General features: G+C 30.8%; 4 protein-coding genes across 6 annotated transcripts; 2 read left to right on the plus strand and 2 right to left on the minus strand.

The window, feature by feature from the left end:
* Positions 1-6,995: 6,995 nt before the first annotated feature.
* On the plus strand, positions 6,996-56,899 carry LOC107449220 (EF-hand calcium-binding domain-containing protein 4B). Its single transcript, XM_087166233.1, has 20 exons — positions 6,996-7,127; positions 14,979-15,208; positions 21,171-21,300; positions 23,635-23,781; positions 27,745-27,835; positions 31,132-31,227; positions 32,510-32,581; positions 34,421-34,536; positions 36,382-36,453; positions 39,313-39,415; positions 40,364-40,448; positions 41,646-41,760; positions 44,276-44,431; positions 45,018-45,114; positions 46,837-46,957; positions 47,949-48,030; positions 48,165-48,279; positions 51,246-51,356; positions 54,343-54,419; positions 56,700-56,899. Exons 2-20 carry the CDS (start codon positions 14,986-14,988, stop codon positions 56,788-56,790), a joined length of 2,100 nt encoding a protein of 699 aa, XP_087022359.1. The 5' UTR covers positions 6,996-7,127; positions 14,979-14,985; the 3' UTR covers positions 56,791-56,899.
* Positions 56,900-59,768: 2,869 nt separating this feature from the next.
* Positions 59,769-75,245, minus strand: LOC107445789 (cytochrome P450 3A2). 2 transcript variants are annotated; one of them, XM_016060270.5, is made up of 7 exons: positions 74,962-75,245; positions 72,555-72,852; positions 67,211-67,390; positions 65,978-66,139; positions 65,663-65,885; positions 63,242-63,439; positions 59,769-60,313 (listed from the first exon to the last, which is right to left on the minus strand). In XM_016060270.5, the coding sequence occupies exons 2-7, from the start codon at positions 72,834-72,836 to the stop codon at positions 59,865-59,867; spliced, it is 1,494 nt and encodes a 497-aa protein (XP_015915756.3). In that variant the 5' UTR covers positions 72,837-72,852; positions 74,962-75,245; the 3' UTR covers positions 59,769-59,864. The 2 variants fall into 2 exon arrangements, with proteins under 2 accessions (XP_015915756.3, XP_087022368.1); XM_087166242.1 differs by having other exon boundaries at positions 74,854-74,969.
* A 6,183-nt stretch (positions 75,246-81,428) lies between these two features.
* LOC122273396 (cytochrome P450 3A2) lies at positions 81,429-99,764 on the plus strand. Of its 2 annotated transcripts, none has more exons than XM_087166278.1 (7): positions 81,429-81,566; positions 89,208-89,498; positions 91,851-92,030; positions 93,340-93,501; positions 95,551-95,773; positions 98,057-98,254; positions 98,996-99,764. In XM_087166278.1, exons 2-7 carry the CDS (start codon positions 89,220-89,222, stop codon positions 99,439-99,441), a joined length of 1,488 nt encoding a protein of 495 aa, XP_087022404.1. In that variant the 5' UTR covers positions 81,429-81,566; positions 89,208-89,219; the 3' UTR covers positions 99,442-99,764. The 2 variants fall into 2 exon arrangements, with proteins under 2 accessions (XP_087022404.1, XP_087022410.1); XM_087166284.1 differs by lacking the exon at positions 81,429-81,566 and adding an exon at positions 82,073-82,619.
* On the minus strand, positions 83,900-84,988 carry LOC107445785 (uncharacterized). The gene has a single exon (XM_016060268.3). The coding sequence runs from the start codon at positions 84,986-84,988 to the stop codon at positions 83,900-83,902; it is 1,089 nt and encodes a 362-aa protein (XP_015915754.2).
* Positions 99,765-104,680: the final 4,916 nt, after the last annotated feature.

Genomic DNA, 104,680 nt, shown 5'->3' on the forward strand with positions numbered 1-104,680 from the left:
AAAACAATAATGAAGATAAACAAATTTGTGAAGGGTCTGTTAACGGACCCAAATTTCTTCTAAAAACAGACCCCTGATAATATAATAATTCTGCATAATAAACTCCGCCTTTTGTTTAGTTTTTTGGAGCTCTTATAATGCAGAAATGTTAATTATTTTCAATTCATCTTAAGTATACATTGTTAATATTTCATAATTAGTAAATAACAAAACATATTGTCATTACTTTTTATTGTTTTTCTCTTCTTTTTTTTCCATTGAGATTATGTGAATTCTTTGATACAGAACAGTAATATATTATCTTTCCTGTATCAAATAATTCGTATCAAAATTTGATGAGTCTAAACCTCAATAAATTTTAATTATTCTCTATTCATCCAAAATATGCATGATGAATATTTCAGAATTCATATACAACAAAATATGTTCGCATAACTACTTATAATTATAAATTTTTTTTTATTGAGATTACGTGAATCCCTTGATACAGAAAAGAGATAAAAGCATAAGTAATATGTTATCCTTTTCGTATCACATGATTCATTTACTATATCAAATTTTGTAAGTCTGATGTATTATTTTACCACCAATTTATTCTTTTGTTTACCTTTTTTACTATCAACATGTCAACTATTGCTATAAATTTATGTCAAGAAACATTAAAAAGAAGTCAATTATTCTAAACTATTCTTACTGAACAAGTCTTTCTTCATTCTTTATGTACAGTACGCAAGAAAAGGACCACTTGGAAAACCTTTTGTTATAATGATTAGATCTTCATGTTCTAGGACTCAATCTTAGCAGTTTCTCAATTAACTGTTGGTGTTACACGGCTAATTTTGAATCCCAAATCTAATGATGCATGTTACCAATTTTTTCAATATTATATTTGAAATTATATCAATTGTTTTTACAATAAGCATGTATACATTTGTCTTAAGTGTCTATCTTCCTGTTACTATTAGTATTAAATAGGAATAGAAATTTTTGTGTTATAAAGTATTTTTACAGTGTTAAAAGCAAAGAGTTGATTAGTCCTGTGGCAGAATCGTGGCGACATTGTCGCAGAACATTACAGAATTCTTGCAAAACGATTTTTCTTTTGGAAGATGGGAATAATTTGTGCATCCCCCCAACAAAATGCGAGAATATCCCCCATAATATTAGAATAAAAAATTATTAAATCTTCATTAAAAAAATATATATATAGTTTTTTTTTGTAAACACAGCTCTTTGGTTATTTTAAATTATTAACATATATGTTTGTTATTATTAAAAGTATCTTGCGGAAAGATGTTTGTGCTAGAGAGTTTTGTCGCACATAGCTCGAAAAAATTCTGCCACGGGGTTGATTAGCAATAAGTTCATTTATGTTATTATTTTTTTGTATAAATATTGATTCAGTTGGTTTATCTGTCGCACTACCCAGTTTTTCTTTTGCTCATGATTTTTACAGTAATTATAAATCCGGTTTTGTTTTGTGTGTGTTTATTTTTGATGAAGTTTAACGTAGTGCTTGTTTTACACTACTCTTTTACATTTACACGAGTTTAAAATCCAATATCACGATTTATGTCTCCAAGATTTTTTTTCATTGTTCACCTGTTTGACACTTGTCATTCAAGTATCAGTAGGGCAGATTTGTTGGTCACTCTTTCAGGGACACCCTATCAGGTGGGCCAATGTTGCTTCCACAGTAAGGACAAATAGTACAGAAAATGAAAAAAAAAACATCCATTCCTTGTCATGAGCTTACACCCCGGTCAGCTTCCCTCGATTTTAAAATCCACTATTGGGATTCTTGTAAAAACTTCTTAAATTTGTTACTATAAAGATGTGCTATTCTTCATTGGTAGGTAATTTAGTTACACAGGGTGCGTAGCGTTTTTAAAAAGTGCTTAAATGTGCTTATTTTTGTTTTTTAAAAGCCCTTTAAGGTGCTTTTTTCCATGGATGTTTTTAAAAAGTTCTTAATTTTCTTTTTTTCCGAAATGTGATATTTTTCTTTACCATGTTGATTTTTGCCACAAATTATGCAAAAAGACACTGTCCTATTCAACGTTTTCAGCATTAATTCAACCCCAATCTATTGTACCGTCGGTCTGTCGTGTATGAAAACACCATTTGTTTTACATGTTTGATGAAATACTTGCGGGTCTGCACTTGTGTATACTGAGCTGGATACAGTGGTGAGGATTTTTGTCTCTTATGTGCAACCCTGCTCCATTTTGCAAAAGATTTCAGACTTCATTTTCTGCCCTCTGTAATAGAATCGAAAAATCTCTCTTAATTTTTGCTGATTACGGAGACCAACTAAACATTGTCAATTTTTTTTTCTCTATTAGCGATAGAAAATTTCATTTCTCTTGTTAATTTCATCGTTTGTGACACGCCATTAGCTTCGTCACTGTAAATAAATTCGGATAAAACCATCAATTGTCAAAAACTTGCCAACCCTGTCTAATTAAGATATTTTTCAAAGTTCTTAAAAAATATTTCTTGAGTGCTTAAAAGGTGCTTATTTTTTTGTGAAAAATTTGGCTACTCACCCTGTTATAAATCTTAGTTCAAAAAAATATGTTAAACGTGAAATATGTGTGGTATATAAATTTATATCTTGATATTGAGTTAGTGCGCATAAAATTTTCAGGGTTTTTCTCTTAGTGTAACTTGGTTACGTAGTGTTGTTTTAGAATTCCTCATTTCATTAGTCTCATGATAAAGTTATTGAAAACAGTATTTTGAAGATTTAATTTGTATCATTTTAATACTTATTTCTATTGATATTTTTATTTTATATCATAATAATTATTTAGGCTTTTGGTTTAAACAACAGCTTAATGCAATTTTCTTTGCAACCCTATTTTAATTCTAACTTATTAAACTATTATTATTATATTACTTTTGCTACCCCTACGAAAACTATTTTCTGGAATTATAGTAGTTGGAGGCATATATTGTTGTAATTATTATTAATCTTATAGTACCAAATATTTCTAAGCACTGCTTAAAATTTCTGCATCTTTGATGATTAAGAATCCTATCAATATATAATGGCATGTCATATCCAATATCTTGTCATATATCTATCAAATAAGAATGAACTAATAGCAATATTAAATGGTTTTAGATCATTATTGTTATTTACTTATGTTCCAGTGGTTCCCAAAAGTTGTAAAACTTTTTATTTTAATCGCTAATTATTTTTGAAACCTTTACAGGGTGCGTAGCGTTTGTAAAAAGTACTTAAAGGTGCTTTTTTGGGGATTTCGTTTTTAAAAGCTTTTAAAGGTGCTTTTTTCAGCTGGCGTTTTAAAAAAGTGCTTTTTATCCAATTAATTTTTTCTCTCCCATCAGTGATATCTGGTGGATTCCATGCATTTCACGAAAAATGGGGAGTTTGCTACGTAATCATTCACGCGGACTTCATGTCGTACCCACGTTATGACTTGCGCATGCGCGCACACTTGAAACCGAAACCCGAGTGCTCCAATTTGGATAGAGAATATCAGAGCCTTATGATATGTTTTTCTTTTTAATTTATTTTAATTTTGTTCTTGTTTATTTTATTTTACTTCTAACACTTTTTTTGACGTAGGGGGTAAGGGTACTTTTGTTCTGAGTTCAGGGTCAAGTTGAATTCACTCGGTGATGTGGGAAAGTTCTGATTGTTTCGATTTACGCCCGTTTCTGTTTGGGTTTTTTTAAGGCTAAAACTGTTAATAAAAAGTTTTTGTTTTTCAATAACATCATTGATTGAATATGAATTTTTTGAGTGCTTGAAAATTTTTGTAAAGTGCTTGAAAAGTTTTTAAAAAGTGCTTATTTTTGATTCAAAGATTTGGCTACGCACCCTGCTTTAATAGGCCACTCTAATTTATTTAATGTTTTTGTTGTTTTTATGAAATTTTTCAATGAAAAAAGAAATGATATAGTTTAGTTAAAAAAAATAATTTCCATAATTGTTTTTCGTCTTATTCGTTCTTAAGTATCTCTAATAAAACTTCAAAATATAATTACCAAATTCAAAAATAAATAATTATTTTTCTCCGATAGCCGTTCTAACAGTTTAAAAGAAATCTTTTAAACATAATTCGTCTTATTTTATTCAATATAATTTACGTATACGCCGAAAACTACTAGGCAAAAAGCCGCTGCAGACCTATAAATTATTGGTGACACAATTAATAAATTTCAGTCTTTATAAATGTTTCCAAATTAATATTTGTATTATTTTTTTTCTTAGCATGCTCACAGCTGCTAATGAGTATTTTTTTTAAAAATCGGGGTTATGCCATAAAAAGCTCCACCGTTTAAGTTTCCGTAACCAAAAGAAGTTGGAAACCACATTTCTTTTGCTATCAAACTAAAATACTATTAAAAGTATTGAATCCAGCATTATGTTTTTCAATATATTCCATTTTTTCTATACCTCTAAGAAAACATGCGTTAAAGAATTAAATTTATGTGTTACAGAATAGGATATGTGTTATAGCATAATTTTTTATGTAAGTTTCTTTAACATTATATTTATTTGTGATCAGATTCAAATCTTTTTAACTGTATGCTATTTTAATTTACCATGTATAAATATTTTATTTATTTTTTATTCTTTTCTAACATGAGATTTTTATTGGTTAATTGGCAATTTATATTAAAATATCACATTTCTTCCCATTTTTGTCCAAGCTGCTTATTTCTGCGCAATCTGTTGAATGAATCTGCTAATTTGTGAATGATGTAATTTCTGTTAATTTGTGAATGTTGAAGGTGAAAAGTTTATTAGTGTATGTACTTTCATGGTGTAAAAAAGATCTTTGTGATATTGAATTTTGCTATTTAAAGTATTTTAATAAATGTTAAAACTATTATTGGTTTTAAAATAATTTGGTGATATTGGATTCAATAAAAACTTAGTTTTTATTTTATTTTAGGTGGGCTTTTTTTTTATTTTCTCTGGTAAAAAAATAATTCGATTTTTATTTTTTAATTACATTATCTTGCAGTAATAATCACTCTCTAACTGGATCTCCATTTTGATCAGCTTACCTTTATGCTAGTGCTTTGAAGCATGAATTCTTTACATAATTTTGTTTGCAACGTTTTTTACAAATATTTTATTATTATTATTTGCAGCAAAAAAGTTAACTTTAGTTACTTAATGATTAATTAATTAATTAAACAAAAATTATCTTTGTGCTAGAAAGTTTTTAAACAAATTAAAATCGATGGCAAGTATAAAGGCTAAGAAAAATTCTACATGAGTAGCTGTCATAGTTTAATAAAATACGTCACGAATCGTTGAAATATATAATAAAGATGCGACGCTTACTGGCATAAAAATATAAAAGAACATTTTTCGACCAAATAAATACTTTTTTTTTTTACTACAGTTTAAGTGATTTCTAAATTGACGAAATTCAACTATTGTTGAAATGAGATTTCCTATCGGAATCGTTGCAAAGAGATTCATATGCTCAGAGCTCTGAATTTCGAGAACTGCGGGTCCGTGTTGGCGATATTTCGAAAAATAATTTCATTAATTATTAAAATAATTGCTCTTAAAATTAGTACGGTTATTGAGATATTCAGTATTGCAGATTAGGAAACCCTGTTTTTAATTTCATGGAAATTGAAGTTGGCAATAGGCTCCACACTTTAAGAGGCACCGTACAAAAATTTTTATAAATTGAAATTTCAGAGTTGGAGGAACAAGATTTATTTAATCATCTTTAGATTGCTTAGAAGTGGGGCTCTAATGGTGTGTGGATAAAAAACTTAAGCAAGTATTGGAAATTTGAAGAAAAAAATATTCAGTTGTACGGATTTAGGACTAAAATTCGAAGAAGGAAAAAAATTATTTATTTTAATATTAGTAGCTGAAATCTGGATCTATAGGGGAACTGTATAAATTGAATATTGAAAGTCTAGCTACGGCCCCAAGCCCAAAATTTATTTCGAAACAATTGTGGTTTAAAGGAAAAAGTTGAGTTTTTGGTACTAACTCCCAACAATCACAATTCCGCCTAACAGAGAAGAGGATAGAACGTTTGCCTTCCAATACAGTGACCCGGGTTCGAATTCCAGCGATTGCTAGTCGATGTGAATTCTGTTTCCAGAGCTCAAAGGTCACACCGCTGACTTAATATATCATCAGTGATAGACGGATCATTTCCCCTTGCCACTCCAATGGCACAATCGGTAAGGCGTCATTCACGCAGCTAGTTGAAGAGCTAGGGTCGTGAGTTCGATCCTTACAACCGACAAAATCGGCGTGTTTATGCAGTAATGTGCACTTTAAATTTGTCTTGGCTGAAAGTTCTCATTGGTTGTGTGAAAGTTTAGAGAGAAGGGTACCAGCTCAGGCGCTATCCACGTCATCTGACCAGGGTCAAATTTAAGTAACATTCCTATCATGGTCATTAAAAGGTAGAGCCCTAATAATCGGGCTCGGTCATGTGATCGGTGTTTCATCGGGTTAACCGTAATATGATTTTATGTTTTTCTTCTCTATGTAACGTAAATGCAGGTTAGTGCCATCAAAAACTTTTCCAGCTAGATAGCTTAGTCCAATGCTTGATCCAGTAGTTACATTGTCTTTTGGGTTGAATTCAAAATTACAAGGCTACGGAATTAAACATTGATCGGCGTAAATGTGAGAATGGGTGCTGGGCCCATGGCGCACCTTTCATTTCGTTTCGTTCTCTTTTTGTACCTTCTCATTTACTCAGCTTTTAAGATTGTATCTGTTTTATCTGCATGACAATTCTGAAATCGTCATTTATCTTTTAAGAAAATCATTATCACCGCCTGGGTACTAAACTATAATTGCAAATGGATAACGTTTCTATGAATGCAATTAAAATAACCATAATGCTATTTAAAAAGGTGATTTAATCCGAAGTTTTTCACAATCAGTGTTCAAGAAAAGCATTTTCATCCTATTCTCCTAGAGTGAAAAGGAATTGTAATGACGTTTTCATATCCGTCAAAGACACATGTTGAAATGGGCGTGATCCTTACATTCGTAAGCATTTGTTTTGGAACAGGTGAGATTTCCCTCCGCCATTCAGAACGGAAAAAGGAACAGAGTTTTCCATTTTATCGACATTCTTCTCAAGGAAAAGGTAAAACATTTGTTCACACGTATTTTATGCTTCATTTTGTGTTTGTTTACTATTAAATACTTTGTATACTGCTTTGCATTTTTAAAGCGCGTTTAAAAATGTTCTAACAAAAAATAATATTTACATCATAATTAAAAATCGTTTGATATCAATTATGCAAATGAATAAAGGCTTTGCAGAGAAAATTATTAAAAATCGCTTGTTTGAATATTCGAATAAAAATCTTGTTTGACGGAAAGATTAAAAAATTTTAAAGTTATAAAAAGTGAAGTAAGTAATAATAAAATGAATTTAAATATAATTTTGTAAAGAATAAAGAACGAAAAATTTTTAAAATCAATCAAACATTAATTGAAAACGTTTGCTTGCTGCGACTAGTATTTTTAGCTTCCTGTTTAAAACATAATGAGGAGTATTTTATCTTTTGATGTTTATAGTTTAATTATTTATATTTTATTTGTTCATTTTTTTAACATTAAGTTGAGTTTAAGGACCATATATTTATACTAAAAAATATTTTTATGAAAGAAATATTGTAATTTTAATAGAGAAGTGAACAAAAATTACAGAACCTAGCTTAACAAATTTCCAACATTCCCTTTTTTTGGTGGAGTACGCTACTATTTCTTTATACTCTAGGATAATGACCTTTTGAGTGTACAAGGTTCATATTAACACGTTACGAAATTAAACTACACAGAATAGTACGATATATAATTCTTTTAATTTCTTAACTTATAAATAGTGGAGCATTCATGCAACAGTTTTTTGTGTACTAACCTATCGTGGAGATTTTTTAATACCGCCGTTGAACAGCCGATCCAATTTTGGGTTTACGACTACTAATGTTCAACTCTGTAGCCTTGTAATTTTGAACCCAATCCAGAAGACAAGGAAACTCCTGTATCAAGTATAGGGAGAAATTTGCCTTACATGGAGAGGAAAATCTCCCACGGTTAGCTTGACGGCAAGGGAACTCTCACCCATGATTCGTCTACCACTGAGGATGCTTTACGTCAGCACTGTAGTTGGCGCGAGCCTGGTGCGGGATTCGTATCAACCAGCCAAAAATGTTTTTGGCACATACATTAATATTTAATAATTTTTCATTCGTTATGTCAGATAAATTCAATGAAAATTCGCGGAAAGCGAAACCACATTGGTAGTATTTAAGTTATCTGATGTCACGTGTTTATTTTGTTTTTAGTAATACTTTTAAAGTGCAGTTCCATGAAAGTAAATTATTTAAAATTAACGGTTGCTCAAATGAAAAAAAAATTTAGTCATGTATTCAAAGGTAAAATGAAAAGTAAAGTAGTACTAATTTGCTTAGGAGAAACGTAAAAAATAGCCATACTAATATTAACACCAATAATTCTTAGTATAGCTATTTATTGAAATGACAAATAGCTGTATTAAGATTTTATTCTTGGCATTTCCAGCAAAATTAAATTCCTAGTGCACTTAAGTATCCAAATAGTGTCTCGGTGCTGCCATCTAGTGTGGCAGAAACTAGACGTCCAAATTAACATGACCAACGGTATCTCACCCATTGTGGTGGTCCTGAAAGAGTGAATACCACCTCTGGAGAACGCATTAGGTCTGCTCATCGGGAAAGACTGATTGTGCAGCTCATTGAAAAAAAAAAGAAGATTTTATTGCTATTTATTGAAATAAAAGAAATATGCTATGCACTAAAAGGCAAAAGTAATGGAGTAATGGTACTTAACCGTTTAGAGGAACGGTAAAAAATTGCCATAATTTTATTGATGACAATGTTAATGTTGATAATATGTTTTAATTGAAATAAAAAATAGCCATTCTACTAAAAAGCAAAGTTAATGGAGAAAAGATTTTGAGAATATTATTATTCACCATAATATTATTGATACCAAAGCTTAATATTGGTAATATGTATTAATTGAAATAAAAAAGTTAGCTACTTGCCGAAAAGCAAAGTTAATGGGAAATTCGTTTAGAATAACCGTTGAAAATCGCGCAGTGTTATGGAGCAAGGACATAGCGGCTGCTTTGTCAATATTGATCATCATGCTATTGGAGTTGCACAGATTCTAGAGAAGACTCAAAGCTTGAATGAGCTTCCGAATAAATGATTAGATCAGGGATGGGGAAACTACGGCCCGCTTGCCAACTGTGGCCCACCGACAGGTTTTATCCGGCCCGCGGATAGAATTTCAATTTGCCGATCAGTGGCAAATATAAACAATATACATCCATTTTCTTGTCAACTATTTAAAATTATTTCTGTTTTTACTTTTTTAACAAAGTACTGATGACCTTTTTACTTTCTCTATTTTTGTTCTACAAAACATAAATTGATGGAAATAGTTAGCATAGACAGCTTCAATTGGTAAAATGTTGAAAGCAGAAATTCTTCATAGAATAGCCTTAGATTGGCTCTAACTAGCGTTTGTCTTTCTCGAGGAATCTAATATAGGTAAATTGTATACTTCACATTTGGCAGACAGCGCATTTTCAGATCCAACGAGTGGACAATCTAACAATCATCTGAAGCAGTTGTATCTAAATATGCCAAAGTTTTACAAATCATTACCAAAAGCTAGTTTCCAAAATTTAATATTTCATGCCCAGAAAATCAGCGCTATGTTTGCTTAATCTTATATATGTGAACAAGTCAACTATGAACCTTAGAAATTCAACTATGAACCTTTCTCAACTATGAACCTTAGAAAAAATCGTTTCAGAAGTAGACTAACAGAAAAGCATTTAGCCTTGTTCCTTAATATAAGCACATCTCACTTCGAACCTTAATATAAGGAACTTTTAAAAATGAAATCGAAATTTCATTCATCTCACTAAATATTTAAATTAAAACTTGTATATCGCTTTTTTTTTAAAAATTTTGAAAGCTTTATTTGGCCCACCAAACATCTTTTTTTTTCGATTTTTGGCCCTCGACTAAAAAAGTTTCCCCATCCCTGGACTAGATCGTCTGCATGTAGAAACCATACCCCCAAAATAGATAAAAAATTCTTTATTTAAATATTTGTGATGTAAATAGTTTAATAAAGAATAAATCACCCAAGGAAAATATATAAACTTTCCCCTATAGCCACGCTCCTTTGAAGAAACAATGTAGGATTCATTTGTATTTAAATGAATTATCGTAGTGAAAACTATATTTATTTTTAAAATGAAAAGAATTTGGAGTGGACTTTTTTCATGCTTAAAAGGAAAAGAATTGACAAAAAAAAATCCTTTTGGAAATCTGGAAATTAATTTAAGGAAAAAAAAAAAGACGAAAAGCGGGGGATAATAGCATAACATAACAAAACATAAAATGTAATTTTCTTACATTAAACAAAAATAAGATAAAATAAATAAAATTACAACAATGTGAAAATACGATTATAAATAGAGTCACATATCGATTACTTCGATATTAACAGGAAACACCTTCAGTATATTATCGAAATCTTATCTCACATTGTTTAAGCTTCATTCATATTCGAGTACGATTTTAAAAATTATGCAAAAAGAAAAATCTCTCTTTTTGTTCGTTTTTTGCATAAAATACATGTTTTTTGCTTAAAATGCATAAAAATTTTTTTTCATATTGTTAATTTTATTTTGTACTTCTAAAGCGATTTAAACAATGATAAAACGAAAAAATAAAATGCCAATTAACGAAAAGTAATTACTAAACAAGTATGAAAGGCAATTTTTAATATTATTAGTTGACTTTCGAAATACTGCTTTTCAAAACAAATTAAAATGAAAAATATTTTATTAAGTATGAAGAGATTTAATGTGTTATGCAAAATTTCATAACATTTATGCAAAATTTCACGAAAATAGGGTTAATGTCTTTGACATTATCGCTAAATGCGACATTTTCAAATATCATAATTTAAGGGAATAAATTTTTTTGGAAAAAATATAAGAAGATGACGAAACATTTTTTTAGATAAACAGACTTACCGTGACATGACAATATATAGGTAAATAATAGGTATTTTAAAATTTCGTAACTCTGGTTTATTTTAGATAAAAACAAATTTCCAATGATTTTAGCGAGATAAAACTGAATTCTTTCGTCATTAGTAAAGTCTGATGATTTAATCAAAATTGGCTTCAAATTTTATTCGAGTATCTTAACTACATTTTTTGCCGAAAAGTGAAACAAATGCTCTGTTCCCTATCTGTGGTTTCCCTGTAGCACATAAAAAAATTAAAAGGGTTAAACGTAACATCGGAGTATGAAGATTTAAGCCGAGAATTTCAGCATTACCTTATGATTAACGGCATGACTCGAACGCTAAGTACATGACTTTTTTGTTTCGTAAAAAGTAGCAACTTATGATTCTGAATTTAGCTGAAATTTATTAACCTTTAAAAATTAAATCTCTCCATGATCTCAAAGACCATTCTCTGGTTCGGCGACAAAAAGTTTTGAGTGATAATTTGAGACAGAATGACGTCGCGCGCTTATTATTATTTATGCATTTACTGTATGTTACGCCAGTAAAATTTTATTTATGACTGAAAATTTATTGTTATCTGATCAGGAAAATTGTTTTTTTGTGTGTCCAAAATAATTTAGGGGCTTGGCATAAAAACGGGATATAAATAACGTAAAAATACGTTAATCAAGAATAAACAAGGATACCGATATTTTGTTATTTATGTTGTTTTGCTCTATTCCTACTTAGCCCAAAGTATGCTTTATCCTCATTTTGAAGAACAAAGTATGCCAAGATTCACAAGCTGTTGGGTTTTTTTTAACTCTTTGGCTACTAACGGGACTCATTTGTCCCAAAAAATGTTTAAAAATTACTAATGGACATATTTATCCCACCATTAAGTACGGCCGGGACATATATGTCCCAGCCTCTAAATTGATAACCGCTTGTCAGAAAAGTCCCAAATACTAAATTTGCCTTATTTGTGACCTATTTTGTCCTTTTGAATAATAAACGGGACAAAAAAAAAATCATTTTTTATATTTCGTAGTCAAAGGGTTAAATTGAAAATGTCTCGGCTTTTTAAAATGGCACTTGGTAACTTCTTCAACTAAGCTCTTTAATTTTCCCCTCTAATGTTGTACTCAGAATTTTGGAGTATAGAGATAAAAAACATGTATTGAAAATTGCTTTTTTTTCGAATGTCACTTTGTTTCATTTGACGGTCACATTTTGAGACACAGTTTTGCTGTTTCGATTTTCGTTAACGCACATTTTGAACTGGGTCCAGAATAAAAAAATTTACCGAGGATTTATAAAAATTATTAAATGAAAAAAATAATTGTTTTGCAAAATCTCATTTATTTTCTTTGCCTTTTAGAATGCCTCATTTAAAGAAGACGTTAAAACTCGTTAATTAAATATTATTTTTTAATACGTGGTGAACGTATGCCTGAATTTGTCTTGTCATACAAGGTCATTGATTAAGTAAACCCGAACAAATAATAATAATAAAAAAAAGCTGCATAAATTGAGTTCATTCCTTTTCGCAGCTGTATCAAAACGTGATTTCCACGGATGGGCTATTTTTTCATCAGTTATACATTTTATATTGTTACAGTACACAGAATCAAGTTTCTTGAGCCCACGGTTATATTTATTTATATTAAAAGATGAAAGTTTCAATATGAATTGAAAAAAATAATTTAAATGTTTAAAATAGGTAAAAAAAAAAATTCTAAAATACAGGAAGACCTGTAACGATAGCCTTTAATATAAATATTTTTAAAACCTATTCAATCATGAAGTTTAAAAAAAGCATACATTAATTACGTTTAATCCCGTAAGACTCGTAACGATAGCCTATAATATAAATATGTTTAAAACCTATTCAATCATGAAGTTTAAAAAAAGCATACATTAATTACGCTTAATCCCGTAAGACTTGTAACGATAGCCTTTAACATAAATATTTTTAAAACCTATTCAATTATGAAGTTTAAAAAAAGCATACATTAATTACGTTTAATCCCGTGCATAATTTCTTTCAAATCTGAAAACAGCCGTCCAAAACAACGCTTTGTGACGCTAATATTTAATTGCCATCTATTATGATGCCGGTTCTATGCAAACCTAGCCAAATTCATTTTTATAGGGCAGTAGAAAAGTTTGTTTGTCTTCGGAATTTTTACATTGTTTTTTCATTTTATGTATGTGGAAATAAATTTAGAAGTGGTTCAAATCGAAATATTTTCGTATTTTTAAATGTGGTATGTTTGCATTTTGTCTACTTCTTTATAATCCAGAACTATATGTGAAAATAAATTTGGAAATCACCAAAATGATTGACGAAAAGGGTCGATGGCCGATTTTCATATCTGCTCTCCTATTTGGCTTTTTTTTTAAATAAATAAATAATTAAAAAAATTATTCTTAATTTTTCTAATTCAAGTGACAAATTTGAAAAGAAATAAAAGTTTGCATTAATAATTGCGACCAGCTGCAGCCAAGAAAAAAATCTCCAAGACAGAGAAGAAGTTATTAAAGAACTCTGGATTGTAAATTCGCCGCCGGGATAATGCTTAAGCACCGGAGTCACTTATTAATAGTTAAATGTGATAAAACAAAGTCGTTTTCAAACACGTATCAGCAGTCACTATTATAAATAATATGAGCAAAGGGGGGATTGGATTAAAATAATTTAAAACCAATTTATTTGATTAAAATATTAGTTTACAGTCAGTTCTTAGTGAAAAACAATTGCATATCTCTCTCATTAAAAAAATAGATAAATAAGTAAATAAATGTTGTTGTTGTTGTTGATACATATCCCTCTGGAGAAGGAAAGCCTAGACCAGGTCCAGAAGGCCCCGTTGCATCAGTTCCCCATATATCTGCAGATAGTCCCGATCAACCAGCAGCTGCTTAAAAGAAACGCCAAGGCAAAAAAGAAGGTGATCAGGACTAGCATGTTGTGAGCAGGAACAAGGTTGGAAGGTCTTCTCCCCATTTTGAAACCTTAAATACTTAAGATGGCCACTACGAAATCTGACCATATTCAATTGGAAAGGCCACGGGCAGCAGCATGTGAATGATAGGCCAGGGCGGTTGCCAGCATACCACTGACGGGATGGAGTACTGGAAGAAAACGATTTTTCCCAGGGAGTGGATCTCAGTGGAAGTAAGACGTTTCAAACAGTTCATAGGAAGATCACAGCTATTCTAAAACCATCTGACTAAGGGTTGTTTGCAGCTTCTTTTTAGTCGAAGAGGGCAGGAGACAGTAAATAAATAAAATAGATATGTAAATTTGTTTTCGAAGATTTTAAATCAATACTTGCTCGAACTCTTACGATAAGTTTTAAATTTATCCATTATGGATTGCGATTGCTGTACTTTTCTGTAGAAAAGGAAGAGTATAGACGGTAGTCTTGATTTTTTAACTTAAAAGTGAGGACTATGCAATTTGTGGTGAAATTCGAAAATTGTGATTCGCTCTCAATCTTGCATTGTTTTTTAATTATGAGCCTGAGTGACGTATTGTTGAAGTATCCTGGTAAATAAAGAATAGAGTTTCACGCTGGCATTTCGCAGTACCGGTGTTCTATCTTCGATGGCGGCTTGAAGCATGTTCGGCTTCTGACTGGTCGGTGTATTTCAAGTCGTGGCATGCTTCAAGCTTGACTGGAAAAGTAAAAGGCTGAAGGTGTGCAATACTGATTACGTTCTCATCATCACGCTGTTGATCGGAAAATTGTGGAACCTCAGGTTAGTACTAATATGAAAACGACCAGGGTATTCGAAAGATCAAAAATTAAGTACATGATGTTCAATATTTTTCGCTCTAGAAACTTTGCAGTTGTTTTGGAGGATCTTGTAATATAATATTATGTATTTTAAATTCTAGATCGGCTATGATGCGGGACCGAGCTCATCTGCGTGGGAGTCTGGTGAACAAAGCAACAGATTTATTTAGCCTTTGTGATCCAGAGGGTAAAGGATATGCAACCAAAAGTGATCTACAAACGCTGAGATGTGAGCTCCCGCTGCCCCCAGAGCAGTTAGACATTGTATTTGACGCTTTAGATGCAAACAGTGATGGGAAACTCACGTTGCAAGAATTTACGGATGGTTTTGGTGAGTTTGGTCCATCTGAATTTAAAATGATTAACTCTAAATTTTTAAACTTTGTTCTATCACTATATAATGTTAGAGGCTTCATGCTTTATACAAGTATTTGTTTAAGTAATTACGTGAATTGTACCATGTGAGTTATAAGCTACCCAAAGCAGTTCCTATAATTATGCACTGCATTGTTTCCATGGAGACTATTAGAAACCGTAATTGCGAGACTGAGACGTTCTTTACGATGAAGAGTATTTGCGTCATTATTTTATTCGTGATCGCAACATTCGAATATGCCATCTGGGAAGAAGACCTGTTCTATGTCTTGATCCTTTCCCTCTCACCCACTTTTCAGTTGTATAGGAATGTACTACAATATTTTCCCGTTTCTTAATATTTTTTGCATTTAGTTGTCAAAAATAATCTTTAAAATTTCCAATACGCTTTCTTTTAGAACTATGTTCAATGTAGTTTTCAGTTCCATATAGTTTCCTAACTTAAGAGTTTTTAATCTATTTGAAAATCACGACAGAAACTAATTCACTTCCTTCTCCTATGACTCTTCACACGCTAAAAGTGAAAGTATTCGAAGTGTTGCCATAGGTAGAGAGTTCTGCTCTACGCCACCTGAAGCCCATTTCGATCGCTTATAAAAATTTTATAAGAAGAAAATCTATCTATAAGTTTTCTTCCTTAGTCGAATCAAGCCATTTTACAAATGCGCTACAATAATCTCGAAAAATATGATTAAATCTCTTACTGTCAATGGTATTCAAATCGAAATGTAACGAAGCTCTTCGAATAATGTGATCAAAAATAGAATAAATCCGGATGTGTGCATTATCGCGGCTGGATGTTCTATCATGATTCATCTGACCTTATTCGAGTGTCAGCAAACAAAACGTATTTATTCTCTTGAAAACGCTTTAATAACAGTAGCATTGAAATACTTTTGCACAATACATGTTACAGATAATATTTAGAGGGGTATTGGTTCCAAACAATTTGCCAGGTCTGGGTTTCCCGGTGAAAATGAAATCTTTAAACTGGCCGGTTCCTGTTGCCCGATATAAAATTGGATTTATTACCAGGCCCAGGTATTATAACATTTACATAAAGCAGTATAAAAATAATATAATTATCACATGTTTTATGAGTTATAGTTATAAGGAAATTTGTTGCACGCCCATATAAATGAAAACTCGTGTTTTTATTTTTAAATTTTTTCAAACTAAATTTAAGAAAAAATAACTTTTTAAAAAAGAAATTTTAAAAAGAAATTTGGGATGTCTGTTTAGGTGACGAATAATTAACGTAAAATATTGTCATGAAGAAGACACATACGCTAATTGTGGAGTTTATAATTAATTCATTTTTCACTTTGATTTACTTAAATTTCGATAGCATTTATTAATGTAGCTTCTGTTAAAGGTTGGATATTTTAAAACATTTTAATAAAATGACAATGTATTGAATGCAAAATGTCTAAATTATCAGGGTTTAATTTTTAATCATCCGAAAGGTAATATATATGTGCAATTAGATCTACCTTAGTACAAACCCTTAAACTTTTCGGTTCTCGGTAAGATATTTTATCTTATTCTAGAAATTGTGTTGCTACGCATTTTAGAAATTATAGAACACAAAAAGATCAAGCAGCAAGCAAATCAAGCAAAATATTTTGAAACAAAGTATATTTTGAAAACTGAAAAAAAAAAACCCAGAAGTTTTGAAATTCATTTATTATCGAAAAAGATCTTAAATGTCCTAATGGTCCTGAAAGTTCATGACAGAGTTGCAAGGTTGTATCAGATTAGTACAGGGTGTCCCAAAAGGTCGTTTACAAACTTAACATGCTGGTTTGTCATATCATGATGAACAAGATTTACATAGGAACTTGTGTCCGAAAATTAAAACTGAGACCGCTAGAGGGCGATAAGTGCAGGTTTGGATGAGGAGAAATAAATTATATCGATAGCGGTGTTAATATGATTTTTATTATAAAACATCATTACATCACAGCAAATGCTCAAAATTCCTTCCATTCGCCACAATGCACGTTTCACAGCGTCGGTGCATGGATTCACGAACCCGTTCAAATTGGCCAGGAGTGTCACGGACACGTGCTGCCGCTTCCGCGATCCTGGCGATAAGATCTATGTCTGATGTTACAGGTGTCTCGTACACTATGGACTTCATGTGTCCCCACAGGTAGAAATCCAGGGGAGTCAGGTCGAGGGATCGCGGCGGCCATGGGACTGGTCCGCCTCTACCGATCCAGCGATTAGGATAAATCCTATCGAGGTATTCTCGAACAGCGTAGCTAAAGTGGGCAGGTGCTCCATTATGCTGAAACCAGATGTTTCGGCGTGTAGCGGCTGGAACGTCCCCCATCAGATCCGGCAAAACTCTTTTTTAAAAAAAATACGATAGGTATTTCCGTCGTGGCGTTCAGGTAGAAGGTAAGGGCCAATCAACATGTCACAGATAATACCAGCCCAAACGTTTACGCTGAAACGTTGTTGATGTGCATGAGCACGTGTACATCTTGGGTTTTCATGCGCCCATACGTGCATGTTGTGCAGGTTCACGACACCATCCCGTGTAAAGCAGGATTCATCAGAAAACAAAATCCATGATGGAAAATCTAGCTGTGCGACCCGCTGTTGCAAATACCAGCGTGAGAATGCAATGCGTTTGGAATAATCGTCAGCGCACAATGCCTGTACTTTTTGGAAGTGGTAAGGGTGTTGCATGCCATCGTGCAGTATGCGCATTATGGTGGAACGAGCTACACCCAAGACACGTTCGCCTTCTTGGAGACTTCTTTGCGGGTTGATGGCATACTCCTGAAGCACGGTTTCCTCTACGACAGGTGTGCGTGTAGCACGTTCTCGACCGATGTGGCTACGTGCTACGAAAGCACCTGATTCACATAATCTGCGGTGCAATCGTCCAAACAAAACATGACTAGGCTGACGTCTGTTTGGGAAGCACTCAAGGTACGTCCGTGCCGTGGCTCGTCCATTTCCATCAGCGGCGCCGTATACGTAATGCATGTCGGCCATTTCTGCATTACTAAACTCATTCATCCTTCTCCTTCAACGTCCACGCCTGAAATGATTGTTTTTCCCATCGTGCAATTATCGCCCTCTAGCGGTCGCAGTTTTAATTTTCGGACATAAGTTCCTATGTAAATCTTGTTCATCATGATATGACAGACCAGCATGTTAAGTTTGTAAACGACCTTTTGGGACACCCTGTATATTTTGGAGGAATCACTTCAAAATCTGATTTATTTTAATGATTAAAACCACGCTGTTTGTAATTTCTATTATTTTAAATATCATCCTTTTATAGAAAAGTTTAATTTTTATTGAAATTTAAATGCCAAACAATATTTAGTTATTAAAAAATGAAATAAGTAATATAATTTACATTAAATCAATGTTATTTGTAAACAGAAGAATATTTATTAAAAAAAGCGAAAGGAAAAGAAATACTCTAATTTTAACTCCATGTATTAATTGGTATTTAAAAATACAGTAAATAAAATAAAATTAATTGATTGAAATATGATTAATATTGATTTCATAAATAAAGAAATTACTATTAAGCAATGTAAAAGAAGACAAACAGTCCACTGTACAAATCAAACGCCAAGCGTCTCGTTGTTAGACTGGAGCCCTGCCTCTAGGACATTACGCCGTTATCGAAGTGAAGACGTAAAAAAAAAGTAGGCTTAAGTGTTTAAATACGTTCGGGGTTGGCTGGTTAGTGAGCTTTATAATTTCAAAAAATGATAATTTTTAAGGTATACAACCAATATACCAAGTTGCGACACAAAGTGAATTTCCCAAGTTGTGTCCTCTCCTTATCAGTCTAACAAGGGAAACTAGGGAAGTGTGACTCGCCAATTTTGAAATAAACTAGTAGGATGTCTGCCTTATGAGGAATAATTTTAGGGGGCAACATTTGCTTTCGGCCCATAGAAGGTCCTGTGAGAGATAAAAAATAATTCAATATATAGAAAAATCGGTATTTTATTACTTCATTGCAGATTATTAGTTATTGTAATTGTCTCATACTCCAATTAATTTCGTGGTACTTTCACGTACTTTATAATGCATATTTATTGTCAAAATGGATTTCGAAAATTTTATATATCTGTAGTTTTTCAGAAAAACCTGTTAGGTTAATTTAAAAAGAAATTGACATCAAATTTTTAGAATTTTTTTTCTCCAAAAATTTTTCCGAATTAATTGGAGTATGTAATTACAAATCAATTAATTAATAATTAATTAATTAGTAATTAATTAATGATCAAATACTTAATTTGCTAATTAATTTGTTAGTAAGCAAATCAATTAATTAATAATTAATTGGAGTATGAGACAATTACAATAACTAATAATCTGCATTGAAGTAATAAAAGACCGATTTTTCTATATATTGAATTATTTTTTATCTTTCACAGGACCTTCTATGGGCCGAAACGAATGTTGCCCCCTAAAATTATTCCTCATAAGTCATACATCCCACTAGTTTATTTCAAAATTGGCGAGTCACACTTCCCTAGTTTCCCTTGTAAGCTTTTTTTTACGATGTTGAACGGAGGCTGGGTCTGATTCTTTTTTGTTGATGATAAAAGAGCTAACTTTTTTTAACCAATTAACTCTAGAAAGTAACAATTTGATTCATTAATTCCAACGCTGGATTAAAATGAGTGTTTCCACATTATAACCTCACAATACATACAGCAAAACGTGTCAAAGAACTTGCTTTAATTCTTGCTTATTAAATGTATGAAAATATCATTTAAATAATCCTGATGTTAACCTCATCGCAAATTTGCAAGTGCGTTAGTTTGTACAGTTAGCTAGAATGTGCACCAATATCTAGAGCACTTTGTGAATGCCATATCTAATCATATATTTGATGTAATTGAGGAAAATGACTGCGAACCCAATTTTTAAATTAATTAGTTTGAACACCATATTGTAATGCCTAGTTACCTAGTCTTACGAGACTGAGAGATCACCTTTAGCTGAGAAACATAAAGCACTAATGTGTGGATTTACTAGTTAGAAGTTCTGATTTCAACTTCAGTACATACTCCTCTCAATTGGTGAACGCGGACTGGGTGAATGAGTAGCTTTTTTTTCACAGAGCTATAGATGGCAGCTTTCACATCCTTTCAATTAACTATAATATAAGCTTTATAAGTCGTTATTTATCCCTGGTACTCTTAGCTAGACTGAAGATTTAGATAGGACTTGACAAAACTCAACCATATCTCTACCTTTTAACGACAAAGTACAAAGCTAAACTGAATATCGTTCTGCCAGAACGATATCATACGCCTATGTGAAATGATTTCCGGATCTAATTACTCAAACACTCTAATCGTGTCGTTATTTGGAGGTACATATTTAATTTTATAACCAGTGTAGAACAGCTGAGCTGTCAATGTTCAAATCCGTAGCCTTGTCATTTTGAACCCAACTCAAAAGACAAGAGAACGTATGGATCAAGCATTGGGGCAAATTTGCCTTTGTGGAGAACTTTTTCATTTAAGCAACTCATATTCGTGTTACATGGTGTGGAAAACCACAAAAACCTTTCTCGGTTATACCGGTAGCTAGGGAATTCTAATTCATGATCCGTCTACCACTGAATCCGTCTACCACCGATCCGTCTACCACATTATAGCGATCTTTCTTAAAGCAACCTTGTTCTTCGAAAATGGGTATATATGTGTTGTGGAAAGTTCGAGGTTCTTTAACGTCATCGCTATATACTCCCCTCCATGTAACCTAATGTTAAAGTGTTATTATTTTAAAATTATAGTTTTCTGTTTTTTTTTCTTATCAAAGGAATTGTATATTAATTCTGAATAAATTAATAGAAAATTTTTTGAATTTAAATTCACTATATACAAATTGTTGTATTGTGGTTTCCTTCGTTTTTTCAGGGTTATTTTTAGGAATTGACACATTACCAAATAATGGTGCTGAAAGTGATCAACAAGCTGAAAACGAAGAAGATGAAGAAATTTTAGAAGAACTGTTGGATCACCTAGGTGCTAGGAATCTTTTCACAGAGTATGATACATTTAAAGAGCTTGGTAGAACATGTAACTTGGTAGAACTTAGTAGAATGTTATATTTAGAAGACAGCAATTTCAAAGATTTTTGATTTTGCATGCAAATCAAAATCAGCGGTGGCTGGTTTTGATTTTGTTCCGCAAAAAGTGTCTTAAAAAATGAATTTTTCGAAAGAAAACAAAATTATTTTGAAATGTCTTTTTAAACTGATTTCCTTAAACACTCTCAAATAAGACTTGATATGTTCACCCATTAAAATCTTCAGCTGGATGAACAGTGCGCAAAATAAAAAACGGACCAACCAGAATAACTTTTGATCTAATGATCGGATTTTCACGTTCTGGACTCAATCTAAAGGTTTGAGGGTTGACCAAATATGCTAATTAATTAGTGCAGACTATAATTTAAGTTACGAAATCAGACACAAAAACGCACTTTCTCAGAATAAACATACCTTCTTTCGACGGATTTGGATTTCTGACCCCCCAAAACATAGAGGGTAGTCGCAAGCTAGAAAATATGGACCCCGCAGTTTGGGCAGGAGATCGATTCAAAGTTTAAACCCCTTAAAGTTAATTTTATTTTTTGACTCTTTTGCTATATCTCGAAAACTTTTTCAGCAAATTGAACCATTTTTGCAAACAACCATAAAATTCGTTTATGCAGGGATAATTTCGCAAGAAATATGACTTTAGTTCATATATTTATTATAATTTTATTTAATAATAGTCGAAAAAATTTTAACTGCAAGATATAAAAGTTTTTACACCATTTTGAGGGATATAATTTTAAATGGCAAAATATAAAATTTGAGCGAAATCGGTTGAATAGTGCCTGAGAAATCGAATTTTAAATGTACGACTTCTTTGAAATTCCATTTTTCAGGAACTGTTGAACCAATTTTGCTCAAATTTTGTAATATTTCATGTTCAGAATTATATTTCCTACTTCAAGTTATTTCAACGTTCTGCATGACAACATTTGCATTTGCTGACAATGTACAATTTTCACAGGAATTTTGAATAAATGTTAATTAGTTTTAAAAATCTAAAATACAAATTTTTTTTTAAAGATTACTAAACACCATGCATCAATTCCAATGAAAAGTAGACGTGATGAAACATGTATTTTTCTTAATTAAATCTATTTTAAAACGCCTACGTTTTATTTTATATCAAAATTCTGTAAACTGTAAGAATTCTGTAAATTCTGTAAAAATACAGTGTATATCTATGATGTATTTTTAAATTTTAGTACATCAAAAAAAAAATGTTTTAGAAAAGAGATGTAAAGAATGTCTTTAAAATTTCTGTTGTGCTTTTTTGAGCTTTTAAGCCAAAAAAAAACTTATTTGGATGTTCCTTATAAATTTTTAAAGATAACTTCTAATCCTGACATTTAACTAAAATTTACTAATTTGTTTACTTGTTATACTTAAAATTCTTTTTTTTTTGACATTAAGTTAATGATCAGCGTATAGTACATATATGTACCCATATCTGACCACACCCTTTCTTTACCCACATATTAGAGATTTTATTTTCGCTACCCGCAGTATTGGTTTTGTCTGTTAACGGAAAAAAGAAAAATACTATGTCTGAAAATTCAGGAGTATTATTAGCGTGCAGTTTAATGATTAGTTATTATATTATAAAAGGGACGACAAAAAGTGATTTCGGTATAAAAACTAAGTTAGTAGCTTTTGATTGAACAAGGAAAATATTTTATTGCTAATTTCTAACGACATCAGTTGTACTTTTTATTGTTTTTTTTTAGCAGGTTACGCATATGCTGGAATAAATTATTAGATTCCGGAGCACATAGTCTCCAGAAATTAAAAGAAAATTCGAAGTTGGTTTTTTTAGCAGGTAGAATAATATGTAATAATTAAACGATCATGATTGTTATTTATAAATTAGTGGATTGAGACCTTTTTTTTTTAATAAAATTCATTTGAGTTACTTTCACAAATTTTTCTGATTAGAAACTATTCAAGAATTTAAAATTTTTAAACACAAGTGTTAAACTCGTTCATTCATGCAGAGATATAAATGTCAAAATCAGATAAAAAATTCGAAATTTATTTTTTTGTATTCACCTATTATTTTATATCATTTAATCTTATAATGGTTGAATTTGAAAGTTCGCAAATATTCATATAGTTTTAAATAGCGTAATTTTAACTGGTAGAAAACCGAAATTCAAGCGGAATCGAATGAATGAAATGCATACAATTCGTTTAAGTTCTCTTAAAACCTTTTGCGCATATATCAACATATTTTTATCCTGATCAAGTGTAAAAATGAGTTAAATTTTTTTTCTTTTTTAAAGTGAGGACTATGTCCGAGAAATGTGGCGACGTGTCCGAAAGGAAGATCCCGTGATGCGATCGAATTTCGAAAACTTCATTTCAAAGATGGCAGCCGACCTGAAGGAATCGGCGATAGAACAGTCAAGTTTACATACTACCCTAAAGAAGTAAGTGACATTTGTGAATAAGCCATCTAATTTACAAGTTGTTCCTTAATACTAGAAAGACGGAAAATTAGTATATACCTATATTGCCTAAAAGCAGTTAAAATGACTAGATTGTGAATGTGTAAATAAATTTGTTTAAAATTAATTTTTAAAATTTTTTATATTATTTACAGTTATATAACAAGTTGTTAGTAAATATTAACAATAAGAAAAATTATATGATGTACGAAATTCTAAGAAATTGTGGCATTATATACATCATTGTTTTTCGAATTGAAATTAAAAAGCAGTTAAAATGACTTCCTTAGGCAATCTAGTGTTAATCACCAGCGACGGTCATTGGCGATTAATACTCCATTTTGGCCTTGCCGGCCATAGGTGACTAACAGTATAAATTATGATATAAAACACCAATTTGCATCTTTTAAGATTTGCATCGATTAAAAAGTAATCACTGAAAATTATCTAAAATTTACTTAATTTTTATTTATTATGAATCAAACATTTTATTTATTTCAATCTGTTTTCTGCATTTCGCATCGCTATGCCACAATAAACAGCTCGAGTGGCTTGACGGGGATTTCTTTAAAAATACGAATGACATTCAACGGTTAAAGGGTTAAAGATGACGAATGGAAACGATGTGGGAATCAAGTATTCTAGAGTTTTTTTTCTTTTTTTTCCCAACTGACTATCGGTATGTAAATAACGACAGAAAACACATCTTCCTATTGCTATCTTAAAAAAGTAAGAAAGTTTGTGACATTTTGTACGAAAACATAAACGGCATAATATATGTTTATTTGTGAACTGACCGGATTGTGTAGGGTTAAGGGAACTGCCCTCGCATCAGAAGGGTTCTGGGTTCGAATTTCAGGCAAGGCACGGATGTTCTTTCATTCTCTGTACTATCTGTCCTTACTGTGGGAGCAACGTTGGAACCATCTATATAATATGGTGCTCCTTAACGAGTGGCCAGCAAATCTGCCCTTCAGACTTGTTAGCCACATTTGTCCTGCAAAAGGTCATTCTCCAGGTGGGCATTGGAAAAAAAAATTTATTTGATGAAACTACGTTGCTTTCTTGTTTCTTTGTGTCACTTTATATAAGTGCGAGAATGGCTTTCAAAAATTTAAAAGCTTGACTCGGTCTGTCTGATTTTGAATGTTCTAAATTGGTTTTAGCTAGAACACGTAGGATTTTCTGTCCAAAAGTTGCTGGAAAACCTTCATTATTGCATTCAAAACTTCAAGTGTAGTAGCATATAAAAATGATCTATATATATTTGTCTGATATAAAATTTTAAGTAATAATTCTATTGGAATTCGTTTTATTTGTTAAGATTATATTATGTAGATATATTGACTAAATTTAAATAATGAATGTAAGACCTTGCAGGTTAAGTTCCTAACATTTTGAATTATTAAAAAGAGCAGTTATTTCTTTTCTAATATATTCTGAAGATATAGAATTAATGATATTTTTATATGCGGCTTGCTTAGCTGTTTCTTTATCCTTTTTCTTTCACATGAAATTGAACTACAGTGTCTAATTTATTATTACGTAAAACAGAAGAGTTAGAGCGTGTTTTTTTTTAAATTTCAATTAATTTCTGCTAGATATATTTAAAAGACATGAATTTTGAATTAATAAATTAGTTTAGCAAACTAGTTTTTAATTTAGTACGAAAGTTTGTTCAAAGCTTTTAAAAAAGTTTTCAATAAAAGTTTATTAACTCAAACTTGAGGCACTTTTTAAAAGAAATATTTTCTAAATTTACCTATAGATAGTAGGCAACTGGTTGGCACAGTCTTGGGTTGTTTTAGAAAGTTTTAGAAAAGAAAAAAATTTTTTGGACTAAGTGATAAAAATTATGATTTTTACTGTGGCTACTAAAATTGTGTTCGAAAGCTTTGAAAGACTAGTCTGTTTTCAGTGACCAGATTGATATGACCCCTGGTCACATCATACTATCTATCCATACATAATGCTCATGTGTTTCTTAAATTTAGAAATAAAACATTCCTAATATTGTTAAGTCTTCAAAACTTTTGGAAACTATTTTTCATCGAAGATTTTCAAAAATCTTTATTTTAAATTTTTAAACATATTTTTTCTTTATGATTTGCGTAATATAAACTTCGCACCGAATTATGGAAAAAATATTTAGTCTTTAAATGTTACTGAAATAAAAACTGAAAGAAAGGTGTGTTTTTTGGAATTTTTGGGAGAAATAGTTGTCTTTTAAGAGTGTGAAGATAAGTTTTCATAGAAATTCAAATTGAATGAAAGCAACAACGTGCAAATATGTTTTTATCTCATTATTTCCTTTGAAGCAGACCGGCTGTTGTTCAATTTATGTTATTTCCATCATCAGTAATATTCGCACCAGGTGTGCAAAAAACAAATATATAAATCACATGAAAAATCCAATTATGGAAGAAAAACTCATTTTTATTAATGCATTGCAAATCCATTATTTGCTATCCTTTAAAAAACTCCATAGATAGAATTTTTTAACGCGCCCGAAATATCAATTTTATTTCATTGATATTTTAATTTTGCATTTAAATCTTTATTTTTAAACATTGTCGATTAACAGAAGATGCGCAATGGATATATTTTAAATAAATGGCTAGAGAAACATATTTTTAATTGTCTCAATAAATAAAAATTACTAGGAAGATCTATTTAAAAATTAATCGCTAATATGGGAAAAGTTAGAAAAAAAGTTTTATAAAAAAAGGTCTCATTAACTCTCCCACACACATGTAAAAAACATAAATCAGATACGACTTATGTTTATCAGGAACTAAAACAACATTATAGGGAAAAAAAACAAGAATAAAAGCTCGATGGCATAATACGAGAATACGGCATACTACGAGAAGTTTGCAGCTACGAGAAGTTACGACAAAGTCACCAAGAAAATGCCAATATAAAAAAAAAACAAAAATTGTATGGTACAAAATAAAAAACTCCTGCTATTGGAAGGAAATACATTCTTCTGTTGTTTAAATGAGCAATATTATACGAAGTAGGCCAAAATGGAAAAAATTTATTTTCATTTCTTGTGTTAATCGAGGAAAGGAAAGAACGGACATTCTTCCTCCGTTATGTTTTTATTTTATTTTATAACCGGCGTTGAACAGCCGACCCGATTTTAAATATACGACTATCAATGCTTAACTCCGTACCTTTGTCATTTTGAACCCACCCTAGAAGACAAGGGCACTCCTGGATCAAGCATTGAAACAAACAAGCCTTCGTGGAGAACTTATTGATGGAACTAACCCGTATTTGCGTTACATGGAGAAGAAAACCAAGAATACCACCTACGGTTGTTCCGATGGCAAGGGGATTCTTACCCATGATCCGTCTATCATCTTACGTCAGCACTGTGGTCGGTGCGAGCCGGGAGCTGAATTCGTATCAACCAGCCGCAGCTGGGATTCGAACTTGGGAATAACTAATTGGGGAACGAGCACTTCATCCCCTGAGTCATCGCGGCCCCACACCTTTTTTGTTTATATGTGGGCGACCACCGGCCAAGTCACTATATTTTTATTTCAAAAGAATATACATTTCGTTGATCACATACCTACACTACAATTTTCCTTTATTTCCTTTCGTGACAGCTTACTATTGAAATCAATATTCAATGTCAGTCAATATGACGTCAGAAGTACTATCAGTGACGTCAGTGACGTAAGTAGTTTATGACGACAAGCGTACTATAACGACTGTGAATTGTCGTTCTCATGGATTTTTATTTTACGTATTTAACTATTTCCAGGATATATTTTTTTTAAAATAAGCAGTTGATATCAATCCCAGTTCGGTTTACATATCAGAACTTACATAAAAATCGCTTTGTAAATATCGCAATGATACGTGTATAGAACATAAAATCTGTTATGATGTCATTAATAAATTTATTTGCTATTTTCTTTTTTTTTACAGCCGTAAGCAGGAGCACGAAATTCAAGTGCAAACTCTGTACATGGAAATGGAAGAACAGCTCAGAATAGAGAAAGAAAAATTACTTGATCAGGTCTGTCAAACATTTATAATCGATTATTTAAATTAAAAATTGAGAGTAATTATTTTTTGTTTTGAAATAAACACATATACGGCAAACTCGGGATTATTTATGGGTGGATTATCCACCTAACAGTAAAAAGAAATTGCGTGTGTAATGTTCTTAAAGTCCAATGTGTTTTTTTTATTTAATACGATTTTCTTAAAACTCTCTAACCTTAGGAAAATGGTCATGAATTTCACAGTTAAACACTACTTTCCCGTAGCATAATACGGGAAAAGATTAATGTTTTGATGCTGAAAAAAGCCATAAGCTATAAGCTTGGAAAAAACCGGAACCATAGCTCAGCTGGTTAAAATTTTAACAGGATGTAATGTTATTAAAAATTTTTTCGTTTCATTAAGATTTTTTGATGTATTTAATATTTTTAATTAATTTAACGATAAGCTATGCTTGTTTATGCAATGGAACTACTTTTTATAATATTCATGCTAATATGGATAGAAATTGAAAAAGGTATTACACTAGTTTTAGTCGTTCCTTTCAAATAATAGTAATTGAGCATAATTAGTAAATAAAGCATGATGTTTATATGTATGTGTGCAATTTATATAAATTCCCAAAACAGTATTAAATTTTGGATATATAAATTCAAAGATACGGCAGATCTAACTGTCAACTTTAAAACTATCTCCGACCACCGGTTCGCGCTCGACATCGCAAAGAAAGAGTTTTCCATAGTGGATAGAGTGCTTGCCTTCTAATGAGGTGAATCAGGTTCAAATTCCAACGATGGTTGCTCGCACCAAGTATATTGCTGACGTAAAATATCCTCAGCGGTAGACGGATCATGGGTTCGAGTCCCCTTGCCGTCAGGCTAACCATGGGAGGTTTTCGTGGTTTTCCTTTCCACGTAACGCAAATGCGAGTTAGCTCATAAAAAAGTCCTTTACCAAATCAAATTTCTCTCACTACTTGATACAGGAATTCCCTTATCTTCGATTGGGTTCAAAATTTCGCAACTATGGAGTTGAACATTGGTAGTGGTAAACTCAAAATGGGGTCGGCAGTACTAATCAATCAAAAATTAGTTTTATCGCATACTTTTATGAATAATTTATCTTTGGCTTCCTACGTTACGTTATCACATGTGAAATCAACGTTAATAATTTTATGACGTATGGTGATGACGTCACTGAATTCATTTTTTGAAAGCTATAGGAAACCACGCGTTTATTTTATTGATACAACTTACTATTTTAAAGCTTGCCTCCATAAACTTACATGTTGGAAATTCGTCAAATACTAATAAAATAAAATTGAAGTCCTCAATAAAGCCATGAAAATTGAGGCAATTCTGAATATTGCAGGTGAAATGATATTACATATATAGTCTTTCTTTTGACACGTTGAACTTCCAATTCAAGTTAAAGTAAATCTAATTTAATGAAGCCACACCGAAATATTCAACAAATTGTATATTAAGTGCCATGATTGAATAGTATAGGGATTTGAGGATACTTACCCGTTTCGACGCCCATCTGGACCTATTACCATAGTATCGACATTAGGCACCTATATAGGTAAAATAGGTTACTCATTGCCACCGCGCATATAATGACAGTACTAGCATTTAATACCTTATTTAATTAAGCATCAATGTAAGTCAACAATAGTTTCGCGATTTTTCTTATGGCCTCCGAATTGAGTATCGATATTAGTTTGCCAAAAATGTATGCACAAATATGTAAGTCACGTTGCTAACTATTTTTGAGAATTACAATTAAATAATTATGATAATAGGTATAAATTTAAATTAAAAAAAATGTGCACTTAATGTAGAAAAGGTACTTATTTGGCTTGATGAATCATAAAAAAATAATCCCCATATTATTATTGACGCCAATGCTGCTTAATGAATTTAATATAATAAATACTTAATTAATTTAATATAGTAGCATACTAGTAGGTACTAATGGTATTAGATTAGTTGCTGTCTTTTAATAGGTACTAATAGCGGGGGTGCCATCCCCTCAGCAGAGGATCAAAATTGTGATGGCATGTCTTCGGATCATCCTCAGGGATGTTTCCCAGACCGTCGCCAATAGCCCATTGTGCAGCTCTAGTGCGACGTAAATGAACAACAACAACAACAAATTCCATAAAATTTTTTAATTCGAAATATATTTATTTGTACGAGAAAATGTTTAGCTTTAAATTTTCAAAACACAAAAAAAGAAAAATACTTTGTATACCATTCAATTATTGTTCCAGATAAACACTTGTATGATAAAAAAAATAAAAGTAAATGTTTTCGAAATTTCTATTTTTATGATAAGATATTTATAGAGAGTAGAAATACATCTTATAATCGATTACGTTCAATAACTTCTATGAGAAAGCATAGGGAAATCGTCAGCTGGAGTGACGTCATAGATTCGTAATACTTACCTAATAAGTTGAGTCTATCTTATTTGAACAGCGGTCGTGATTTCTGATAGTATTTAAAATCTGATTCATCAAATAATGAATTTTCGAACGCAAATAAGGATACTCTAAAACTAACAAACAGTTTTTTGTCTGTGTTTTTTTTTTCCTTCTTTTTTTTGTTGCTTTTTTTGTCTAGTAATGTAATGAATCAGCGCTCCAAAAATTTTTCTTATTTCAGCAATAACGATATTATTTTTTAAAGAAGAATAACGAAATAATCTTTTATTTTCTATTAATCAGTTTTTCACAGCATTAATATGAGTCTGATAAATGGAATAAGCAATTGAAAATTTAAATGGCATTTGCTTGAAACAATTTCTTTTCTGCAATGCATGTTATGAATAGTGCGTGTATGACGTAGCTTAATTGAAATGCCCGTCTATTTGCAATACGTCAGTTTAATTGAATAAACCTTGATTGTCTGATATTTTTAGGCTATTTGGGAAATGTGCGAAGAATTACTTAATGAGACAGTTCTGTAAAAAAAAAAAAACTTAAATGATGCTATTTACAATAAGCTTTCTTTTCTGGGCTTATTGCAAACTAAATCAACTGAAATCTACTCATTATGATGAAAATTTTACTGGCAACTTCTCCAATTAGCCATGTGCATCACAAAATGTCCGCAATATTTTTAGACAGCCAAATAATTTAATTATCCTAAGAACTATAAGAATATACGAATAACTTAACGTAATTGCATAAAGTTGGTGCAATACTTGAAAAGACTCAAAAATCAATTTTCTGCTTTTAAATTCCTTCCTAATATTGTATCATGTATCACCAAGTATTGTATTTTTAAAATTGGTTTGTTATAGGAACAACGAAAAGAGCAAAAAATGCGGAATGAATTGGAGACGGAACTTGAACTTAAGGACCAGCAATTATCAGAATTATTGTCTAAACATGCTGAGGTATTTATACAGTTACAGCTTAATCATTAAATTCAAAAAAAAGTATATTGATTAAGTGTTGCAAATTAATATTTTTGTGCGGAAAAAACAGTATCAAACTGTAAAATCAATAGTTAGGAAAGTAAGATTATCATAATCAAAACCAACTTGATAGCCAATTATTTGAAAGTGTTTAGAACAGTGGTTCCCAACTTGGGGGCAATATGGCTCTTCAGCGGGGAGATAATCCTCAGGTGGGCAATCAAGGGGCGATGAGTATTCAAAAGAAAGAAAAAATTGTATTGCAATTGCAATTAATAATAATAAGAAAAGCCAATGAATCGCTCCTCATCTGGACCCCTTCAACATATTTAGCAGAAAGAAGATTTAGTTCGGTCATCCAGCTTCTCACAAAACAAAGAAGTAGGTTGGACATTTGCTTCAAAGGAAACCTACTCTTAAATCTGACGAACATAAATCCTGATATTCAAGCTTTAACTGAAATCCACCAAACACAGGGCAGTCATTGAAGAGGTAAAAGTGAACAATTGAGTTTTCAAATTTTAAGTTTTTTTCTCGCATTTAATTGTTAACGTTTTCAATTTTTCCAGATTGCATTGAAAAAATTCATTTGCAAAACATATACTCTTGTTTCAATTATTTCGCTTCAAATATCAAGTCTTTTTGACAAAAAAAATTAAAGGGATACATATTTTTTTTCTAAATTTTCTAAAGTGACTGAAAGTGACTTTGAAGTGAAACTTCTAAAGTGAAAAATTGCTCCATTATTTGCATTTTAATTTAAATTAAAATCAGGTATAATTTTGCATATATTCAAATTTATTGATGCTCACTTGCAACAATGTATGGTTTTTTTTTTCAATCAAAAAGAAAAAAGGAGCGATAAATGTCAGCCAATTTCTGGAAGGAGGCTGTGGGCAACAAACGGTTGGAAACCACTGGTTTAGAATGATCACTTTTTCTCAACCTATGAATTTTTTTCCGGCAGACAAACAGTTTCTGATGGTGCTAGTTCACAAATTGTAGATGAGAAATAAAAAAAATTAAGAAAAGACAATAGGTTTGCGCATATTTTTTCCTACTATTTACCACAAAAGACAGGTCTGATTTCCTATTTGAGAACAATTCTTGCACTTATTAAAATTAAATTGTTTCCTGATTTGAAAATAAATTTCAAGAGTTTAAATTATCTGTTAATAAATTTATAAATTTAAATCATCTGTTGCAAACATTTCCTATACTTATTAAAAACACTTTGTTATTCTTTCTGATATTGTATTAGATGGAAAAACAACTCGCAGAATTAGATAGTAAGAATTCAGAAAAGAAATACGATAATGTAAAACTTCAAAAAGTAAGTGATCTAGTGTTAATTATTCATTTGATTCATAGTTATTATTTACGGAAAGAATACAATTTTTTCGTTGTTCAATATGTGGGGATACAAACCTAAATTTTTCCATTGTTTGTTTTTACCATTTTTAATAATAATATTTTTTATAATAATATTATTATAATAATATTCTTTATAATAATATTTTTTATAATAATATTTTTTATAATAATATTTTAATAACAAAATGTTTTATAATAATACTTTTTATAATAATACTCTTATAATAATATTTTTTATTAATTATATATTTATAATATTTTTAATAATAATATTTTTTTAATAATACTTTTTATAATAATATTTTTTATGCATGATTTCACTTTTACTTAACCCTTTGATGCAAAATTATTAGTTAACATATTTTACATACTTTTTTCATTATTTTGCATTAATTTAAGTCAAAATAAGTGAAGAATATTATATGAAGCATTTTAATAATTTATAGTTATGTAATACAGCATAAAACACCGGTGTCTTTTCCTGCATTGAAGATATAATTTTCCAAACACGACTCCCTTCCGAAAGAAAAACTTTTCAAATTTGCAGTAACTTAGATTTAGAAACAGTTATGCATCATTTGAAATTCTTTAATTTGCAAATCAATTATTGATAAATTTTTGAATGTGAATGAAAAAAAATTAAAACTACTTTTTTTTAGATTTTGTATTTCAGTATAAATATAATTCCGATAATATAACATATTTTTATTAACTATTAGACTGTTATTCAAAATTAAAATATACATATGTATTTTTGCTTAAAATTAGAGTGTTAGAAAAAAAAATATGTAAAACAAACACCGGTGTACCATCTGCCTAAGGGTTATACGCGAAAGTTTTCCTTTAGATATAATTATCATTCTGTTTTTAACATATTTTTAAATACAAAAATTTGAGAACTTTTAATTAAAAAAACGACTCAGTTGCCCTTAAAAAAGTGTGTTACATACATCAAAAAGTTTGAAAACCAATGATATTAAAAGGCAACAGCAATTCTGAATAATATTATCAAGTAGTTCCTATACTCTGTTCCAAGTTAAGAAAAGACCATTGCGGTATAGGATTTAAGTAATCATATGCGACTGCATATAGTTCCCTTTTTATTTCGTTATCAAATTATGCAAATATGCTTTCAAAACAATACAAAACCTTTTAAAGGTTAAACGCGTCAGGCAAAACTTTAATTTATTTGTGCTATCTTTTGCGATATATATCATAGAATTATTAAAAAAAGGTTGTAGTAGCGTAGTCTTACTAGAATAATAGACTTGGCGACATATTTCAATAAATAAGAACATTCGTTCTTGAAAAAGAAACAACTATACGACGTTGCAAGAGCATTGAATTTCATTGGACTGCTAAAAACTGCTCATCTTATGCTAGCCTGCTCTTTTCAAATTAAGAATTTTTACTTTTGTTTCTCTGTGGAAGAAAATCGTCTGCAAGAAACAATATTTATTATTCTTTTATTAGTTTCTTTAAATGCAAACAGAAAGAGGAATGTTTGCTACGATTTTCAGAAATCATTTATTCTTAATATTTGTTAATTGCTTATTGCTGTTTATAAAAAAGAAAACAAAAAGAGGCTGTGCAACGTCGTTTTGGCGATGTTGATTATACATTAGCGTTGGGAGCTTGGTATCCATTTGGCATGCACTTAGATGCCAACAGGTTCTCTTCATAGGGATAATGTTTTTTTCTTAACTTGCAACAGAAAATATAAATAATATATTATTTACCATAATTGGGTGCAGCCAGTTCCTTCCCTTCTTCAGTTTATTATTTATCCTTCCAATAGGACAGAGACATGTTAGAGAATAGACTTTCCGCATCAGAAAAAATGCTCCACGAGATGAAGAACAGCCTCGACTTGCTAAGAAAGCGCAGTTTAGAGGAGAAACGAGCCAGAGCGCAGTAAGTAATTCTACTACGACTCATCCTTTAAATCTGAAGCTAAATTGAGTCATTGTCATACGAAAAGATCTTTGACTTTAAAAGTTATGATAATTAGTGAATCAATTGGGCAAATAAGAGGGCAAATGTGGTAATTAAGAATGAAAAACAATTTAATTTCGTAACGCTTTTAATATTTTATTTTATCTTGTGATAGGTTACACTTTTTTTGGTTTATCAATATTCAAATTCTATGGAAGTATACTTTTGACTCCAACCCAGAAGACAAGGTAGCTCCTGAATTTAGCATTGAGATAAGCTAATCCTCGTGAAGGACTTTTTGATCAAAATACTGTTTACGACTTATGTTCCTAAAGGATTTTTTATTCTTTTTATGTACTTGCTTTATGTCGCGAATTTTCGAATCACTCCTTACAGTATTGCTGAAATAAATTTTACCAGCAAAGGTGTATTGTTCCCCTCATCGGCCTGCACCACATGGGTCATTTTTGAAATTTCAATTAAAATTTTTCGGTCATGTTACATTTCTACTATCTGGTCTGTTTTTTTAATGTTAAATGCATAAAACAATTCATGCTAATTATAGAAATTAGTTTGTAAAATTTCCATCAATGCTGCAGGGAAGATAAATAGCAGTTTGAAAACGTATTTTTATTTATATGCGAAGCATTCTCGTACTTAAAGGTAAATAAAGCGATTAAACTAAGGGATTAAAAAGGGAAATTAAGGACTAAAGTTCACCCTTAGTGAGGGGGGGGGATTTCAGCTATCTATACTGGGCTCTAACCACACTTTTTTAATTAATATCCATTTTCCCGTAGTTATTTCCGTCTTCAAGTACTTCATTATAAAAATACATAATTATACATTTATTATAAATATACAATATTCATTATAAAAGTACAAAATTGCCTTAACTTGCAACGCGAGTGTTTGATAAGCAGAAAAACATGCAGCTTTAAATACAGGATGTTTCGCAAGGATTGCTCTTAACATATATTTTTAGAAACCTTGTCAACAATAAAGACTAAACAGTATATAATCCTTTAAATGATTCCGCATTGTATTATTTGTAACTTGGAAACTAGGATATTAATATTACTATTCTACTTGACTTGATTTCCCTAAATATACAATATTCTCTTATGTTGCCGTCCATGTGTGAAGCATAGGCATTGTATGGAATGCCTAAAATTGACCGGCAAAGAATGAAACCAGGATAATATCACACACCATTTTGGCATTTAATTTTATTTTATAACCGTCGTTGAACAGTCGACCCAATTTTATGGGTTTACGACTATTAATGTTCAACTCCGTAGTCCTGTAATTTTGATCCCAATCCAGGAGACAAGGGAACTCCTGGATCGAGTATTGAGAGAAGCTTACCTTCGTGGAAGACTTTTTGATGGAGCCAACCCGCATTTGCGTTACATGAAGTGGAAGACCACGAGAACCTTCCACTGTAAGCCTGATGGCAAGTGGACTCTAACCCATGATCCGTTTACCATCCGTCTACCATTTCATGTCAACACTGTAGTGGGTGCAAGCTGGATGCGGAAATTCGTATCGACTGAGATTCGAACCCGGTTCACCTCATTGGAAGGCGAATGCTCTATCCCCTGAGTCATCGCGGCTCACCATTTAGGCATTCTATACAACGATTAATGAAAAAACCTATTTTCATTCTATACAATGACTAGGAAAAGTAGTATAGTTATTCTCAGTTTTCTTATTCCGCCGAAATATGTCAGGCATTCTATACAAATGCAATTAATAATCATTCAATAGAATGCCGTCGTTTTATATATTGATGGTGACATATATGCTTCTATCTTTTAATAGAGCTGCTATAAGGGTATCTGAAGGAATTGCCATAGAGCGAGAAAATTTGGTTTCAGAATTAAATCATCTCAAGTAAGTGGAAACTAAAAATTCCAATAAGTCAAACAATTCATGTTTCTAAGTTTGAAATAATTAAAAGAATGGGGAAATTACGAATAAAACAAGGTTCCCTTTAAGCTGGGATATAATTAAGTAGAAATAACATATAAAACGCAAATGAAAAGTTTAAAAAAGCAGATATCCTTTTTGTAACATTTCTTGTAAACATAGATATTGTTACTTGTTTATGATATGGTTATTGCTGAAAGTTTTACAAGTTTTTCTAATTTTTCTCCATAAATTTCTTTCTGCGTCATTTTTCAAATTCATTAAAAAAACAAATAATAATAAGAAAACACGTGATTTGTGTCATATTAAAATCAACTAGTGGGCTGCGCCCCCTGTTCGCTAACGCTCGCCAACCCCCGAAAATTGCTACGCAATCTTACATGGTTTGCTTCGCAAACCAAGCTCGCTTCGCTCGCTTCTAACTTAGGTACATTGCAAATGCGCAAAATTCTAAGAATTCAAAACAATCATTCAAATCCATATAACAACTTCTTTTTAAAAAAAAAATTACATCTTTTTAGTAAATACTAAGTTATTAAAATAAATTTGAATTCAAATAAATGACACGTAATTCGTTAAACCTATTAAAAATGTGCTATAGTTTAAAATCTTAAGATAAATTTTTCTAAAACTGATATCTCTTTAAAAAGGTTTACATTTTGGCTATAAGTGAATTGCAATGGAAAAACCTGCATAAACAAATAAATTCTAGTAAAACAAATAAATTCGCGATATAAATCAAAAATCGTCAAGTAAATTCGTAATATATAAATTCGTGAAAAAAAGCTCTTTCGACAAAATACTAAAATAGAGATCTATCGACAAAGACTACTCACTTTTTCCTAGCTTATGCTCTCTATGATCATTTCAGTTTCCGTTTTTAAAAGCGCTATATGTTGTGCCATCTCAGATAGATTTGGCATGTGACATTTTTAGCTGCAATCATTGGTCGATTTTCTAGTGTTGCCATTCGGGGAGTTGTAATGAGGCTTTTTTTTTGTCGCCGTGCAAGAGAAATATATATATAGATTAATCAATAATCCATTTATAAGAATGAAAAAGTATTATTTGTGGTGATTACTGAACGTAATCACAATGTTCCATTTATAGTTTTATTTAATCATTTCAAAAACATCTTTTAATGTTTTTAGATATTTATCGTTACTACCTGTCATTTATATCAAAATACAATAATTCCTATTCGAATTAGGATTGGGTATGCTCTGTGAAATGCATAAATTAAGCAGAAACTAAGTAAATAAAGCACAAATAAAGGTACAGAGATAGATATACTTATAATTTCAGTTCTATAAACTCGAACCTTCCTCAGTGCTTATACCCAATGTAAGAGTGGGGGTAGAAAAATAAGGAGACAAACAGGTTGCAATAAAAAAAGTAGTTTAACTAATAGAGGAAGAGGAACAAGCTTTATAAGATCTTCCTTCTTTTATTATCTGGTTTAAGCTTGTTCCGTATCCCCTACATGTTAAGGCTTTTTTTTTCCGTATAGTAACGTGTTTGTTTCGTTACCTTTTTACTGTCATTTTGTGTTAGAAGGTACTTATTTATAAGACCAAATCTATAATAAGCCTACTTTTATTTGTTTTTTATTCAAGTAATTTTGCTTTATGAAGAATTCCACTGTTCTTAAAGTTATGAGAGTAAATCTAGCAAAATCTATTAAATTCTTTTGTGAATAAATTAAATTTCGTTGAAGCAACGTTTTAAAATCAGAAACAGTAAAATCTCTGATTAAAACCTATAGTGGGCATATATTACATCGTAACGCGTATAATGTTTTAATAAAAGAGGGACAAACGGTTAATGTCCATAAATGTTCTTTTAAAAAAAAAGAAAAACGAATTTAATGGTTTGAGATAGTTTAGTTTAGCAACTAGCATGCGATTGAAATCATAAAAATAAAATTATACGTCAATATCACAAGCATTCATTTTCATCTCCCACGAATTTCAAAACAAAACAAAACAAACAATTTTTGATGTTGAGAGAAAATAAAATTACAAAATTAGGTTGGACAAGAACAGTTTTTTTTTCGAAATTCCTCCCCAATCAATACTTCTTTAATGTATTCTTCTTTATTATGTTCGCTATGTCTACGCATGAACAAGAACAGCTCTTTCCCAGCATGGTCTATCTTTAAAGAGTAATAACTCACGGAGAGAGACGATTTTCCAAGTTATTGATTTGTGAGAACCTCAAAATGCAACAGATGGTGATTCAATCGCCATATTTGGGAAAATGAATATAATCCGTTCTTCCCCTTGTTCTTAGTTTATTATTTTAAAACGTTGAAAAACAATAGCAACTCGTATACTAATTTGTTAAACATTAACAAAGTAAAATACCAATGCATGGCAAATAAGAAGTGATTTACGAAATAAATCAACACAAAGAATTAAGAGGCGGAAATATATAAAGAAACGCCATGGTCACGTGTACTATGGTTCCGAGGATAAGAAGTCACTTCGGCTAGGAATATGGGGTGAATAATTTTGTCTTGATCTTTGTGCAGGTAGCCGTGAGAAGCCTTGCCTTGTGGTCAATCCTCCAATGCATCCCCATTAGAAATGTACTTTCTCTTGTTACCATAGCAACAGATAATCCCAAACTTATATTCTACAGGAATTCTCCTCAAAGCCAAACAGTACAAGCAATCTAATTTATTTATCTAGTTTATTTTTAAGTGTTTTTATGTATATTTTACAAGACAACTCTTTTTCATCCTTAACATTATGTCCCGTTTTTAAAACTATCCAAGAGTATTCATAATTATTTTAAAGCAATTATTTTTGGTCTTATTAGGGAAGTAAACAAACAACTGCAAGATGAAAAAGATGAACTCGTTCAAACTACAGCTCAAACTGTTCAACAGCTCATTGCAAGTTCTGCCTCGCCGAGTCCAAAGGTAAACTTAATAAACTTACTGCTCAAATTCGGCGAATGCCTGTATGAACGTTAACTTATATTACGTTTTAGTCCAAGTTTTATTTGCTTTTTATAAGATATTATTATTTGTTGAAAGGATATACGTTGTTTTCCAATTTTTACTTTTAAAAAATGTTTTTATAAATCATTGAAAAATAATGTTTTCTTACAGTTTTTCGCATGCTCATTGGACAGAGAAAAAAATCACATGATATGATTATTAATAAGCAAAAAGGATCCAGATATCGATGGCTGTCATTAGTATAAAATTAATAAAAGTATTTACATAGGTATTTTGAAGTTATTTATTTAACAGTATTTACCAGAAATCTTTATTAACAGTAATTACCAGTAATCTTTTTAATATTTTTTTCTGTAATTTTTACGTCAGTAGTTTTGACTATTCAAAATTAAAGACTTAAAGTTAAGAGTGTTGTTCCTGTGTTATATTATTCAGTAATTACGTGACATTACATCGTTATTGGATGATTTATGATATAGTTACCTTTCGTAAACCTATAAACAGTAAATATTATTTTAAAAAATTAAGTTGTGTGCATCTGCGCATGTTTTTTTCTTTAATAAAACACTACAGATCCATTCTCTCGTGAAATGAAATTAAAATAATTGTTAAATAAATACACCAAATAAATATACCAAAATAATCACTATTTAAGTTTGGATAAACTCCTTGGATATGCGCTTATAATAGCTATGCTACCAGAATTTTTCTCTTCAACACCCAAACTTCTTTTCTAAAATATAAATTTTTTTAAATTGACTAATAATATTGAGCTATGTAATTTTATAGAATTATTTTATAAAATACTATATGTTAAATATTTTGTTTTTTTAATTGAGGATTTGAGCAGTGATTCGAAATTCGGTGGGAAAACTAGTGTAGACATAGTACTTTATTTATTTTCAGAGAGCTCGTTCCAAACATGAAACTAAAGCATCACCAGAAAGAAGTAGCGCACCGTTTTCAAATGTAGAGAAAGATTTAAACGTAGGTAAGTTAAATGCCAATTTAATTATAACGATTTTTGATTATTAGCACTAAAAATTCTATTTAAATCTTTATCTCTGTTCAATTTTTAAAAAGAGTTGTAAATTTTAGCACTCACATTAATTATTAGTAAATCGAACACCTGATTTTTGTTTAATCGTGCAATTAATAAATATTATTTAATAATCTCTATTAACCATTTGACGTAAATGTGACTCTGGAGTCCTTTTTACAGATTCTTTTCTGACATTCTAATTACAAGTAAAAATGTATTTTTGATGTTTTTTAACTATTAAAAACAGTTTAATGGTTACTTTAAGATACCTGTTAGATTATAGAATTATATTAGTACATTTATCTTTATTATATTTGTTACACCTGTACCGAAATGTAAAAGCCAAAAAAGTAGTTTGAATTTTTTTTTAAAATTCATATTCAAAAATTTATCAATAATCGATATTTTAAATTTAAGAAATTTCAATGATGAATAACTGTTTCCCTTAGATTTAAATAATTACTAATAAGTATAAATTTGAAAAATTATTGTTTGGAAGTGAACTGTGTTTGAAAGCTTTTGAAATTATATTTGTACATTTATCTTTGTTATATTTGTTACATTTGTACCAAAATATAAAATCCAAAAAAATAGTTTGAATTTTTTTAAAAATTCATATTCAAAAATTTATCAATAATCGATTTTATAAATTTAAGAAATTTCAATGATGAATAATTGTTTACCTTAGATTTAAATAATTACTAATAAGTATAAATTTGAAAAATTATTGTTTGGAAGTGAACTGTGTTTGAAAGCTTTTGAAATTAGATTTGTACATTTATCTTTGTTATATTTGTTACATTTGTACCAAAATATAAAATAAAAAATAGTTTGAATTTTTTTTAAAAATTCATATTCAAAAATTTATCAATAATCGATTTTATAAATTTAAGAAATTTCATTGATGAATAACTGTTTCCCTTAGATTTAAATAATTACTAATAAGTATAAATTTGAAAAAATTATTGTTTGGAAGCGAACTGTGTTTGAAAGATTTTTTCTTAAATGCAGAAAAAGAAACCGCTGTTTAGTAATCTATTTCGTAACCATAAATTATTAAAATGCTAAATATAATATTTTCACTTGTTTTAACCTAAATCAATTAAAAATAATGAGAAATATGTTTAATAAAAATTCTGCGTCTAGGTCTTAAGGATTTGAATCTAACAGAGAAGTCTGAAACGGAAACGACTAGGAAGAGAGGAAGAAGTGATGCTTTATCTCATCCTTTGGAACAAGATTCAAGCGATGATGCGACAAGGTTCAGTTAATTATAATTATTATTCTTAATAATGACATGATTTTATTGTTTCAAAGAACGTTTTAGATATTTCAAAATAATTCAATGAAGTTATAAGTTTTGTACAAACGCTAGCAGTATTTTGCTTTTTCGTAACACTAGATTGCCCAAGAAAGTCATTTTGACTGCTTTTTAATTTCAATTAAAAAAATCTATGATGCATATAATAACACAGTTTCTTAGAATTTTGTGACTTTTTTTTACAAAATATAATTTTTTTATTATTAATATTTACTAATAACTTGTTATATAACTGCAAATAATATGAAAAATATTAAAAATTAATTTTAAATAAATTTCTTTGCACATTAATTATTCTTTCACGATCCAGTCATTTTTACTGCTTTTGGGCAATATAGGTACATACTAAGCTTCTGTCTTTCTGGTATTAATTTTGCTTTTATGTTTGAATATTCAAAATAATATGATACATTTACCAGCGTGATATACATTTTATTGAAAAATAAAAAAAGCATTTTAATTAAGGGAATTTGAATTTATGTAAAGGTTTTATGATATTTTTAATACGCTTCGACCGTAAAAACCATTTTAGCTTTTACGAAAATTAAAAAAAAGTATTTCAGATTAAGCTGCATTGTTACAGAAAAAATTTTCATTGAATAATTTTTAAATCTATTTTGCTTCGAAAGTGCTTTTAGTGATTTCTACAAGAAAATAATCATAATTAGTCTCAGAAAGCATGAGTTATATAAAGCAGACTTGATCAAAGCTATTTTTGATTATTTGAGACTTAAAAAATTATTTAAAATTAAATAAAAACATTTAAAAACCATGACTAGTTTTTCAAAATTCAGATATTAGGGTATCTTAAAATAAATTAAAAATTAAGTAAAAATTTACTATTATACTCTAAAAAGAAAAAAGATAATTTGTTTCGATAAGTAGATCTTTAATTTTTTACTATTCGTCAGTTGGCAATTTTGGTACATGTGAAGCTTAGGAAAATTATTAGCTTTCGCTAAAAATGATTTTAAAAAACAAGCTTATTTTCAACAAATATTCATTAAAAAAGTTATTACAAAATGTAAAAAAAAAAACATTGTTTCTTACGGGGAGAAAATTACTATAAGTAACGATTATGAACTATTAAAATCTGGTAATTTTAAAAATAAATCCACGTGATAAAAAATTTATCTTAAACTAATTTAAAAAAGTTTCATCAATTTCTTTTGATAGAAAACTATTTTAATTAATATGAAATAGGTTGTTTTAAATCAGCTATTTTCATAGGTAATGTAAAACCAATGTTAAAGAGCGTTTTTTTCGTAGCTCTATTGTTCTCTTCTTCGTTTATAATGTAGCCTGAAATCACACTAGTTGTTTGTTAAATTGACTGAAGAATTGGTTTAGCATAATTAAATGGAATACAGAAGAATAAGTGAACCCGAAAACGGAAGGGACCATCACCTACTAGGTTATAATTGAAACGTCTAATAATATATTTAGCGAAATTCTGCTTGAATTTTTTTTGTTTGAATCTGAAGTTAAAAGCTTCCAGAAAAAAAAAATATTTTAAACAGCATCATCAATGAACATTTATATTTTTGATCTCATAGTACATGATATCATGTTGTTGTTTCTAATGACACTTGGTCAAGCCAAGCTCGCCAGTCATTAACCTTTTTGAAATTAACCCATGAAGGGTCGTCTGTCGTTTGAAAAGAGAGCACCGCAATGGTGAAAGTACGTTTCTGCTCAGATCCACGGATAGATGGCAGTACCATTCGTTTGTGTGGCCACTTCTTCAATTTAGACATAGATCTGATACTGCTCTGCAACTGACCACAGGACTTTCAATTCCACAGATTTTGCGAGCATGTATATCGGAGGTACGCGGTGGGTCTTTAGAGGAGTCGAAGATTGAACCCCGGCCCCTTCGAACTGAAGTCCGATCCTGTGACCACTAGGCTACCACGACCCATATTATTTCATACATATCACAAGCGAGAGCCGTGATGGCTCAAGTGATAAAGCATTCATCTTTCAATTAGGTTAACCAGGTTCAAATCCCAGTTATGGCTGGTCGATACGAATTCCGCATCCGGTTTTCACCAACCACAGTGCTGAATTTAAATATACTCAGTGGTAGACGGATCATGGGTAAGACTCCACTTGCCGTCAGGCTAACCACGGGCAATTTTCATGGTTTTCCTCACCATGTAAAGCAAATGCAGGTTAGTTCCATCAAAAAGTCCTCCACGAAGGCAAATTTCTCTTAATACTTGATCCAGGAGCTCCCTTGTCTTCTGAATTGGGTTCAAAATTACATGGCTACGGAGTTGAATATTAGTAGCGGTAAATCCTAAATTGTGTCAGTTGTTCAACGGTGTTTATAAAATAAAAAATTAAAAAATATATCACAAGCGAAATTAAATGGTGTTAGCAATCAATTCTCTTATAAGAAGTTACAAAATAAGTTTGAATGATTCCGATTTTTTTTATTTATTATTTACAGCCCTTACGTCGAAAAACAGATAAAATCATTGAATACATTTGGTATAAAAGCTTACGTGGAAGAGGTTACCAGTGACACTGACATCCAAAATAATCTAAACATACCATCAAGCAAGAAAGGGGATTCAAAGTATGACAGAAACTCAAATGCTCCGAGGTTAGTGTTTGCTGTACGTATTACATTTTATTTTTTTAGATGTATTTATATTCCTTTATTTTCTATACACAAACCAATGTTTTCTGAGTTATTCTTAATCAAGCATCAACTATAAAGTTTCAATTAATAAAGTATTGAACAAAATTCCTAAGTTTATTTGTCAGCAATATTTGTGAAAACCATGATGTTTATAATTTGATGTTTTCTGTTAATTTAATAATTATCAAGAAAACCTTCTGTATCTCTACAGCGAAGGCATGAAAGATCTTGGTAGCTATCAAAAGAAGTATTGAAAAGAGATAGAACATGTTTTTTATAGTATTAAACATGTTTAATTCGTTGGGTTTATAATATAATTTACAATTTTATACCTTTTGCAAATTTAATAAACTTTAAAAAAACTATTTTGATACTTTTAAGTGTAAGCAACCCAAACAAACGGTCTTTTCGCAACTCTTTACGTAGCAGCAATTCAGTAAATAAACAAATTTAAAGAAAATCTGAAATTGATGTGGTTTTCGCTTAATTTTTTATTCATAAAAAAACATCAATTGGATATTTAAAACTTACTACTATTTTATTTTAGGGGTAAAAGCCTAAGTACATCTAGACGACGAACTTCTCCAAGAACATCTCCTCCAGTATTAAAAAAGATTCTGCCAACAATGAAAACATCAATAGACGTAAGTTATTAATCAATATTTTTATTTACTTAACAATCTTTTTTCGAAAAAATACTAGAGCTGTGATTTTTGAGGGAATTTTTTTAACATCAAATGTTCCAAGTTCCACAATTGATTAGAACTGAACTGATTAATCGAATTAATTTGTCTAATTTTTATCAAATAAGGATCGAAATTGGAGCTTACATAGCGGAAAAAAACCCACCGTGAATGACTTTTGTACGGATGGATGGATTTTCACAAACTAGTACAAATCTTATTGGTTCAAAGAGTGACCCCAACTGTGCTATACAGTATTTAGATAATTTGGTCGTAAAATTGTATAAAAATAATCTTTTGAAAGAATCAGAAAAAAATTGAGAAGAAAAAGTAGCAATTTTTTTAATTAATGCAGCGTTACAAACGGTGGCACAGAAAATGGAGCTTTTTCCTGATAATAAGGTTACCCAGGTTCGAATCTTAGCGACGGCTACTGCAAGGAATCCTCCACTAAAACCAGTTTGTCCCAATGCTTGATACAGGTGTTACTTTGTCTTCTAGATTGGGTTCAAAATTACAATGCTATGGAGTTTAATATTGATAGTCGTAAACTCAGAATTGAGTCTACTGTTCAGAGCCGGTTATAAAATAAAATAAAAGTGACTGGCAATCTTCGCTTTGATCGCTCATTGAATACGTTCTTAACGTTTAGCTTTTGTGTACTTTTTTGAACACTGAAGTTCCGAAAGTTTTTCACTGTAGAAAACTCTAAACCTGTGCATTTCAATATTAATTTGAAATTGAAAACAGTTCGCATATTTTTCTTAATCACACTATTCTAAATTTCAGTTGTTGAGAAAAGTAACTGTTGTAAGTTTTGTTTTAAAGTCTTTCCCACCAGAGGACTAAAACCATGTGTTGTAAAACAATATGAAATAGTACTGAACGCCGGGTGTAAAGCATCGGCTTCGATGAAGATAATTTTGTGAGAATTTTTTTGATAATTCGGTGAGAATTCACCCGATTAGACATATGCTCACTACGTGCTCTTGCGCGCCGAAGCCTATCAGTTAAAAATAAAATCTGTTGCCAATGCGAGAAAAGAAATATCATCGGTTTTATTGATACATACGTATTAGCGTTTTATATAATATAGATAGATTATCCCGGCTTGACCTGTCCACAATGTTAGCGTAAAATATTCTCAGTTTTACATGGATCATGGGTGAGAATCCTTTTGGTGTCAGGCATGAGAGCTTTTTGGGGTTTTCCTCTCCGTGTAAGCCAAATGTGAAGTAGTTCCATCAAAAATCTTTCTACAAAGGTTAGTTTGTTCCAATACTTGTTCCAGATGTTCCCCTGTCTTCCAAGTTGGGTTCAAAATTACAAGACTATGGAGTTTACATTGATAGTCGCTGACTTAAAATCGGATCGACTGTTAAAAGCTGGTTATAAAATTAAATAAAACTTATATAGGTGTAAGTAATAATTGTTTCGTTTTAACTAAAAATGAAATTACAAGTAAAGGTACTAAATCGCGAAAGTAATTAAGTTCATGTAAAAGTACTTTGTTTGGGTATTTTTTACGAAATTGTAATATCTACCATGGATAAAATCATCGTCCCAGAAAGTTTTTTTTAACTTTGTTTAAGCTATTACAACTTTTAAAGTGCTTTAAAATTTTGAAAAAATAAAAACTTTCTTCAAATTTTTATTACAAATTTAATGTGATTTTTCTTGCAGGAGGGTGTGCCAACAAGACTTTTTAAAGTGGTTTTTGTTGGTGATTCAGGCGTGGGTAAGACGAGTATTTTGCAAAGGTTTTGCACGAATAGTTTTAAAACGACATACAGTGCTACAGTTGGTAATGTTCTTATTATTTTATCACTTATTTTTAACAGCTAATTTAAAACTTTCAGCTTTAAATAAACAATAAACAGATATATATTATTAAAAAAGTAGTATTTATTACATTTCTAAAGAAAAGCTCTTGTGAGATATAGAAGACAAAAAGACAACAAAACGAAGTCTAAACTGAATCAATTTTTAACTATCGAATTTCTTAAAAGATTAAAAATATGGCACGATATGATAATCGATGCAAGAATGCTTAGTAATAATTAAACTTAAAAATATGCAAATGATAGTCTATTAAAGTAAGACGATAGAAGTCTATTAAAGATAAAAGTCTATAAAGACGAAGATAGTCTATTACAGGAAAATCTTAAAGTCTATTTTAAAATAAAACTAGATATAAAGCAAAGACAACACATCATGTTGCTGCAACAGATTAATAAACTCTTCATGTTATATGGTTGAACATGCTATAACACGTGCTTGACGAAAATGTAATACAAACCGAACTCTTGATAATGATTAAGTAGTTTTGCAAATCAAACTTATATTTCTGTTATTTACACGAATCTTTTTTTCCACATCAAGGTCAAAATTTGAGCTAATTTTTTTTATTTTAGACTTTTTCCGCTGGTCTATGTAAATTATGCATCAAATTTCATTAGTATCCATCAGCCATAACGAGCTTCGTGTTGCTCTAAACAGATAACTTTTCTTATAACTAACCTGCAATAAGATAGTTTACCACATGCAGATTCAAATAATGAACTATGTTCCGATGAAGCGTTGCCAGTATGTTTCGACATTAAATATTTTTTTCAATCATTTCATAAACTTGTTCAGTGTCGCCCGGAGAGATTTCATAAAATTTTGGTAATTATTCTATGCAGTTGAATATTTGTTATACCAACCCTAATGCTAAAATATAACAAAATTAATTTTTAGTGAATACAAATAACTTTCAACTTCTGCTGAAATAAACGCATATTATATGTTATTAGGGGTTGATTTTCAAATAAAGACTCTCGAGCTTGAAGGTGAAAGAATAGCTCTCCAACTGTGGGATACAGCCGGACAAGAAAGGTATGGTTAAATTCGCAACGTTTAAATTATTATTTAATTATTATTTTAAAATTGAATTCTCAACTATGTTAACTAATGAAGTCATTTATATTTCTTTCATAATTTAATTGTTTTTGCCGTTTTCTTCACAACAGATTCCGAAGCATGACGCAGCAATATTTCCGAAAAACTGATGGCATCATTCTAGTATATGACGTCACATGCGAAACATCGTTCAAAAATATGAGAAATTGGATGAATAGCATTAAAGTAAGAAATTGTGCGATACCATACTTAAATGGGAAATTCATACTTTTTGTCAAGCTTAATAACTCTATTTCATACATAAGCTCACCGAACGAAAAATGAGCCTAGCGAAGGAGCACTAGACGTTGAAAGCTATGTATAGAGCATGTAATTTTTTTGTTTTGAATCAGTTCTTTCTTTTTTTTAAATATATTTTTTTCTTTCTTAGCTTTTTTTTCTTCACTATTGGTTTCAGAATCCGCGAAATTCTCCAAGCTTTTTCTAATAAGAAATTAAAAGCATTGTGTTTAATTATACTTATATACAAAAAAAAAAAATATATAATAGCAATACATAAATACTAGTTGACCCGGCAAACGATGTTTTGCCATATGAATTATTTCTAGAGTATGAAAATATATCTTATTTATTGTAAATGTGTGCGTATGTGGTATATGAGTGGAAGAGGCATGGAGCGCTGTGAACGATGACGGAATGTGAAAGTAACATCACACCAAATAATAATTTTTTTTAATTTATTGCAACTTTTTTTATAAATTATATGTACAAAGAATTCTGAAAATATTAGTCAACAATATATATCTCTTAGTGCAATGGAGTGTACAATATTTTTTGTCATTCCATCTTTAGCTAACACAAATAAACTGGATGGTTTGCCCACTCGAGAGCATGCCACGTATCTGTGTGAAAAACATGGTGTGCTCAAATCTAAGACGCAAACAGACATTGTTTGGCCTTATCATTGCGAATGCCAATCTAATGTGGAACTGAATGCGTTTAAGTTGAATTGGCACATCTGTGGGGGCATAATAGGGATTGGCACATAATAGGGATTCGTGGAAGTAATATACTTTCATCCCGGAATTTGTCATTTAAAATAATGACTTCGATGACGTTGTTCATTAATTTTTTAACGACTAATCGCGTGCCGTTGCACAGCCAAGATGGGTTCAAATTACGAAGCAAAATAACCGGAGATCCAACTTTAAATACTAAATTATGCGGTGATATGCCAGGTAAATCCAATGAGTTTAAAAACTCTGTTGGAAAATTTGCAGCTTCAATGGGATCGCAAACTGCATCAACGCATATTTACTTTTAGTAGAACTTTTTCAACATTACGCCAAAGTGGAGATGATTTCAAGAAAGCATTGATCTCCTCAGCGTTCATTAATCGCGGAATGACGGGAAGTGTTTGTCTGAAATCACCTGAAAGGAGTAGCAGAGTGCCGCCAAATAATTTGTCATTATTTTTTTATATCTTTCAATGTCCTGTTCAACGCCTCAAGCGATTTTTGTGTGCCATAGTGCAATCGTCCCAGATGATAATTTTACAGTGTTTTAACACTGTGGCCATAGATGAAATATTTTTTCATGTTGCACACTGCATCTGGGTTGTTTTGAATATTTAGTGGCAGCTTAAATACTGAATGAGCTGTTCTGCCTCCATCCAATAAAATTGCCGCAATGCCAGATGATGCAACGGCCAACGCGATACCATTATTTGATCGTATTTCACCGAGAATTAGCGAAGTAATTAATGTTTTGCCAGTTCCACCTGGTGCATTAGGAAAAATATCCACATTGTCCTGCTGAAACTACGAGCATAATACGGTCATAAATGTTCCTTTCTTTCTCATTCATTAGTGGAACATTGCGAGTAACAATGACTGCCATTGCTATCGTATTGTATTGAAGTTCACGATTCATGTCAGTGTTTAATAAATCAGATGCACTTCGATTTGGCGAAAGCATATCGAAATGACTGAGTGGCAATTTGGCAATAATAATGCAAAGATCCTCAATAACAATCAGTGCTTCATTGTACATAGCATCGCTGAATACTGTCATTAGATCGTTGCAATGTGTGCGATATTGATACCGTATATTATCAGTCATCGAATCTTTGTGATATTCTCATAACTTTTCTATACGGGCCGGGAAACATGTGGCTAATACTATAGCAAATAGTAGACGATTTTGCTTTGCAGTACAGTTCAATGCTGCTTCAGCAAGCACACATTCCCACTGGTTGTCGTCTTCCAGCAAACCGAGTGCAAAGCATGCATCTTTATACGTTGGATGCTGATTTCCATCGACTTTACGTATACCTTGAAATGACAATGAGCCGGTGTAATTAACCAACAACAGTCGAAAATAAAAACACTCAGTCTGCCTTGGATTGACTGTAAATATTCTCCCCAAGGCATTTGATTTGAATAAACCGGGAGATGCATCAACCGGTGTGCCTTGCTTGTGGGGTGTCCATTTTTTTGAATCCATGTGAAATAGGGTGGTACTTCTGAGTAGAGTAATGTCCATGCAAAGACGCCAAAAGCATCCGTACGATTACCCAATTCAAAAAATTTGGCGAGTGTAGTTTTTGGTGGATTTATAGCTCGGTCAATCGCTGTCTCGTTCGTGAAATATACGCTCTGACCGTTTTCAAGATGAACGGCTAAAAGAATAACGGTTGGATCCCGTTCATTAATTGGGAAACCAAAGATACGCCAAACAGCTTCGTTGGAGCCTATTTGGTACAGCGTCATTTCGTCGTTGTTATTCACTGGAAGAGCAGTCTCATTGGTATTTTCAACTCGAAATACTGCCTTTATTCACATGCTTGCAAATATATTTGATGCTCTTCTTTTAAGGGCATGCATAAGTATTAGAGTTTAATATGACTTGTTGCAACGTGCGTGAATATTATTTTTGATTTATTATGTTTCTATGTCTAGTTTGGATCCGAATACGATTAAATAAAGATATATTTAAAATATACGTTAAATTTGTCCAAAAAATGAAAAAAAAAGTAGATACAAACCATTCTCAAATCCTTCTGAAGGTACACAGAAAATTTCATTTAAATCGGTCCATCCGTTTAGGAGGAGTTCAGTGACATACACACGAACAGACGAAATATATATATAAAGATATACACGTGATTAATTTATAAATTCTTTTTCCAGGAAGGAACTTCGGAGGAAACGATAGTTTTGATTTTAGGTAATAAAATTGATTTATGTGAAAAGGAGAATGATAGAGTTGTACGAACAAAAGATGGCGCAAGAATATCTGATGTAAGTTTATTTTCAAACTTACATAATACATACAAATAACCTTATAAATAATCTTTCAAGTGGATTTAAGAGTAGTTTGAACACGCCATGATCACATATGCGTTATGACGCGATTTTCCTTTCAAGGCCCACGGTATCATATATGATACAAGCATTTGCGACTCCAGCAGCCCATGATCACTAACTAGAACATGATTTAAATTTGAAACATTTTGTTTCAATTTAAAAACGATACTAAATAGTAGTTAAAATCAGTTTATAATTTCGGATGATGTCGTAAGTGTTTATACCTCAATAAGCGCTTTTAGTTCCGAGTATTTATAATTAATATAGTTATTTGATGCAGTGAATTTTAATTAATAAGCAACTGCACGTGATCGGCTTTTTCGAGAGGATTAATGAATTAGGCACGAGAACTACTACGTTCTATTTTTTGTTTATATTTTGATTATGTCGGAGAAAGATGGTATGCTTATTAGGTGTAACTTCGTTGTTTGCAGTTTTAGTTCAGATTTGCAGTTTTTTTTTTAAAAAAGAGAAAATTTTATTACACTATACACAGATATAATAAATGATAATTAACTGTAAATATCAGCGCATTGTGGGGAAAGAGCTTCAGACAATGCCAACCTTCATCTATCAAAAGGTACCTCAAGATTGAATCAAGTTAGCATGTCTTATATACTAGTGAATTGATGTTTAATAATTGTAGTGGTAGCTACAGCACAATACTCCCCCACCAGAATTTCATCAGGGATAGAATTCGATGAACGGATACCACTAGTTGCTGTAATTGAGAAATACCGGGAATGCTGGATTAAGGTCACCGGGTTTTGTGCTTTAGTCATAAGAGCTGTATTAAGTTCATGGTTGCGTGTGTGGTCACTCCTGTGTTGCTATTAGCAGTCGAGTGGGCAGGATCCTGTTGAGTATAAATGAGACTGAGAAGCAGCAGCGCTAGGAGGACGAAGACGCAGTCACAAATATCTAGTCAACTGTTCAATGTGGACCATCCATCGAAGTAGGCGTGATCATATCACATCCGCAGGTCACCAATGTGGGGAAAGACCATTAGACAATGCAAACCTTCATCTATCAATAGGTACCTCAAGATTGAATCAAGTTAGCATGTCTTATATACTAGTGAATTGATGTTTTATAATCTTAGTGGTAGTTACGCCACATATTTAATTGCAGTCATAATTTTATATGAATTTTTAAATGAAATTAGGCTTACCGGGAAAACTCGCCCTATTCTGTGCGTAAGTCACTTATTTTTGCTTTCGCCGGTCCTGAAGAGGTTAAATAAAAACGTATTTTATTGTTCCATAATGATTGCTCTACATATCCTAGACAGCAGGGTAAGGTTAATTTTAAAGTCAGCAAGAACCTTTATCACAAAGCACTACAAAGTTTATAAATGATTTGCTAATAAACCACGCAAGCTTGAAACAATGTTTAATTTTACTATGCTAGTTTACACGCTGTGATGCCAAAATAGCTTTTTTAATCATCCTTAATCGAATTTTATTTAAACTAAACCAATTTTTCAATTTTTTATTACATTTTATAAAAAACTGATATAAATATTTTATTCTTTTTTTTTTAACAATCAATGCAACGGCTAACTTTTTACTACAATACAAATGTAAAACTCATTTATATTAGGCTACCTATTTTTAACGACTAAATCGAAAACAAAATCTATTGCTAACTCTTTATTCTTTATTTCTTACAGCAAAAATATTTCAGTTACACGGTTATAGTAATTCTCAGCCTTTTGGGGGATTTGCTTTCACCGAATTATTTTTGAATTTAATATTGATTATGGGAGGTTAGCTTTATTTTTGTCTATGTTATCTTTTGATCGCCAGCCATGGATCTCTTCCCATGCTCCTAACTGTCCGTTGGGAACAATTCACTTACTTTTAATTTCGAATTATTGGCTATGAGACTGGGTGCTTTGGCCTCTCAGTCCCAACCGTTGAAATGATAACTTTATAGAAATTCTGGATGAGAAGAGAACAAAAATGATTCTCTGGATCCCTTTAACAGACTTTCATTCCTTTATTTTACAATTTTAAAATATGACCGTGTTCATTATAATGAGATACACATAATAAATCAATTTTTCCTGACCGATTCTTTCCCTCCTTCAAATATAAATTTGAATGCTTCTCACACGGCCAGCAATTATACTTAAATTCTACAAAGAAACTACATACAGTCATGAATTTGGACTGAACTGCCATGAAACACGCTATGAGGTTTGCATAAACAACCTTTTTATATCGATATAGAATCTGCCTTTAACAAAATAAGCCTAGAGAAACCTACCGAAATGGAGGATGAATTAGCATTTGCAAAAGTATAAAGCATTTTTAAACTGAGGATAAATTCACCTTCTCAAGGTTTATTTTAGAATTCATGCAATGGCTTTAATATACTTTCTTGATCACTTTCGAAGTAAAACTTATCAGAAAGTTTTCAATACAAACAAAATGTTGTATTTGAGGGCCTGGATAAAGCTGGAATGAAAAAAAGGCAAAGACAAAGTTTACAGTTCCTATAAATAAAAGCTAAAAAAAAAATATTTTTTGTAAAGGTTTTTGGATGCCTTTATTCTATAAGTTTTAAAAGGGGTAACTTTCTGAGGCAACCAAATAAAAATGAAAATAAAATATTTGCTGTAAGTTGCCTACTATATGATATAATACAGGATGTTTATAAAGTCCCAGACCCATTTTGACGTTTAATAACTCACAAAATAATAAAAATAGATTAAAATTAATAACATAAATGATTAGATAGACTCAAAAAGTTTCATGACCGTTGTCAATGAACTGGTTGGAGCAGTTTGGTGCAATTGGTAACTGGCGTGAGGAAAAAAATTAACTTAGAATTTAATGTGTTTTAATTTTACTATATAACTGCTTAAACAATTTTCGAATCCTTATGTTTACCTTTTAAATTTGCAATTTTATAGGAATACGGTGCATTGTTTTACGAAACCAGTGCAAAAACAGGAGATAGCATTCCTGAAGCTATTGAAGGTTTAGCATGGTAAGTAACTATTAATTTATTTTTTTTGAAATAATAACTTTTCTTTCAATATACATTACATTTCGTTATATTGTATGCCATTTTTGCTCACACGATTTATAAAAATGAGCATGAAGCAATTTCACCAAATACTGAATCTATCACAACACATAATTTTATCATTTTTGGAAAAATTTCTTATAAATATCTATAATGTATTTAAAATCGAGTGCATAAAAATGCATTAGAGCAACGTTGTCAATGAAAATAACAAGTGTCATGGTGACTCAGGGAATAGAGCATTCGCATGCCAATTCGGTAAATCGGGTTCGAATCCCAGGGATGATTGGACGATACGCTCGCACCGACCGCAGTGCTGACGTTAAATATCCTCAGTGGTAGACGGATCATGGGTTAGAGTCCTTTTGCCGTCACGTGGAAGATTTTCATGGTTTTCCTCTTCATTTAACGCAATTGCGGATTAGTTCCATCAAAAATTCCTTCATGAAATCAAATTTCTCTTAATGTTTGATCCAAGAGTTCCTTTGCCTTATGGACTAGGTTCAAAACTACAAGGCTAAGGAGTTGAGCATGAACGGAGTTGAATTGGGTGGTAGTTCAACAACTGTTATGAAATAAAGATAAAATGAAAATAATATTATAAAATTTATTATAATGTAAATGCAACAAAAAACTTATACTTTTTTAGCACAGCTGTCAAAGGTTATGGTATTAATGTATGAAGACAAATAATGATCAGTCCCTAACAAACAGTGAGATGAAGATTAGGTGGCAATGTATAAGTGGACAGATCATGCAACTTAAATTGTGAAGAATTTATGAAAATGCAAATCATAATTTTTATTTATAATCTTACTTATATCTAATCTTGTGTTTTCTGGAACTATCAAAAATAGAAAAATTATGATTGATTGTATTAAATTTTTCCAAGGCTTATAAAGAGAGCGATGTATTCAAATATTCGATATGCGATGGGTAAAAATAGTATCTCTAATAGATAAAGAGTTGTATTATCAATTTTAGATACCATGATTAGTTTTTATATTACATCATTAAAAAAGAATGAATGAAAAAAAAATTTAAAAAAATACTAGATTACAATGGTTGGTACTAATATCATTGGTGCAAAAGTACCTGTGAGCTGATTGTAAGGGCAATAGAAAAGCCCATAAATTTAAACATGCAGTGGAAACTATATTAGTGTTATACAAGCAGTGGAACATATATTTGTGCTATTCATACATGAAGTTGGAAGTATATTGGTGTTATACATACAGTGAAAACTATATCATTGTTAGACACGCAACGAAAACTATATTAGTGTTATACATACAGTGCAAAACGTATCTGTGTTATACATGCAGTGGAAACTATAATATATAGTATTGTAAATGAAGTGGAAATTGTGTTATACATGAAGTGGAAGCTATATTAGTATTACACATGATATATTTTTTAAATTTTCTTTATATCCCTTGTTGAACAGCTAACCCAATTTTATGGGTTTACGACTACTAATGTTCAACTCTGTAGCCTTGTAATTTTGAACCCAATCCAGAAGACAAGGGAACTCCTGGATCGAGTATTGGGAGAAGTTTGCCTTCGTGGAGGGCTTTTTAATGGGGCTGACCCGCATTTGCGTTGCATGTATGGAAAACCACGAAAACCATCTTCGGTTAGTCTGACGGCAAGAGGGCTGTAACCCATGATCCGTCTACCACTGAGGATATTTTACGTCAGTTCTGTGATCGCGTGCAAGATTCATATCGACCAGCCATGACTGGGATTCGAACCCAGTTCTCCTCATTGGAAGGCGAACGCTCTATCCCCTAAGCCACCGCGGCTCTACACATGATATTAAAAATTTATCTTCTGACAGAAAATGAAAAACACTGATTTGTGAAAACGCCATTTTAAATTTAAGTAAGTTTTTTCCTACTTCTCAATGGCATTCCTCCTCAATATTAATTACAAAATGTATGTTTTTTTGTGGACTGCCAGGTTAATTTTAATTTCTTTAATTGTTTTTTAATATTTATTTTGAAACAAAGCAGAGTTTTAGCGTGTGGGATAACAATTGTCAGTGACTTATTGTCTGACTGGACAAACAACAAATTTTTAGCGCTAAGTCGTAACAAAATTTGGTATAGGACACAGAAAAAGCGTAAGGAATTTATGTAAATTGTAGAACGCTATTATGATGGATGCAATTTATAACATGAATTTTCTAATATACAAGAAAACTAAATTATTCTATGATTATTTTTATTATTTTTTTAGCATTTTAAAAACAAAGGAAGATGAAACAATAGAGCAAGTCCTTAAACTCCAAGAAGAAGAAGAAAAGAAGAGGAAAAAGAAATGTTGCTGACTCTCATATCAGTTGTTCTGGTATCTCAAGTATTTCATTCTGTACATTGTTTTCTTATCGTATAGTTTATATTATTGTAAAATAAAGTATTTTATTGATTTTTTTTCCATATTTTGATGCCTTATATTCCCTGACAAACTACTCAATAAGGCAGTTTTCCTTGAAGAGTGCCTTTTTTTTTCCTTTTTGACGATTAAAAGATTCATGTTTAAACGTTTTAAGAATAGATTAAAAATAAAATTCAAACTACATTAAAAACTATAATTTACATGGATGTAAAATGGTTGTAAGTTGCACGCAAGTAACCAAAAGCAGCCTACTCTATGTTAAATAAATAATCCCAAGAAATTTAAACTGTGAGATATTACTTGATTAAACACTTCATTTCTACAAAAATGTATGAATAGGAAATGACAGTCGACATGTTTCAAACGCTCAAAAACAAGCTCCTATTTTCAAAACTTTCGAGACGTGAATGACAAGAAGCAAAAGTTATTTGAACTATAAGACATAAAGTTGCCAACGAAAATGGAAAAATAAAGGTGAGAAACAAAATTAAAAAAAAAAAAAAACCGCAGTAGCCGAGATAGGGAAAAAGATTATAAACGGAACATGAAGAAGCACAGAGGTGGAGCCACGTTATGGACAGGCGGTGAGGAACTAATGCTGTTAATAAGAGAATCGGCATTCAATTCTCTTGGTTCCTCATTACCTTTCATAGCGTGTGGAAATGCATTTTGCCCTGATTTACCCCCCTCTGCCACTGTGGTTTCTCCTGTTCTGTTTTTTCACTCTCAGCTACTGTGGCTTTTCTAGTTTTGTTTTAACTGTCCTTTTCCCATTTTTATTGGCCCTTTTACATTTTATATTTCACATCACTTTTGTTTCTTCACGCTTCAGGCAAGTCTTGAAAATAGGTGCTTGGTTTTGAGTGCTTGAAACAGATTCCTATTTATATATTTTGGAAACGAATTAAGTTTTTAATCAAGTAAACCACTCTATGATTGGTTAAGTTTTTTCTCATTGTCGGTAAACCACCCACACTTATTGCACCACCACACTAGTTCTGACAGAACGCATTATCTTGCTTTAACCAGTTTTTTCTTACAAACATGTACAACTATCAAGAAATGTATAGTATGCTTATTTTAAGATAGGTTGTATTATCTTAGATATTCAAACAAACATTTCGCCAATTTATATTTTATTTTATTTATTATTTTATTTTATTTCATTTTGATTTGGTTAATCCAATTGTAACTGTTACTATATTTATATATTTATATTTTGATTTATAAGTAGGCGTTTCATTTTTAAGTCTTACCTTGTGTACTTTTAAGTGGTGTTTGCTGGATCATTATTTTTTAGTGCTTTTCAATTCTGGTAATGATTTTCTTATCTGTCTATCCATTATGGGGCCTCGGGGCACTATCAGGTTTGGTTTTTCCACTGACAACAGAAAGGCTCCTATGTGTTTGTAGACAGTGTGTCCCCTGAAGAAGTGCTGTCTTGCAAACACACATATATTCTATTTTATTATTTTTTCCTGCTTTAAATGTTTGTTTGACTATCGAAATTAGAAATAAAGCAAATTTGGTTTTAGCTGCTTTAGGCGCTTTTCCATTTCAATTTAAAGTTTTAATACTTCGTTGTCTTTTCTTTTTTTGCTTTCGTAAATTGGATTCATTTTCTGATTAGGCTGTATTATCATTAACTTCTTCTGCAAAAAAAAAAAAAAAAAAAAAAATGCATTACAAATGATGCACAATTTGTCACTGAAAGAATGTCTTAACATAAAATCACAAATTCTCAACAAACTAAGTTTGATAATGATTTTAATCTCCTCGAAATGTTGTTTGGTAGGTGAAACTGGCGAAATCATTTCTAATCGGCATGACAATCTTAATATTCCTAATGTTTTCATTTGCCCCTTCGCCGTAATACACATCGATGATGATCCGTTAGAATAATTGAATTTCGAGATAGCATTAACGGTGAAATTCGTGAAAAAATGAATTATAGTCTCTTTAAAATTGCTCATCTCTAATTAGATGGTTTATTGATCTCACTACGTCATTACACCGCTTGGGAAAATTATTGTTAAAAGAGGTATGTAAGAACAAAATACACTCTATAACAAAAAAATCGACGCACCAAAAAGCAATCATCCGATTGCTTTGAAATTTGGTATGCATGAATGTTTTGAACAGATATAGCTGGAATGATGCTGACTGGGGACGTATGGTTTTTGTCTTTAGCGACGAATCCCGCTTCCAACTGTGTCCTGACGATCATCGAAGACGTGTTTGGAGACGCACGGGGTAGAGGGTGGATCCTGCCTTCACTATTGCACGCCCCACTAGCCCTCAACAGGGCATTATGGTCTGGGGTGCCATTTCCTTTGACAGCCGGACCCCTTTGGTCGTCATTAGAGGTACACTTACCGCACAGCGCTACGTCGACGATATCCTAAGACCTGTTTTGCTACCGTTCCTTTTGCAGCTTCCTGGGCTGGTTTTTCAGCAGGACAATACCAGACCACATACGGCACGTGTTGCTATGAACTGTCTGCAAGTTTGTCAAACTCTTCTGCAAGCTGCCAGATCACCAGATCTCTCTCCCATCGAGCATGTCTGGTATATGATGGGAAGGCGATTGCATTTGGCATGTAATGTTGATGACCTCGTTCGACAATTGGATCGAATTTGGCAGGAAATACCGCAAGAGACCATCCGGGAGCTTTATCGGTCTATGCCACGCCGTGTGGCAGCTTGTATCCTGGCTAGAGGCGGATCAACACCTTATTGAACTTGTTACTGTAATTCTGCAATAAATTATTCAATTGTTCTGAAATTTTAATCATTTACTATTCTGTACATTGTCTTCCTATCCATCAGTTTTCGTTTCAATCGGACGACTCCTTCTTGGTGCGTCTAGTTTTTTGTTACAGAGTGTAGTAAAGAGTTTTTCCTCCCAAATTTGATATTTGAACATAAAACATTTATTTACAAGATTCTATTATACTACATTTTTCTTCGTAATTCTACGAATACAAGTTTCATTATACACAGTATCTACGCAGTTCTTGGAACAGCCTTCAACCAGACTCCATTTGCAGGATTGATGATAACGGTGGGACAAATGATACTTATGGGATGATCTGTTTTTTCACACATCTCAAATTTGAATTTCTTCAAAAGTTTAAATATAGCCAATTTGGCCTCGAGTTGAGCAAACCGAGCGCCAACGCAGTTTCTAGGTCCAATACCAAATGGAAAAAAAGCCATGCTGTTTATGGATCCTTTGTTTTCTGGAGAGAAGCGTTCAGGATCAAACTTCCATGGATCAGGCCACAAATCAGGATCGTGTTGTATATCCCATATGGGAGCATAAACATGTGATCCTTTGGGAATTGTAAATTTACCGACCTGGTGGTCTTGTGCGCATGCTCTGGTAATGAATCCCGTTAATGGAGGATAAAGACGGAGAGATTCGTTGAAAACTTGATCTAAATACTGCAAACCTGCAAAAAAAAATTTTTTATAATTTTGTAAAGTAAATATCACTAATATTACTTAAAAATATTTACATAATTATTTCTATTAAACGGAATTAATGTTAGGTTAATTCAAGTAGTTTAATTTGCATCGGAAATTGTGCTGCCTACACTGGTGATCACAGTCAAAAATTAAAAATTATGTCCAAATCATGCAAAAAATTAAAACTACTCTTTTCCCAATCATAGAAGCCAAACCTTCCAAAACTTCATTGAAAAAAAAAAGTTTAGATGTCCTTACAAAAAAATATGGAATTTTTTGAGAATGATATGTGTAAAAAAATACACCTGAGGTATGTATGAGGTCATGTTTTGCAACAAAAACAACCTCATCAATAAACCTTAATTTAAACCTCATTTACACTGCATAAAATCTACCTCATTTACACCTCATAAAATCAACCTCATTTACAGATCAGCTAAACTTTGAGTTGAAATCGGGTGAAACTATCCACACCTCATATTTATTTGATTGAAGTGTAAAAAAAATAGCATTTACCTCTCAAAAACAACCTCACTTAGCTGGTTGCTCTAAGGTAGATTCCTGTCAACCTCAAAGCAACCTCAAGTGTGAATAAAACAACTTCTTACACCTTGATTATAAACCTCTGGAAGTTGACTTTCAATGGCTGTTTTTTAAGTCAACTTCAAATCAACTTTGCACCTCAAAACAACCTCAGATGAATCGCAACAACTCTTTAAATTTTTGTTAGAGTTCATAACAACCAAGATTTTGTTTAAAAATATTTAAGTTTTCTATATATTTTTAAATAATTAGAGAATTTTGAAATAACTACACCTTCTTTATCTAAAGACAGTAAGGACGAAAATTAAAACAGAATAAAACAAAGATCAAATATTTAAAAGAGGACAGCTGACATAATTTTAAAAAAAACTCAGTTGAAGTGTTAGCTAACATGCATGTTAGTCTGTTTCAATTAGTTAATTTATATATTTTCCCCTTTGTTTAACAGCTTGCAAAATCAATTTATTTGTAGAGTAACGGATTATTTTAATTAAATCAGTGAAAAAATATAATTTTTATAAGAACCTTTGCAGAGTTACATTCAACGTGTCCTAAATTAGAGTTCGAAAATTTAACTTTTTTTCCATTTCTCTTCATTTTTAAAATTAGGTAGCTTGATTATTATCATTATTGAAACTTTTCCAATCTCGAATTTATCAAATTCATCGAATTTATTATTAGCATGAATTACGATCATCTTGGGTATTGAAATTTTATATTTTGGTTTTCATAAGATTTAGATATTTCTTTATAGCTCAATCAATGATCTTATTTTAATTTTGTACCGAATGCCTAATTTGCCTGATTTGGACATAACTTACTAAAACGGGTAAGTTATGTCCAACTCTACTTAAACTCTCTCTAACAACACTCTTAAGTAAAACTCTAATTATTTACAAGATGATACATTGGTTGTAGTATTGATTAATGCTAATAATTCATATTGAAATCATGAATCAATTACATATAATTATGATAATGGAAAACAAAGAATAATGATTGTCATGAAATCAATGGATAATGATCAATGGAATTTGCAAATACAAATCAATTTTTCGGTATTATGAAAAATACTGAAACTTCCTCTGGAATATAATTATTTCAGCATCATTTTCGACATATACTTGTTATATTGAAAGAAATGGAATTAAAATTTCTTTGAATTTTCAACTTATATACCGAAATGATAAAAAAGCAGTGTAATTGTAAGTATGATTATATGAGTGTTTGTATTCATGATTCATATGATTCCTTGTTATAATCATTAGATAATCGTGACCCTGAATTAAACTATGTGTTACAGATTTTCAATTGTTTGTAATCAAGCGTATTTTTGTACTGAAAATTCAGCGTGTAGAATAACTTTCTCAATGCAGCGTGTAGAATAACTTCAAGAAATGTAGCCAATGTCATTACCTTTCTCGCCAATTTTTAATTTTACCCAGATAAAATCTCATGTGAATATCGATAAAATTTCATGGGCAAGGAAACTGTTATATTCAGCTTTTTCTTACTCTTTCCCAGTGTGGGGAGGGTAGAAATCGACAATACCAACCTTCACCTATCAAGAGGTACCTCCAGATTGATTCGAGTTAGCAGGTCTTATATATTAATGAATTGATGTTTAATAATTGTAGTGGTAGATACCCCACAATACTCCCCCAACAGAATTTTACCAGGAAAAGAATTTGTTAAACGGATACCACTATACTAAACTGCAATGTTTCTTGACAATGGAGAAATATGCTGAGGGAAAACGGAGAAAATAGTTCCTGGCGCGATGTCTGTATTTGGAGGAAAATTACGCATTTCACAATAGAAATATGATAAGTTATCTTAACCCACACATATATAGCGTTAATTTGCTATAATTTTCTTAAAATTTTATATATTTTCAGATTTACGAGAGGCTCATCGCGGAATGGTATCTTTATTTAGTTATATTTCTTCTATATAACGACTGAACTTATTTCTCCTTCTTCCTCCGCCAGCCGTGACGTCATTGTCAAGAAACTTTGCATTCTAGTATAGTTGGCTTATTTGCGAAAGACCGGCAGAGCTGTATTAAGTTCACTGGATTTTGAGAGCTCGTGGTGAGATCACGGCAGTGTGTGTGTGTGAGCTCTTCTGTGTTGCTATTAGCAGTCGAATGTGTGCAGAATCCCGTTGTTTGCAAATGAGACAAAGCAGCAACAACGTGAGGAGTATGATATATAATCACAATTAGCAAGTCAACTGTTCAAAGTGGATCATGTCACGTCTGAAGGTCATGTGAAGGTCAGCGTGTTTTATATACTAGTGAACTGATGTTTAATAACTGCAGTGGTAGCTACGCCACACCCAGTAACATATTAATCACTGATAATTACTTTGAAGAGTAGCATAGTCATAATCTTCAGCTGCATCTATTTCTTGGAAAAGACGCTCTTGCACTTCTGGATGTGTTATCAGCAAATAGAACGTAAAGCCTAGAGCAGTGGCTGTTGTTTCATAGCCAGCTAGTAGAAAGATATAAGCATTGGCGACGATCTCTTCATCTGTCATGCCAGAACTTCCTTCTGCCTTATCTGAATAATAGACATAGATTAAAAACTCAGACAAGTCTTGAATAGTTTGTTGAATTAAATAAAAAAAAGTAACTTTAAGCAATTCAAAGGGTGATTCAATTCAATCATTTAAAAAAAAAATGGGTAGCGAAAAAAAAGTAAATCTATCATTGTCTGAAATCCGAATAACAAGACTTTTTTGTTATTTCTGTATTTCACTCAGTGTTCGTTACTTATTAATGTAAATTTTTTTCTATGCGTGCCACACAAGAGATCTAAAGATTTTTCTATTCTAATGAGAGTTTTACACGATTGATTTTAGAAGACATTTTTATGCAAATGAGTCTTTTATGCCGTACGTTTCATCAAATTTCCCTCTTACACAATAAGAAGTAAAAAAATTCAATGTTACCTTTCCCAATTTATAAACTACTTGGTAATTCTCACACACAGTTCTGAAATTTAAATTTAGATACTAAAAATATTGATTAAATGGATTATTGAATAAATTTTCAATATAGGGAAAATTTTCTCGCACATTATTTTGTAAAATGCCCTTTTTTATAGTTTAATAAAACTGATTGGCAAAAATTACTGTGTGCGATTTTATTTTGTTTACTACGAGAAGTTTGCTATTACGACAAATCTTCAAGTCACCGTGAAAATGCTAATATTAAAAACACAAAAATTGTATGTTACATACTAAAAACTCCTGCTATTGCGAAATTTTTTTTTTTTGTTGACGAAAATACATTCTTTTGCTGTTTAAGTGAGCTGTAATATACGAAGAAGGCCAAAATGGGAGACATTTACTTTCATTTCTTGTGTTAATATAGCAAAAAAAAGAGACATCACTTCATCACTCAATAACCGGCGTTGAACCGCCGACCCAATTTCGAGTTCACGACTATCAATGTTCAACTCCATAGCCTTTTAATTTTGAATTCAACCCAAAAGTCAAGGGAACTTCTAGATTAAGTATTGGGAGAAACAAGCTCTCCTGGATGACTTTTTTTGACGGAACTAACCCGCATTAGCGTTACATGGAGAGGAAGACCACGAGAGCCACCCACGGTTAGCCTGACGATGAAGGGACTCTAAACCAAGATCCGTCTACCACTGAGGGTATTTCACGTTAGCACTGTGGTTGGTGCAAGCCGGATGTGGAATTCATATCGACCAGCCCTAGCTGGGAACCAGCTTTGAAATCAGCGATGCGAAAGCATTTAAGATCTGTTAAAAATTGCATGAAACAGGAAAAAAATTACTCCCTCCCCAGTGTTTTCACTGCAACAAATCGATATAAATTGCCTTCACAATGTATTAGCTCACAAAGAAGTATCATCATAATGAACTAACTGTACGCGGAGAATTGGCGCATAACCACAGATTGTAGACAATAAATTGACGCATTAGTTCAAACTAGTGGGCTGCGTCCCCTGCTCGCCAACCCCCGAAAATTGCCACGCAATCTTATGGTACATGGTAATCTTGGTTATGGTAATCTTATGGCTTCGTAATGGTAATCTTATTATGGTAATCTTATGGCTAAGTATGGTTATGGTAATCTTATGGCTTCGTAAACATAGCTCGCTCCGCTCGCTACTAACTTAGGTACATTGCAAATGCGCAAAATACTAAGAATTCAAAACAATCATTCAAATCCATATAACAACTTTCCTTTTTTTTTAAAAAAAAATTACATCTTTTTAGTAAATACTAAGTGATTAAAATAAATTTGAATTCAATGAATAACTAATAACAATAATAAAACAAATAAATTCGTGATATAAATCAAAAATTGGCAAATAAATTCGTAATATATAAATTCGTGAAAAAAAGCGCTTTCGACAAAATACTTAAATAGAGATCTATCGACAAAGACTACTCACTTCTGCCTAGCTTAATAGTATGAGATTGCAGCAGCTGATAGGGTGAATTTCGGAAGAGATCACATTTGGTGAGAATGCTCTTTCTGGTCATTTCAGTTTCCGTTTTTAAAAGCGCTATATGTTAAGCCACCTCGGATTTGGCATGTGACATTTTTAGCGGCAATCATTGGTTGATTTTCTAGCGTTGCCATTCGGGGAGTCATGAGGCATTTTTTGTCGCCATGTAAGAGAAATATATATATAGAGATAATTGGTCGTAGTATAGACTATGCGACAATATTTCTGCCCCATTGTGTGGTCTAGGCGATAATTGGTGATATATTATAATAAATTACAATATAGACTGTACTACCTTTTTTACTGTAGTCTATCATCAGTTGTAAAAGGTCCATGCTCCTAATGTGTGAGTTTTCCTGCCTGGTTCTAATGGCTTGGGTCACATTGTTTGCTATTAATGTTGACATCTTTCCAACTGTCGTGTAATTGAGGAGAACATTCATGAGTGGCCTCACAAATGGGAACATATAAGCATACTCCACAGCTCTATTGTGAGAATCATCAAGGAATTTACGTACCTATAAATTTAAAAGGAGGAAAAAAACTGCTTTGGGTGGATTTTGAAGGATAAGTTAAAAATGAAGGCAAAATGCTTTTTAATGTGACTCACGGCAACTAAGAATTCGTCTTTGGTATTTTCTTGACAGTGCGTCTTCATCGCAAATGCACAGTCTGCTATGACATCCAGCGTTAAACCCTGGACCAAGTTGTAGATATCGAATGGCTCATTCCTCTCTGCTTTTTTTGTGGCTTCAGCGACAGTAACATCAACCTGTTGATGCATAAGTCACTTCATCAAAACCAAAACAAAACAATTCATGTTTATTTTTAAATTAATAAGACATAGTTAAATAAGTAAAGGTAATTCCAGGAAATTTGGAAAACTTAAGTTGCCTGTTTAAATATTAAATGAATTTTGCACTTTTACGTGTTTTGCGTAAGCTCTGTAGTGAATTGACGAGATTGTTCAGGTGCAACATGGCGTAAATGAGTGGAAGTACATGTGGAAGTGTGGGATGCAACGTGAAAGTGCTAAATCTCTCTATTGTACTTTTTGGATAAACCGGAATGGGTTAGTAGTTGAGGCATTGAACTGTCATTGTGAAGAATAAAGGTTCGATTGCTAGTGGTGGTTTAAAGCTTACCAGTTCGATGGGTTATAACTTTTCTGAAAAGTGTAAAGGGGGCGTCTGCTCAATACTAACCACAACACCACTTTCATGTCGTTAAGACCTTGTTTCTTAAGACAAGCGCCTTCTCTGGGAGTCAGCGGGAAGTTGACGTACTGCTGACGCCAACAAAATACTGTTTTGTTAGCTCAGCGTGAGCAATCTGTCCAACGCAGTCATTATCTCGCATTGCGCATGCGTTAATAACGTAAACAAATATATATTTTGAATTTGTATTGATTTTGTTATTGTCGACCAGTGGTTTAGAGAACAAATAATGACTTTGTCCAAGAAAAAGCACATTATAGCTTAGCTAAATGCAGAAGAAGCTATGTTTAATGTAAATATCCAATTCTTGGCTGATTTAAATGATCTGTTGGACGTTGTCCGCCATTGCTTCTGTCGTTAACGTTACGTTGTAATCCAACTGCAGTTGATTCGGACGTCAGTCGTCGTTCAAGCTGAGCGTTCGATGACGTATGCTGTCTAACTCACAAATTGACCAATCAAGGGTTAGCGCTCGCTTCAAACTGACGTTTTGTAACGCCGACCTGTCCTAAGAAACCAGGCCTTTAGTTATGACATTGTGGAGCTGTATACACTCTATAACTCCTTGGCAACAATGTTGAATTGAAATTGAAAAGAAAATGAGATCAAATAATGAAGAATAATACCTTTTTTGTGACGATATTTGACATGAGTTTAATTTTGCCAGAGCTGAAAGTCGGCGTGAGAAGTGACCGAACTTCTTTCCATCTCTTTCCTTCAACGCACAGAATTGATTGGTCTATCGGTTTCATGTCTATAACCATGGCAGGACGATTTTCAAAAACATGAAAATCTTTTATCATTACCTACAAATAAAGAACAATTAACTATGAAGTTATAAAATTAAGTTTTATCCTGTTAACCTTGGAATATCTCTGCCTGATGTTTTTTTTCTCCAACCTATCTTATTAGAATATAGTTAATATGAAATAAATAATGACTAATAATAATTGGTTATTAGCCTTAGAGATCCGGTTTAGTTTTGCGAAAAATATTTCTGAATTATACGAAATATTTTGCATTGTGGTTAATACAATTTTTTTTATCACATTTACCAAAAAACGTGATTAACCAGAATAATGACCAGGTAAGCTCTAGCCCGGTATTTTCTACGTTGATAATTTTCATATGGCTTAGATCAATTGTCTTGCATTCTCAATCATTTTTTCTAATGTACCCTTGGATAATGTTAATATCAAATAAATATTAATAAATATTGATTAATTACATGTAAGAGTTATCTGGTTTAGTTTACAAGAAGTAAATTTGTAATTTCTTTTCCTTTGTATTTATGTTACTGTAAAAGACCGAAATTAGTGAATGTCGACAATCTTATGGGAATATTGACATTCACATTGTCGTTTTCGTAAATTTCCTGAAAATTCGTCTCATTATTCAGTGTATATTGGGCAATGTGATTACTGCACCATGCACCATGTATTCCCCGCACCGATATTTTTTGAGGTTAAAGGCGAGCCCGGTATTCCTTACGCTGATATTTTTTCCAAATCTGTCGTAATAGGATATTATTAATATCAAATAAATACTAAAATATCAGATAAGACGCCATAAATATTTCAGCCGTTCACGAAAGTAACCATACCAGTTTCGATATTTATAATAAAAAGTCGATATTCACTGCATTTCAGATTTTTACAGTGTTACGTGCTCAAATGTATCGAATATATATTCTTAAGTTGTGGAAATGTTTATTTTTTTAACTTTTAAAATTACAAAACTTCGTACCTTTTATTTTTGCATTGCCCATCATATTTAATCGAGGCACTCATATCTGATTTTGAAATGAAAAATATCTTCGGTTTTTATTGATAAAAATCCTAAATTTTGAGTTAACTTAGCACCACATCTTATATATCTTATCTATATTGATTTAGTACCAAGTTTTTCAATCTATAATAATATCACGAAGTCAGATTTTTTATATCTATATCTAACCTATTTCAATATCTTATGTATCTATATATCTTATCTAGATTTATTTAGTAGTACCACGTTTTCCGATCTATTATAATATCACGAAATCAGTTTTTTTTATATCTATATCTAACCTATTTCAACATCTTATATATCTATATATTCTATATATCCTATCTAGTTAGTAGTGACACGTTTACCAATCTATTATAATATCACGAAATCAGATTTTTTATATCTATATCTAACCTATTTCAATATCTTATATATCTATATATCTTATCTAGATTAATTTAGTAATACCACGTTTTCCAATCTATTATAATATCACAAAATCAGTTTTTTTCATTAAAATCATTTATCTATATTTAAAGTACCACATTAATATTAATGTAACATATTATTACTTATTTTTAACTCCATTTTTTTACTTATTTTTTAAATAGGGTAAATGACTAAAACCCCTGATTTGTTAATTTATTATTAATTAAGCACAATATTTATTTGCAATGCTTTGACACTAAATAAATAATCCTACGAAACTGAAGCGGTAAGATATTTTTAGATTAAAAACTTAAATCGCTTCAAGAATATACAAATTAAAAATAACAATCGGCACGTTTCAGTTTTTCATTGGCAAGTTTACGTTTTATAATTCAAATCACTTTTGTTTTTCCTCATTCCAGTTTGGAAAATGGGCACCCGTTTTATGAGCACTTGAAACATGACGCTTGCTATTTCCAATTTTGTATATTTTTGAAGCGGACGAAATGTTTGATCTAGTATTATGCTTTGATGCCATGTCTTAAATTATCCACTGATTTAAGAGATTTAAATCATTTATTGATATCTTCCTAGCACTGCATTCCCTACCTGTTTTAAAAATTTGCATTCGTGATAGTTATTAAAATTATAAATTGATATTTAGGCAGCATAATTTTTTCTTAACTATATTAAAAGCTCAAAATTATGATAGATATAAAAATTATTAATTGACACATTGTTAGAACTATGTCCTTTTTTTCCTGCTTTACAATTTTTTCATCATGATAGTGATTGAATGTTATGTAAAAGTGTGAACGTGAACATTAATTATATTCTTATTACATATTTAGTATTCCATGTTTTGGCAACAGCAGTATTTAGTATTCCATGTTTTGGCAACAGCAGTTCTTGTGTACGATATAGATTTTGAGTTTTTAGAATAACGGTGTGTGTAAATTTTAATAAAGTATTGATTTGATTTTTCTTTTAAAAGTTGTTTCTTACAGGATTAACAGGCAACTGTAATTAATTTTGAGTTTTGAGTTTGAAATGGCATTTTTATCCCGACTTCGCAAAGATCAGTTACGTTACGTAGCTAATGAGTTATCTGAAGATGCTTCGTCTACTACTTTGAAAATCCCTGACTTGAAAAAGTTAATATTGAATAGCGAGAAATACGATGAAGAAATGGTTCGAGGAATGGTAGAAAATTTAGTTGAAGACGCCGAGCGCCTTCGTCAAGAAGAGAAAGAAAAAGCCGAGCGCCTTCGTCAAGAAGAGAAAGAAAAAGCCGAGCGCCAACATGCATATGCATTGGAAAAAGAAAAAGCCGATCGCCAACATGCATTGGAAAAAGAAAAATCCGATCGGGAACATGAATTGGAACTCAAGAAGTTAGATATTGCTGCTAAAACTTCAGAAGTAGTCGAAACTGAAGTAATAACATCGTCGCCAAAAGTTGATTGGCAGTCACAACTGAGAAAGTTTTCTACGAGTAATGAGGATATCCGCCAAGTTCATTGATAATGCCAAGATCAAGTTCATGAGGATAATGCCAAGTTCATTGTGGATGGCATGTTTAATTAACCAGTTACCAAGTGAAATTGTCCAAATGATAATGAGAGAACCAGAAGAACAGTCAGAAAATTATGACTATGTTAAATCTCTTTTGCTTAAGTGCTACAGACTAAGTCCTGAAAAATTTAGACAACTTTTTTATTCTCATGAGAATACTGATGGAAAGTCATGGAAAGAATATTACCACGAGCTTGAAACGTATTTTAATGGGTGGACTGCAGGACTTAAAATAAGTAGTTTTGAGAGTTTAAAAGACCTGATCATCACAGATCGAATGAAAGCTCGGGTGCCGCCAGATATACGAGAACGTTACTTGGATCAGTGGACCCATATAATTTCACCTTATACATTAGCTGAAAAGGTAGATGAATTTATTGAACTCAAAGATGTTTTTAAGAATCATATTCAGTATAATAATAAATATAGTAACAATAAGTTTTTGAAAGAAGAAAATGTCGCCAAAGGTGAACAAACAGAGCCAAGTAGAAGTACAACTAATAATCAAACTGTTTGCTACAATTGTTATGATACCGGCCATTTTGCCCGTGATTGTGTAAATCCAAAACGTCCAAAGTTTTGTACTGCCTGCAAAACAGAAGGACATGGTACAAAGGAATGTCCAAAGATAGCGTCTTTCCCATTAGTCAATGCAGTTTCGTTTTCACCCAGTTCCAGTAATAGTACAACGAAGAATATTATCATAGAAGAAGTAAATACAAGTGCTCTTATGGATACCGCTGCTGATATATCTATGTTAAAATATAGTTTTGCACAAACGCTTAATAAAAATATTCATAAAAATATAGTTACACGAATTCGGGGTATTGGAGGTGTAAGGAAGTCACTAGGAATTATCATACTTAATGTGACTATAGACAGGGTAAAGCTGAAGGAAGTTCTGTTTTATGTAGTGACTGATGATACATTTGAAGGCCCGGATGTTCTCATCGGGAAGGACATCATTGACGCACCCGAGATAATAATGGTTAGAAATCAAGGCAGGTCCAAGTTAGTTCATGTGGAAGACCTGGATTTTTTGCATGATTTCCAGATTAATGAAATGCCTGATAGGGTTGTGTTGAAAACCCTCGAAAAGTTCGTGATTGAACCGCGTACAGTTCAATTGGTAACGCAAGATCTACTACCAACATCAAATGACTACGTAAATCCAACAAAACTGCAAAGAAATGCACAAGAAAAGATAAAAAGGAATTATGACAAACATCGATGTGATGCATTTAAGTACAATATAGGTGACGTTGTGGTCGTAAGACGATTACCTGAACAAACTGCCTTATCTAACACTAAAACCCAAGTTAAGTACAGAGGTCCTTTGACAGTCATCAAAATATTACCATCCGACACTTATCAAGTAACTGATTTACGCGCAGTTGGACAAGGAAGAAGAAGGCAACATAATTATACGACTACCGCCCACGCTTCGCAAATGAAACTATTTCATCTGGTCAACGACGAAGATCCGTGTGATGATGGGGACAATATTACTGGAAGTAAGAAAAACTTCATTGCTTGTGAGCCCATAAACGACAACAATAGTACAAATCAATGCAACGACGATCCAAATAAAAATTTAAGCCAAGATAACAGTAGACCAAAGAGGTGTAAAAGTGTGCCGCTTCACTTGAAGGATTATAAGTTGTTTCGAAGGGACGAGATCGTCCAAAAGTCAGGATGGTCGAGTGTAAAAGTGTGAACGTGAACATTAATTATATTCTTATTACATATTTAGTATTCCATGTTTTGGCAACAGCAGTATTTAGTATTCCATGTTTTGGCAACAGCAGTTCTTGTGTACGATATAGATTTTGAGTTTTTAGAATAACGGTGTGTGTAAATTTTAATAAAGTATTGATTTGATTTTTCTTTTAAAAGTTGTTTCTTACAGTTACTCACAATAACCACTGACTTATTTTAACATTCATAAATCGTGATAACAAATTAAATCATTACAACATTCTATAAATTTATACATTATCTATACATTACCTAATACATTATCTAATACACTATTATCTACTCATTATCTAATCATTACAGCCTGTTACAACATTCTAACTATCATAAATTGAAATTTACTTAATACAGAATTTTCTTGACTCCTTTTGCATCTTTAAAACAGATAATGACGAAAAAACGATCGTAAATTGACTTTTACTTAACACATTTTCTTACCTGTTTCAACATCTCTAAATCATTTATGACAATAAATGGTAAATCCCCCATGTAGTATCCGAAAACATTTCCGTATTTCTTTAACCATCCAGTGATAACACCATTCGGAGTTGGTTCTTTTTTAAGTTGCTCAAGATTACCAGTGAAGAAATCTGGTTTGGGTCCTGGAATGCCATATTGTTTCAGCAATCTATGCTTTTTATATCTGCCTATCGCCCACTTTGAGACAACTAGTGTTGTATAGCAGAGGATGATCACCAAAATGCTCATTATAACTGCCATTTTTCTGATTGAGTATCTAAATTGAATTAATAGCATAAATTAAAAATTAATTTCTGTCTCTTACGCATCTATATCATTATGTCATTATTATTAAGCTAATGTCTATCCTTTTCGCTAGTCTAACATCTTTTTTATTTTAATTAAACAAATTTTTTGTATTTATTTGCAGCTTTAAAATCATGTTATTAAAAGAATGCTTGTTTCTGTCCTATGCTAGTTTCTGCTGTCTAGTATGTCAGCTTCTGTCGTAACTATCTTTACACTTAAACAAATGTCTGTCTCTATCTAAACTTTAATATTCTGTCATGATAATTAAGCTAATGCTTATCCTTTTCTTAACATTTGTATTCAGTTATTATAGTTAAGCATATTTCTAACCTTTTCTTCACTCTATCATTGTTTCATTTTAATTAAGTTAACTTTAATGTTTTCCTCGGCTTTAATATCTTATATTTATGAGAATACTTGTTTCTCTCCTATTCTAGTTTCTGCTGTCTAGTATGTCAATTTCTATTGTAACTATCTTTACACTTAAGCAAATGTCTGTCTTTTCTAGACTTTAATATTCTGTCATGATAATTAAGCGAATGCTTATCCTTTAATAACTCTAACCTAATTATAATTAAGCTGATATTTTCCTTTTTCGTTACTTTCTTTTTCATCTTTCTTTTTCGTTACTTTCTTTTAACATCTTTTCATTTTAATTCAACAAATTTTTGTCTCTTTTGTAACTCTAAAAGTTAAAACCTGTCATTACAAGTAGGCTAACTTTTGTACTTTTCGTAACTATAACATTATGTCATTTTACTAAAGCTATAATATGTATCCCTTTCGTAACTCTTAAATTCAGTGATTCTTAATTTTTTTTGACTTTATCGTATTACAATAACAATCAAAATTGCGAGAAAAATTACTGTAACCATCTTGAGCTTTTTTTATTTTATTTTTCTGTTTTATTTCGATCTGAAGTAATACCAAATATTGTTTTTCGAAACATTTTTACATTTTATTTTATTGCTTTCAAATGTGAAAGGCCCACGTACCACTTCATTTAAGGTTTACGAACTTAAAACTAGACAAAATATATATACTGTTAGTTTTTAAGAAAATCAAAATTGAAGGTATTGTTAGGAGAGAAAATATATGATTACGCAAATATCATACGAACGTTTCATTTCTCAGAAATTTTAGTTGGCAGCTATTTAAACATTCATCATTTAACACTTAAATGCCGGTTCAATACAAGTAAGCAGATTAAAGTAAAACTGAATACATTCATAGATACTTTTTTAAAATTTCGTATGATATGAAGCTCTTTTTTTTCCTTCCTTTTTTAGATAATCACAATACTTAAAAAGCTTTTTGCGAAAGATTTTACATTGTGAATCAGAATATGAACAACAGATGAAGCTTTTAACTTGAACAACACTTGTAAACATCACGCTGAGCCTTAAATCCAAATATTAATATTGTTTATACGTTCTGGTTGCTAAAATTATTTTAAAACAATTTTATTAACCCTTCGACGCAAATAGAATACCAGTGTCGTCCCTTTTTTTTGGCTCTCTAACTACGAGCAAAAATATATTTTGGTATTTTTTAAATAAAAAAAAACAGTCTAACAGTTTCTAAAAAAAAATTGTTAGTTTATTAGAACTGAAATATGAAATCCAAATAAAGTAGTTTGAATTTTTTCCCCACTCATATTCAAGACTTTAATAATTGATTTTAGGAAATTTCAATGATGAATAACTGCTTTTATTAGATCTAAATAACTGCAAATTTGAAGAAAAAAAAAAGTTATTGTTAGGAAGTGAGCCGTGATTGGAAGATTTTACTTTTAACGCATTAAGAGACGCAGGTGTTCAATGCTACGCTCCTTAACCATAAGTTATTAAAATGCTAAATGTAATATTTTTCACTTATGTAGTACCAAATTAATACAAAATAATGGAAAATATGCTTAAGAAAATTCTGCGTCAGAGGGTTAAATTAAGAGTAAAACTTTATAAATTACTTTGCTTGGAATATTGCTTCTGTAAATTCTGTGAAAACCTTCTACTATACAGTGGAGTTTTAATTAAAACTAAATGATTTTTAAAAAAGAGAAACAGATAGTACTTACCGAAAATCAATTTAAGGATGATCGAAACTAAAAAAAAAAACTATTGTTTTTGGCTTTTTAACGTTAATGACAATAGAAGATAAGACTGTACGATAGTTCACTATGACAAGCAAAACTGTTGATTAGAATAAATAAAGTTATGAGACATCACAGTAGAAAAAGAAAATCTGAAACTTGGTGTGAATGCACTTACAATTGGAAAAGAAATCAGCTATTTTATTCACTGGTTTATCTTAAAGTTTTCTTTATTAAAAGGGTCGCATGCACCTACTATCTAAAAATGCGTATGGTTTACACAAACCATAATCGATTATCAATTCTGCCATTTATTTCTGAAGATAAAAATATGTATGATTAATATATGTATGATATTTCTGTTACTGTATAGTTCTGTGTATAAATCAATGAGCATGATTTACACAAATTATGATCTTTTCATTCTTCTGCCATTTATTTCTGAGTATAAATATGTATGATAAATATGATATATATGATATTTCTGTTACCGTATAGTTCTGTGTATAAATCAATGAGTATGATTTACACAAATTATGATCTATTCATTCTTCTGCCATTTATTTCCGAGTATAAATCTGTATGATATTTCTGTTACCGTCTAGTTCTGTGTATAAATCAATGAGTACGGTTTACACAAATTATGATCTTTTCATTCTTCTGCCATTTATTTCCGAGTATAAATATGTATGATATTTCTGTCACCGTATAGTTCTGTGTATAAATCAATGAGTATGGTTTACACAAATTATTATCTATTCATTCTTCTGCCATTTATTTCTGAGTATTAATATGTAAGATGAATATATGTATAATATTTCTGTTACCGTCTAGTTCTGTGTATAAATCAATGAGTATAGTTTACACAAATTAAAATCTTTCGATATTTTAACCATATAATTTTGATTATATCAATATGCATAGTTAATACGAAGCATAGTTGTTAGATATCTCCTTTATCAAATAAATCTGTATGTAAAACTAAGATTTATGAAACTTATTATGAAGTAAAAGTAGTGTGTATATTCAGAGGTAGTATTTTCAAAAAAGGTGTAGTATTTTCAGAGTATGATTCTCCTGAAAATAGAGTTCATGTAATGAGTAAACTAGAGTATTTTTTAAATGGGACTTAAAATGATTAATATTTCTATCAAAACCGCTTTTAAACTACGCTCTTAAATTTGATAGAATATTTTATTCTTTGTGAATAAAATAAACATCTCAAGATTGCGTAATTTTCCCACTCTCCACAAACGGAGAACCTTGCTTTTCCCTACGATAGTAAGTATCAGTGAGAATTCGGAATATACTGGCGTGGAGAAAAAGCAAGATTTGTGGATACCATGGTAACGGAGAAGGGAAAAGTGATGAGAGTGGGGAAATCGCGTACATTGAGACACTTATTCTGTGTACAAAGAGTATGGATGAAGTTTGTTACTTTCAAATTATGGCCTTTGCTTATATATGTATCTAAAAAATTATATATATAAATATTTTTTTACTGTCGAAGGTTAGTAGGCTAGTTCTGTAAGACTTTTTTCTTTATCTTTTTCGTTTAAAACTAATTTGCGATTCTTTGTGTGCATAGTTTTCATTTCTGTCTTGACAAGAGTTAAAAAAAAAAAACGGATTAGTACTTTCACAATATGATTCTCCTAAAAATGTAATAAGCAAAATAGTTTATTTTTCCAATGGGGTTAAAATGATTCATCTTTCTATCGGAACAGCTTTTAAACTACACCCTCAAATTTGATAGAGGATTATATTTTTTGTAAATAGAATAGGTATTTCCAGGTTACGTAATTTTCCCACTTTCCCCGTATTTCCATTTCCTTTCTACGATATCACAAAAACGGTAAACCTTGCATTTTATTTTATTTATTTATTTTTTTTTTTTTGCAATAGTACGTAGCAGACCCGTGATGGCTTAATGTGGCCATCACGGCTCTGCTACGTTCGCCTTCTAAAGGGGTGAACCGGGTTCGTATCCCAGGGATGGCTGGTCGATACGAATTCCGCATCCGGAATTCGTATCGATCAGCTAATTGCACGAATCATTATGGATTCAATTGCTGAAAATAAAAGTATAAAATCATCAAAACTTATTTATTTGTCAGCTGAAACTGAAATGAGCTCCAAAACAACATCTATTGAGCGTAATAAATACTAAGAACACATTTAAAAATTCATTTTTAAAAGGATTTTTTTTAAAAAAATATTTTTTAATGAAACACCCCTTATAAATTTTCATTGAATAGAAATGTGGAACATGATATATTTTCGGACGCCTTAAATCTTAGCGCTAGATTTTGCATAGAAAAAAATTGTTAAGTGTGTAGTTTTAAAATTATATGAAAGCTAAGTCTATATTTGAAAGTTACAATATACGACATTTTCAGCTTTATTATAAGCTGAAAGCCTATAAGTGGCAATTGGAATGTTGTTTTAATTTTAAACACTCGATTTCTATCAAATAATTTCAAAATAATTCGGTAAGCGTTCGGTGAAAAACTTACTAAAAGAAATTAAAAGAAAGAAAGATGGAGAGAACCTGTTCTTCAATTTGGAGATATTTTTTGATTAAATTTATCTAGAAAAAAAAATAAGAGTTCGAAGTAGCAATTAAGCCTTTTCTGGAATAATCAAATGACTTCAAGCACCATTAATTTCACACTGGACGAAATATGCGTGCATTGATTGACTAAAGAGGTGTGTACTTAATCACTACTTGGATGATCCTGATAACAGGTATAAAATAACGCGTAATAAGACTCTAGTACAAAATAACACATAATTTCGTAACTTATATTTCTTAATGAAGATAAAATACTTATAACGGAAGCTTTTCCCTCGATTTTTGTTTCGCCGGTTGTAATAATTATGTAGAAATACCTTGCCAAATAATTCGAATTAAAAGTCGATAGGCTGAAATAGGCGATATTGGAAAATAAATAATAAAATTCTGAAAAAATAATTATTAATATAAATGTTCGACTTTATTTTAAATTTTTAGACATTTACTGTTATTTATGATTACAAAGAAAACATAGTTCAAAGGTCAAACAGGCAAAAAAAAAATTATGATTTTAATAATATGTGTTTTTAATTAGTATTGTAAATAGATAATAAAAAATATAAACGCAGACTTTTAAAAAAAATATCACAAACGGAATTATAAGGCTGAAATTTTAAAATAATGACATTTCGATGTACTCTATATATATATTTACTCTTAATATATATTTTGCATACATATCTTACATATAGTGATATAATATATAGCTTAATATATATTACTTTGTGAGAAATTAAATTAAAACATTATTCACATCAGATATATGTCAATGTATATAAAGGATGTTCCACAAACTACTTTTTATATATATTTTTAGAATCCTTGTCAGAAATGAAAAAAAAATCATTACACAGAATGTACTGAGAGCAATATAAAATAGTAAACACTCTGAATTAATTCTGATTTAATGACTGGATTTTCACGTAGTAGCCCTCACTATTAATGATTCGAAGGTCTATTAATTAGTGCAGACGATATTTTAAAATGCGAAATAAAAAGCTTCCTTTCCCTTAATAAATATATATTTTACAGACTTGAATTAATGACCTTCAAAATATGCAAATTTGCAGCAAACTTTAAAATATGAAACCAAAAGTTTATCATAGGAACTGATTAGGCAAATCAAAACATTTTGAACACATTTACAAAACTTTTTAGTCAAAAGATGAGACGAAAAGAACTACTTTTCATAATTATGTATACTAAACAATAGACGAATATATTTTACATTGGTAGGTATATAAATTTTAAAAGCAAATTTAATCTACAAAATTTAAAATGACAAAATTCAAATTTAATTTTAAAGGAAATTGAATAGTTCTAGAGAAATTTGTAAAAATTTATAAACAAGATTTATTAAAGGTGGCGAAGTATGGGGCAAGTGAAATTACACTTTAGGTACTCATCTTTCGAGCGCTCTTCTGCACAAGGTATGGGACCCATATTTTCAATATTACGTTTTCGAGGCCAAAAATCCGAATCCGTTAACAGGGTGAGTAGCCAAATTATTCAACAAAAAATAAGCACCTTTTAAGCACTCAAAAAATATTTTTAAGCACTTTAAAAAAATATTATTAGGCAGGGTTGGAAAGATTTGACAACTGACGGTTTTATCTTGTTTTAACCATCATGTCAAAAAAAAAAAACTTTTGGCATTGTTTTTGACAATTGTCAAAAATAATGAAATTTTGAGTCATGCAAAATGAATGGCGTTTTCATATGCTACGGACTGACAATATGCCCAAAATAGACTGGGGTTGAATTAATTGTGAAAACATTGAATAGAACAAATGTGAATTACTATTATTATTATTTTTTTTGCATAATTCATAGCGAAAAACAAATGTTAAAGGGAAAATTAAGCACTTTTTTAAAAACACCCAATGAAAAAAGCACCTTTAAAGGTTTTTTAAAAACGAAAATCGAAAATAAGCACCTTTAAGCACTTTTTAAAAACGCTACGCACCCTAGTTTAAAGAAAGGTATTTTTCCTAATTTTTTTTTGTCTAGAAGATTCACTCATTAAATCGAAAAAATATTCTTTTTTCTTTTTTTTTTGCACATAGTGCATTTATATGGAGAGTGTTCCACAATCCATTCCTTTAAATTCGTATTTTTAAAATTCTTGTCAAAAATGAAGTAAAAGCATTTTTTTACAACGGGCGTTGAGCTGCAGATAAAATTTTGAGTTTTTGTCTACCTATGTTCAACTCCATAGCCTCGTAATTTTAAACTCAACCCAGAAGACAAAGATACACCTGGATCATACACTGGGACAAATTAGCCTTCGTGAAGGACTTAACCGCACTTGAGTTACATGGAGAGGAAAAATCATAAAAACTTCCCAACGCATTACTTCCCATGACTCGTTTACCACTGGATATTTCATATTATTACTGCTGTCGGTGAGAACTGGGAACAGAATTCGAATCGACCATCCATTGTCGGAATTTGAACCTCTCTCACGTCATTGGGAGGAAAGCGCTCTATCAACTGAGCCACCGCTGCTCAAACAAAAGCAGTATACTCACCAGGGGTTAGACATAATTATTTAAACTTTCGTGGACGTATTTTTTTGTCATTCAATAAAAGAAACGACATTAAATAAGAGCAATCATATGACCGAAAAGGATTAAACGTAAAAGCAAAACATTTACACATTGGGAGTCGCAAACGCTTGAGCGAGGAAAAAAATTGTTATAAGAAATCTGACTAATCATCAATTATGTAGGCAATATTACAAACATCAATATATGTTTGATAACAGAAGACAGAAGGTAAATACGGCTTAAGATTACATACGGCATTTATATTTTCGATGAAATTTTATATTATTATATCGATGCCAATTTTGACAAATAATCTAAAACTAAATAGGAAGGGAGGTGATTAATAGACACACTGTTGATTGGTGCATAGACATTTAAATACATTGTTTATATTGAGAGCATTGCTGATTAACATGTCGCAGAGAAATGATAAAAACGGATATTTGATCAAATCCCTAAGGGTTATGATCAATTCAAGGCAAATATTATTATAATAACTCTGTGGGGTCATTTCCCTAAAGAAAGAAGGCCAACAATTAATCAAGCGATCATTCAAATTTGATCAAGTCCCTTGACTGTTTCAGTAAAAAGATTAAACAATATTATCGAGATTTTAACATCAATGTAAATAATCGATTAACATTAAATGTCGCCAGTTATCATTAATAATTACCAAAAGCGGTAAAAGTGAATAATCGATCAGCCATCAGTAATAATCAGTCAATGTAATAATCTACTTGCCATTTGGCTCGAGATTTACAATATGTATTTTAATGGTAATTTCTCGCGATAACAACTAGACTATACGTTTATTAAGGGAATTAACCATCTCGTCCATCTAACAAAGAAATCTCGTTCAAGAAAAATAAAAAATCTTTTCAACCCATAAATACTTACATAATATTTGAACGACCTCTTCTTATTTGTATAATTATCAGCTAAAGATGATTTAAATAACTCTCGGACAAATAAAAAAAATTTAAATTTTTTTTTCTAACACCAAAATAAACTTCCTTTTTTTAATTTTGAAAATATGAGCTTCATTATTCTGTGTGACATCGTAATTAATATTAAATTTTAATTTTCTAATTTAATAGATTAATCACCAAAATACTTTATTGGTTGAGATCATCTATATATTTTCATTGCTTCGCACCTGTTTTGAAAAAAAAAATTCATAAGCATTCAATACATTAATTATCTCATTAGACTTCGTAATATAAAATATTTCAATACTCAAGCTGATGTGCCAATAACATTTCTCGCCTAATTCTTACGTAACAGTTTCGCTGTGCGAATTAACAGGTATTTTACAGAACGGGTATTTAGGAACTGAGTATTGACAAGGATGGTACTCTGAAGAAAGTAAACACAGGGTGACAGAGTTGACAAGATATCCTATTCCACAATTCCACTAGCTGGTTAAAACAAAAATTTAAAAACAACGTTCATACTTCAATAATATTGTGAGTATATATTCCTTCATATTCTCTTTGCATTGATAAAAGAATTTTTGTCTGATTCAATTCGGTTCTTATATAATTTTTTTGTTCATATTATTTAGTCATCGTTTTAAAAAAATATTTGAATTATGCAGATAAAAATTCTTAGCAAACTACAGATAAAAATCGATCGAAAATTACAGATAAAAATACATGGAAAATAAATGAAATATTTTATTTTCTATTTTAATTAGTCGTATTTGCATAGTTTCAGTGTCAAGGCATAATTTATTGCATATTCCCCAGATTATTAGAACAATCTATGCATAGCGTAAATTAATTTAAACGTTGTTTTTTGTGCAAAATATTTTTTGTGACTTGAATTACAGAGAATGTTAACCTTAATTATAAGTTTGTTAAACATATTTTTATGTTAGATATATTTTGATAAATATGCATTCCCAAGTCAAAGATAGATGGCGCCATGAACCATTTCAATGATTTTTTTCTAACGCTTACATAAGAAGGTTGCTTAAGGGATAAAAAAAAAAGGAGAGAATTTGTTGATAAGGGTAACAATTGAGAATCCCCAAATTTTATCAGTGGTGCCTCTATGCTGGCACACCATGTGTCATTTAGGGAGGTAGAATTGAATATTTTAAAGCAAGTTGCTATTTGTTTTTATGTTATCATTACTTTTCAGTTTTAATTCATCGTTAAATTGTGATATAATTTTAATTGCAAAATCTTAAGTTTGGGGGAAAAGAAAACTATTATAATGCAATAATAAAAATTAGATTAACAAAACAGCTAATAAAATAATATCTTTGATAACTCAGATAACAGAATTAAGAATTTGAGAACATTTTTTTAAGCAGATTAAAGTAATTAAAAAAAAAAAAAAAAAAAAAAAAAAAAAAAAAACGAGAAATGTGTGATGATAGTTTTTAAAACTAAATACTATTATTTATTTGCAAAATTTGATAAGTTTTTTTCTATGGCAAAAATTTAAAATAAAAAGCTTTTATTTTATCGATTTCACTTACTTGGAGTAAATTGAACAAGACAAGAAAAGAGGTAAGCAGCTTTCTTTTCTTTCTAAAGTATTTATTTCTACTATTCAAATTATCATTATTTAGTATTATTATTTTGGTACTAGATCACTGTAAAGCAAGAATGACTGAAAAAAAATTATTTTTCAAATCTACATGTTTATTTTAACTTCAATTATTGTATTTTCTTAGAAAATACATAAATCCACCTAATATGTTATTATGATCAAATAATATATGCATGCTAAATATATTTTTTTGTATGTTTTTATACGTAAATCATTATTTTTTGATTCACAGAAATGAAATATATTATCATTGCTGAACTTTGTTCCTAATGCAATCTTATTACTATAAATTGGTCGGCAGATTTATTTTTTAAGAAATTTACTCTTTTGATAACAATCATAAGACCTGTAAACAGTCTGTTATTTTCATACTAATTTTTGCGTTTAAGAAAATAAATATGCATAAGAAAATATAGTAAATGCAAAAAAATAAATCATTTTTTAATTTTTTGAAACAAATTTATTTACTAAAATATATTCTAAAACATTATGTAACATACTTCTTTCTATTTAATTTTTTCTTAATGAATCATAAAAAAAAATTATTAGAGTGAAATAGTTAGGTTGCTGTGAAATTTTTTTATGATTTCTCAATATGTGGGTTTTAAACCACAATTATTATAAAAAATATCGTACGTTAAATACAATATTACATTTTCATTTTAAAAAAAAGTTAAGTTCCAATTAAATTGTTTATAATTTACAAACAACATATTCGGTTTGAACCATAGTTTTCATAAAATCATAAATGTTAAATACAATATTACATTTTTTAAACATATCAATCAAATATTTTTTTCATTATCATTAAAAAAAAATATCTGTAAATGCCTAACTTTTTGGAGATTTTAAAACATAAAAATCTAAACAACGTGATTAAAATGCAATGTGTTAATAATATTCAAATTAGAAATAAAGAATTCTTATTATTTATTCATGAAGTTATATAAAAGACATGGTTTAAATTATTACGGATAAAACGCATCTTAAAAATTATCAAAAAACCACGAATTTAACCCTGAAGTATTAAAATCTTAACATGATTTTACATTTAATATGCAATGGTATTCAGATATAGTAGCATGCAAATAGTATTCATAATTGAAATAATGAATACTCTTTAATGGATGTCTAAAATTTCTATAAAAGAAAAGCACAAGCAGTTGTTTAAAAAAATATCATTGTATAAGAATTTCTTCTTATATATTAGAAATATATAGAAATATGTATTAGAATTTTATTTTTTCGGAGAGTTAACATCGTTGTGCAAGCGAAGTAATTCATATCCAATCAATGGGTCATTGGTTACTAATTCTGCCCATTTTTCTGTGGATACTAATTCGTCAAAATGCTGTAGAGCAAAATTAGAGGCTTCACATTTTAATTTTTGATCATCGTAGAAATACGCCATTTCCAAAACTTCACAAACCTGATCAATATTGATGTTTGAAGCGATGATATCGGCGCAATCTTGTTTCAGAGCTATTATAGCGTACTTGTCAGAAAGAATGTACAAATCTTTCATGGAAATCCATGTCTTGTCTTCTATTTCCCCGGTATACAAATATCTCAAGAAGTTCTCGAATGTTTCACAACCATAATCCCTGATTGTGATCGTGTTTGTTCTTGATTCCTCAAAATCATCTTCAAGCATTTTTAGGAAAACTGGGGAATGAGCTGCCAGTACTGATTTATGAGCTGGCAGTTTTTTTCTACCAATATCAAACACTACATCGCTGAAAGCTTTTGAAATGTAGATGGACTTGAAATCTTTCACGAAGCTTTTCAAATTATCTAGCTTATCCATTTTTCGATGATACTCTGCTGGCGAGCTTAAATGGCCATAGAATTTTGTGTGAAATTTTATAAACAACTTATCACTCACCATTCGTTTTTTGTGCACAGCTTCATTATAATACCCACCTGAGTAATTGTAAAATTCCGATGTAGCATCGGCACAAACTACAGTATCGATATTTTCGACAGAAATACTAATCGGACTACTATACTCTTTGTACACAGAATTATCCGAGTAGTTAACTGAAACGTCAATTTTCAATTTCAGAGATGGCGTGTCGCAATCTTCCAATTTCAACAACACCAATTTAAAACAAGACACATCACGTTCCTTTTTTGCCATCTTGATAATCTGATACCATAATTCGAAACAGAATTTGATGTTCACGTTCGGAACCGGGCAAAATATTGGGGTTCGAATACTTTTCGTTCCTAATTTAGAAAGTTTATCAACTTCCCATTCAGCTATGTATTCTTGAGCCAGGTAGCTTTTTGTCACATAGTTCACGATTTCAGTTGACTCTGACATAATTAGGCTTTCGAAAACTTAAAAAGAAGCACAGTTAAATATCCTCACAGTTAGAAAACCAGCATTGAAATGATGCATATAAACTGATTACGAAATCAGACGGGAGAAAGAGTAAATAAAGGTTATCAGATTCTCTGCTATTCAAAAGTTTCAGTTTGTGTTCAGAAAAGTCAGTGTTGTTCAGAATTTCCGTTTAATTTAATCAAGGTTAAACTGGATCGAATAAATTTATCTTTCACTCATTACTCAAAAGATGAAAAGAAAAACGCTTCATAATTCTGATGTCTACATTTTCCTGTCTCCTTCTAATAGAGAGCCTCTTTAATAAACGCCATTTATTTGCATCAATTTATTAACTGAGACTATTAAAAGATATACATTAATTTATTCAAATAAAAATCAGATATATATTTTTTAACGCGCATTGATAATTAAACTAAAAAAATTCGAATAATTTATTTTTTAATTTGAATTTAAAAAAATATTATCAATGATGAATTTTTATATAAATAACAAATAAAAGTTATACACAGTTACTAATTTTCTACGCTTTTTGGTTAAATTTTTTTATCCCTTTGAGGCAAGCGAATACAAATTTTTATATTTTTTTAAAATTGAGCAACTAATTATGATGCATAGGGTCTAAGAATGAAAGTTACACTTAAGAAAAATTCTGATTCATTGTCCCACAAGGAGGGTGGTGGTTTCATTGGTTAACCACTGTCCACATGGAACATTTTCGTGTGATAAGAAAGTAATATTTTTTTAAATTGTTTATTAACATTTTTTACAATAAATTTTAGCTTTATTGGAATTAAATAATAAACTTAAATACTAAAATCATTTTATATAATTTCAAACTCGAAAAAAGACTAACAAATATAATATATAATAAAATACAAAATATATGATAGTGCAAATAAAACGTATGAATTTTTAACACGAAAAATTTTCTAAGAATTAAGATATAATACAAATATAATGTATATTATACAATATTATGATGAAATAAATAATACAGAAATATATAATAATAAAAATAAAATATGTAAAAAAATATAATATGTATAATGAAAAATGTTTAATAAAATTTAATAAAAAATAAATATCTTATTGCGGCATTCTCTGCTATATTGTAGAACTTTTCCATTATAAAGAATTATACTCTCATCTCGTAATTGAAAATCAACAATACAAAATAATAATAATAATAAAAAAAGTGTTCAAACTCTTAATTTTTCAGACAAGCAAAATGCAGAAAAATTAGTAATAATAGAAAATAAATTTAGCATGAACTCAATATGACTGTTCACTAATTCAAAAAAAAAAAAAAACGCAAATGAGAAGAACAAATTTGTTTCAGATAAGAAATTTGAGGTTCTGGGGGCACAGTGGTCTCACTCTAAAACTAGGAAAAATAAATGTAAAAATTTAATACTTTTCTTTGGAATCTTTATTGGGGAAAAATTTTGTATGTCAAAAGGAGCTCCAACAAATTTGAGTAATATATTTCGAAATTTTTTTGTATTTTATTGGGCAAAAAAAACTTTTGTTTGAAGTAAAGAAAAAAAGCTACTAATTTTCTACCCTTTTGGGAAAAATTTCTTCAAACAGTAGGTAAGTTTTTATTTTAATGTCTGTTTCTTGAATTGGGAAATTGGATTTAAGATTATTTTCCACACCAGCTACATGTAAATGATTAAAAAAGTTCATATGAAAATTTACTTGGTTCCAGATCTCTCGCGGTAATGCTTTTAAAATGTTGGCAAAATTACCGAGTATTCTGAAAGTTTTAGTTCATAATTATTTCCCACTTTATAAGATATTTAATACAAAGCGTAGTACCCTCGTAATTTCTATCTTTCAATAAAGTATTATGAGTAAATTGTACATTAAGTATTTTTTAAACTTCTTTTTTAATATTTTCAAGTGTTTTACTTACAAGTATTACAGATATTAATGAATAACCTTGAGAAGTATTTTAATAAAATTCAAAAACTTTAAAAAAAAATTAAGGGCAACATACATACATTAAAATATTAGCTGGAAATGAATTGTAATTGAAATAATAGTTTTAAACTGCGATTGGTAACTTAAATAAAGATGTAATTTTTCAATAAATATGCCAACAATCATATTTTTCACCCATTTCCAAGACCTGTTTAGACTTCATTTAGGTTGTTTATCTAATTTTTTTTTTAAAATTTGTAGCATTACAATTTATTCAATTCATATGTTGCAAAACAATACAATAGTGCGTAAACACCTAGAGCAGATTCCTATATCATAATGTTAAATCATAATGTTTAATATTTTGAAAAGGTAGAAATAAAAAACGATGTGACTGCAAAAGCTTACTGTAAATTACATTCTTACCCATTTGTGTTATGACTACAAAATTAATGCAAATTGCATTTTTACCATTTGTGATATCACTATAAAAGCTTAATGTAAATTACATTCTTACCCATTTGGGACATGATATGACTGCAAAACCGTAATTTAAATTGCATTTTTACACATTTGTGATATGATTACCAAAGCTTAATATAAATTACATTTTCATCCAGTTGTTACAAAAGTTTAGTGTAAATTATAGTCGTATCTATTTATGATATGACTACTTAAGAATTAGATAAATTATATATTCTAACCCATATGTGTAGTTCTAGTGTTATGTAAAAATTATAAAATCAAGCAAATTACATTTCATACTTTGATAACTGCTGAAGATATTATTAATAGATAATAAAATTTTATAAAAAAATACTACCCACAAGCATTGTTTAAATTAGAAAGATATATATATATATATATATATATATATATATATATATATATATATATATATATATATATATATATATATATATATATATATATATATATATATATATATATTCAATTAATTTGCAAGAATTATATTCCACTTTTTTATAACTCTATTAATTAAATTAAAAATCTGTTACTATTTAGAGTAATAATTAATGAGCAATTAATCAGAAAATATAAAATTGAATGAAATTGGTCGAAAGTTTTAAAAAAATGAACATTTAAAAATATGACTTTTTTGAAACCTTATAAATCAGAAACTATTCGATCGATTTCGTTAAAATTTTTATAAAAATAAAAATTTGTTTCTTTTACATTCTAAAAATTTCCTCGCCCTTTGTTCAAAAAATAATAACAAAAAGATAGATAATCGTTCACATTATTTTTAAATCGTTAATATATCTTAAAGTTTTGTTGTTGTGTGTGAAAATTTTCGATATGCTTAGAAATTTTCAAATATTGGGCAAAAGCAAGGCCCAAATTTTCGACCGCTTTCCTGCAAAACTATCGGGACGATATTTTCTCTCCCCTTTAGTTTAAGTGTCAAGAATAAAAATTTGCCATAAAAAGTATGTTCGATCAGAACAAATACATTTTTGTATCTTATTTCGAAACTTAAATATTAGGACTAATTAATTAGCATATTTGAGCTCAAGTTTTTGAACCATTGAGATTGTCCTTTAGCACGTGAAAATCCGATCGTTAAAACAGTAGTTTTTCAAGATATCTTTTTCTTTAACACCGTATCAAAGAGGTAGGAAACTTAGACCGTTTTATGTTTCAACCATAAGCAGATTTTCAGAGAATGATAATAATCGTCATTTATCTGTCTTACCGTTATTAATCGTCTGATAATCGTCAATTCGATATTTTATTCGATATTTTATAATTTTAGTGGAAATAGAGACACTGAGATCACGAGACTGTAGAACCAATTTTTATCAACCATTATTTCAATTCTTCGAGTCATTTGGTGATAATATTTATTTTGATTGTGTTTTTTTTTAAAAGAAGGAACTATCATTGGTGATAAATTTAGAAACTTAGCAATTCACGAAACAAAGGTGAGAAAATGTTAAATTTTTTCTGTGTTTGTTTCAGGTGAGCTTTAACGGTTTTTATGAGTATCATTACAGTTAAAAATCAAATCTATTTAAAACGCTTTTTGATAATATTTTTATGATTAACTATTAGAAGTAGAATTAGAAAAAAGTAGAAAAAATATTAGAAATAGAAAAAAATATTTTAAATAAAAATTGTAAAACCTATAATTTTGACTGAAATCATTTTAGAGTTCACAATGATTTATTTTTTTATCAATTTTTTTTCATAAATGATAAATGATTTTATTTAGTTATAATAATTAATTAAAACATTTTAATTTCAGGTTTTGCAGAAAATGGAAATAACAACAGCTGTTTTAGTGATAGTATTTGTATACATATTATCCCTTATGATAAAATGGGCTTTCAAAAGGCACCAAAGGCTTAAATTGTTTGTAAAATATGGCATACCTGGACCGAAACCAGACTTTTTGGGTGGTAATATGTATCAGATAAGAAGACAACCACCCAATGAAGCTATCACAAAATGGCTGAAAGAATACGGTAATGTCTTCGGCTACTTCATCGGAGGTGAACCGTACTTAGTTGTGAATGATCTGGAAATGTTGAAACAGGTATGACTAATTAACAAAATTTATTTAGAAAAAACTACACCGAAGAGCCATTACGTTATGACCACCCTGCTAATAACATGTAGGAACACCTTTAGCCCTCAAAACTGCTAGCAACCGCCGTGGCATTGATTCCACAAGGTGCTGATAGGTAGTCTGAGGTATCTGGTACCAAGCGCTCACCAACTGGTCCTGCAATTCCCTCACATTGCGAGGGGGTAGCGTGGCAGCACGAATTTAGTTTTCCAAGTAGGACCACAAATGCTCTATTGGATTAAGGTCAGCTGAATTTGGGGGCCAAGACATGACTTGAAAGTCACTGGAATGTTCCTCGACGATTCGACCCTTATGACATGGTGCATTATCCTGTTGGTAAACATCATCCCCCGCAGGAAAAACTGTTGCCATGAATGGGTGAACTATGTTCAAGTAGCTTATAGACGTCAGGGATTGTTCAATGAGGATTATGGGTCCTAATGTGTGACAATGTTCCTGGGCGAGAAACCATGAAAACCTGGGCAAGCCCATTGTTATAGATGGAGGATGGTCATAATGTAATGGCTCTTCTGTGTATCTAATTGAAACTGAACCAATTTTTGCTTCGTTTTCTAAAGACACGCCATGTATAAAATAAGGCTTTGCAATTATTATTTCGAATGTTTGCGGGAGCTAAAGCAGCCATTACTGAATAGTGCAACATTCAAGCACATTTTTTTTCAAACTGCAGTTAAGTCTTGATCATCTGCGCCAGTAGGTTTTTCGATAATCATTAATTGAACTAAGACTTCTGTACATGTTTTAACTTGTTAATATCCTATTTATTTACAAAAAATGTTGTACAAGCCCTGGTGGCTCAGGGAATAGAGCTTTCGCCTTCCGATGAGGTGAACCGGTTTCGAATCCTAGCGATGGCTGGTCGCACCAACCACAGTGCCAACGTAAAATATCCCCAGTGGTAGACGGATCAAGGGTTAGAGTTCCCTTGCCACCAGGCTAACCGTGGGAGGTTTTCGTGATTTTCCTCTCCATCTAATGCAAAAGAGGGTTAGTTCGATCAAAAAGTCCTCCACGAAGGTAAATTTCTCCGAATACTTGATCCAAGAGTTCCCTTGTCTTCTGGATTGGATTCAAGATTTTAAGGCTGGCTTTTGATGGGTTTTACATACTGATTTGACATTTTAAATACAGATTTTTGATCGATAGGAACCAGGTAGTTAAGAGATATGACGAAGGTTGTATTGACCATAAAGCGTAATACTGACAACATCGCCACCATCATGCCATTGGTATTTTAAATTGATACTTTTACCCAACAAATTGTTCTTGCTTAGGTGCTTTCTAAAATATCACTCGGACAAAATACCATGTAAGAGATTTTTTTAAGAAAGACTATGCTACGATACTGTTATACCGTAGCATAACAATATCACATATGTAATCATTACAGTAACAAAAATAATATCGTAGCATTTCATACAAATATATTTTTTTTCATGGAACAAGATTGCGAACAATAGGTTTCAACTGATGGTTTTATACTTGTATAAACAAGATTTTTGAAACTATACAGTCGAATTCGATTTTCTGCTGTTACGACTATCGGTTGTTGAATTCGCTAGAACAAGTGTTTCTAATATTTCAATTATTTAGCCACATTTTTTAGAAACCTAATATATATCTATCACCCTCCATCTCATAGCTTTACGTTTTTGCTATTACGAACAACGTGCATTTTTCAAAATATTAATTAGGAATTATAATTTATTAAATAATAACGAAGTGTAATTAATTTTTACTGTACAATTAATAATATTTTATATTAACACACTAAAATCTGATTCCTGATCCGATGTCTTCAAATTCTCAGATACTGTTAGCCACAGCGTTTAAAAAATCGTTACTGCCTCCTGATTGTTACGATGTCTAAAAAATAGTTACTGACGCCAGATTACCACTGCATATAAAAAATCTTTATTGACGCCTGATTGCCCCGGCATCTAAAAAATCTTTATTGACGCCTGATTGCCACGGCATCTAAAAAATCGTTGACGTCTGATTGCCACGGCATCTAAAAAATCTTTATTGACGCCTGCTTGCCATGGCATCTAAAAAATCTTTATTGACGCCTGGTTGCCACGGCATCTAAAGAAACGTTGACGCCTTATTACCACATTTTGCCAACAATCTGATTTTGTCTTTTAAAAATTTGACCCTGCTGCGAAAATTTTAATGTTTTTTTGTAAGTTTCTGCTCACGATACATTAATCCTGTCCTACAATTTAGAAATGCTTTAAATTATGAGAGGAAGCTGGTGTTATTGTATAATGCTGATATTGTGGGATGTTTTCTTTTCAGGTTATGATCAAGGATTTCCACGCATTTGGAAACAGACCTGAGATGTTTATTGATACAAAACCTTTAAACAAGACTCTTTTAGCATTGAAGGATCAAAGATGGAAAGAAGTACGCGGATTCATCACTCCTACCTTCAGCTCTGGAAAGATCAAATTGATGACTCAGATTGTCGACAAAAAGGTTAAATTTTAAGTACTCTCAATATACTGAAATTATCGACCGGTTTTGATTTTTTTTATATATATATCTTAAATGATTGCCCAAATTGAGCTGTTTATTTGTACCATAGAGATTATCCAAATTTAGTTTCATATTAATACTTTTATGTTTAGCCGATTTAAGTATTTTACAGCCGAACCTCTATTTAACGAAGTTGCTAAATCCCGATAATAAGTTCGTTATATGAAAAATTCATTAAATAGAAAATCGCCTATTAAAATGCTTAAACAACACAAAACAGGTTTTAAATTCATAAGCACTAGACATAATTTAAAAAGCAATAGATACACCTTTATCTTGTAATAAACTAGTATCTACTATTTATTTTATAAATCTTAGCCATAAAAGCAATGTGCATGGAAAACAAGAATAGAGCAAAACATTATCCAGAATAACACTATCATGCTACATACATTTTCAACTTAAAACAGCTAAATTTATGAATACAATTTTGACTGTATTTATTTGCTGTATAAAATTATAACTGCAAAGTAATTTTAGATAGGGAAAGTAGATCTCAAAGAAAAATTCGTTAAACAGAAAATTCACTTCGCTATTTGGAAGTTATTTTACGAAGAAATTTCCAAAATGTTCTTGGTTCCTCAAAAAAATTCGTAAAATAGAGAAATTCGCAAAATGAAAGTTCGTTAAATAGAAGTCCGACTATTTCTACTGTCATGATGACCGGGTGTTAAAATAAATCGTACAATTTAATTAGTTGCTAGTTCACTTTATGGAGGATACATAAAAAAAAAATCTGGTCTAGAGAAATTAGACCAGTGTTGTAGTAATTAATTTATTAAATTGCAATTTATTAATAATATTTGTGAATAATAAATGACGATTGAATCGTCATTTGTTGCATTTTGAGGATTGTTAAATTTTAAAAAACTTCTATCGCGAAAATTTGATTCTCTCAGAGAGTTGTAACTCTCTGAAGATTAGCAGTATTGAAGAAAAAATCCTTTCTTAAAGGAGGGATAAAAGAATCCTTTCTTTTATCCCTCCTAAAATAGTTTTTCTCCTCATAATCAGTTTTTTTATAAAACCGTTTAACAAACCGTTCTTTCCCTTTGGTCTTCAATTGAAAAAGTTTCAAAAAATAAAAGGGCGGAAATGGAGTTAACATGTGGAGTTACGAAGTGTATGGAGATATGTAATGAATGGTGTCATGAAATGTATGGAGTATGCAAAAATACAAATATATGGAGTTACTTTTATTTTTAGAATTTTAGTTAAGAGTTATTTTAAAGGATGGTTAATATTCCAGGTAGATGTAACGATTGCAGAAGTTTCAAAGAAGGCTGAAAACAACGAAATGTTCGACATATACGAACTGATACAGGGACTTACGTTAGACGTGATTGCGGACTGTGCTCTTGCCATGAAGACTCATTGTCAAGAAAACCCTAAAGACCAGTTCCTGATTGCCGTAAGTGTTAGATTCAGATCCATACATTTATAATTAATAATGTTGTGTCATAAGAAACTTAATTTTTATTATTGAACTATATTAATCCATTATGCAGCTTCATATCAGAAGATAAACAGATAATGAACAGCAATACTGTCTACAAATTAAAATTGTGAAAATATAACCAAATATATTTTTTTTTTAAATTTCTAACACTGTAGAAGAGAAATCTGTTGAATTTATGGAAAGGAAACTGTCAGTTGGTGTGCCTGTATAAAACCCTATATTTAACAGAAAATGCTATTATTTAAAAAGAGACGCTTCTTTTTTAAGTAGATAAGTACTGTTATTTTAACAGATAAACACTGTTATTTTAACAGATAAACACTGTTATTTTAACAAATAAACAAGTATTTTAACAAAAAACTCTATAAATTACTATGCCGGTATTGTGGTTTATGCGAGCCGAGGGCAGCAATTGTACGACCAGTCGACGCCGGGGTTCGAACCTGAGTCACTTCATTGAGAAGCGAGGACTCTGTTCCCTAAGCTACCGCAAATCTAGTATCTCAGCATGAAGAAAAATCGTAAACTGTTTCTGTATTAAAAGTTTTACTTATTGAAACAATATTTTAGTGTAAGAAAGTTTAAAGCTATCGTGGCTTACCCGTTTAAAAATGCTCGGAAACTTAACTTAATAAAAATTCTTTATAAAATAATTGCTGAAGAATTAGAGGAGGTAATAAAATTAATCGTAAAATGATTTTAAAGAAGGTAGAGTCATCTTAAGGTAAACAAAACTGCATGGAAAAAAATAGAACAGTCTTAATCCGTTTATGAATAGGTTAAAAAAAAAACAGCGACAAACCATTTTGTCATCAAAACAACTTTAAGCCGTCAAATATACAGAGAAAGCCTATAAAAAGAACGGGGAATTTTTACAGTGTACTATAAAGCAAAAGTTCAAATAAATAACTGGACAAGTTGAGGCCTGAAGTCTTGTCTTGGTCACCCGTTCTTCGGATTTGTTTCCCACAGGCAATAACTTTTTTTTTGAAAACTAGAACTTAGTTTTTTCAAAGGTAAATGCTTCTTTATTCATTACTGAGTAATATTGTATTTAATAAACTATAAATGCACAATTTGAGTAAATTAATTATTGACAATAAATTAAATATAAATTTATCTATTTTTGGTTGAATTGGAAGGGAGTAAGGATTGTACCAATAGCAATTAGTTCGTTTGTTTGTATCTTTTAAAGATTTTTACCATTTAAATTTCTTAGATAAGCAGATGTAATGGTCACGTTAGTTTTAGCTAAGTGATGATTAGTTTGATATCAAAGAAAAAATTTTGGTATCAATATACATTTCGACCTTTTTTTTTTTTTGACGACTAACTTGTTATTTTTTTTTCTTGCTATTGATTTCCCTATTTTTTCTTGCTTCTGTATAAAAGGTCGGTTTGGACGATCCCATTTCTTGGACAGAAATTGATTGACATTGATGGAAACTTGTTTTGCTTTGAGCTTGGATCGTGTAAACAATCATCCAAGAACTTGGTCCAACTTCTTGGATGATAGTAGAGCATGTTCTACTTTCCATCCAAGTTTTTTCTCCCTTAACCAATCAGCGTCTTAGGTTTTGTGACGTCAACAAGCAGGCAGCAAATTATGTCATTTAGCTGTCTGTTTTCATATATTTTAGTACAAATAAATTGATCTGTTGAGATTTATTTGTGTTATTATGATTTTATTTGAATTTATTTAGTAATTTTAAACTTATGTTAGTATTATTTTATAATGTTGAATAGGAACAATACGCATGCGCAAGTTTTTCTTTCAACGAATCAGTGACATTCAAGAACTTGGATAGTGTCAGCGAATCATCCAATTTCTTGGACAGAAAAATCCGTCCAATTTCTCGGATTCAAGAACTTGGACCGTGTAAACAGGCCTTAAGTGAAAAAAGTTTTTGTAAACAAGTCATTTTACAACAAAAAAAAAATATACACGGAAGTTTTCATCCTTTTTAATCATTATTTTTCACTGATTGCAAACTTTTTCAGGTGCGTGATTTCTTCCGTTACTCTCAGAATGAGGCTGTTGATCTCGCCATTATGTTTCCTTTCGTGGCCAAAATAATGGGGTTTATTGCCGACCACATGACTGCTGGACAGATGACTTCGCTGATTGTAGACAATGTTATGAGCGTCATCAAATCAAGAAAGCAAAATCCCAACGTTAAAAGCATTGACCTTTTACAGTTGATGCTGGATCACCGAAAAAATGGTAAGCACCACTTAAGTTGGATGGTTGAAAGTTCTAAGTTAAGTAGTATTTCAGTAAAATTAAATCAGCCTTATTCGTTAACAACATAGTTGACCAGATTAGATTTGGCCTCTTTTCTTGTCCGTAAGCTTCCAATTAGTGTAATCTTTAAATCTTTGTCAATAATTTAAATTTTTCGTGTCATAGCATTTGTAAGCTTTGTGTTTTAATCTTCTCCTGTTTCTTACTTGTCGATTTTTTGTTATCAAATGCACTTGATTCCTTCAAATATTCCGAAAACACTCCAAGATTGTCTCGACGTACCTGCATCCACTGATTTTGCTAAATAAATTAATTTTGTGTAGACAAATAATATTAAAATAAGATCTTCTAACGAGCATCAGTTTTTTTTTTTAAGATACCACTTAGAATCTTCTTCCACTAAATGGCGCTCTCGTCCAAAATCTTATTTGCAAGGGTGGATTTTATTTAAATGGATTAATGGAGAATTTTATTTGTTTTTTATTTTCTAAGATCGTTCATTTTTAAAACAATCACCATCTAAAGGACCCCAGTACCTGCCTGTAGTTCCTACGACCTTCCTTTCTCTTAATTGGGTTCACATTGTTTTTGGATGAATTGAATGTTCAATTTAAAACCATATGACTCAATTAATATTCCCTTCTAAATGAAGTATGAAATGAAATAAAATTTATTTAAATAACAAAATTGTACTTTAATTAAAAAAAAGTTTTAAAATTTTTTCTTTCTTAAAACGCAAATTGGAACTAGTTTTTTTTTTAATTATTCACTTAACGTGCATTCCTATTCAAAGTTCCTCAGATGTTAGTAAGTAAAAGCAACAAAATTACTAACACTAAGAGGATTAAATTACAAAATTAATATCAGCGAGTTGTACTTTTTTATACGCATTAGGGATCGTTATTTTAAGAGGAAATGTTGGTAGCTCCTATAAGTTGGGTGCAATTTTCAACATGTTGCATTTTGTTAAATTGTAGTCCCGCCAAAAACCAGAATCGACTCCTAATACTGTACAATTGCTTATCCTTTAATAAAATTAAGATCTGCTTGTAGTTCTTAGAAGCTTCATACAAAATCGCATGCTGCAGTTCAAATAGGATGTGATAGCTTTCTTCCATATTAATTATATTTTCCATATTTGTTTACAGGGAATTTTTAACATTTTCATATTTGGTTTACAACCTTTCTGGTCATAGTGTCATGAAAAGGACTGAAAATCAACTCCTCAACCATTTTAGTTTGTTATGTAGCTAAAATGACTCAAAAGGATTCAAATATTTTAATACATCGTTGAACTATGATCATATAAATCCTCTCCGTTTTTTTTCTTTTTTTCTAATTTTAATTCTTTGTGATGAAGAAAGGTAAATCAATGAATAAAAAAATAAGATTTATATTTTAGAGTCTGAATTTTTATCAACATTTTTAAATGTTTTTTAGCTCTTTTTTAAATAATTTTTAAAGTTATATTAGACTTAAGGAGGGAAGATTGGAATTTTATCAATAGTTACACGTACTTAAGGTATGATTATTAGGATGTTCATTATGGCAATTTTAGAGACTTTTTTATTGTCCTAAGATGTATTTTTTCAAAATTTCATATTTTGAACGGTAGTCTAAAAGCATAAGTATCTTAATGAAGGGGAATAAGAGAATGATTATGCAAGGGTATAGTAGGTACCTTATTTACGTCGCACTAGATCTGCACAATGGGCTATCCGCGACGGTCTGGGAAACATCCCTAAGAATAATCCGAAAACATGCCATCACAATAATGTTCCCTTGCAGAATGGATGGCTCCTCCTCTTTGGTAACCCGACTGCTCTCGAAGTCGAGTACTTTACAGTAGAACAGTTTCTCGAGGACCTATACCGCGCACTCTCGCTTCCTATGGAGGCCGGTCAAAGTGGTCACTCACCCTCTTACTGACCGCAACCAGTGATGCTTGATTTTGGCACTTCCCTGGGAACTGTCTTTACAATCAGTCTACTGCGGGATGAACATGAGGATCGAAGAGAATGAATGAAAACTGAATGAGTGAGGGAATGAAAAATGAATGAGTGAGGGCATGAAAAAAGAAGCCAATCAATAATCAAAATCTATCTTTTATGTTATTTGATAAATTTTTATAAAATACACACAATGGAACAATTTCAAAATATTAATAATCTATAAAATATTAGCAAGTGTGAAATTTTAAACCTTTTATTAAGATAATGTTTATTTTTTCTGTTGTACTTTATAGAATTTTTCTTTCCTCAGATGACGATGAAAGCGTTGCCGGCATGACTGACGAAGAAATAGTGGCTAATGCTTACGTGTTCTTGTTAGCCGGCTACGAAACGACTGCCACAGCGCTCGCCTTCACCTTCTATTTGCTGATAACTCATCCTGAAATTCAAGAACGTCTCCAACAAGAAATAGACGCAGCTGAGGACTCTAGCTATGCAACTGTACAAAGTAATTATCCTTACTATGCATTCTCATGATTCGAAAATGGCTATCTTTAATGTGTAATTCTGGAATCCTTATAAAGTAATTATGCTTACCATGTATTCTCATGATTCGAAAATGGCCATCTTTAATGTGTAATTCTGGAATCCTTATAAAGTAATTATCCTTACTATGTATTCTCATGATTCGAAAATGGCCATCTTTAATGTGTAATTCTGGAATTCTTATAAAGTAATTATCCTTACTATGTATTCTCATGATTCGAAAATGGCCATCTTTAATGTGTAATTCTAGAATTCTTATAAAGTAATTATCCTTACTATGTATTCTCATGATTCGAAAATGGCCATCTTTAATGTGTAATTCTGGAATCCTTATAAAAATGAATTGAAAAACCTAAAGATATTAAAAATCGGAAAACGAAGTTCGTAAGAATTAAAAATAAAAAGCGTCTAAACTTTTCCATTCTAGCTCAACTAGAGACAAAAAAGGATTACAACGATCTGAGACCAGTTTATGTCAAGATAACGATAAAAAGTGACTCTTAGATAAATACAAATTTGTTTTGCTTCCTCCTAGATAAATAAATTTGTTCGTCAGGATTTTAATCATTCCCTTGCTATCTCAAATCTTCCTAATGATTGGTAATGGATATTTCGACAAACTTCATGAATTAATGCTTTAAATTTTCTAAAATAAGTTGCTAACCTTCAAACTACCTAACCACTTTTTTTTTCCCCTTTTTAGATTTACAGTACCTGGACCAAGTGTTCACTGAATCCCTTCGCATTTATCCACCTGTTACAGGATTTGTTTCAAGACTGTGTGATGAGGACCATGGAATCGGGAAATATACAGTTCCAAAAGGCACCGTTGTCATCGCTCCTGTGTGGGATATTCACCACAATCCGGAATACTATCCGGATCCTTGGAAGTTCGATCCAGATCGGTTTTCACCCGAAAGGAAAGGATCTGTCAACACCATGGCTTTTCTACCTTTTGGTGCCGGTCGTAGAAACTGTATTGGCGCACGATTCGCACAGTTAGAAGCCAAACTGGCGCTTTTTCGACTACTGAAAGAGTTTACACTTGAAAAGTGTGAAAAAACGGATGATCCTCTTACTCTTATATGTCCAACAGTTATCATTAATCCTGTGAATGGTATCTGGTTGAGAGCTGTACCTAGAAACTAATTTTAACTGTGTTCTTCTTACCCAACAAAAAGGGTTATTATATATTTTTTTTAAAAATTTGTTATTTGTTTGTCATTTGTTTTCTTTGTTAAATTTACTTGTTTGGACCGAAGGAATTGTGTTGGTGCAGTTGGAAGACAAACTGGCTACTTTTTGACTGTTGAAAGAATTTGACTCTGAAAAGTGTGAAAAACTGATGATCTTCTTACCCTTAAATCTCCTTGACAACTACAATCAATCCTGTGAATGATATCTGGTTGAAAACTATAAGTTTTAATTGTCTTCTTTTTAGCCAATAAAGAAGTTATTTAATTTTTTTTAAATTTGATTTTATTTGTCATTTGTTTTCTTCTCAATATTCATTATTTTAATTAATCATTCTTAATATCCATTCTTATTATTATTGATCTTTTATAATAATTTTTGTTAAATAGTCGCACTAGAGCAGTACTAATCAGCTATTGTTGAAGATTTAGGATTAATCTTTAATGATGATCTGATGACTATACTGGATATTATTATTATTATTTTTTCTTTTTCACATGCATTTCAATTCCACAGTTTAGATCTGTGGAGAGATGTCGGTAGTACCTGACTTTCGCACCACGCTCTCCAACCGACCAACCATGTATAGACTTTTCTGGCTCTAAAATTCTCGGGGGATATTAAGTTGAAAAGTATTCTGAACCATTCAGACACGCCTGGAGAAAGTTATATTATATTTTCTAACTCTCATGATTTTCTAACTCTTACGATAAGTAGGGGAGAGTGGGGTCAAATGTAACATTTTTTACTTAACTTTTTTTAACTAACAAAAAATCCAATATATTATTAGTATTAATTGACTGACGAGTAAAGTAGACTATCCTCTACTAGAAAAAAAACCTTATTTTAAATGTTATTATATTAAATAGTTATTAACAATTTTTGACAGTCGTGCACTTGTTACAATTGTCCCCACTTACGGGGTCAATTGTAACAGTTCATAAATTCAACTAAAACATAGTTAATTATACATATTATCATAGTTGTGATATATTTTTTTATTGATCAAAATAGTAGTGATATTTTAGGAGTAAAAATAATAATGAGCAGAGACCTAAAGGGTTAAACTTTTAACTTCAGGGGGTTAAAAATTTTAATTTATGCTGTGAAAGGTGACAAATAAAATAATGCACAAGCAACATAATATAAATGATATAGGAAACTATTGGTGGTTCTTAAAGAGTTAAGTAATGGTTTGTAAACATAAGATTATTTATTTTCAGCTGTGCAGCACCCTTTACTTATTGTTACAATCGTCCCCAAGACGCCATTTCAGATTCATTTGTTAAAAAAAATGCTAGTTAATTAAACAAAACTAATTTTTTTATATTGAAATGTTAATTAAGGTGTCCACTTACATATTCGGTTAATAATTTTTATTTGTTTGAACAAAATTACTTTGTCACAGTATAATATTCTAATACCAAAAAAAGAACTTACGTAGCTTGAAAATATCTTTTGTGATGTAATTCTTTCAAAAGTACATAAAGATGGTTGCCAGCAGGGGTGTACGTGTAGATTTATTAAATGCACCTTGTGCGCCACTTAGGAACCAAATCTAGAACCCGACACTCGAAATTTTTGCTCTGTTACAATCGTACCCTGTTACAATTGACCCCACTCTCCCCTACTAAAGCTACTTGGAAAATTTCTTGAAATTTTTTAAATACCCAATCAAACTTTATCAGTTACTTGCCAAATATGATTCACTACAAAATTATGAAGAAAAAAATTGAAATTTTTTCTGAGCATGCGCTTCACAAATGATTTACTTAAAATACTCATATCTTGCACAGTTTTTAACGAATTTTTTTTTCAAATTTTAAAACAGTAATTTTGCAATTAATTTTAAATTGCTGCAAAAATTTGGTTTAATTTTATTGAATATTTTTAAAGTTGTAGCAAAAAATGAAAGAAAAAAAACTTAGTTTTTTTAATAAAAATATCCACATTTCCATAAATATTTTAGCTGGAATTACGAAAATTTTATGCAGTTAATGCAAATAACAACTGAGCTAATTGGTACAAGTTACAAACTTACTGCTTAATTTTCCTTACCACTTTGTTCCGCAATATCTATTTTGACAAGATAATTTATAGTATGTACTTTATCATTTATAATAGTATTTTTCTATCAATATATGCCGTGACGTACACCAGTGTGTTTCGGATGACTGTTTTACGTAGCCTAAAATGTTTTGAATATATAACCAAAATGCTAATGATTCTGCCACTTTGAAATAGTAATAAAATTATAGTACGATTTCTTATTTTATCATTTTCGATTCCCACAAACTTCTAGACAACCTATCTGTCCCCATTTTCGCACTTCTTGCTCCCGTGAAAATGACGGTGTGAGGTTTTGCCCTTTATTTCTCGCTCACGTGATATTGACGGGCTGGAGTGTTCAGAGGTAACGAGGCAATAAGAATAAAACTAATTCATTTCTATTGCCCGGAAAACATCTTATTTCTCATTTTACGCACCAGATGGCAGTAACAATATATTTTTAAGGTAATTGTAGATATTTAGTTTATCTTAAACTAGATGTCAGCACTCGTCAAATACGTAATACAAATACAAAAGCCAAAAAAATAGGCACTTTTATGACTGTTTTTTGAAAACTAATCTATCGTTTCACAACATAACATTTGATGTAAAGTAGTTACCACCATTTTTGGGGTAATATACATGATAAATATAAAATTTACATGAATATAATAACTTTTTTTACTTACTTTATCGCTTTCATAATTCTTTAAAAATTAATTTATTCATTTTTTGTGTATATTTTTTTATTGACAATATATATTTTCACGCGAATTAGAATCATTTTTAAAGCTTCCCTGTACAAACATTTCCTTTAAAAATCACATTAAAACAAAGCAAACACGGTATTTAAAAATATATTTGTTACAGTTTCATATTTCAGTTACAAATGCATTTTCAAGTATTGAACTGTAGCTATCGAGCAGAAAATTACAAGAAGTTTACAAAATAACAATTGTTTGAACGAATTACTGCGAATATATTACTAAACATGTGCTTATGTTTCAATCAAAATGTTTTTGTAAAGAAGCTATTAAGTTGATTCTAATGCGTATGAGAATATGTGTTGTCAGTAAACAAACACATTTTTTTTGAATAAATATATAAAAACTATAGTAAATAAAAAATATGACTGTGCACTGTAAAAAAATTTTAGTATATCTCAACACCAAAAATGGTGACAAACTACAATTTTTACAGCGTATAGTGCTTGATTTTCAGCAAGTGAATGAAATCATTAACATGAAGTAATTTTATAGTGAATATCCATGGTGATCAGGGCTCTTATTAAAATTCTATTTTTCATCGAAAAATTAATGCTTTCATACTAATAATAATCAGACATGTCACAAAATATTTTTTCTTATTTTGCATAAAACAACTATAAATTTTTTTATATGAAGGTGCACTTAAAATAATGCGATATATTTTTATCGGTTCGTCAACTAGAAAGAGATGTGAAACATTTATTCAGGACATCCTTAATGGAGTTTCGATTAATTAAAGAGTGCTTGCGATAAAAAAAACCTGTTCCATTAGATACCTACGATTTAGTGATAAAAAATAAAACATAAAAGCATGTTTCGAAGGGCATACTTGAAATTCTAAGAGAAAATTTATCACCCTTGAAAAATTTTGTTGAGTTTCCATAGCATAGAATTTAGTACCCGATATATATTGAATCTTTCTTTGACGAAACACATAATGATGATGTTTCCTAAAGGTCTACCACTTTCGGATTCTGAAACATTTCATAATCATTTCCCCTTCCGTATCTTATCAATTGATACTAAATCATGTTAACAACAATACTTCCTAAACTTTAGTTAAATAAAAAGCAAATTATTTTTTAGTTAAATGAGATAAATTGAGTATTGCTCCTAAACTGTTTTTTTTTTTTTTTTTTAATTTATGATAATTTCTTATAAGGAAAAAGAACTGAAACTATTCTTTGTGTTTTGTGTGAACCCCTTGTGGTAGAACTACTTTACTTTTTTTTATATTGTAATTTCTCATCATTCCGTCAGGTTTTCCACTATTTTGTTGATAGAAACCTTTTATACCCACATCCTAATCCGATTTTCACATGTTAAATTCCATATTATCATCAGCTTACTTTTTTTTCATCAGTATAAAATTGATTAATGTTATAAAGATATAGTTTTCCTATAAAATATTTTTTCCCGAATTTAAAAGTATTTTTCTGTAATATATATTTTTCTTAATTTACTCTGATATTATTACATTCTGAATAATTTAGAATAAAATTACTGTAAAAAGTATAGTCAGTATTCCGAGAGCTAGTGCTTTTTACCGTGAAATTTTACGAAGCAATAAATTTGGTACATTGTATTATTTTCAGTAATATTCCGTAATATATATTAATATTTAGTAAAATCCCTTTTTACCGGAATATCTTACTTAGCAAAAAGTCTGATATACCGTAATTTTTACAGTATTAATTACCTTAAATTCACTGAATCTCTGTAATTAAATAAATATGGCTGTAAAAATTGTGGTATAAAATTTTACGATTAAATGGATTTTACGGAAAAAGGGATTTTACAGAGGCTGTACTCAAGGTGCTACTACTTATAGTAATTTAATACGGAATTTTTTGCAGTGAACGTTTTTTATTTTGATTGTTTTCTAAATTAAAAGTTTTAAACTAAAATAGTTAATTTTTTTATTATTACGTAATTCTGTGATATTACCTTAGTACAATACACTTTATGATAACTTATTTGAATCGCCATCTAAATTCATTAACCGTCCTACAATTATTAATTTTTGGTGTAAATTACATTAGTGTGACATTATAAATTACCGTGAAAAAGATTTGTTATGTGATACAGAACTTAACGATCAGCTTCATCCACAATGCGTTGCATGCACAAATTGTATTTAATACATTACTCTGTTTGGTAAGCAAAACTATCAAATTACGGTTGAGAACTCAGAAAATTTGTTATAACAAATTACCTTTAATTTTAAATGTTATTTAAAACATTTGACATTAAAAAATATTTCGTTAAAGTATATATACATTAAGTACTCGTAAAGTATTCGTTAAAGTATATATAGTATACTTTAACGAGTAATATATTCTAATGTATATATAGTATACATAGTATACTTTTATATA

Source organism: Parasteatoda tepidariorum, chromosome 1 (assembly GCF_982258835.1).
Source record: "Parasteatoda tepidariorum strain Cologne lab strain chromosome 1, Ptep-v5.0, whole genome shotgun sequence".
Classification (NCBI taxonomy): domain Eukaryota; kingdom Metazoa; phylum Arthropoda; class Arachnida; order Araneae; family Theridiidae; genus Parasteatoda; species Parasteatoda tepidariorum.

Excerpts from the sequence above, each read along its gene's own strand:
- LOC107449220 (XM_087166233.1), top strand. The coding sequence starts at position 14,986 with ATGATGCGGGACCGAGCTCATCTGCGTGGGAGTCTGGTGAACAAAGCA. Across the intron at positions 21,301-23,634 it reads GCTAGGAATCTTTTCACAGA|TGAGGACTATGTCCGAGAAA; the intron begins GTATGATACATT and ends TCTTTTTTAAAG. Across the intron at positions 39,416-40,363 it reads CTGCCTCGCCGAGTCCAAAG|AGAGCTCGTTCCAAACATGA; the intron begins GTAAACTTAATA and ends ATTTATTTTCAG.
- LOC107445789 (XM_016060270.5), bottom strand. The coding sequence starts at position 72,836 with ATGGCAGTTATAATGAGCATTTTGGTGATCATCCTCTGCTATACAACA. Across the intron at positions 67,391-72,554 it reads ATTTAGAGATGTTGAAACAG|GTAATGATAAAAGATTTTCA; the intron begins GTAAGAAAATGT and ends CTTTATTTGTAG. Across the intron at positions 63,440-65,662 it reads GATAGACTACAGTAAAAAAG|ATAAGGCAGAAGGAAGTTCT; the intron begins GTAGTACAGTCT and ends TCTATTATTCAG.
- LOC122273396 (XM_087166278.1), top strand. The coding sequence starts at position 89,220 with ATGGAAATAACAACAGCTGTTTTAGTGATAGTATTTGTATACATATTA. Across the intron at positions 92,031-93,339 it reads CTCAGATTGTCGACAAAAAG|GTAGATGTAACGATTGCAGA; the intron begins GTTAAATTTTAA and ends TTAATATTCCAG. Across the intron at positions 93,502-95,550 it reads AAGACCAGTTCCTGATTGCC|GTGCGTGATTTCTTCCGTTA; the intron begins GTAAGTGTTAGA and ends AAACTTTTTCAG.
- LOC107445785 (XM_016060268.3), bottom strand. The coding sequence starts at position 84,988 with ATGTCAGAGTCAACTGAAATCGTGAACTATGTGACAAAAAGCTACCTG.